The sequence below is a fragment of the Medicago truncatula genome, chromosome 5, assembly GCF_003473485.1.
Source record: "Medicago truncatula cultivar Jemalong A17 chromosome 5, MtrunA17r5.0-ANR, whole genome shotgun sequence".
Lineage (NCBI taxonomy): Eukaryota > Viridiplantae > Streptophyta > Magnoliopsida > Fabales > Fabaceae > Medicago > Medicago truncatula.
In genome coordinates this window covers 1,422,490-1,529,945 of record NC_053046.1, presented here as the reverse complement: position 1 = coordinate 1,529,945, position 107,456 = coordinate 1,422,490, and the positions used below count along the sequence as shown (strand labels likewise).

At 32.1% G+C, this 107,456-nt stretch overlaps 10 protein-coding genes and 2 pseudogenes across 12 annotated transcripts; all 12 read right to left on the bottom strand.

Annotated features, from left to right (window-relative positions):
• Positions 1-6,147: 6,147 nt before the first annotated feature.
• Positions 6,148-7,112, bottom strand: LOC11435527 (chalcone synthase 2-like; annotated as a pseudogene).
• Positions 7,113-10,145: 3,033 nt separating this feature from the next.
• On the bottom strand, positions 10,146-11,901 carry LOC11442534 (chalcone synthase 4). The gene is made up of 2 exons (XM_003610807.4): positions 11,602-11,901; positions 10,146-11,262 (listed from the first exon to the last, which is right to left on the bottom strand). The coding sequence occupies exons 1-2, from the start codon at positions 11,777-11,779 to the stop codon at positions 10,271-10,273; spliced, it is 1,170 nt and encodes a 389-aa protein (XP_003610855.1). The 5' UTR covers positions 11,780-11,901; the 3' UTR covers positions 10,146-10,270.
• A 4,067-nt stretch (positions 11,902-15,968) lies between these two features.
• LOC11428910 (chalcone synthase 5) lies at positions 15,969-19,331 on the bottom strand. Its single transcript, XM_003610805.4, has 2 exons — positions 19,154-19,331; positions 15,969-16,997 (listed from the first exon to the last, which is right to left on the bottom strand). Exons 1-2 carry the CDS (start codon positions 19,329-19,331, stop codon positions 16,006-16,008), a joined length of 1,170 nt encoding a protein of 389 aa, XP_003610853.3. The 3' UTR covers positions 15,969-16,005.
• A 3,622-nt stretch (positions 19,332-22,953) lies between these two features.
• LOC11436702 (chalcone synthase 4) lies at positions 22,954-24,676 on the bottom strand. The gene is made up of 2 exons (XM_003610804.4): positions 24,364-24,676; positions 22,954-24,069 (listed from the first exon to the last, which is right to left on the bottom strand). The coding sequence occupies exons 1-2, from the start codon at positions 24,539-24,541 to the stop codon at positions 23,078-23,080; spliced, it is 1,170 nt and encodes a 389-aa protein (XP_003610852.1). The 5' UTR covers positions 24,542-24,676; the 3' UTR covers positions 22,954-23,077.
• Positions 24,677-28,391: 3,715 nt separating this feature from the next.
• LOC25494499 (chalcone synthase 6-4-like) lies at positions 28,392-31,040 on the bottom strand (annotated as a pseudogene).
• Positions 31,041-32,882: 1,842 nt separating this feature from the next.
• Positions 32,883-34,566, bottom strand: LOC25494498 (chalcone synthase 9). Its single transcript, XM_013597893.3, has 2 exons — positions 34,254-34,566; positions 32,883-34,044 (listed from the first exon to the last, which is right to left on the bottom strand). The coding sequence occupies exons 1-2, from the start codon at positions 34,429-34,431 to the stop codon at positions 33,053-33,055; spliced, it is 1,170 nt and encodes a 389-aa protein (XP_013453347.1). The 5' UTR covers positions 34,432-34,566; the 3' UTR covers positions 32,883-33,052.
• A 2,550-nt stretch (positions 34,567-37,116) lies between these two features.
• Positions 37,117-38,625, bottom strand: LOC25494497 (chalcone synthase 9). Its single transcript, XM_013597892.3, has 2 exons — positions 38,365-38,625; positions 37,117-38,238 (listed from the first exon to the last, which is right to left on the bottom strand). The coding sequence occupies exons 1-2, from the start codon at positions 38,540-38,542 to the stop codon at positions 37,247-37,249; spliced, it is 1,170 nt and encodes a 389-aa protein (XP_013453346.1). The 5' UTR covers positions 38,543-38,625; the 3' UTR covers positions 37,117-37,246.
• A 2,530-nt stretch (positions 38,626-41,155) lies between these two features.
• LOC11433721 (ERAD-associated E3 ubiquitin-protein ligase HRD1B) lies at positions 41,156-45,950 on the bottom strand. 2 transcript variants are annotated; one of them, XM_003610802.4, is made up of 8 exons: positions 45,796-45,950; positions 44,379-44,917; positions 43,848-44,024; positions 43,401-43,550; positions 43,109-43,317; positions 42,835-42,982; positions 41,775-42,048; positions 41,156-41,637 (listed from the first exon to the last, which is right to left on the bottom strand). In XM_003610802.4, the coding sequence occupies exons 2-8, from the start codon at positions 44,909-44,911 to the stop codon at positions 41,509-41,511; spliced, it is 1,620 nt and encodes a 539-aa protein (XP_003610850.1). In that variant the 5' UTR covers positions 44,912-44,917; positions 45,796-45,950; the 3' UTR covers positions 41,156-41,508. The 2 variants fall into 2 exon arrangements, with proteins under 2 accessions (XP_003610850.1, XP_024640274.1); XM_024784506.2 differs by having other exon boundaries at positions 44,379-44,930; positions 45,796-45,948.
• Positions 45,951-47,829: 1,879 nt separating this feature from the next.
• LOC11433720 (protein SMG9) lies at positions 47,830-52,016 on the bottom strand. 2 transcript variants are annotated; one of them, XM_003610801.4, is made up of 8 exons: positions 51,614-52,012; positions 51,418-51,526; positions 50,645-50,760; positions 50,431-50,550; positions 50,222-50,311; positions 49,245-49,384; positions 48,435-48,693; positions 47,830-48,224 (listed from the first exon to the last, which is right to left on the bottom strand). In XM_003610801.4, the coding sequence occupies exons 1-8, from the start codon at positions 51,815-51,817 to the stop codon at positions 48,072-48,074; spliced, it is 1,191 nt and encodes a 396-aa protein (XP_003610849.1). In that variant the 5' UTR covers positions 51,818-52,012; the 3' UTR covers positions 47,830-48,071. The 2 variants fall into 2 exon arrangements, 1 of the variants encoding a protein (XP_003610849.1); XR_003011902.2 differs by having other exon boundaries at positions 48,085-48,224; positions 48,309-48,693; positions 51,614-52,016.
• A 13,870-nt stretch (positions 52,017-65,886) lies between these two features.
• On the bottom strand, positions 65,887-72,025 carry LOC11426040 (4-coumarate--CoA ligase 2). The gene is made up of 6 exons (XM_003610795.4): positions 70,784-72,025; positions 67,148-67,346; positions 66,875-67,020; positions 66,723-66,790; positions 66,526-66,628; positions 65,887-66,265 (listed from the first exon to the last, which is right to left on the bottom strand). The coding sequence occupies exons 1-6, from the start codon at positions 71,915-71,917 to the stop codon at positions 66,152-66,154; spliced, it is 1,764 nt and encodes a 587-aa protein (XP_003610843.1). The 5' UTR covers positions 71,918-72,025; the 3' UTR covers positions 65,887-66,151.
• A 3,737-nt stretch (positions 72,026-75,762) lies between these two features.
• On the bottom strand, positions 75,763-81,489 carry LOC11437147 (probable cyclic nucleotide-gated ion channel 20, chloroplastic). The gene is made up of 12 exons (XM_024783215.2): positions 81,055-81,489; positions 80,555-80,737; positions 80,336-80,434; positions 79,968-80,105; positions 79,495-79,743; positions 78,157-78,387; positions 77,722-77,867; positions 77,424-77,501; positions 77,181-77,310; positions 76,641-76,893; positions 76,364-76,526; positions 75,763-76,031 (listed from the first exon to the last, which is right to left on the bottom strand). The coding sequence occupies exons 1-12, from the start codon at positions 81,487-81,489 to the stop codon at positions 75,908-75,910; spliced, it is 2,229 nt and encodes a 742-aa protein (XP_024638983.2). The 3' UTR covers positions 75,763-75,907.
• Positions 81,490-91,353: 9,864 nt separating this feature from the next.
• On the bottom strand, positions 91,354-92,799 carry LOC11435526 (GATA transcription factor 1). The gene is made up of 3 exons (XM_024783689.2): positions 92,674-92,799; positions 91,905-92,223; positions 91,354-91,601 (listed from the first exon to the last, which is right to left on the bottom strand). Exons 1-3 carry the CDS (start codon positions 92,797-92,799, stop codon positions 91,354-91,356), a joined length of 693 nt encoding a protein of 230 aa, XP_024639457.1.
• Between the last annotated feature and the right edge of the window lie 14,657 nt (positions 92,800-107,456).

Here is a 107,456-nt window from a genome sequence, read left to right as displayed (position 1 = left end):
TAATTATCTCTTTTATCGTCATATTGATTATGTAGCTGTTTGGGATACGTCATAGAGTCAAAGATATTTATTCTATTGGTGGTTGGCACCTAGATAAATTATACACTTATTTATGCCTCATATTTGGAAGCTTTGATCAAAGTTTTAATAGTTTTGATCTAGCTATTGTTCTGTATATTAGTTATTGTACTATTAAAAGTTTTGATCTGGTTTTAAATGATTTTGTTTCGATTGTTTTACTTGGAAAGCAAACATTGGTGGTAACTATCACACAGTAGATGGTTATAAATGGCTATCGCAAAAGTTCTTGGATGTGGATTTGGGAACTTAAAGGCTCCTGAAAAAAAAATCAAATTCTTAATTTGGTGTGTCTGACATCGATCTATTCCTACCTTGTGCAAGCTTAAGAAGAGAAACATGTTCTACTATGTTTGTTGTTTCAGGTGTTTGTCGTATGAGAAAACTATTTTTCATTGCCTGTGAGACTACCAAGCTGCAAAGAAAGTGTGGCATGGTCTTGGATTCACGGACAACGGCTTCTTATCAAAATTGAATCTTTAGGATTGGATTCGAACTACCTCCATTGGCCCTTCAACATGTTTGTTCTTAGTTGGGCTTTGGTGGAATTGGAGAGATTGTAATATTGTTTACATGGGAAAGGAAAAAAAATCTTTTTGTTTCAAGTCTTAGAAGAGACAATAACACTTGCCTCAATTATGGAAGTTTAATTTGTTTTTCAAACAATAATATCTCGCCAATTGACATTAGATAGGTGTCTTGGCATCCAAGTATTGTTTTGTTCTTAATGTGGATGAAAGTTATATTGACGTCGGTAAAGTTGGAGCTGGAGTTGGTGGTTTAATTAGAAGAGGTGATGAAGTTGTGTAATTTGATTGCAGCTTTCTAGTTGTTGCCACTAATACTTATGCAGAACTTACGGCTTTGTTTCTTTATCAGAAGATTGCCAAGAATATTGGTTGCAATCATATTTGTTCCTATTCGAACTCGAAAACTACTATTGATATTGCTACTAAGCCTGTTAACAAGTGCCACTATTATGTTTTTGTCATTGCTTCTGCAAAAGAGTTATTAAGAATGGATGGGGAGGTGCAGTTATGACAGGTTCAAGATTTGAAATTTTTCATGGGAAGACTTGAATTATTTTCCTTTAAGTGATTCTTAGAGGGTTCTCTATCCCCGAGGCTACGTTTCTTTTTTCATTTAAGGATATGTACCCAAAATATAATATCACCAATGTTTATGTCAGTATATAAGCTTTTATAAGTCAATTCGAACAAATCCAATTTTATTTTTTTTACATGAGTGATAAACAAATTTTATTCATGATAGAATCAAATGAAAATGGCATTGATCATATTTCATTTATTTTGAGGCAATTTCTGAACTATCATGATCATTTTTCATCATAATCAAAAGTTTTTTTTTTACCAAAAAATGGAAGAGTTAAGAAAAAAAATCTAAATTTTTTTCGTTAGGCATTCAAGTGCAAAGGAGGGGAAAGTTACAAGGATACATTAAGGAGTTTTTCCTTTGACCTAGATTTCAACCTGTGTGATGCACCACTTTAGAATTTCATATATAAGTATTAAATTGAGGGGATGTATCAAGTGAGATGAAATTTTATTGTGAGAGGGTGAGAGCATTAAATATCAGCCATAAGAATAAAATAAACGATTGAGAGATATTACTTTTCTTAAGTTGCACCTTCGTACCTTGTGTTTTTGCATTGTTGTTGTTCATCTTCTAAAACTTGTGAAACCGAAAAGTCCATGTACAAATCACAAGCCACATTGGTTGAAGGGGAAATCAATTTTATGATATATTCAGATCAAATCTTCAATTTGTAGATTCTAATTTTTATTCATTTTTGTCAGATTCGACTAAGTAAGATTGACCCTTTTCAATTTTCCCAAATAACCCTTTTTAAATCAAACGTGATTTTGATTATTTGAAAGTAAAAAGGTTTCCTTTCATTTTCTATATGAATTTTGCGAATGAGTTTTGTTTTAAAATTGGTTCTATTCTTACGTAATTTGCTGTTTTAATTTCCTAAGATTCCATGTGTTTCAATGTTCAATTTGTAAAAACAGACATGGAGATCGTGGCTGAGTTGAATTTGTTGCTAGTGAAAGTTATGTTGATTTAGATTTGAGGTGGATGACAGATTTGGATTTTGTAATTGGAAGAGAAGGTTCTGATGAGTGATGACCGAACCAAGGAAGAAGAAACTCAAAAAAGATCAGCTGTGTTGAGGCTTTTTTTACTAGAATTTAATCTTGACCATTAAGTTACTCTCTCATTTGATATACCCACTTAAATTGACTGTATTGTTAAAAATCAATCACTATTTTGTTAAGAAACCACCCACTATCATTTAATGAAATACGACAGTGTTTCAGAAATGGATCGTTGATCAACCAGGTCAAGGTACTGGTCATTGGTTATTTGCTGAATCGTTGGATCACTATTGAACTCCATGCCAAAACCGAATGACCCAGTTGTTTAAGTATCAAGTTTGCTATATTATTAGAAACAACTAACTAACATTTAATGGAATAGAGCAATGTTAAAAAATGGATCGGTGATTAGCCCGATCAAGGTATTAAGTCATTGGTTTATTGGTCGAACTACCGAGTCATTGTTTGAACCGTTTGACTGAGCTACATGATTCCGTTGTTTAATTCGATTTACATAAAAAAATGTACATGTATTAAATCAGATGACTCGAGTAAGATCAGTCTATATATAAAAAATTTATAAAAATGGGTATGGCTTGAATTTCTTAACCGTATATATTAATACATTTATTAAAATTACAAATTTAACAAGAGAGTTGTTGTCATTGGAAAGGTCGATGTATGACATATCAAAACAATTTATTACTAATATACATCCCTTCTGTTTTACAATGAGAGTCATTTAAGATTTCGACACACAAATTAAGAAATGAAATGAAATAATCATTAAACATAATACTTTTTTCAAACTACCCTTACTTTACAAGAGAAAAACAAACTTAAAGTTGCTTTGAAAATTGTGAGAGGGAGAAAAGTTAGAGTACTTATTGAATGCAAAGGTGAAGAAAAAAAAAACAATTGTGTTGGAAATATAAAATGACGTTCATTTAAAACAATTTTTTTTACTAAAGCAATACTCATCATAAAATGGAGGGAGTAGTTTTTTTGTGATGTTCGGAGTTCGAACCTTAGACCTTACATATATTATGCATTGTCCCTACTAACTGAGTTAAGCTCACGAGGACAAGAAATTGTAAATTTCTAAAATGGAGGAGACAACGTAGTGTCATATTTTTTTTCTTCTTAAAATAAAAAGCAAAGTATCAAATTTGTGGGCTTTTTAAATGTAGTTTCGTGTTTGAGTCTTAGAAATTTTACCTCATACCCCTACAATCATTCCTTTACCCCAACAAACCACAAAAAATATCAATTTTAAACCTTTTTTTTAAATCACACCCACTACTTGAAAACTTGCCAAGAACAAAATGCTCCAGCACTAATATGAAATTGACGTGTGCAAGAGAGATTCATCCCTTAAACTTGTCAATTGTTTCTTAATCTTCTCTAAAAATCAACTACCTTTTTTACTTTGATGAAGTTCCAAGTTATCGAGTGCACATTATTTCTCAAGACATATATAATCAATTTAAAACTAAGGGTAAAAGGAAAACCCTAAAATTAATATTCATTGAACACATCTAAACAAATTATTTAGGAATTGAATTTGTTGATTTCTTTATGGAAATGAAAAGAAAACAATCAAACACCAACTAACCTATCCAAAAAAAATGAATGTTATTCTGTTGTTGTTAAAGTAGTGTTGTTCCTAACACCAACTAACCAGTGAATGTTATTCTGTTGTTGTTAAAGTAGTGTTGTTCCTAACACCAACTAACCAATTATCCGAAGGAAACATCATCGACATGTTTCACAGAGATAAACCAAAATGTTAAGAAGAAGAATGAATTGAGAGGAAACGAGACGTGGAAAAGAACATGGGAAGGAGGGTTGGTAGTAATTCGGGAAATCATTACAAACCGGAACACATGTGTGGGGGTGAGTGGTGTGATTCTAAAAAAAAAGATTAAAATTGGTATTTTCATATGGCTTGTAGGGGTAGAGGGATAATTGCAGGGGTATGAGGTAAAATGTTCTCGAGTCTTGCAGGGGTAGGGTTCAATTCCTTGTGAAAGTTTTTTTTTTTCTTCATGAATGTAAACTGTTGGTTAGTATGTATTAGATGAGATAAATGTTTTTAATGATTTATTTTTTTTGACAAAATAAATGTTTTTAATGATAGAATATCAAATTGAAAAGAAAATTGTGTCTGCATTCAATAACTAGGTAAAAATACATCATAAAGGGGATTTGTGGTTTTGGTAATAGTTTTTCAATTTATTTTTTACAAATAGTTTTTCATTTAGGAGGTGCTGTCAATTAAGATCGTAAAGGATTTTAAAAGACATTTTTATTATGAAAAAGTCTTGTGGTGTTCAATCAAGACTCTGTCCCTTAAAGAAAAGCTTTGTCATATTCAATCAAGACTCTAATCAAGACTTTTTGTAGCTTAAATTAAGACCCGTGATACTCAATCAAAACTCTGTGTTAGTTAAAAAAATATCGTGGTATTTAAAAACACTATAATTTCGAAGAATTGTTTAATAGATTGGATTTTGTGGGATTTTTTTAGTGAGTTTTTGGCATGAAAAAAATCTTTTATGAAAACATAAGATTTTTTAGGATTGTTATTTCTTTTAAAATTTTCCTATCTATCTCTCTATCTCTATATATCCCCTCCCACTTCTCTCTTCTCTCTCCCCTCTCTATCCTCCCTCCAGAGGGTGTTTGTGGTTCATTGATCGAACTGAATTGAATCACATTTAGGGTCCGTTTGGTTCAGTTCTCAAAAACTATTTTAATAAAAACCTGTTAATTTCTCAAATCAATTTTGGTTTGGTTTAAACCGATTTAAAGTTTTAAACCGCGTTAGTTATATTTATCCCCGGTTTCAACTAGTTTCATGTTGTATTCTTTTTTATTCAAACAAGAAAGAAACCAAAGAAGAAAAGGAGGTTGACTTGAGAATTTGCGTTTCACTTCAGGCTTCTAACTCCAGCTTCTATCTCGATCTAGGAAACAAAATCTTATAAAAGAAAAATAAATCCTCTTATGTACAAAATCTTTCCCCAACCTTGTTTCAAGTGGTTAGCATACATGCGAAGAAAGCTCACATTTAGTATATCCCTGTTATGGTTAGATAGGAAAATGAATCCTCTAACTTTGACAAAAAGTCCTCTTCAATGTTACGACAAATAACTCCCAAGAAATAGCAATGGGACCCAAAAGTGTCTCTTGTGCCATTGGAAACAAAAGAGGATCTAAAAACATCTCCAATGATAGCATTAGTGACACAAAATAGCATAACTAAATATGTGTAATGACCATATCTGGATCTAAATGATGTCTTGGGCAAGGACAGATCCTGAAAATGAAAAGATGAGGGGCCAAAAGAATTATAGTTCACTTCAATATCAAACTTTTTTTTTTTTTACTAATTCAATATTAACTAATTAGTTAATTTGTCAAAAAATATTAACTAATTATTAAAATCATATAATTTAAAAGTGATAAAAGATATTTATATTATCACGTTTCTTATCTACCTAAACTCCAAATGAACATTTATAAAATCATGCGATTGAACTCAAATGGTTAATAGTCTTCGTCAAAAGACGAATCTTTCAGAGAATCCATATTTAAATCCTCAAAAGAGTATTATTGTTATATTGTTGCATGTTTCATGAGTTTGTGTAAGATATTCAAATTGAACATTCAATTTAAAATTCTTTGTAATTGTATATATGATATAATTTTAAAAAAAAGAAATGAGGAAGAGAACATTATTATTATTAATAATATTGACACTTATGGCCATTTTACAACACTTTCATATGAGATGTAAACTTTGTGTCTTGAGGTTATAATGTCAAGCTCATCATTGAAGTGACACCTCATGAACATATTAAACTTCAGACAAGTTTATTTTATTCAAACAAAAACTATAGTGATTTTAAATAATACTTAATAAAAAGTAAATTATCAAAGAATCTTATATGGCTACACTGCGAAGAACAACTGTTTCAATGGTAAGTCTAGGTCCAAAGCCCCCATTCAAGTCCTTCACCAATGGTCTTAATTCCCTCTTGAGCTGATTTCTTTCTCATCTCGTCTAAGATGAACAATACACATGCACTTGACATATTACCATATTCACTAAGAATTGCCTTCATCTTTCAGGTTTTAAGGCTAATTTTTGCTCAACTTGGTCAATAATTGCGGCTCCATCTGGGTGAGCAATCCAAAATATTGAGTTGTAATCAGAGATGTTTAATGGTTGAAATGCCTCAATCAGTGCTTAATCAATGTTTTTGAGACAGTCACAGAGACATCTTTAAGAAGACGAAATGTTAGTCCAACTTCACGAAGGTGACCGTCAATGGCACCTTCACTATTTGGAGCAATTGTTTGTGCAGTCCAAACCATCTCAAATATAGATTTCTCAATTTCTGGTACAGGGTCAGTACCAACAATGAGTGCAGCAGCTCCATCTCCAAATAATGCTTGTCCAACAAGACTGTCCAAATGAGTATCACCAGGGCCACAAAATGTGACTGCAATGACTTTAGAACAAACAACCAACACACGAGCATCTTGGTTATTTTCAGCCAAATCCTTTGCCAAATGAAGCACAGTGCCACCTGCAAAACACCTTTGTTGGTACATCATGTACCTTTTTACATATGGGTGAAGACCTAAAAGTTTGGTAAGTTGATAATGAGCTCCAGACATATCAACACCACTTGTGGTGCAAAAGATTAAATGTGTAATCTTTGATTTTGGCTGGCCCCATTCTTTTATAGCCTTCACTGCAACCTCTTTTCCTAGCCTAGGTACCTTTACAACCACCATGTCTTGCCTAGCATCCAATGATGGTGCCGTATAAGCACAAACATTGGGATTCTCTTTCAAAATCTCTTCTGTAATATACATGTATCTCCTCTTAGATCATCGATTTATCACCTGAAAGCATTTAGAGAGAAAGAACATTAGTACAACAATTTGTGGGTTATACCAAAAGTCAGTCATATGATAATAGGTATGAATGTTCTCTAATATACGTGAATTAGTTACAAAGAAATAACATTTGTACAATAATTTGTACATCATTTAATTTTCTCAAATAATAGAAAAACTAATTGAATTCTCTAATATACCCTTCATGGGAACTTCTTCCACGAGTATCAAAAAGTTATTGAAAAATAAAATTTAAATTAATTACAAGGTATTTTTAGAATAATAACATTAAATATGATAATGTTTTTGTTTAGTTTTTGTTTTGAAGAAATTAAATATGATAATGTTTGTTAAGTTATTACATTTGAGACTACAATACAATACGTACGTTCATATGAAATAAACTTTTAAACAGACTAAGATACTATAAGATGTTTACGAAAAGCGATATCCAAGTCTAAAAAAATAAGCCTACAACAAACTACATGTCAAACTTAGACCTTACAAAGCCGAACTCGAACCAATCTATTTCCACCCCTATATAAAAGAAACAATTCAAAGTCATTAGTTTTTTAGTTTAAAAAGAAAATAAATTTAAATAAATAAATATAAAAAGTGAGTTATTTGTTTACTCTATATACAGGATTATTTGAATCTTTTCATTTGGGTGTAAGATTAGTTTGGCTTTCTTAAATTAAAATAAGATTTATTCTAAAAAATAGGCATATTTTCAAATATAACAAAAAGTATTTATTCTATTTTTTATTAATAAAAAATATTTATTATATTCAAAAATTTCAAAAAGAAAAAATATATTTTTGGATTAACCCTAATTTGTAATACGTGCGTTATTCTTTCTCAAAATATGAAAAACCTATCAACCAAAAAATATATGAAAACCCTAATTTGTACTATAAATAGATAGAGGTTGGAGAATTAATACGGTATAGCACGCTGCCGCCGCCGTGATCCTCTGCAGCTTTTTGTCACGATCGACCCTCAGCAGAGGTTTTGATAAGTTCACACTTTTATCTCTGAATGATATCAAGTTGTTTCTTTCGTTGGATGATCACATATGTTTCTTCATATTTAATGGTTGTTCATTGATCACCTCATCACCTTAAAAGATAAACGAGCCTGAGTTCAAAACGAAGACAGAAGAAATAGGTGCATCTTTTGTTTGTTTGTTTATTTTTTCATACTCAAATTTGTCTTTAATATTTGTATTCATCTACTTACATGATCAAACTTTTGTAATAAAATTGGTGTCCTACGTTTTTACAGTTTCCATAGAAAGCTGGTGTTTTTGTCTGTTTAGTTGTTTTTTTTACGGTTTCCTATCTATCTATTTCCAACAACATAGGTCTAGTACAAAAAAAAAAAAAAAAAGCACGTCTCTTTTGTTTGAATTTATTTTTCCTATACAGTCATCATATCATAGTAACCCACTTTATTTCAACAAAAAAAAAAAAAAGAATTGGAAAAATGGAAATCAAGCAAAACCAGCTGCGAATCTCTTTGTCGGTTGATGCTTTCTGGTTGACCCCTTCCTTTGGCTCCCCACTTCTATTGTCTTAATTGAATACGATAAGATTTAATTGTCGTAGTTGAATACGAGACTGATTTATATTTTTTAATTTTTTTGATTGAATATCTCAAAATAAAAATATATTTTACGATCTTTTGAAATCTCAATCCAATAACACCTCCTTTTCTTCATATTTAGAGCTTTAGAGGTGAAAAGAACCTCAGTTCAAACGTGGAGGTACAAGAAGACATCTTTTATTTGTTTGGTTGTTTTTTCATACTCAAATTTATCAATTTTTTTTTTTTTTAAGACGCAAATTTATCAATGTTGTCTTTAATATTTATATTTGTCTATCTATTTATTTTTGTCTATCAAACTTCGTAATTGACGTCGTTTTCATAATTTCCATAGAAAGATGGTGTTTTAATAAATCAAACCTTTTGAAATTTATTACTTGCGTATCTTCCATATATCCCTAAGGTTTATTACTCAATTGGATTTGGGAGGGTTCTTCAAACATACAAGCTTCCACATATACTGGCGAACAACCAAGCAAAAAATTGATAAATTCAATCTCATGTAGCACACCCCCATCCCTTCCAAAAGAGGGAAATATACCCAACTATGCCATGGGTAAGGACTTATTGAAATCTAAAGTTTGGAAGAGCTTGTAATCAAGCGAATGATTACCAATATATTTCCTTCATATCCTTAAAACTTACTGGTTCCATTTTCATATAAAGATGCCCTAGGTCATGATAACCTCTGCTCAAATACTTCAAGAAAGTGCAAGAATGAAAAGCAACTAGGATGAATCAACTTTAAATAATAATAACCAAGAAAAACTTAACAAAATTGCAATTTGAACTTACTGGATTGACTCTGTTTAGACTAATAAAATTATCTTTTGTTGTTGCAAAACAAAACATAGTACATATATTTAAAAATTTGAAGAGTGCATAGATTATACATTACTGCATATTAAAATGTAATTTACTTGTATCAATCATCTAACTTGTTGTCTTTTATATGCAAACACGATTTACTTCTTAATTATAAATGATATATTTTTCAAATAAATAACTATGTAGAATATAAAGCTAATGACAATTATATTATTTTTAAGGTTTATTGATGTGTTTAGCCCTTGCAATTAGGCGGCATTTAAAAATTCGTCCCTGTAATTGCTAATCCTGGCATTTTAACCCTGCAATTGTTAATCGTTTAAAATTTGGTCCTTGGACCAAATTAATCACTGCCACGTCACTAATTTGATGACGTGGCAATCACTGTCACACATGAAATTCCAATTTTGCCCTTAAGAAGAGGACAAAATATTGAAGAAAGAATTGGAAACCCAGGGGTAAATTTGGAATTTCATGTGGCGTGGCAGTGATTAAGTGGGGAGAGGGACGAAATTTTAAACGATTAACAATTGCAGGGTTAAAATGCCAGGATTAGCAATTACAGGGACGAATTTTTAAATGCCGCCTAATTGCAAGGGCTAAACACATCAATAAGCCTAATTTTAATATGATGGTAAATGTTGAACTCTACACAAGTTTTTCATCCTTACATAAAAATCAAGCAAATTTGAAAGTGATATATGAAAATAAAATAATTAAGCATCTCATATAGCAACACTACGCAAAACAACAGTTTCAATAGTAAGTCCCGGTCCAAAGCCAAATAACACACCCCATTCATGTCCTTCTCCGGTAGTCTTCAATCCATCTTGAGCTGATTTCTTTCTCATTTCATCTAAGATAAACAAAACACATGCACTTGACATATTTCCATATTCACTAAGCACTTCTCTAGTGGCTTTCATCTTTTCAGGCTTTAAGGCTAACTTTTGCTCTACTTGATCTAAAATTGCAGGGCCACCAGGGTGTGCAATCCAGAAGATTGAGTTGTAGTCAGAAACTCCTAATGGTTGGAAAGCATCAACCAATGCTTTATTGATGTTCTTTGAAACAATTTCAGGAACATCTTTAAGAAGGTGAAATGTTAGTCCAGCTTCACGAAGGTGACCGTCAATGGCTCCTTCGCTATCAGGCGCGATTGTTTGTGCAGTCCAAACCATTTCAAATATAGGTTTCTCAATTTCTGGTATTGGATCTGAACCAACAATTAGTGCAGCAGCTCCATCTCCAAATAGAGCTTGTCCAACAAGGCTGTCCAAGTGAGTATCACTAGGGCCGCGAAATGTGACTGCAGTGACTTCGGAACAGACAACCAACACACGGGCACCTTTGTTGTTCTCAGCCAAGTCCTTGGCCAAACGAAGCACCGTCCCACCTGCAAAACATCCTTGCTGGTACATCATGTACCTCTTCACATATGGGCGAAGACCTAAGAGTTTGGTGAGTTGGTAATCAGCTCCAGGCATGTCTACACCACTTGTGGTGCAAACAATTAAGTGAGTAATCTTTGACTTTGGCTGACCCCATTCTTTTATAGCTTTTACGGCAGCCTCCTTTCCTAGTCTAGGTACCTCTACCACCACCATGTCTTGCCTAGCATCCAATGAAGGTGCCATGTATTCACAAACACTGGGATTCTCTTTTAAAATCTCCTCTGTTAGGTACATGTATCTTCTCTTAATCATAGATTTATCACCTGAAGGTAATTATGAAGAGATGATATTAGTTCAACAAATTTGGGTGATACGAAATCAATGGCATCTAAAATGTCTCCTAGTGCTAATAATTTTTTTTTCATGTGACAGGCAAGTTTAATATTGTCAATGTCTTTTACAAACAATGATATTTGCACCGTATACAATATGATTCAAAGATGCAATAGCCAATAGGTATATAATATGATCCAAAAATAAACCATAAGTAAATGAACTGAGGTAATATATCAAGAATGTACTTGTCCATGTATATTTATAAAAAAAAGAACATTGATTTTATTACCTAGAAATGTAGTGATAAAATATGAAAAAACACTTACACATGCGTTGAAATTTCTCTTTGAGTTCAGTTTTGTGTTCACTGTTTGTGATTCTAAAGTAGAAATCAGGATATGTGCTTTGTTCAACACAATTTGGTGGATTTGCAGTGCCAATGGCCAAAATGGTTGCAGGACCTTCTGCTCTCTGAGCCTTGCGAATTTCAGATACACTCACCATCTTGGTATTTTTAGTAAGTTTCTTTTATGTAGCAAATATATGATATATATTTATATTCTGAACTTAACTGGTTTTCAGTTCTTGTTGTAGAAAGGAAAGGGGTGAAGAGTGTTGTGGTGGAAAGATGTTTAGAGTGAGATGGTTTTTATATGAAAGTTGTTAGTAGCATAGCATCCCATGTTTGAATAAAACACTTTGCATTATTCAAAATTTGATATTCAACAAACCAATGGCTGGCTGGCTGCGTCCATGACTTTGATGAAGACTCTCTAGTCAAAAAGAATAAATTGAGAGTTGAGGTTGAGTTTTGGAAATGAGCTGAAAACGTTGAATTTTTTGGGTTTTGCAAGTTACAAATATTTCACTCACCACTCATTCCCTCTTTTATTTCTGATATTTTTAAAATATAATAATAATAATAATAATTTATTGTTTAATTTTTTTTGGAGATGTCTATCCCTACGATTTTTTGAGTTGTCTCTTTAAACCCTCGAGGGTAAATTCTCATTTGTCTTATTTAGTGATCATATTTTATTCAATCAAATACCTATTTTTTTAAATAATCACACAAAATTTTGTTACTTTCATTATTTTTATGAAAAAAAGGAGAGAACACGCTAGAGATTATTGAATTGGATCAGTAAATTTTGAGGTTATGAAAGAGATACTTGTAGCCCTTTACTTGATTACTATCTCTCCCAACCTAAAGAAGCTTTACATATCACTAAAACGCATATAAGATTTAGTAACACTTTAAAATTATAAATAAATCAAAAATAAATGTTACTATTTAGATCTTGTAACAATTGACTAGTATTAGATAAAGCTGATGTTAATAAATAATTTCAGTAACACTTGAGAGTATTACATATATGTCCTTACTCATTATATTGTTGAGTAAATTTCCCCTGTTTTTATTAATTAATATGAACATTCTGTTATTAATACTTGCATATCATCCACCCCTACAGTCAAATATTTAAGGTTTATTACTCAATTGAAATTGAAAGGTTTCATTAAACTTTCCATATATGCATAAGATTTAGATTTTTGGTTAAAAGAATGCCCCTCAGATTCTGTACTTAGCAAGCTAAAAGTGGTGAATTTGGAAGACATGGTGGTGTGCTACAAGAGATTGAATTTATCAATTTCTTTTTTGGTTGTTTACCTATTATGGACACAATGTTATCATACCTTTATACATGATAATATGTTGATTGAAATAATGAAATTTTGAAGAGATTCTTCTGAAGTAGAAATTGATTTCATGCTTGAAAATTATCCAATCCAATTTTCTTCAGGTTAGGGATACTAGAGGTTCTTTCAACCCCTTCACTTGTCCTCCAATAAATGATAAGCTACCATAACTACATTCTTTATCCTACATTATGTGAAAATATTTTAATCTTCTATGCTTGAGTTCAAATATTTTGGATGACTCTCAAATCACTATTTTTTTTTTTAATTCCATGTATGCTTCCTTAAACGGGCTTAACTTTCCTTTTCCTTTTATTTGCTTGATTTTATAGCTTGTTTTGGATAAGTCCTCATCCAACTTTTTTTATGGGAAAAAAAGTCATGAAGTGGAAATTAGGGTTTCACTCTAGCAGTCTTCCCTTGGATGAAACCATACTTTATTTTAGTCTTACTTATTTTTTTTCCCTTACGAGCGTTGGATGTGACTCATCAAAATCAAGCAAAAAAAATAATAATTATAATTATACTAATTTAAAGAATCATACAATGAATTCAGGAAAAATAATAATGATTTGAGACTCATCCAAAATATTTGAACTCGGAAGAGTTACGCAGGACTTGTAGCGTCCTATTGAATAGATTGTGCAAAGAAATTTGGCATTCCTCTCTCCCAAGTTGCATCTGAAGGATATGGGAGGTGTATTGAAAGAACTTCTAGTGTCCTAATTATTTTTTGAATATGAAATCAATATTTGTTTTAGAAGCTCTTTCGACTAATATTTCCAACAAATATTTTGTATCATAAATACAAGGAACGAGAATAATTGTCTCGAAAACAAGTGAACAACCAAGCAAAAATTTGATGAATTCAATCTCGTGTGGCACACGACTCATATCTTTTGAGTTCACAACTTTAAGCTTGCTAAGTTCAGAATCCGAAAGACATTCTTTTCCCTAAAATCCAAATCTTTTGTGTATGTGGAAGCTTGTATGTTTGATGAACCCTCCCAAATTCAATTAAGTAAATAAACCTTAAATATTTGATCATTCTAGTGATGTGTAATTGCTTAATTTGTAAAAAGAGGTAAATTTACCCTACTATGCCATGAGTAAGGTACTTGTTGAAAACTAAAGTTTCTTTAGATTGGAAGAGCTAGTAATCTAGTGAATGACTACAGATATTTCCTTAAAACTTACCGAATCCATTTTCAATACTATAATTTGTTATACATCATACAAAATGCCCTAGGTCATGATAAGCTATGCTCAAATACTTCAAGAACGTGCAAAAATGAAAAGCATGCATGTTAGCTATACATCACAATAGAACACCATTCATCTGTTGAAAAGAATGAATGTGAAACTAGGTTGAATCAACTTTAAATAATAACAACAAAAGGTTAACTTTTGAAATCCATAAAGCCATGAAACTCTCTCAAGATTAGACACACCACCAAGAAACTTAACAAAATTGGCATATATATACTAGACAAATGTTCTTGAATTCACATTGGAGACACAAGTAATTGAAGTTCAGAGCAATCCTGAGCAAGTAAAAGTTTTTCCTTAATGAAAAAAAGGTAACAACATTGAATCAAATCATTTTGATGTTTGAGGATCCTCTAGGCTCTAATAAAGCTCCCTCTTCAGGTGCAAAAGATTTCATTACTGTGGTTCATAATTTTGAGTGGTGATACATGCAGATCCATAGGTGACATACACACTTAAACCTCCACATAAACATATGACATGTAGCCTAGACCCCATATACACTTTGTCTCTCTTCTCTTTCATCCATCTCTCTCCTCTCAAATATGTGGGGGGTGTATGTGTGGTATGAAAATATGAGTGGTCTACCAATCATTTTTCCATAATTTTTGAGTCCTTATAGGTATACCACCATAGGTGGCAATACACCTTCTACCACCCTTATGTGTGGCAATGTCATTAATAATTAACAAACAACCCAAAAGTCACAAAAAAAAAGGTTTAATTAATCATTTGATCCCTTAAGTTATTTATTGGTTTCATTTTGGTCCCATAAATTATTAACGTTACATTTTGGTCCCTTAAGTTATATTCCGTTAGTCAAATAAATCCTTGCTGTTAACTTTTGTCAAAAAAAACTTTAAATTTCATCATCAAACTCAGAAATTCCTAATCAAAATTTCGCTTCAACACGATGTTAGGGAGAGAAAGAAGCTAGGGATCCATGTCTACAGAGAGAAAAATAGTGCAGAAACTCATAGTTAGAATGAACAAGCTCCATTAATTGAAGCAAACACAATAATTCTTAAAAATGCATTTGTACTTCCACGCACGTGTCTAGGGTTTCTGGCACATTCGAGTTTTCAGACAGAGATGAAGTGATGATTGAATAAACTAATAATAGAAATAGATGGAGAAATTGGCGAACTAGAAGACGATTTTCATCGTAAGGCCAATTATAGAGACCGATTTTAGGAAAATTGGAAGTTGAGGTTGAGCTTTGGAAATGAGATGAAAAATGGTTAAATGTTTGGATTTTGTGGGTTACAAATATTTCACTCAACGCTCATTCCCTCTTTTTTTTTTTTTTTTTTTTTTTTTTTTTTTTTGTCTAGTATATCTGATATATTTAACATACATTAATGATAATTTTTTATTGTATTTTTTTTTATAGATGTCTATGCCTTCATACAATGATGTTTCCGTAGGTATATATTTTCTATACCTACGATTTTATGGGCTGTCTCTATAAACCTTTGAGGGTGAATTTAATTTTTTTTTTTTTTTTTGTAGTGATCATATTTTATTCAATCAAATACCTATATATATTTTTTTTAAATAATCACATAAATTTTGTAACTTCCATTATTTTTATGGAAAAAAAGAAGAGACCACACTAGGTATGGTATAAAGCTATTTACCATATCAAATATACATACATGCATACACATATATATAACTTTCTGTATTTATTCTTCATAAAGATAGAAACTTAGGCGAGATGGAAAATATTACATAATTAAAAAAAAAAATTGAGCATCTTATATAACTATACTATGCAAAACAACAGTTTCAATGGTAAGTCCAGGTCCAAAGCTTAACAATACACCCCATTCTTGTCCTTCACCTGTGGTCTTAAGTCGATCTTGAGTCGATTTCCTTCTCATCTCATTCAAGATGAACAATACAGATGCACTAGACATATTACCATATTCACTAAGCACTTCCCTAACGACCCTCAACTTTTCAGCTTTCAAGCCTAACTTTTGCTCAATTTGATCTAGAATTGCAGGACCACCCGGATGAGCAATCCAAAAGATTGAGTTATAATCAGAGATTCCTAATGGTTGAAATGCCTCAACTAGTACTTTATCAATATTCTTTGAGACAATCTCAGAGACATCCTTACGAATATTATATGTTAGCCCAACTTCACGAAGTTGACCACAAATAGCTCCTTCACTATCAGAAGCAATTGTTTGTGCAGTCCAAACTAACTCAAATAAAGGTTTCTCAATTTCAGGTACTAGGTCAGAGCCAACAATGACTGCCGCAGCTCCATCTCCAAATATTGCTTGTCCAACAAGTTTGTGTAGGTGAGTATTACTAGGTCCACAAAATGAGATTGCAGTGATTTCAGAACAAACAACCAACACACGAGCACCTTTGTTATTCTCAGCTAAGTCCTTCGCCAAACGAAGTACTGTTCCACCTGCATAACACCCTAGTTGGTACATCATGTACCTTTTCACATATGGGTTAAGACCTAAGAGTTTTGTTAGTTGGTAATCCGCACCAGGCATGTCTACACCACTATAGGTGCAAAAAATTAAATGTGTAATATTTGACTTCGGTTGACCCCATTCTTCGATAGCCTTCACTGCAGCCTCCTTCCCTAGTCTAGGTATCTCTACCGCCATCATGTCTTGCCTAGCATCCAAAGAAGGTGTCTTATCGAAGCAAAAATTTGGATTATCTTTCAAAATCTCTTCTGTTAAGTACACATGTCTCTTCCTAATCATAGATTTATCACCTAAAGGAGTTATAAAGAAATGGCATATAAGTACAACAATATTTTGGCAATACCAAAGTCCAAAGCTAAATCACATAAAATAAAAATAGTCTTTTTTTCTTGAGGGAAAAATAAAAATAGTCTTGTAATGCAATATTTCTCTATTGATATAGTAGGCAAAATTAACGTCACAATGACTTAAAAAATAATGTTATTTGTTAACTGTATTGTATTTGTTTTCTTATATTATCAGGTTTGAGGTAAAAAAATATATAAAATGACAAATGAAATATTTGAATGTGATTGAGTCACATAAACAAGTAGAAATGTGGGATAAACATTTATAATTACACTTCAAAAAAAACATTTATAATTACAAAAATAATATGTATATATAACAAAACCTATGATTAATTTAGTACGTAATTTAAATTTCAGATTCACATTTGTGAAATTCAATTTATTTATTTTCTTTAAGAAAACATAGTATAAAATTAATAAGAATTGAAGCTAAAGTATTCTGAAAATAAAAATAAAGATGATTTATTCTTCTTCAAAAAAGAAAAGGTAGTACGTATTTTATTATAAGTCATTTTGAAAGAAAAAAATGTTTTGATTTTTTTATATGTCGTTTAACAATACCAATGCATCATTAATGATTTTTTTTTCTTACCATACCCTTGCCCATTTATTATTCTATCTTCTTTCTATTATTTTAGTTTCTTTTTCTCATATCATTATAAGGGATAGGGAAATACTCTATGATACGAAACAAACCAACGAAAATTCGGACAAAACCGATGAAACCGAAAATCCAAACCGAATCAAACTGAGAAAATATCCGACCTTGTTTGGTTCGGTTCAAAACCGAACTGAACCAACCTAAACCGATGTAGTTAAGTTTGGTTCTCAGTATTTTATTTTGAGATCCAATAAACCGATGAACCGAACCGATGCTAACATGACTCCCCATTTTAGTAATATTATCCCTTCTCGCACACACTTATGATTAAGCTCAAAATTGAAGTCCAACCTAAAATACTCCTTAATACATTCACTTTCTCCCATCATCATTTCATCTCATCACTCACACTCTAATTCGTTTTTGCAAAAAAAGAACACTTGTCGTCGATCACCCCTAACTCATCGTTCCTCACCGCCGTCAGGATCGTCCATCTCTTTTTAGTTTTTTCATATTAGTTATAAAAAGTAGTTTGAAAAACAGAGAATATGGAAAACAAAGTTCTATGAAATATTTGAGTATGTTGTATAGATGAAACACAAATTTGTGAAAATATGATTTTTTTTATTGTATTTTCAAACAAACCGATCAACCGAACCGATCCAAACCGACTAGTTTGGTTCATTTTCTTTTTTGAAAAACAGAAAAAACCGAACCAATCTGAACCGATGAAGATTTCATGGATTCAGACATTTTTTTGACTGAAAACCAATACAAACCGAACCGTTACGCCCCTACCCTACCCATGATTGCCACTAGAAGCCAAAATTACTTAATATTAAATAAAAAATTTGTTACGGATGGAAAAAAAATCTTTCCATCCGTAACATAGGTCATTTTTTGTTTTCCCCATTGTAAATTTTTTTTTTTGATTTACCCCCTTGTAAAATATATTTTTTTGGAATACCCCCCCTAATAGGTCATAAAAAAACGACTTTATTATTTTTTTTGCAGAATTTTTCATTTTTTTATGACCTATTAGGAAAAAATATATTTTACAGGGGGTAAATAAAAAAAAATATTTTACAGGGGGGAAAACAAAAAATGACCTATATTACAGGGGGTAAATCACCATTAACCCATCTTGTAAAATCATTTATAATTTCTCTTTCCAATACAAAATTAACTATATTTTTTAATATGTGTGAAAATATCAAAATGATCTATAATAAAATATGGAGGGAGTAAAAGTTAAACGACGAAATGGTTGACGTCTCCTCCTTTTCGTTATGGTATGCAAACACAAAACAAAACAAGATCGTTAAAAATGATATGTTTTTCAAATTAAATGATTATTTTTTTATTTTCTTTTTAGAAAAGCAAACAAACTCGTCAATTTTATAACGATCAAACAGATTAACCAGTCCAAATTCACATAAAAAGTGTACTAGAGAAGTGAATTTAAACAGGAAGTATAGAGAAAATTTTTACTAACATATGCGCTGGAATTTCTTTTTTAATTCAGTCTTGTGCTCATTGTTTGTGACTCTGAAATAGAGATCAGGATATGTGCTTTGTTCAATACAATTTGTTGGATTTGCAGTGCCAATAGCTAAGATAGTTGTAGGGCCTTCTGCCCTTTGAGCCCTTCGAATTTCAGATACAGTTACCATCTTAATATATGTTTTCTAATTATAAAGCAAAAAAGTAATATAATAATGTGCTTTTTAAGATCATACATAGAATAATATGGTGGTACGTAGTAGTTTGTATGTGTATTTATAGTAGTGCAATTTGAACTCGATCGTGGAAAGGGACATGGTTGATATTAATTGGACGGTAGCTTAACATCGACGTTGTTTGACTAAAACACTTTTGACATTTATGGAAAGCTTTCAATATATTGGACTTTGATGGATATTTCGTTGGGTTGAGTGTGGATATTGTATATAGACAATAGACCATCCTTTTGCCTTGATTCTCAAATAATATGAGACTTTAAATGTGCCAAAAGAGTTGTCTCTAATCGATGTTAAGAGTTCGTGTGTTGTCTCCCTAGTGAATTCCTAAACTTTTAGTTCCAACTTCCAACCTCAAATAAGCCATCTAAAACCGACTATACCTAGAAATGTGGTGTAGTGTTTTTGAAAGTGTAACTCAACAAATACTATGGCTTCTTTCTGGTTGTGTCCGTGACATGTTGGAGTTGGGTGGCAGATATGTCAAATAACCTCATGATAACTTTGAGGACCATTTTTACTCTCAAACCTTTTGGTTTACGGCACAGTGATATTCATTTTTCATATTTTAAGCCTAACTTGTGCTCAACTTGATCTATAATTGCAGGTCCACTCGGATGAGCAATCCAGAAGATTGGGTTGTAATTGAAGATGTTTAATGGTTGGAATTAGGGGGGTTCAAATCCAAAATAAAACCGCAAATCGATCCAAAAAAATCGAAAATTGTAAAAAACCGAATATATTTGGATGTGTTTGGATATTGTTTTGTAAAAACCGCTAAGATCGGATCGGGTTTCGGATCACCTTTTCAAAACCGAATTAAACAGAACCGAACCGAAAAAATAAATATTAATACTTATATATTCTTTTATTAGTATTATATATTGCATTATTATGTTGCTTGTTAAATTTTAATCATATATATTGCACTAATTTAATCTATATTATTATGACTACATATGTTTAAAAAATAATTGATAATTTTCATACAATAATTTTAACTTCTTAATATATTTTGCATCAAACCTATTATTTCACCGTGTTTGTGTAATATTAATATTAATAAAAAAAATTATATTCTTCAAAAAAGAGTAACTAAAAAAATATATTTTGCATTTTGGATGTCCAAAAACCGATCCAAATTAAACCGCATATATTTGGATCGGTTCGGTTTGGATTTTTTTAGAATACTCATCCAAACCGAACCGAACCACATGTGATATTTATTTCGGATCGGTTGACATTTTACCTCAAAACTGATCCAAACCGGACCGCGAACACCCCTAGTTGGAATGCTTCAGTTAATGCTTTATCAATATTCATTGAGAAAATCCCACGAACATGAATGTTAGCCCAACTTCACGAAGTGAAGGCCACCTTCATTGCGTGGAGCAATTGTTTATATAGTCCATGCCATAAAAAATATAACTTTTTCAATTTCTTGTATTCGGTTAGAACCAACAATGAGCGCATGAGCTCCATCTCCAAATAATGTTTGTCCAACTGTTTACACTGATTTTTGACAATACAAATGATATTATCCAAAACTGTTAAGAACCGAATTAAAGTCCTTTTTGAGGTTCTTTGAGTTTAGCGATTTATGGTCTCTTTCCTTATGTCTTTGTTGAGAACAAATCCAATCGTTCTCATTAGTGTTATAATTGCTTCCAACTTTAATAAAACAATTTATCAAATGACGACTCAAAAGAAATAACACTCAAATGAGCATTCAAAAGAAAGAAAATGAAAGTAAAAATGCAAAATGTAGTAAACAAAAGGAAAATAAAGCGGTAATAAAGGAATTAAATTGCAGGGAATATAATGGTGTGGTTGGAAACCGTTTATCTGTCCACTCCTGAACCCGTTTTCTCCCATGGCGTGGGTGTTGCGGAGTTTTCAGAAATCAATGATTTTGCAGAAAAAACTACCAATAAATCCTACGGTCTAAATTAAAAGTAGAAATAACTTCCTTTACTTAGAGCCCTACACTTGACATAATTACAAGACATCATAAAATAACTTCCATGCCCTCCAGCCTTGTTTGCCGCCACGCGCTCCACTTTGCCTTATTGCACTCCAATTGTAACTTCAGATTATTTCTCATTGTCTTTGATCGAAAACCTTATGCATGCAACACATTAAAACACTTGGTCGAAAATACAGTATGTCGAAATCTGTATGCTCTTAGTAGAAATCCCTTTGCACTGTGTAGTATGTCGAAATAACCTATCTTGCTTGTCGAAATCTTGCTTTCTTCCTTTAAATGTCCATTAATCACTTTAAGTAAATAACAACTGAAAATATGATAATTAGTTTGGTTGAAATATTTGGCTTTGTTAAGTTAAACACTTATGTTTAGTGTCAATCTTTTTAAAGACCAAGTATTTTATTTTTTGTATTAACAGAGGCCACCCAAAATGTTGTTTTTCGAAAGAAAGGAGAGGAATAACATTTTAAAACATAACACCAAAGCTGAACAAAAACTGTACGATCTTCTTCGATCACCTAATCATTTTTTTTTATATCTCTTCAAGCCAAATTCAAATTTAGGTAATCCTTTGAATAAATCCAAAATGGATTGATCATGTGAATTTGTAATTCTAGAGTACATGTTTTAAGATGTTTTATGAAATGTTTCAACGTCAGATACAAAATAGGCAAATGTTCTAGTTAATGTTTCAACATCATGCAAACAAACAAATAAAACACAGAAAAATAAATGACAAAAAAGTAAAAGACACGGTGAGTTTGTTAACCCAATTCAGTGACACATTGGGATTCTCTATCATTTATTACTCATTTCTTTAATTATTTAATTTATCTTTTCAATATCTTTAATAAAGGATAATTTTATAAAATTACTTATAATTTTGCTTTTCCATACACAATTGATTATGTTTCTTAATCTTTATGAAATGGTCAAAACAACTTATAATTTAAAACATAAGGAGTATTATATTTATATTTACCAAAATAGGTTGTTTTGTCTTGTCAAATAAGCAAACAGGTCGTTATGGTCTTCAAGCTAGGCTTAAAAAGTTTTTTTTTTAAAAATTTTAAAGCATGATATTTTTAGCTAAATAAAACTTGCAAAAAATTATTTGTAATAATCATTTAAAAAATATATGACTTGGCGTGGGCTTGTCATTATTGACTATATATTATCTTTTTTAAAGAACTATATTGTCATCTTATACCATTCAAATCAACATTAGAAAGAACCAAACATAGACATCAGACTCCAAAGTCACACGTCAACACCCTCAAACTAATTCAAATGAGTTTTACTATATAATTAATTATTATCGATATATAATAATCCTATTAAAAATTACTTATGAAGACCATGCTAATGTTTTAGATTGATTACTACATTTCAAAATTTAATTCCCTACTTAAAATCATTGTCATCTTCATCATCGTCTGTTGTATCTTAACTCAATGTTCTTCTTAATTATAAATTATATATTTTATATTAGTCAAATAAATGACAATTTTTTTCGAGGAAGTAAGTTAATATTGTTATAATATAAAGTTAATCTTGACAAAAAAATAATAAAGTTAATCACAACTATATTATTTAATTTGAATATGACCGTACAATGAGTTTTTTTTTCTTCCTTACATAAAAATAAAGCAAATTTAAAAGTGATAAATGGAAATAAATATGATTAAGCATCTTATATAGCTACACTGCGCAAGACAACAGTCTCAATGGTAAGTCCTGGTCCAAAGCCGAATAGCACACCCCATTCATGCCCTTCTCCGGTTGTCTTCAAACCATTTTGAGTTGATTTCTTTCTCATTTCATCCAAGATAAACAATACACATGCACTTGACATATTTCCATATTCACTTAGCACCTCCCGTGTGGCTCTCATCTTTTCGGGCTTTAAGGCTAACTTTTGCTCTACTTGGTCTAAAATTGCAGGTCCACCAGGGTGTGCAATCCAAAAGATTGAGTTGTAATCAGAGATTCCCAATGGTTGGAAAGCCTCAACTAATGCTTTATTTATATTTTTTGACACAATCCCAGGAACATCTTTAAGAAGGTGAAATGTTAACCCAGCTTCACGAAGATGACCATCAATGGCACCTTCACTATCAGGAGCAATTGTTTGTGCTGTCCAAATCATCTCAAATATAGGTTTTTCAATTTCTGGTACCGGATCAGACCCAACAATAAGTGCAGCTGCTCCATCTCCAAATAGTGCTTGTCCAACAAGACTGTCCAAGTGTGTATCACTGGGACCACGAAATGTGACTGCAGTGACTTCAGAACAAACAACTAACACACGAGCACCTTTGTTGTTCTCAGCCAAATCCTTAGCCAAACGAAGTACCGTGCCACCTGCAAAACAACCTTGCTGGTACATCATGTATCTTTTTACATATGGACGAAGACCTAAGAGTTTAGTGAGTTGATAATCGGCCCCAGGCATGTCTACACCGCTTGTGGTGCAAACGATTAAGTGAGTAATCTTTGACTTTGGTTGACCCCATTCTTTTATAGCCTTCACTGCAGCCTCCTTCCCTAGTCTAGGTACTTCTACCACCACCATGTCTTGTCTAGCATCCAATGAAGGTGCCATGTATTCACAAACATTAGGATTCTCTTTTAAAATCTCCTCTGTTAGATACATGTATCTTCTTTTGATCATGGATTTGTCACCTGAAGTTATAAAGAAATAACATTTATCAGTACAACAGTTTTGGGATAATACCAAACTAATTAATCACATAATAATATGTTCATAATGCACATAATTTTCATTGTTAAATGTTATAGACTATAGTTATATGTCTGCACCGCTACTTAGTGGTGAATAATACTGCTATTTGTTGCCTTAAAAAAAATACTCCTATTTGTTAAAAAAATTGTTGGACATACACAATGTATGCTGTACCCTTCTGATCAAAGTTTTTACATACTCAAAGGTTACAACATAAATAATAGCATACTTACACATGCGTTGAAATTTTTCTTTGAGCTCAGTTTTGTGTTCGCTATTTGTGATTTTAAAGTAAAAATCAGGATATGTGCTTTGTTCAACACAGTTTGCTGGATTTGCAGTGCCAATGGCCAATATGGTTGCAGGACCTTCTGCCCTTTGAGCCTTGCGAATTTCAGATACACTCACCATCTTGGTATTTTTGGTAGTTTCTATGTAGCAAATATATGATATATATATATATTGGTATGAAACTAAATATGTAATGTATTTTGAACTTAGTATTTGTTGTAGAAAGGAAAGGGTGAAGAGTGTTGTGGTGAAAACATGTTTGAGAGAAGAGGATTATATATGAATGGAAGATTTGGAAATTAAAGGGAGATGGTGGATATTGGATTGGAGGGTAGCTGAGCATCACGTGTTTGACTAGAGCACTTTGAAACACTTTCCATTTTGACAAATATTATATTATATTCAACAACCAAAACAAGATACTTTTGTTAATCTGGCTGGCTCAACGTGCATGAATGTGTCCAAGACATTCCATGTGTGAGTTTGGTGGAAAATATCCACATGACTTTGAAGCCCTCTCTACCCTCTTTTTATTATTTTAATAAACAATAATTTGCTACATTTTATGCATTAATTTTGTGAAATAAAGGTACGTACATGCATCGCAACCAAGTGTTGTATACAGTGATCTTATTCAAAGATTAAAAAACTAACAGTATATTTCGACAAAGTATAAGACTCTATTATGTGTGGAGTTAGACACCGTTAATTGGCAAGTTCTACGCTACATCCAAAATTTTTAAAAGAAAAATTATTTTCTATTACCTATATTTATAAAAACCAAATCTTATTTATCAAAAACGTCGACGAAATTTGGTTATTTTTTACATTAAAATATAATTTTTTTTAGTATGATTTCTATAAATAATGAAACAATGTTTTTTCTTATAAAATGATAGTTTTTAAAATATAAATGTCAACAAAAAACTTTTTATTTCATAAAAGTGATATTTAATTTATAGATTTTTGAAGCAAGAATAACGATACACCTTAATTTACGAAAGTACAGTAGTGTAATAAAAATATTGGTCTATAGGGACTAGAGTTACAAATATCTTTCTCTAAGTTAATTAACTAAATGTTGGATTTTTAGATTTGGTTTAAATGTTTGAGTGGTTTTTTTTTTTTTTGAGTGGTTGATGATTGATTGTTTTATGAAAATATGCAATTTAATAATAAAAAATGTTTTGACATTATTGGAGTTCATCACAACAATAAACAATCCAAATTTTAACCTTTTTTTAATATTAGGGAGATCAAATCCTAAGGGTGGTAACTCTAATCTTTGTCCTCTTTCAAAGCTTACCTCAAACGTTTTAAATAAGGGAGAGAGAAACCTTTCAGCACATTACACAAACGAGAAAGAAACAAGAAACATAGCTCAACGTGATTTTCATCCGACACTTATTTTTATTTCTATAGATTGCTAGTTTGTTACTAGCCTACTAGTATGAATGTTTGTTATTGTTATTAGAAATTTTTTTTGTTGGATAAATTAATTTAGTGTTAGTTGAATCTTAGATTTTTGTTGGATATATAAATTAATTTTTTTTTGGTAGTGAGGATAAATTGATTTAGTGTTAGTTGAAACTTTTGTAAACTTAGATTTTTGTTGGATAAATTAATTTAGTGTTAGTTGAAACTTTTGTAAACTAAGTTTTGATGATATTTGACAATTAATTTGAACAAACTAAGTTACGATGATATTTCTATTCCTATAGGTTGCTAGTTTAATTTAGTTTTAGTAGAATTTTAGGTTTTTCTTAGGGCAATGAACGATATGAAGAAAGAACACGGTTGTGTATATTTTATGAACAAACTTTGTTTATTTCCTAGCTTTTTGAATGAATAAAGGTTTTTTTTTTTCAAATGAATAAAAGTTTATTGTTCGCTAGTTTGCTACTAATTTCCGAGATTGGAAAAGATTGAAGCTCTTCAACCAACTTTTCAAAACTAGATCGGAAAAACGAGATTGGAACACGATTGGAGCTTCAATGAGCTTCAATTGATGAATGAATCAAAACGATTGAATCTTCAATCAGCTTCATCGTTCGATTGGAAAATTGTATGAGTTTGGAATTTTGTGTCTGAACAGAGAAGAGAATGGAAAATTGGAGAAAAAGAGTGGAAAATTGTGTTTGAAAGGATTTTTTTTGTTTGAACAAAGAAAGATGGACTTGAAATTGAGTGGGCTTAGAGAAATGAGCTTAGAAAATGGAAAATGTTTTTCAGACTTCAATCAATGTTTTATTTTTTTACATAAGTCATAAATATACAAGGTTATTAATTTACTTTTAATTTTTTTTATTAATTTAATTTACTTATAGGAATCAAATATATGTCTAGTAAAATATATGAGCGAAGACTCACTTTGTTATATTGTGGATAATTTATGGTTCATTTTGGATCTTGTCTTCTTTTTATTTTTAAATTCTATAAAGATGCATGCTTTTTATTTTTTTTTATTTTTTTTATTTTATCACATGGACTATTTTATAGTTTTAAATATTGTCATGAACCTAATTATCCTTTTTTAAATAAAAAAGAGAAAATTATTAAATTATTCTTGCACACACAATAAATACTGTTCTCATGCTTCACCAAATGTTTCATTAAGGCACTGGAAAAATATGGCAATAGTTGTCTTGGCCTCCATGAATCTGTTGTGCGGGAAAAATTTCTTAAGAAATCTCTCTTAAAATTCATACCAATTTGAATTGACCATGTGTTGGTTTATCTAAGTACCGCTTTGTTGCTTTCCCGATTAATGAATGAAGGCAACAATATCGTAAACACAATCTCCTCCTCCTCTTCTTCTTCTCCTTCTTTGGTGTTGCAATTGTACCAACAAGTTCATATATTCTTGTATAATGGTAATATGCTTTGATCTGTCATGGTTCTACTCTATACAACAGAAACTCAACACTCTCTTCCAAGGGTTAGAAAAAAAAGAAAGTAAATTGAGCATATAATTTTTTTACTGAACTTTGCAGTATCGGTTATCAAATATTTTTCTTGCTTAGAAATTTGTTACAAAAAGTAAATGTACGCACAATCAAAGTAAAATTGCAAAATTGCTTTGAATGATAAAAATCACTACTATGCTAAAATATAAGACACAAGTTCCCAACAACAACGCCATTGATAGCTAATAGTGGCAATAAAAGTATTTGTTTTATCGTATCCACAGAGACTTGCGGTACATTTTTGCTGTTCAGCTACTTATATTATCTTAAGTAGGGTTGAATAAGGTTTTTTTTTTTTTTTTTTGTTGTGGCCGGGATTTGAACCCCGAATCTTGCATATTTTTATGCATTGTCCATACCAACTGAGCTAAGCTCATTAGGACAGGGTTGAATAAGGTTTAGTAGTGCATAAACTAAATCAACATTAAAAGTAATGAAAATCACATATAAACAGACATGCTTTGAATATATTTCATTAACTATTCCTCTGATGTATCCTCGTGATAGATTACATACTTTCAAGTTTTTGGTTATTTCTTCACCTATCGTTCTTCGTACATTATTATTCCCGGCAAATCACGAGAGACCTATCGTACCAATTAAATTCTGATTCTTGACTCAGTTAATCTATATGATAACATTACAATCCAACAATGTTTTGTGACTGTAAAAGGCAACTTAGTTTATCTGATTGACTGAGTCATTTGTTGGATTGCTTAGCGAGTTTCTCAATACTTAGATCAATCCTTATTCTTTTACCCCTCTTTACATTCCTTTATCTCCCACACTATAATTAAAATGAAAACAGGTCAAAACAAATATGGAGCAAACTGTCGGTTTTCTTGCAATACAAGTTAATATGCACGTTATAAAAATTCGTCATTCAAATAACATAGTATTCCTACAATTAATGAATGGTAACCATCCACGTGCCACCATCTAGAGAGTTCTAAGATAATAACAAAAAGATAAGAATTTAAATAAAAACCATTATATTCAAAACATTAAATAAAATATCTTAAGTTTATAATTATTGGGTCAACTATAAGTCCTCTATCAGTACAACATGTTACCAATACACTATTTAACATTGATAGTCAAATTGAACTCTATTTATTCTTGTTACATGGAAATTCAAGCAAGCTTAAAAGTAATAGAACAAAATAAAAGAAAACAATATAAAGCATCTCATATAACCATACTATGGAGAACAACAGTTTCAATGGTAAGTCCAGGTCCAAAGCCGAACAACACTCCCCATTTAAGTCCTTCTCCTGTGGTCTCAAGTCCCTCTTGAGCTGATCTCTTTCTCATTTCATCCAATATAAACAATACACAAGCACTTGACATGTTACCATATTCACTAAGTACTTCCCTAGTGGCCTTCATCTTTTCCGGTTTCAAAGCTAACTTTTGTTCAACATGGTCCAAAATTGCAGGTCCGCCTGGGTGGACAATCCAAAAAATTGCATTGTAATCAGAGATGCCTAATGGTTGGAATGCCTTAACTAGTTCTTTATCGATGTTCTTTGAGATAATTTCAGGGACATCTTTACGAAGATTAAATGTTAGTCCAACTTCACGAAGTTGGCCGCTAATTGCTTCTTCACTATCTAGAGCTATTGTTTGTGCAGTCCAAACAAGCTCAAAGAGAGGTTTCTCAATTTTTGATATCGGATCGGAGCCAACAATGACTACAACAGCTCCATCACCAAATAATGCTTGTCCAACAAGGTTGCTCATGTCAGTTTCATTAGGGCCACAAAATAGTGATGTAGTGACTTCAGAACATATTACCAACACAAGAGCATCTTTATTGTTCTCAGCCAAGTCCTTGGCCTAACGTAGAACAGTGCCCCCTGCAAAGCATCCTTGTTGGTATATCATATACCGTTTCACATCCGGGCAAAGACCTAAGAGTTTTGTGAGTTGGTAATCGGCACCAGGCATGCCTATACCACTCATGGTGCAAAATATTAAGTGTGTAATCTTTGACTTTGGTTGGCCCTATTCTTTTATAGCTTTCACTGCAGCCTCATTTCCTAGCCTAGGCACGTCTCGCACCACCATGTCTTGCCTAGCATCCAAAGAAGGTGTCATATAAGTGCAAAAATTAGGATTCTCTTTCAAAATAGCTTCTGTTTGGTACATGTATCTTCTCTTGATCATTGATTTTTCACCTAAAGTAATTATAAATAATTGACATTAGTATAACAAAATCTTTGGCAATACCAAAATCAATCATATAATAAGATCTTGTAATGCAATATTTATTATCGATATAGTAGGAAAAATTATAATCACAAGTGACTTCTAAAACAATGATATTTTTTTATGAGCTAAACATATATTTGTTTTCTGTATTTAATTTTTTTTACATCTTTTTGTCTTAACCCTCCCGTTTTCATGAGAAGATGGCCTAAAAATCTGGAGTTTAAACGTAAGTAAAGTATGACTAGTAATTGCTTCAGTCAAAATTCAAACTCTTATTCTACCTAACTTAACGATTTGTCTTTAAATAAATTTGTTTTTTTATAACTAGCAGGTTTCTTAAGACAAAAATATAAAATAATAAATAAAATATATGATTGTGTCTAATTATTGATGATTTCTTCTATGTCAAATTTCAAGAGAATGAAGACTTAAATAGAAGTATGTTAACTTTTGTCTGATCGTTACCTAACGATAAGGAAATGGGAACCAAAGTTCAAGCTTCATCAAGAAACTATTACCAAAGTTCAAGGTGTTAAAATCACGTTTTAACTCGTATAATGATTTGATCTCACATTTTTGGATATGAATTTCAAGTTAAATCGCTTATAAAATCGAAACTGAGTAAAATTGGACCTGAACCACCATGGTATTATAAAGCTGCATAGTCTAGCTTTTATAACCACCAAAAATACCCATCATGATCAACTGTCATATAAACACTTAACGTGCTAACTCATGCAGTGTGACAGAAAGCTTAACAAAATATATATATTGATCAACATCTTACAAATTCAGAAATGGTTTTGCCTATTCATATAGATTTTAACTAGAGATTAAAAGAATACTAGAGATCGAAAATAAATGTTAATGGAAAGTATCTAAAAATAATACTAATAGATTAAAAGAATACTTACAAATGCGCTGAAATTTCTCTCTGAGTTGCGTCTTGTGCTCGCTATTTGCGATTCTGAAGTATAGAAATCAGGATATGTGCTTTGTTCAACACAATTTGGTGGATTTGCAGTTCCTATGGCCAAGATGATTGCAGGGCCTTCTGCCCTGCCCTATGATTCTTGTGAATATCTATTTTATTGTTGTAAGGCGAGTATTCTCTACGTACAATCGTAGAAACTAGTCCATAAAGACGGATAGAACCATGATAGAAAATAAAGTTCTTCCTCAAGAACTTTAACGCTCCTTCACTCACCATCTTGATATATTAACCTTCTAATAATAGCAACTATATAGTATGTTGGTAAACAGTATTTTTGTTGTATATATAGAAAAGGAATGAGTACGATGTGTGATGATGGATTGGAACAGATCATTAAGGTTTCTCATTATTGGAATATATGTTAGTGCATACTGAATTGAAGGGTAGCTAAACATCGTACGCTTCACTAAAATACTTGTAACATTTTCATCGTGCAATTTTTTTCACATTGAATACAACTTGGTGCTAATACAATACTATATATGTCTGGCTGTCACATGTATGAGTTTGGTCTTTCCCCTATTCCTATTGTGTTTTATTTAATATTTAGTAAGCAATAATTGGCCATTAGACTAAACATGGCTGTGAGCTCTTTTTGTCTTTTTAACTCTTCGATTTCTAGGAAAATAACATTGTCGTAGTTCGAATTTAAGTTCATTAGTAAGTAAAATTTGAACAATGATATATTGTTCTAGTAAATATTTGAAATGAATTCTTCTAACAATTAGTTCTTAACTAAAGTTTATTAATCATTTGAGTATATCACTCGATTAACAATATTGTTGCGAGTTTATACCTAAAAAAATATTGTTGCAAGTTTAGTTACTTTCTGTCATTTTTTTAGGTAAATACGTTGTGTCATTTGTTATTTAAAAAAAAAGAGGAGATCGACTTCAATTTATATTTAGACATTAAAATATATACACATTTGAGACGTGCTTTAAGGATATTATAAAGTACGTGCGGAAAAGAAAATATACATGAATGTCCTTATCAAATGTTTATCTTTTGATTTTAATAACAAGTCTTTAATTTTTTTAAGAAACTATAAAATTTATGTTTATAAAAAGTCATTTTTTTTAAGAAACTATAAACATGACTCAATTATTATAAGTAAAATCGACAACATACACACACACATATAGAATAATGATTAACCTCATTAATTTTTTTTTTTATGTAATGAAAAAAATTGTATTCAACTATCATTTATTTATTTTTTGACAAAAAAAACTATCATTTATTTTTGTAAAAAGAAACTATAATTTCTTAACATTTAATTTTACATGACAACTACTTTTATTGAAGAATATTTTGAGAATCTATCTAATTGAGACTTAAGATACTCATTTGCCTACGAATTCCCATTATAGCTCTTCTACCATATGTTTAGAGTTTTTTTTTTTTTTTTGTTAAGGGACTATATGTTTAGAGTTCTGACACATACCATTCTTTTTTTGTCAATTTCATCTTCATTTTGATATGCCGCTTCATTATTTTCTGCAATGAATCACTAAAGAATGCGATTGAAAAATATAATTCAAAATTGCATCTTGTTTTGGGTAATTTTGATTTCACATACAAAGAATTAAAATCATTGTATTATTTAATTGTCACTTGCTTCTTCTTTTTTATATATATTTTTTATTGTGTAAAAAAACCTCTTACTTTTTAATTCGTTCTAATAAGTGACATGTTGTTACTTTTTCATTTCGTTTTTACTTTGACATCGTTGTCCATCGATCAACTTAGATGGAAGCGTTCGGTCAATCTAAAATGGCGATGACGTGAGAACTATGTTATCCATATTTGGCCAGCATAGTTTGAATGGATTGGTCGAGTTAGACGCGTTTTGGTATGATCTTTCCATGATATTCAAGAGATTTTAATTCAACCCAAAACATAGGAAAAAAAATCAAGGCTTACAACGATAGACGATATGAATAATTTAGTTTGACTGATTCATGATCTTTGTTTGTGTTTAATTATGTTGGTTTACGTTGTTGAAATTGTTATGTATAATGTAGTTTGTTGTTGTCGTTATAGAATTTGATTTATTGATAACTTTTTCCTGTTTTATGTGTTCTAAACATAGTTCAAATTATATAATCTTAAACGTGTCAAATCTCTTGAATCAGAAATTTTAACACAACTTGTGCATATTTTATGAACTAATACTAGGCATGAGTTGGGATTATATAATCTAAAATAATCTAGAATTTAGATTGTGACGTTAATTACAAGCAATGTTTGAACGGTTTATTGTGGTGTGACTAATGCCTTTTTGACAAGTTTGAATAATTTTAAACGTTTCCTTGATTGTAGATACAATTTAGGATGGTGTCGTGGCTATAAATAGCTTTACATTACTCTCCATTTTCATTGTGAGAATAAACTAATTTATAAAAGTCGAACAAATTTGAAAGCATACAAATGAAAATAAACTAATTAAGCTTATCATATAGCCACACTGTGCAAAACAACGGTTTCAATGGTAAGTCCAGGTCCAAAGCCGAACAACACACCCCAATCAAGCCCTTCTCCTGTGGTCTTAAGCCCCTCTTGAGAAGATTTCTTTCGCATCTCATCTAAGATAAACAATACACATGCACTTGACATGTTACCATATTCACTAAGTACTTCTCTAGTGGCTTTCATCTTTTCAGGTTTTAAGCCTAACTTTTGTTCAACTTGATCAAGAATTGCGGGTCCACCTGGATGAGCAATCCAAAAGATTGAGTTGTAATCAGAAATGTTTAATGGTTGGAAAGCATCGATCAATGCTTTATCAATGTTCTTTGAAACAATCCCAGGAACATCTTTAAGAAGGTGAAATGTTAGACCAGCTTCACGAAGATGACCGTCAATGGCCCCCTCACTGTCTGGAGCAATTGTTTGTGCAGTCCAAACCATCTCAAATATAGGTTTCTCAATTTCTGGTATTGGGTCAGAACCAACAATGAGTGCAGCAGCTCCATCTCCAAAGAGTGCTTGTCCAACAAGACTGTCCAAATGAGTATCACTAGGACCACGGAATGTCACTGCAGTAACTTCAGAACAAACAACCAACACACGAGCACCTTTATTATTCTCAGCCAAGTCCTTGGCCAAACGAAGCACCGTCCCACCTGCAAAGCATCCTTGTTGGTACATCATGTATCTCTTCACATATGGACGAAGACCTAAGAGTTTTGTGAGTTGGTAATCGGCACCAGGCATGTCTACACCACTTGTGGTACAAAATATTAAGTGTGTAATCTTTGATTTTGGTTGGCCCCATTCTTTTATAGCCTTCACTGCAGCCTCCTTTCCTAGTCTAGGCACCTCTACCACCACCATGTCTTGCCTAGCATCCAATGAAGGTGCCATGTATTCGCATACACTAGGATTTTCTTTCAAAATCTCTTCAGTAAGATACATGTATCTCCTCTTGATCATAGATTTATCACCTGAAGTAGTTATAAAGAAATATCATTAGTAGAACAATTTTCGGATATCATCAAAATCAATCAAATAATAATAGGTCTTTTAATGAAAATAATATGTATCAATTTGGTAGGCAAATTTCATATCACTGGTGATTCTACTATATTTGGATCATGTTATATGTAATTTAACTATTCTGATCATAAAAATAATAATGCAAAAAAGTACTTACACATGCGTTGAAATTTTTCTTTGAGTTCGACTTTATGCTCACTGTTTGTGATTTTAAAGTAAAAATCAGGATATGTGCTTTGTTCAACACAGTTTGCTGGATTTGCAGTGCCAATGGCCAATATGGTTGCAGGACCTTCTGCCCTTTGAGCCTTGCGAATTTCAGATACACTCACCATCTTGGTATTTTTGGTAGTTTCTATGTAGCAAATATATGATATATATATATATTGGTATGAAACTAAATATGTAATGTATTTTGAACTTAGTATTTGTTGTAGAAAGGAAAGGGTGAAGAGTGTTGTGGTGAAAACATGTTTGAGAGAAGAGGATTATATATGAATGGAAGATTTGGAAATTAAAGGGAGATGGTGGATATTGGATTGGAGGGTAGCTGAGCATCACGTGTTTGACTAGAGCACTTTGAAACACTTTCCATTTTGACAAATATTATATTATATTCAACAACCAAAACAAGATACTTTTGTTAATCTGGCTGGCTCAACGTGCATGAATGTGTCCAAGACATTCCATGTGTGAGTTTGGTGGAAAATATCCACATGACTTTGAAGCCCTCTCTACCCTCTTTTTATTATTTTAATAAACAATAATTTGCTACAATGATGTTAATGAAGACAAAAAAAACAACACTATATTTTAGATACAATATAAGTCTCTATCTGACAAGGATAACAATTCTGTGTGATAGGTTGTGGAGCATCAGAGACGGCTGATCATGTGTTTCTATTCTACCCTACTCTTGTTTCTCTTTGGAGTCTTGTTAGATTGCAGATTGGTGTGGCATCTGTCGACCCGAATCAATTACAAGACCATTTTGTTCATTCTTCAAGTGGTATACGAGTGTGTCGCTCCTTTATGCAGCTCCTTTGACTTTGTTATGTTTGGGTTTTATGGTGTAAGCGCAACAACATATTTTATTCAAGAATAAGGAAAACAGGAAAACTCCGCTCACCAATTGTTAGATAAAGTTAAATTACATTCTTCTTGGTGGATGAAGGCTTATAATGCAGATATTGGTTTGAACTTTCATATGTGTTGGTCGAACCCGTTTGTGTGTATGGGTATAGGCTAATTCCTTTTCTTTTCCTTTGATTTTGACTACTCAGTATGTAAACCTGTAAACTTTTGAGGTCCTTGTTGGCACACCTTGTGTTTGCAAGGACTCGATCTCTTGGTGTTAATATATTCCATTTTTGTTTGTTAACAAAAATAGTTTATATATGTATAGGAAAATGCTATTTCTAGGGAAGGAATTTACTAGCGAATTTTTCCAGAAACAACTAGCAATCTCTTATTGCTGGATTTATTGTTCACCTCCTTTGTTTTCCGCCACATCTTCTTGAATTGTGACGAGTAGTGTGTTGTGATTGGCTGCTCATAATTCTTGAATCTTGAAGATTTCGTGATGCCATCTTTCTTAAAATATAGCACCGCTCATATGCATAAACTCGTATATGATCAAAGTATAGTTGTTTGATAATAGTTGTCTCTCATGAATTTTTAAGCGATATTTTACAAATTTATTAAGATTTTTCTGAATTGCTACTTCAAGTAACATATTAACTATATTTTTGGTGTTTCATTTTTAAATAACATAATTAAAAAACATTTAAATTTAGATTAAAAGGAAAAATTTTATCTTGATCCTTTATCTTAATTTAAAATTTTAAACAAACTTTTTATTTTAATTTTAGATAAAAATGTCATTTCTCTTTCTAAACGACAACAACATTGGACATAATTTTAGTCGATTTTGAAATGTGATTTGTCATTATGTATTTATTTCGGAATACTGGTGCAACTGGAGTCAATTAAAATGTAAACCAAAATTCTTTCATTCATTTAATAATAGCAAAACTGACATCCAAATTCAAATTAGCAAGAAGACTAATTAAAAATAAAATTACGAATTAGAGATTTGACATCTATTACCACAAGCTATATGAGTGATCGTCAGTGCATGAGACATCAACAATGAACACTTCATAGTAAGCTTATATAAAAATGTACAAAAGAATGTATTGTCACCGAAAATGTCAACGGGATAGGGCGAGGTAATCACCTTCTCCCCATCCTTGCCACCCAAAGTACCCTCATCTCCGAGGGGACCTCATCAATATAAACAAATAATCAATTTTCTATTATTTTTAATAAAATTGTGTTGGTATATTAAGTGTGGGTAAAAGAGTCTCATATTAGATGGAAAAGTGGATATTGAGCACTATATAAATGAGAAGATTCATAAATCTAATGTTTTAAAGTTTTGGGTTAAAATATGGTGCTGATGTAACTATATATTTTTTAATCCAAAAAATTTATTGATAGAGAATATTCATATAACAAGAAATACAAGGAGGACAAAGGAACATGCTAATAAACATAACAACTACCAAATATCAACCGGAATTGAGTGCACTATAGAGGAAAAGAAAACAAAATCTTCTCCTAAAACTAAAATGCACAACTACTGCCAAAGAGCAATTAAGCCACCAAAACTAACTGCTTGTCAATAAGTCCCCCTAATTCACAACTCAGATCAGCTACTTTTGACATATACTCATTTTTATATGAAAAATCGGAGATATAATTATCATTTGCGACTTGCTAACCATTGCCCTATTGGTTTCAATAACATTTTGACTTTTAAAAAGTTAAATTTATCACTTTTCATTATTTTTCAATGCTATATTTCTATTTTTATCCCCTTATTCAATGCCTCAAGAATAATGGTTAGCATTCTCCTTATTATTTTATGCAAATATGTTATTAATTAATAGTTAAGGGGCGTGACTATATTTATTTTAAATAAGTAACAAATGCTAAAATAAAATCAATTAACAATATTTGCGAGAAAAAGAAGAAGCTACAAACAGTATATTCGTCTTAACATCAATGGTACATGAACTATGTCTTTATTCTTACATGGAATTTCAAGTTTAAAAGTAATACAATAAAATAAAACAATCAAGAAATTTATATAGCCACGCTATGGAGAACAACTGTTTCAATGGTGAGTCCAGGTCCAAAGCCAAACAACACACCCCAGTCAAGGCCTTCACCTGTGGTTTTAAGTCCCTCTTGAGCCGATTTCTTTCTCATCTCATCCAAGATGAACAATACACATGCGCTTGACATGTTACCATATTCACTAAGTACTTCCCTAGTGGCCTTCATTTTTTCAGGTTTTAAGCCTAACTTTTCTTCAACTTGGTCTAGAATTGCGGGTCCACCTGGGTGAGCAATCCAGAAGATTGAATTATAATCAGAGATGTTTAATGGTTGGAAAGCCTCGACCAATGCTTTATCAATGTTCTTTGAAACAATCCCAGGAACATCTTTAAGAAGGTGAAATGTTAGACCAGCTTCACGAAGGTGACCATCAATGGCTCCCTCACTGTCTGGAGCAATTGTTTGTGCAGTCCAAACCATCTCAAATATAGGTTTCTCAATTTCTGGTATTGGGTCAGAACCAACAATGAGTGCAGCAGCACCATCTCCAAATAGTGCTTGTCCAACAAGACTGTCCAAATGAGTATCACTAGGACCACGGAATGTCACTGCAGTAACTTCAGAACAAACAACCAACACACGAGCACCTTTATTGTTCTCAGCCAAGTCCTTGGCCAAACGAAGCACCGTCCCACCTGCAAAACATCCTTGTTGGTACATCATATACCTCTTCACATATGGACGAAGACCTAAGAGTTTGGTGAGTTGGTAATCAGCGCCAGGCATGTCTACACCACTTGTGGTGCAAAAGATCAAGTGTGTAATCTTTGATTTTGGTTGGCCCCATTCTTTTATAGCTTTCACTGCAGCCTCCTTTCCTAGTCTAGGTACTTCTACCACCACCATGTCCTGCCTAGCATCCAATGACGGTGCCATGTATTCACATACACTTGGATTTTCTTTCAAAATTTCTTCGGTAAGATACATGTATCTCCTCTTGATCATGGATTTATCACCTGAAGTAGTTAAAGAAATTACATTAGTACAACCACTTTTGGGAAATACCAAAACCAATCACATGATAATTGGTCTTTTAATGCAAATAATTAGAAAAATAAAAGATAGAAGAAAAGAATACTTACACATGCGTTGAAATTTTTCTTTAAGTTCAACTTTGTGCTCACTGTTTGTGATTTTGAAGTAAAAATCAGGATATGTGCTTTGTTCAACACAGTTGGCTGGATTTGCAGTGCCAATGGCCATGATGGTGGCAGGGCCTTCTGCCCTCTGAGCCTTGCGAATTTCAGATACACTCACCATCTTGATATGGTTCACAGTACTTTGTTGTATAAAAGGAAAAGGCTGAAGTGAAGAGTGTTTGTTGTGGTGGAAATAATATATTTGGGGTGAGATGGTTTTATATGAAGGGAAATAGTGAACATTGGAGGAGGGTAGGTAGCTGAACATCACGTGCTTCACTCTCAAACACTTGTTTCATTTTATATATTTTTTCAAACACAACTTTGGTCTTAATAATAAATAAATACTATATGGTTGGCTGGCTGGCTGGCTGGTCGTCTCTCAGCCTTGTAGGAGAGTTTGGTGGGAAATACTCGCATGATTTACAAGAACACACCCTTCTTTAGTATCTACCCTTTTTGTTAGATACACAATAACTCATGATATTTTATTAGGAAAATATTTTGGGAAATCTTAAGGTACATGCATAGCCATCTATAAGAACATGTTATTTACCAACTTGAGTTGTACATTACAAATGGGATTAAACTCTCAAAGATCAACTTTCAAATCTCAACTAAATAAATATATTCATATTTAGTATCTCATATATCTTAAATATAATTATCTTCGATAAAAGAAATATGTGAAATTAATGTTAACTTCTACTATGATGAGCAGCGTAACATGTTAGATAAATATCAATGAAATGTAGGGTTGAAGTTACAACAAGATGTTATTTTGTATAATTATTATTTTTTATATATTTTAGTCAAGTTTTATATAACTTTTCTTTTTTGAATAAACTAAAATGAGATATATTAACAATATCAAGAGTGATCGACCTACTTCGCACAAGGTGTATTAAAGTAGAACACACAAAGTTAATAGAAAGTCAAAGTCAAGCCTTACATGACTATATGTATATATCAAGAATAAGTTGGGGAAAAAGTCACGAGGAAAGAGTTCTAAAGCAATAAAAAAAGAGGAGAATTTTGTGCCAACTAAATATTTTAAAATTTCAATCGGGGTAGTTAAATTTCAATTGGTCAATCGTTTGAGCTATATGCCCACCTACCCACATTTAGACCAAACAAAAACATGGCTCCAAGTATAGATAACGTTAGAACAAAAACATGGCTGCAAGTATGGTTACGTTATATGTTAAAAGGTTGTTTTAGGGTGGAATAAAAAAAGTATAGGCCACTTATAAATTTATTCAATAGCCAATAAAAATTAATTTATGGGTACCATTTATAAATTTACTCATAAGATTAACTTTTATTGGTGGTTAGATAAATTATTCAATAGTCTTGTAAGTACATCTCAATTTTTAGATGTAAGAACAATTTTATGTAGGGGTTGAGGTTCGAACCTCCAGACTTTCACATTTAAAATGTGTGAGACTCTGCTATTAAGATATTTGAAAGAAAAAAAAATACCCACAATTTAGGCATCATCCATATTAGAATCAAATCAAGGACATGATGTCTCAGTGAGCTTAACTTAGTTGGTAAAAATAATTCATAATATATGCAAGGTTCAGGGTTCGAATCCCGGACACCAAAAAAAATCAAAGACATGATAAATCTGAAGATTCAAGTTAACAAACCATTTGCTCAAAAAAAAAAAAGTTAACAAACCAATTAAATTGATTTACTCTTTTTCTTTCTCCGTGCATTGAGTTCAAACTGAACCAAACCAATCAAGTAGTGTTGTCTCAAACAAAACCATTGTATTTTAACATTAAGTAGTGTTATCTCAAAAAATATGTATTTGAGGACTTTGGTTTATCATTATGGATTTTTTTTTGGATAATCTACATGGATTTTTTTTTGGATAATCTACATCGTTGAAGCGCATGCAAATGGGTTAGGATCCTCTTCATTTATGTGTTTTTTCATTTCTTCAATTTGGAGTGATAAAGACACATAAAATCTTGAAAAAAGTAAAATATAATTAATGATGGTGGGACCCACTAGCTATTTTTTGTATCTATTTCTCTCAAACTTGCAAAACACCATTTATGCGAAGGGGTTTGAGGAAGAAGACAAAAATGTAGAAAATGGAATAACAAGAAAAAAGGGGAAGTATATTCATGTCAACTTTGATTTATTTTGATTAGAAGAAATTATTAATGAATAATTAAAATAAATTATTTTGAAGAAAAATAACGAGTGATTATCAAAAAGATAGAGACAAAGTAACTAAATGTCAACACATACACATGGTGATGGAGTCCAGTTGTCGTTGCATAATCACATTAGTTGAATAGCGTTTTATAGATTCATGTTCTTTGGATTTTTTTAATCTCAATGACTAACTTAAGAGAATCAGACACTAATTTACTAATTTGAATAGTGTTTTATAGGTTAATTTTTTTAATCTCAATGACTAATTTAAGTTTGTCTTATAGAATCGTTGACTAATTTATGAATAGAATTTCCAATGATGCACTTAGGCTCTATTTGGAAGATTCAAGGAAAAAAGACTTTGGAAAAGAAAGGAAGAAGTGTAAGGAATTGGGATATTAAGTGGAGAAAGCTTTTCTAACTTTTTTTCATGATACAAAATCTCGGTAATTTGATGAATTCAAAATGTATTGTATTATGATTTTTGAGGATTTTTTAGGACTATCATAAATTCTTTAAATCTAATATATGTTGTTATAATACTCTTAACATTAACAATATATTAGTGGTAAACATTCATTTATCATTCTCTATAAACTCACTATTTTAAACAAACTTGAAAATTTCTCTTTCCCCCTAACCCTATCCCACTAAAGCTCTCACTTCTTCAATATGGGACTATCCACTAATCCCAGTTACTTGCATCAACATATGCATGCCATTTATAACCGGGAAGTCATCACATATTATCGATACTTATGACAAAATAGTCAGCAATATTTTTCAGTCGACATCTAAAAAAACCAAAGAAATCAATTTTAAGGGGCACTGTGCATTTACAATATCAGTATTTTCCTCTTTCTATATCTACATTTGGTATTCTCCTGCTATAGGACAAGACATACACAATTGACTTTATGCTTTTCCATCTTGAATCTCCGAGGAAGAGCTAAGCTTGCCTTTGCTTTCTGATGATGGTGCGCCGTCATCTACACTTCTCTTAGCCTCTGTGCTCTGCAGATTCTGTAGCTGATTTTGCAGAATCTGTTTAAAAGTGGGAGAGGGGAGATCTATCGTGAGTTACTATAATCAATTTCATCTCCACTCAAAATATGCAATTCAATTTTTTTATCAAACAAACTAATTACACAGTGAAAGAAAAAGAATAAGTGTAATTGTACCTCAATCTGTTGTTGTAGAATTTTTTTATGAGCTTCCAGCTGAGATTTTGAGATATTTGGATCATTTTCAAACCCCTCTCCATAATTCAAAGGGGCCATGTATGGTTGGGAAGGAAGATAATGGAAATGTCCTGTTGAAGGAAAGGGTGCATTTATTGGCCCACCAGGGATATGAAACTGATTTTGTGCTTGTTGACTGGAAGCTTGTTCTCCATTAAGATCAACACTGGTAGATTCAGCAGCAACCGGGGGATAATTAGTGTACCCAGGAGATCTGTAAATTTGAGAAAAAGCCACACTTACTTAGTATTAAAACATTTTAAAGACTAATTCAGTATTATCAATATTTTGAGTTGACGTAATCTATGAAAAGCAAGACCACAAAATGTTACTTTGCTTTATTAAACAGCCAACTTAGCAAACATGTGAACTAGGTGGAAAAATAATGAGTAAAAATGAAATGAAGCAAATCTCATTGTCACCAGAGCATACTCAATCTTTCAAAAACTTTCTCGAAAGGAAATGAATAATCAAAACAGGAAAACAATAGGGGAAAATAATCTTAGGCCGTCAGGCCCTAAGATTAAAATTACATGCTTTCGAAGTATAAAATATAGAAATGCAATCGAAAATGAAGCAAAATATGTGAGAGGAATTATGGAGACTGAGAACTATTCAGAAGAGTATTACACAAGGCTCTCATATGAACAGGCCTTGGTGCTATACTCTGCGTAGCTGTAGGTAGTTAGATCAATTATAACCAGCCAAAACATAGCACATATTTCATAAGCATTTCCAAAAAAAAAAAAAGGGGATATTGGGCTCGTTTGGATTGGCTATTTTTGAGATTATGAAAATTAGCTTATGCAAATAAATAAGCTTTAATTTTACATATTTATACTAACGAAAAATTGTATCTTCATAAGCTGTTTTTTCATAAATTAACTTGACAAGCTTATGAATAATACATAAAAGCTTATTTATTTGCATAAGTTGTTCTGTATAAGCTCAAAAAGAAGCAAATCCAAAAGGGCCCAACGTCCGAGCATGAACGCCGTACCGTACAAAAGAAGTTGCGGGAGGATAAACATAAGACTTCTCATATATTGAAGCTGCAGCAGCAGCTGCTTGGAGTCTAGCTTGATGCCGACTCAAACTATCAGTTGCCACCCCATTACCAAGCTCGGTTTGACCTGTACTTCCAGTGCCTGTCCCAAGTTAAATTGACAAAGCAAGCATCAAGAAACATAATTTTTTTAACTGTACAGATATTATATTCAATTTTTTATGAATACCGTCCTACATACAGTGAGTGATTATCATATGATTATTACCCTGTTGATGACCATCTGATTGTGATCCTTGCTGACCTCCAGCAACAGTTGTTCCATTTTCTGGGGGTACAACCAAGGCTCTGCAAGTAGGGCAAGTGTGTTGTCGCTCTAGCCATGATCGAAGGCAATGAACATGAAAAAGATGTCCGCATATCAGTTTCTTGGCTGCAGTCATCTCTTCACGACAGATAATACAAGTTGCATCACTACTGCATAGCCATTTAAAAAATATGTAAAATTTCATATGCATAAAATTAATAAGTTGATATGCTATATCAAGTTTAGAACTCACGCATTGAGCTCTTCGGAGGTTGCTTCTGGAAAGCGATCATTCATATTTGAAGTGATCTTACGATATCTAATGTAATCTGCAATGCGAGCTTTGAAGTTCCTAAATGTCTCGTATAGCTCCCGTATTAGGTGCAAGGGAATTCCATAGTTTCTGATAGATCAACTTTAAGTTAGTAGGTAAAAAAGATAACTAGTGGAAGGTTAAACAAACATGTAATCAAACCAAAATAAAATGAATATGAAAACATAAAGCAAATGTTGCATGTCAGTGAAAAAGAAACCCCAAAAATCATTGTCAAATGTTAATTAAGAGTTAAGACCGTAAACTAAATTTGAAGTGCAACCCAATAGTTAAATGAGTAAATCTCAACAAGACACACAAAAACAGAGACTATTATCTCTATCTTATATAAATAGATATATACATAAGAATTGACTAGTCACTTACACAAAAATAACAAAGAAGAAGCACAGATACATGGACAAGTGCAGCAAGTCCCTAACAAGGTCCAGGTAAAATGTGAAGACTGGTTTCTTATCCCACTGTCCCTCCATAAGTATGTCAGTGACATAGAAAACATATTTTACAAAAATCGATACTGTTGTTGTTGCTAATATCATGTACCTGAGATAGAAACAGAGAGCTTGTCAACCAAAACACTCAAGTATAAAGTGCAATAAACCGAATAGTAAACAGATGTGAAAATACAAATAAAATAGGAATATATCGCTAGATAGCATGCATAGTACAAATGTTTTCCCTGTGATCCATAATCTTCCTAGGTATTACCTAATTTGATTATTTAGTATAAATAAACAGTAAATACATAAATATATAGTTTCAATGATTATTATAAGAATGATAGCAACATATAGTAATATGATTCATGGGGTATGACATGTAATGTCCGGTTTATTTGAAAAGATAAATACTACAAAAGCAAATAATACTAGGAGGAAAAGGAATAAGAAGGCTTACTCGAAAGCAAAGAATAGTGAAACGGAAGCCTGCCATGTTTGTATCAAATGCTTCAAAGAGCTGTATAAGAAAATGCTATCAAGAAGAAGAAGGAAACCCATAAAAGATACAATTCGAATATGGGATAATGTGGTCACTGTAGGAGTGGTCTCGATGTACTCGACTCTCTTTTGAGCCAACCAATGCAAAGCCTTAATTAACAACAATGCCGTGACCATCGCAAGGAATGTAACCGAGAAATCCTGCCTAAAAATAGTAATCGCAAAGAGGATCTCCATAACCTCCCTCCATGATTGCTCATTAAGCCTCTCAACCTCAGCCTCTCGAAGATTACCCAAGAATACCTTTTTAGTTAGTTGCCACAGAACACACATAATAACCAAACCCATGTTAAGAAGAAGCACCAAACTGATCTTGGAAGTTGAAAGATACACCATTGCCGGATAAAACTGGCCTCTACTGTTAAATGCATGATATGCAATAGCCAAAGTTGCCATCAAACTAAGACCAGCATATGTCTTCAACCTCATCATGTTCCTCTACACAAAAAAACCACACCAACCATTCGATTTAATCAATGTTTAAAGACACAACTACTCAATCAAAACTACAGTCAATAAATCTGGCTTAAACATACATTCTTGCTTCGAATGTTCCATTAAGAAAAATAAAACAAATAAATAAAAAGTAATGCAATATACGACAAATATTTTGTTCACGACATCTTTACGAAGCAAGGGCCGATTTATTGGGGAAAAAACAAAAACCGCTTTAGTCCCTAATTTGGCGGAAAACCGGACGGGTAAGGTGTTAAATAGACAATGATAGTCCTTGATGCGCTATCGTCATAATTAGTGTCATAATTAGTGTCCCGACGTTCAACATTTTCCAAAAATAAACAAATAATTCTCTTTTTCGAGTCTCTAGATGGAAGACACCACTAAAAACTCACACATAGGGATCCATGATACAAACCTAGGTAATCACGGAAAATATTCAGCCTAACAATCTCAGCATTGCCACTTGAGACAAATAATCCTGTTTTTTTTTTTGTTTTTGTTACCCGTGTACGAAGTTTCTACCACTGACTAGCAGTTACTAATCTTTGTCGGGAACCTACGGGACACACAAGGTATGTTCTCTCCCTCGCAAAAAAATATAAAAAGGATAAAAATAAAATAGAAATATAAAAGTTTGAAAGAAAATCTACAAAGGAATGAGTTAGTTATTCATAAATCAACTCTGGAAAATGCAAAGCAATAATAATTTGAACAATTTGTATCGTAATGATGCATATTGAAATTATATTATCATTATCATTACAATAATCTAAACAAGGAATCAAAATAACCTAAGTTGAAAATTGATCGATGCGGAGTAATAGAAATTTGAAAGAAAGAATGAGAAAATGAGGTACCGATTGGAAATAGAAGGATCGTCGGAGTTGGAACAGAGAAAATGGCGGTCGTCGGTGGTCAGGAAGGAACTACTCTTTCTTTGGATTTCCGATTTGCGGTGTTCATCATTTGTATTGAGTAAATGTGATGTAACTGTAGCCAATTAGAGTTTGACACGTAAGTTTTGTATGGTCAGAAACATGTATAATTTCTTTTTTTTTGACTGGTGGATAAGTATAAAAAGAGTAAGAACACAAAATCCTTGTCTTTTTGTATTGGTGAATAATGTCTGTTTATTGTTCTTTGTCTCTTATTTTATGAAGCATATTGGTTCAAATGGTTGAGGAGCATTTTAACTATTGCTTATCGTCTGGCATTATGATTCAATTTACAAGAACAATACATGATATACATGCAAGGTTATATTTCAAACCTCGGTCACTACAAAAAAAAAAATATATTGTTTATCCTCTAAAAAAAAGTGAATGACATGTTTTTTTTTTTTTGGTCAAGTAGCGTAGTGGCCAGACACAATTTAATTGTGGAGAAGTGGGGTGTCTAGAGTTCAAACCCCAACCTCTACATATAATATGCAATATCTCTACCAACTGAGCTAAACTCACGGAAATTCTCCTATTTTATTATTTGATTTAAATTGATCCCTTACGTTAATAATATAAATATATAAGTTTGTCATTTATCTCTTGTTAAAAAAATATATGGTACCTTTGTATATAAAGTAATTCATCTGCGCGTGTGTCTCTGTTATCAAGGTTGACATTCTAGATGTAATTCTAATGATTAATTATTTAATACATGAGATCAACTTAAAATCTAAAATAAACGTAAATGATGTAACAAGCAGTTTAAAAAATAACTAGTTGTCACAATATAATTTCAAGCTAAAAAATAATTTCGTCTAAGCTTATTTCTCCAATATAATGATAGTGCCTTAAAGTACTCCATAAGCTTCGCCTTCACCCTCATTAGTTGTCACAGTAAGGGCATGTTTTAGTGGTTTGACTCAAACAAAGTGTCCTAGCTCATCATGGATACACATTTCAATGCCTACCACATGAGTAAGAAAATAAAGAATAAATTTAACATTTGGAGGCTTGATCCATCTAGTCAAAGAAGGATGAACTGATGAGTTTGCTTGTTGAGTATTGAAGAAGTATTGTACCTGCTGCCACTTCATCACGATCATACTAAACTCGAACGAAATTCCCCTCACCTAAAGCCTTCTTTTACCAAAAGTTTGGATGTCCATATAAATTATTGAGAGTTAACAACAAAGAAAAGGATATAAACTAATACAATAGCTGACCGTGGTAATGAAAACAAAAATAGTTATTGTAAATAATGTTGGGTCTTTATATTCTTGAAAAATCAAGTTTTTCAATAATTTTTGACAAAATAATTATGATTTTTTATTTATTTATTTATTTATTATTATACAGCTTTTGTAAGAATCTCTTTCTTGTAACTTCATTTATATAAAATTTTTTCCCTCATCTTTGCATGCAAACCCTGACATGCCTTCTTACAGGAGGAGGCTAATTTAGCTAAGTTTTATATTTTTATCGTATTTTTTTTGTTACCTCTGAATATTAGCATCGGTTTATGACAGAAGAAAGAGTTGTCTTATTTTGATGGTTACTATTATTATGGTAAAAAAATGCCACCACACTTTGATGGTAAAAAAACTTGCACAATTATAAGTGAATAGGACCGCAGTGTGGGTCAGTGTGTTGTTTTCGAAGTTATTTTTCGTTTCTTTTTCCAAAAGAAATTGAGATTGGAACTCATTATTGGTAAAGTATTTTTGTTTTAGATTTTGCAGAGGGATCTTAAACTCTCCTTGTTTGAGTATATGAGAATGGCTCCCATGGTCATGCTAGCAAGAGAACTCCCCAGCAGGAACCAGCCATGGCTCCGGCCTCCGGCTGTTCAAGGTCGGGCTAACAAAAGCAACCAAAAGGTCATGGTTCTGGTTAATCAAGCTATAGCAACCAAAAGGTTCTAGACTCCAATTGGTCAAGCTAGCAAGATACTAAAATGAATACTTCGTTACTTGTTTGTGCAATAACTAATACACTCATCAATTGTGGATCAATGAGCAAAACACAATAATTTAGCATTGCTATAGCTTACAGGATTGTACTCACTAGCTATAAAATTGGTGGTAAAAATGCAAAGATTCGTAAGAGAATATGATAATTTGACATCAAAATAAGATACATGTTGAAATAAAATCTCAGAGACCGCCTAGAACTGTTGCACCTTCAATTAACTTCTACCTCCTATACATGCCGGAGTGTTGAAGGGTTCTACAATACTCCAATATTGTTGGGGATTTCTTAACCTGCTCCCATATCTTGGCTGAATTTTTCAACCATTCGCGCTCAGACACGGGTCTCCTGAAAGATGGAGACTTCATGGATAAAATCTGAAAAACATTTAAACATATCACAACGGGTTTATTAAAAAAAATATCACAATGGGTCCTAATTTAGTTGATTACTAAAACTACCTGGTCTATAAGAAAGTAGGAATAAAATTATAGCAGCAAACTTGATAAATCCTACAATACAGTATTTGTGGGTTTAGCCGTTTAGGGTATGTGTGTGTCAGCGTGCATGGAAAGAGAAAGAGCAACCTGATCCCGTAATTTCCATAGAGCAGAAATGTAACTCTCATGCTGAGCTCTTGGATTTTCCTCTTTTTTCTTAAATGGGATCGTAAACAAATTTAGTGTGTCAGAATCCAAGGGACTTCCATGAACCATGGAAGGTGGAACATGGTTGCTTGGCTTCTTTCCAGTGTTCTCTCCAACAAAAGAGGATGGTTTGAAATACTGCATGAGTGCCTTCCTCAGCTGCAAACAATTTTTAGGAGTAAACTCTTGATCTTGTAGCCTGTACAAGTAAAGATGAGTATTTCATCAGATTATTTCAATTTCAATTAGGGAAGGAAGTGGATGCAAAGCTGAAATGTGATAATGCATGTATACTAAGATTGCAACTTTTTACATGGACAGTAAATGGAAGTCTGTCAATAGTCATGGAAACACCAAGGTCGGATATTACAAATTTACAACGCACAGAAGTTCATTCTATGGATTCTCAGTCTGAAGAAAGCATATATGATGCACAATTACACTATTATGCCCCTACACTAATGTTTAATGTTGAGTGGTTTTATTTTTGGGTTTTTTGGAATTAAATTTCCTTTGCCAATAGTCGAAAATCTTCTGCAATTATCAGTTCTTGATTTTGTTAAATATTTTCAAATAGTTATTTTCAAGAACTCCTTTGTTTATTTAAATAACCACATACAAGATCCAAATAGTATTGAGAAAACATATTTAAGACATGTTAAGGTGAAAACATATTTTTTACTTGGTATGTACAAAAACAGCATTTGATACAATAAAAAAGACATGTTAAGGTGAAAACATATTCCTTACTTGGTATGTACAAAAACAGGAGTAGCCATGTATTCAAATTCAGGAACCTTGTTATCACTATCATGCCCTGAGCTAGAGTTCTGTGAAAGGGACGAAGCGAGCAAAGATGGGTCTGAAATGCCATGCTTCAACAAGTCAACCTACATGATAACAAGTACATCATGTTTAGTCCTTTTCAATACACCAATAACTTTAACACCATAAGTTTATAAAAGAAATAAGTGTCTGCAAAAGGTGTGTAAAATAAAACAAGGGTTCCCAGAAACAGATCTTCTGCCAAAATGTAGACATTAAGATGTTATCACAAGCATATGGCATTTATCTTTTTTGAAGCAATAACATAATGTATGTGCCTTAGTAAGCGATAAGCAATTCATTTAAAATCTTCAAAGCTCAAAGCTGAAAAGGGACAAATCAAGTAGCTACCAACCTTCATCTATTCATTAAAACTTACAATAATACCAGCGAAAGGAGAAGCCAGAAATTTCAAAAGCATTAAGAAAAATAAAAACCAGAGAGGGTAATTACTAACTACTAGTTATTTTGTTAGTGGATGCAAATAAGAAATAAATCTGAATTCTGAACCAAGAATATGGTATGATCAGAAATCTGATATTGAATACTTGTCTTGCTCTCTTAGAAATTCAGTTCACACAAAAACAATATATAGTCTAAGAGTTCTTATTCACAGAAATGACCATTGTTAAAATAATGGATGGATCTTTAAACACTTGGTTTCATATAGTATCAGCCAGAAAGTGCAGCCAACGACTTCACTAACCAAATTATTTAGCAAAAAATTGAGTTCAGAAGGAGAAATCCATTTAATGCATTGAATGAAAGATGAAACTAGCAGGCACAACAGTTTTTCAAATGATGCAGAATCTGCATAAAATGAAATAATCATACAGGTATTGTATTGAACATGACATGAAGCGTCTGCAAATATCACAAAAAATTAAGACTAAAGCACATACCGTTGACATCAAATGCCACAAGCTATCATCATGGATTCCCTCTGACACCACCAGCAGAATATGACATACAGATGCTAGAAAAACAGCAAGCTACAAAGAGTCCTTGCAGCATCCCAACACAATCAAATTCATCAGACCCAGCAACTGGTAAAATATTAAGAAAATTATATTTAGTGAAAAATCATTTCTGCTAGAGACTCGCTGTTTACCTGAATACCCATAAGGTCATGAGCTAATTCAGCTGATAAGGATTCTCCATTCAGCAAAGAAATTGTTGAAGAGCCATCGGGTCTCGTCATCTCAGCTAAAACAGAAGCACTAAATACAGGCTGCAAGTAAAAAAAACAATGTATAAATAAATACACAAATAATGAAAAACTGAAAATTTATTTGAGCAATGAAGTTTATTTATTATAGTGAGACCTGTGTATCAAGAAGTATGATACGTTCAGCCGATATCCTAGGTTCAATGCCAGTAGAACAATGTCTTGCCATAGCTCTATTTTCTTCAGATTGTATGGTAAAAGGTGGTAGCATCCCTGTAGGTTCATATATCAATTGAACTCAAAGTTAAATACTATGGAGAAAAATAAAAGTTTGTTTGGCAAGACAAAATGATGAACTGTTATCGCAGATAGCTTATAGCTTATAAGCTCATTTAAACAAAATAGACCTGTTTAGAAACAACTTTGGCCCCATTTGGATAAACAGATTATTCGCAGTTTATAGCATAAGTGCTTATCAAGATAAGCGCTTATGTATAAGCTATTTCTATAGCATAGGATAAAATAAAGTTAAATCGCTTTTGTGTAAGCTATAAGTTATTTTATAAGCTATCTTGGAGGACTTGTGAAAATAAGCTGAAAACAACTTATGAGCAATGCCATAAGCTGTTTTCATAAGTTCTCCCGAACAGTCTCGCAGAACTTATGCTAGAAGCTAAGCTCAAATAAGTCAATTCAAACAGTTTCTCGCGAGCTTTTAGTTTTTTTTACTAGGTTAATCTACTTTTTGATAAGCTATTTAAGCAGCATGTACCTTAAAAGTTATAGCTTATCATTTTTTTCCCACGAATTTTACTCCTTTTATCTTAATTGAAAGAAAAAAATTATACATATTTTTCCATGTCATTTCAACAATAAATTTTATCAAACACGGCAAATTCAATCAGATAGTTTATTGTTAGAGAAACTAACCAGGAGAAGTTGAATCAAAGCCATAAAGTTCATTCATGATACTAGATTTGCCAACTCCGGGTGAGCCAATCACACCAATCACAGTGAAATCAGTATTTTCAGTCAAAAACTGCACCGTTTCGAAATTTCAATTAAAGTGATAAACATCAAATTGTAAGCATTTTAAGCAAGAAAAAAATCGAGGATTATTACTTACAGGGAGAAAGCGGTCGAAGTGGAAATCCCATGAATCGGAGAGAAGGTTGAGGGATGCGACGGAAGGAAGACGAGAACGGTGCTGAGTAGAATCATCTTCACCGGCGCCGGAGCGGTTGAATTTACCGGAGATAGGAGCTCCGGTGACGAGTCCAGGCTTTGCTAGAAGGATCTTTGGAGATGGAGAGGGTTCAGGTCCCGCCATTCGTGTTTCGTTGATTTGGAATTGCAATGAATGTCAACAATGGAACAAAGGGTTTAACTTTAACGCCTAAAAAATTAATCGAGTTATATGATAACTTAATATTTTTTTTTATTTCAAGAAAACTCAACATAATAGTTGTTACGGTTGAATAAAATAGATTCTAGCTCAAAATTCGGTCATGCATCCATTCCAAAGAAGACACGGTTGGCTTAAACTCTAGTTTCTACGTTCATTTTATAGTTGACATTGACAACAATCTCATAGCTTCACCAATTTGAATATCCGTGAGAAACTGAAACTATATTGTTTTTTTTTTTTTAGTCAGGTAGCCTGGTGGCTAGAAATTCACTTTTAAAGTGAATAAGTGGGGTGTCCGGGGTTCGAACCCCGGCCCCTGCATATAATAATGCATTGTCCCTGCCAACTGAGCTATGCTCACAGGGACGAAACTATATTGTTTTAGTCCTCATAAATATTTAAAATGAACCTATAAAAATATTGGTCCATGATGGACCAATTTTTGATATCATTAGATCATATGAACCCACCAAATTTTATCATGATCTATAAACACCGAATCTCATCCATCTTCTTAGAGCTGTCAAAACGGGCGGCCCGATCCTAAACGGGCCGGCCCTAGCGGGCTTCGGGCTTTAGCGGGTCGGATCAAAAAGCCCGGTTGACAAAACGGGTTTGAAATATACTACCCGAGCTCGGTCCTACACGGGCCGGCCCGTATTACAAATTTTTTTTTTTTTTTTAAAAAGTACTATAAAACACTGCTATAATTTTTTTATAAATAATATTTTTAATATGTTTAAATAATGTCTAGTACAAAAGTAAATTGTAAACATTTTCGTACAAACATCGTAAACTAAAACGACGAGGAAAATGATTTTAAATAAATTAGATATGTTATGGTTATAGATATTTATACATTCGATCTTTAAAACTATAAATAACGAAATGAATAAATATAATTTTATATTACATTTATATTTGTGTTAATTCATTGAATTTTCACTTTTGTTTTTTACTTTGATAATCAACTAAGTAAATAATTATTTGAAAAATATATATAATTTATAGAATTTTTTTTTGTTATACGGACTAACGGGCTACCCGCGGCCCATTCGGGCTAGCCCTAACGGGTACCGGGCTTAAGGGCCGGGCTAAAAAGCCCTATTAAAATTCGGACTCAATATTTTAGGCCCAAGTTTTATATTTATTCGGGCTAAACGGGCCGGCCCGTTTTGACAGCTCTACATCTTCTCTATATTTTAAATTGATTAATTTAAATTATTAAATATCTTAAATATTAATTGATTTACATTTTATTATGAATTACAAATGTTCTTTTATGTCATCTACATTTTATTATATATTGATGGATTGTATTTGATGTGGATGGACCATGATAAGAATTGGTTGTTGATTCAATCTAAAGGTTAAAAAAAATTGATCTATCTTAGATTAAAACTTCATGGGTCCAAGCTAAATGGCACCATATTTCAAATTCATTGCGAATATATGTACTATTCCCAACTAGTTATGAAAATGGGCCCTATATGGGCGGGGGGTTCTAAAGTATTTATCCTCATCCCTGCGTTTGTTTAAAATATTCATAATTTATGTCATATCTTAAGAGTAACAAGTATAATGTATGCATTTATTACCCACACTTTAACAAAAAGACAATAATTATAAAAAAAAAACAAAAATCATAACAATTATATGATCCAAAATCTTTCAAATCAACTTGTAAAATATTACAAATCGTTGTATTTAGAGAAAACTAATAAAATCCAAAGTATAAAAAACAAGTGCATATTATAATAAATATCAAATGCTTATGATTAGACTATCGTACCCCACACTTATATCCGTTCAAATTTGTGGGTATTTACATGAGCCAAGACCCATATATGGGTGTAAAATCACCCATGCCCCATTGTGAGTATCTTTTGAGTGCCTAACAGACTTAGACCAACTGTCATCCCTAATCCTAACTTTATGATTCTGCTCCAAGAATGACAGGTTGTTGTTGGTCCCAATTTGCATGATGAACTTTAACGATACCACCATTTCCTTGACGAATCACTCAACTCACCATTAGATTATCATGCACTTTCCACGGTAAATAATGTCAACATACTGCTCGATAGCATTCTTCCACACCATTACATTTCTAGTCATCCACAAGCTCCTTACTCAAGCATGCCATGACAATAAACATACATTGCGTAATACTCGGTTATTTCATACACCACAGGCACTGGGTGTCCTCATTGACACCCTTACTTTTAAATTATAGAACCGGTCACTGAAATTTGTAAACTTATATCAATTTAAAATAAAGACTCCATTTTGTCTCCTGAGTATTTTTTTAGGTGGTCAAATTCGGTCTCTACAAAATAATATTCAAATTAGTTCCTAATTTTTTTTAACTGAATTACATTTTTGTCCCCTTCCCTCCCAACTTTCATAAATTGACGATTTTGGCATCCAAATTTTTGAAATAACACTTTTGACTTGACTCTCCAACTTTAACTCATTTTACAAAAGTTGCACCCCTTTAATTTGGCCTGATAAATAATTTCTATATAATCTTAAACAAACGAACCCTATATTCAATCCATTCAAAAATAAATGCATTAATTAACCCATAAACAAAGGATTAACTTGCAACATATGCACTTGAAACCTTCACCACCTAATCCCAATTAAGTTAAATGACCAAAAACTTCAACGTTGTCTTTTTTCTTTGAATAAAACTCCAAGGTTCTGTTTAGTTCCAAACTATCAATATTTCCAATTATACAAAACCAAAATTTTATGATATGATATGATTATTCTTTTCTTATTAAAAAGGGAAGTATTGAATTAAAATTTTATGGGATTTTAAAGACTTTTTAATTATATTCAATTAAGACTTTTTGCAACTTAAAAATAGTCTTGTGGTATTCAATCAAGACTCTTTGTAATTTTAAAAAAGTCTTGAGGTATTCAATCAAGACTTTTCATCACTTAAAAAAAGTCTTGCGCTATTCAAAATCATTCAAATTTCGAAGGATTGTTTAATAAATTGGATTTTGATGGATTTTGTACTGTAATTTTAACAAGAAAAAATCTTTCATGAAAAGATGAGATTTCTTGAGATTGTTTTTCTTTTAAAAGTTACTATATCTTTCTTCTCCTTTCTCTATCTCTCCCTCCCCCTCCCTATTCTCTCATTTCTCTCTTCGTTTCTCTATCTCTCCACTCTCTCTCTCTCTCTCATCTCTCATCCCCTCTCTCTCGCTCTCTCTATCTCATAAAAAAAAAACAAAAAATTGTAATGAGAATATTATGATAGAGAGTATGTCGTAATCAATGTTCCGCAAATCGAGTGTTAACTCTTTGAGATTACCGAGTTTACGTTTTTAGGTACAAAAATTGTGTTAACTCAGAGGTAAACTCGGTTTCTGGTAAAATCGGAAGGCTTAACGAGTTTGACTGAGTTAACACTCGGTAAACTCGACCGATTTATAATGGCTGACACAATATTTTTTTTTTGAAAGATTTATAAGCGCTGACATAATTTTAAGGGTTAATAGTGCTTTTCACTCCTGTAATATAGGTCATTTCCAGTTTTCGTCCCTATAAAATTTTCGGTTTGAATTGCATCCTAAAACTTTATTTTCCAGAAAACACCCCTCTCCCATCCAACTCAGCAAATTCGCTTACGTGGCGCTGATTTGGTTTATTTTTTTTCATTTTTTATTATTTTTAATTGGCGGACGTGTAAATAAATATTTCCACATGAGATTTTACTTTTAAAATATTTGAAAATAAATTTTAAAAAATAAAAAAAATCATAAACATATTCAGGTTTTTTTCCAAAAACTAAAAAAATAATTTTTAAAACAGAAAAATAGTCATATTTTTTGGAAAAATTAAAAAAAATTAGATTTTTTTTTCAAAAATTAGAAAGAAAAAAAACTATTAAGATTTTTTTCGATTAAAAAGATTTTAAAAAATTCTGGAATTTAATTTTCAAAATATAAAAAAAGTATATTTTTTCTTTTGTAATTTTGAAAATTAAATTCCAGAATTTTTTAAAATATGTTTAATTTTTAAAAAAATCTGATTATATTTTCTAATTTTTTTTTCGATTTTTAAATTTTTTGGAAACAAATATGACTATTTTTTTGTTTTTTTTTATATTTCGGAAAAAATCATCTTAATATTTTTTTTTGAAATTTTTTAAAAATTAATTTTCGATTTTTTAAATTTTTGGAAAAAAACTGAATATTTTTATGATTTTTTTTATTTTTTAAAAAGAAAATCTGATGTGGATATACTTTTTACACGTGGCCAATTAAAAAAAATAAAAAATGAAAAAAAGTGTCAAATCAGCGCCACGTAAGCGAATTTGCTGAGTTGGATGGGGGATGGGTGTTTTCTGGAAAAAAAAAAAAAGTTTTACAAGTATGCAATTCAAACTGAAAATTTTATAGGGGCGAAAATCGGAAATGGCCTATATTACAGGGGTGAAAAGCACTATTAACCCTAATTTTAAATATGTACATTTGAGTTTTGTGGAAATAACATTTTTAACAAATAAAAAATGTGTATTGAGAATAATGTGTTAGAGTGTTTTTTAGTCCCTTAAAATCTTATAAAATCCATAAAATTCTTAAAATTTGAAAATCAATAGTAAAAGAATTTTTTATTGGTTTTATTTTTCTTTATTCAAACGCTAGAATTTATTTGTTCATTATTTCTATCATTCACGCTTGTATGTTTTTTTTTTCTCTCCTAAAATTCATTGAATCCTTTGAAATTTTAAAATCACATAAAATCTTTAAAAGTCATTGTGATAAATCCTTTAAAATCTTGAGTGTATAAAGTCTTTTACATAAAAAGTCTTTTAAAATCTCACATAATCAATACAATCTCACACAGTCTTTTAAAATCTTAAAGACTTTTTTTTATTAAAATAGTCTTTTAAAATCCTAATTCAATACCCTTAGAGAGAGGGGGGATATTGTTTCAGTTTAAAGCTGAGAAGACCTTCAAACTTAAAAGAACGTTTACAAAGAGATTTACGTTTATTTCCATCGAAAAACACTAGCGGCACTAGAACCCCGAACCTCAAGTCCAAAGTTAATCATTTAGATAGTTTAATCTCAGTTCAACGTCTATGGATGAGCCGATTATATGAATGGATCAAATTATTGAGTTCATTGTTTTAAGTACTTTGCTTTCCTGTAATTTGGTATATAAGCCAATGGCAAAACAGAAAACACGAAAGAAAAAAAAAGGAAAGATGGAATGCAAAATATTATACATGTTAGAGGTAGTTTGTTGCAAGTTGTCCTATGTATAAAGGATGCTTTGAGTATGCGTTTATTGGAGATAATCAATGCATCAGCATCAATACACGAAAGAAAATCATTATTCATCTATAAAAAGAAGAGAACAGAGGTTCCTTGGAGTAGCAAATTACATAGAGCAAAATTTCAACAAATGCATAAGTAAGAGATCGGCAAGTCTTACTATTATTAAACTCTAAGGTTTTGAGTCAAGTGGTTAGTTTCTTTTTTATTCACAAATAATAGTTTTAAACTTTGATTAGATTGTGTTGGTATGCTGCTGTTAAGAGTCTTTGTAGCTTGCTATTCATCTACCATGTGCATGCCATTTCTGTTGGTTGTATTGAAGGAATTATTAACCAAAAGTCTTGTATTGGAACCCCCCAACAGAATGGAGAGAGGTTGACGGAAGCGCGAGCACATCTTAAATGTTGCTAGCTAGCTAGGTCCCCATTCTTTCATTCTCATATTTCTTTAACTATGTGGAATTTCAGCCTATGAGGGAGTAAACCTCTTTTTATCATCTTTAAAGCACTGCTTATTATATAAACAAAACTACTTAGCAGCTTTGTCCTACGAACGCATGCAACGACGCTCCCTATACAAGTATGTCAAGGTAGGTCATGGTCAATTATGATATAGTTCGTAAGTGTAAGAGCATACAACCCAGTGACTCTAATGGTGACTCTGAACGACCCCGCATTTGGCTTTTCCAACCTTTACAATTTCATTCCGTTGTTGACAAACTTTAAATTTGGACGGAATTGTAAAAAAAAAATCAGTTTAAATAAATAATAAAACATTTACAATAATTAAACATATACAAAATTAATCACTTTAATATCTTACATCTCCCTCCCATATGCGTCTAACAATGTGTTGCACATATAGACTGAGTACCGACATGTCTTCTAGGCCATCATGATATGAATCAAAAGCGGGTGTTGGCGCATCTGCCATATCATCATCCTCAACATCATCCTCCTCCTCCTCCTCCTCATCATCATCATCATCATCATATTGTGGCTTTCTAGCCTCCTTCGCATGTCAGGGTTCTCCATGCTAGGGCTCTTCCACCTGAGACGGTATGGATCCATCACACCTTCCCAACTAGCCGCTCTCGCCTAGCCGAGGTAGTTATGTTGTCTCTAACACGATCGGAATGTGAGTCCATATCTATGAGCAATTAGAATCACATATACAAATTAATATTTTCAACAAAATTTAGAGACAAATCAACATTCATTACACCTAACCTAGTTTCTGATTATATAATCCAAACAAACCAACACCCATAATAAAAATAAAGAACAAATAATTGAAGAAATGAAAACTAACTAATTTTTGTATCTGTTGAAAAAGGTTGAATTATGATGGAATAGACCAACTTCACTTCAAGAATGACACAATGTGTGGGGGTTTGGATTTTGGATTTTTTTGTAGTTTTTTAGGTCAAAATTCATAATGGTAGAAATGGGGGGAGGGTTCTGATTCTTACTTGTATACTGTTGTGAATCCGGTTCCAAACTCACACCAATGAAATAAACAATGATGTGTGGAGCAAGAGATAGTGGTAATCAATGAGAACAAATGGTCTCCAAGCAAACAACAACAAAGCAGCCCTAGACTAGTGTATAGCAAAACCACACAAAGAGATAACAAAGCATAAACAAGATAAGAAAGAAAGGAAGAACAAAACACCGAGAAGATTGTTGACCCAGTTCAGCCAATGTGGCCTAATCTGGGGGAGAGAGCAGCTCTCCAATCCAATATGAGAAAGTGTTACAAAAGGTTACAAGAACTCTAGCCTTCAAGCTTTACACATGAACAAACCCTAGATTCTACCCTTTGGTGTTTCCCCACTCTCACAATATGAACCCTAAAACCCAAGGTGATTACAATGTTTTTCCCAACCCAAGAGACACTCTCAACAAAGACACTCAACCCATTGGTTCCCTCCTTTGCTATCCAAGTTCTCTCTCTAAGCTCTTCCAAGCTCTTTTTTTGAGTTCCTCCAAAAACTCTCCTTCAAAAAAAGCACAAGAACACAATATATACTAGTCTTCCTCTAAAGAAATCGTGCCACGATTTCCCAAGACCGTGTCACGATTTGCATCTGACCCAAGGTAGACAAGTCCTTATCAGGGATACTTAACAAGCAAGTTTCTGAATCGTGTCACGATTTCCCAAGATCGTGCCACGATTTGGCGTCCTGTAAACTAGCTCACGGCCCCTTGAAATCGTGTCACGATGCCAAAATCGTGTCACGATTTCTCTGTTCTTCCAGACCACAAATTTGAAGCCAATATCAACATATACAAACATGTTTCGGATTATATAATCCCAGAAACCATGTTTTTTCGGGTTCAGATTATATAATCGAAAGGAGAGTAAAATGGATAAAACAGAGGGCGCTCGATAAAGATGTAGGGTGGAAAAATAAATTCTCTTTTGGGCCGAAAGATTGTAATTACTAAATGGGTTTTTAGTCCAAGACAAGATTTTTTTTTTTGACAAAGCCCAAAAAAAGATTTTATAGTGTGCGCCTGTGCGCGCTGTATGCTCTATATATCAGGTAAAATACTAGGAAATTACTTATGTACAGTGACCTACGCACTGTGTATGCTGTTTCGTACTAAATTTGGCTAAATCACGTGCCAACCAACACCTCCTTAGTTGTTTTAAACGATGCCGTTTAATCAAAATTACATGAAACACAGGTTGAATTGTGTGTATGGAACCGTATGTAAGTCTTGCCCAAAATACTAAATAGGTCATTTTTAGGTGTTTTTCCGTATGGTTCTTGACTAAAAATACATATTTTTTGGATATAACAAACTTTGAGAAAATTATGGATTTGAGAAAATTACAGTGAATTTAGTTATGAACCATATAAAAAGCAGGTAAGGAATTGTACCAAGTTTTCTCCAATACTAAACCCTTAATTTATTCCATTTTTGTCGAACAACCAAACCAACAAAACCCTATCGTTTTTGTCAAAAACAAAACCCTATTGTTACCGTCTTCCCAATGCAATATACAAACCGTTGTTGATTTTTTTATTTGTGGTTGGAGAGATGAGGTTCCTAAGATCCATAAAGCAAGCAGCAAACAAATATGTTACGCAAGTGGAGGACTTGTTATGGTCACATGATGATGAAGAAAAGGAAGAGAACTCAGAAATTTCCCTCTCAGATGATGTGTGGGTGATTTGTCCATTCAATGATTGTTCAATTTTGATGAGTTTTGATGGGCTTGAAATCGTGACAAAAGCCGAGTGCCCGTCATGTCACATGTTATTTTGCGTACAATGTAAAGTTCCATGGCATGAAGGACTCAACTGTCAACAATTTCAACGAAAACTAGCATGTTCCAATAAAACATACATGATTGTTGATTCCCAAAACACCGTTCCAAAGAAGAGAAGTTCTCCCTTTGAAGGCCGTGACAACGATGAAAAGAAGAAGGCGAAGAAGAAAGACGCGATCGCAGTTGATTCTAACCAAGCATCTTATCAAAACTTAGTGAAAGTGAATTGCAATGAATTTCAACAACAAAAATCGAAGGAGAAAGCAACCGTTGAGTCCGGTCGTAAATGTTCATCACAGTCTCCAAAATCAAAATCCATTTGTGATTTATGCTATGATATCGTACCAGATGCCAATATTGTCAGAGGAAGTACCATATGCAATCATCAGTTTTGTGCCAATTGTATATCTAAGCATGTGGCTGAACAACTAAGCCAAAATATAAAGAAAATTTGTTGTCCAAATCCTGTCTGTAGCGTGGAACTGAAGCCACAGTATTTGCAACATATTTTGCCTAAAGAAGTGGTTGGTCGATGGGAATACGAGTCTTACATGGCTTGGTGGAATCGTGACTTTAAATAAAGGCGATTGGATTTGATGTTGTCAGCAACTCCATGCGTTTACACTGTCAACACATTAGTGTTGGATTGAGATCGGGTGGTCTAGATTTCAAGTTTTATAATGATCTACTATTTATATGTTTAGGTTTTTTTAACGTTGATATGCAAATTCTGTCTATTAGGTTTTAGTTTGATGTTTCTATGCACATGCCATGAATGTGTACTTGAGTTTTCTATCAATAAACAGTATTTGCTTCTAGCTTTTGATCCAGTTCCTACCATTGTATTAATATATATCTTTCTTCGCGTATTAAATTTATTTAAATTATTTGAGCTCGACATCATTAGTGTCCATGCTTCCGTCCTTCTATGAAGGGTTGGAGATGGAACTCAATCGCGTTCTAGGTTTAGATGTAGAAAAAAATACACATTAGTGCATTATCTATTTGATTAGTTAGTGACTCCTTCAATAACATAATTAGTTCATCAAAAGCAACCAGTATCTTGTCACACAAGAAAGCATTACATACACTTTCAGAACCATCATGATACAATCCCAAAGCATTACATACACTTTCAGAACCATGATACAATCCCAAAATTCTTCAGACTCTTGAGATTGTTTTTACTCTTATTAAGTGCCTAACACATTCTTTAGAAGGCTAGCTAGTGGTAAAATTATAGACAACTTGATTCCATCAAGAATATGTATTTTAACCCTGCTTTATATTTTTCTGTCAATTAACAACCTGCTAATAATATACAGAAAACATATATGACACTTGATTAAACTCAATTGGCCTGTTACCAAATTATACTCAAGCAATTATACTTCTAATTGTACAAAACCAAAAAACTTCATGACATTATGATATGGTTATTCTATTGTAAAAGGAAAGCTAAAAACACAAAATCTATTCATCTACCCTGTTAATTTGATCCACCGATAACATTTACCCATTTCATTCATAGTTAAAAATAATGAAATACTTCAATTTTAAAAAGAAAAGGAAGACAGAATAGCAACAAATATTATGCATGTACTTCGGTTTGCAATATTTTGGTGCAAGTCAAATTTACTTTTTGGTTGACTTGTACCATTTGGTTTACCAAATTCCTGCAACCAGTAAGAACTGATGCATCAAAGCTAAAGGAAGCATTCTTAGATTTTGTTCTTAAAATTATCATTCTTAAACCAATTTAGTCTCTAACCATATAAATAAAATAACCGATACCTAAAGTAGGTGATATTTGTCAATTTAGTCCATAAAGTATTAGAAAATCGATTATCAATTTGGTCCATAATATCTTAATAACAATGATCCCCCTCTTAGTGGAGGTTGTTTCCTCTGTGAGTGACAGAGGAGAAACGACGTCGTGTGGAGGTCTAGATTTCGAGTTTTATAATGATCTACTATTTATATATATAGGTTTTATAACGATGATATGCAAATTCTGTCTCTTAGCTAGGTTTTAATTTTATGTTTCTATACACATGGCATGCAATAGAGTTTTCTGTCAATAATCAGTGGCTCCTTCAACAACATAATTAGCTCATCAAAAGCGACAAGTATCTTGTCACACAAGACAACATTACTAACACTTTCAGCACTATTATATAATCTAAAAATTCTTAAAAATTCTAAAAATTGTTTTCACTGCATATGCGCCTGACACATTTCTAAAATGTCAAGCCATTCCTCTGTGAAACCTTAGAGTCTTAGAAAGATTACTATTACACAGTTAATAAGTAGTAAAGCAAAAACATAAATTGATAAAATCATAACTTCCCTCATTTGTTAACAGATATAAGGTAAAATTGAACTAACTTGTAAAGCACTGATGTACCCTGATCATTAAGAGGGAGTACCATGAATTCTCCTACTTTCGATTATGATTACGCAATTTTAACAATTGTCATCTTAATAAGTGATTATTTCCAAGTAAGCAAAGTCAAATATGTCATCTTAATTGATATATACACAATAAATCTTTAACAATGTGGCTAATAAACAAACAAACATGAATGAAGAATAATGAATCTTCACAATTTTAGCATGATAACACATTGTTTAGAAAGCTAGCTAGTGGTAAAATCATAGACAACTTGATTGAATCAAGAATATTAACCTTAACCCTGCTTTATATTTTGCTGTCAAAAAAAACTTGCTAAGAATATACAGAAAACACATATAGCACTTGATTAAACCCAATTGATCTATTACCAAATAATACTCAAGCAATTATACTTCATCAATCTCTTTTATTCTAAATTATTAGTAATTAATTCTTCCAATTGTACAAAACCAAAAAAAATCAAAAAGCAAGGACAGAATAGACATAAAGTTTATAATGTACTTTGTTTTCTATATTTTGTTGCAAGTCAAATTTACTTTTTGGTAGTTTTTTTGTTGGCCTGTACCATTTGGTTTAACAATTTCCTGCAACCAGCAGCACCGAGGTATCAAAGCAAATGGAACCATTCTTAAATTTAGTTCTTAAATTATCGTTCTTAAATTAATTTACTCTCGAACCATATAAATATAATAACTAATACTTAAAGTACAGAAATTCATCAATTTAGTCCATAAAGTATTAGAAAATACATCGATCAATTTAGTCCATAATATATTAATAACAATGGTTCCCCTCTTAAAAATGATCGTTTGGAACGTAACTGTCACTGCCTGACGCCATTCAACCTAACCGAACGGAGCACATTGCATGAAATTACAAGTCACAATACAAAACCCTAAATTTATTGTATTTTGGTCGAACAACAACAAAACCCTATAGTTACCTTATCTCTCTCTCTCTCTCTCTCTCTATATATATATATATATATATATATATATATATATATATATATATATATATATATATATATATATATATATATGATACAACCCTTGTTGATTTTTTATTTGTAGTTAGAGAGATGAGTTTCTTAAACTCCATAAAGCAAGCAGCTAACAACCTTGTTACTAAAGTGGAAGACTTGTTTTCATTGCATGATGTTGCAGAAAAGAAAAAGAAGACAGAAATTCTCCTATCGGGTGATAAATATATATGGGGGAACTGTCCATTCAAGAATTGTTCAGTTTCGTTGTTGAACGATGAGATTAAAATTGTGACCAATGCTGAGTTTCCATCTTGTCACAAATTATTCTGCGCACAATGTAAGATTCCATGGCATGGAGGACATAACTGTCAAAGATTCCAACAAAGAGAAAATAGAATTTTAAAGAAGAGAAAATCATTCTTTAAAGACCGCGATGATGAAAAGAAGAGGAAGAAAGTCACATTCACCATTGATCAACCAAATCAAAACTCAGTGAAAGTGAAGTGTAATGAATTCCAACAACAAAATTTGAAAAGGATTCTCAAATGTTCAGTAACAAGTAATGAGAAAGAGTTGAAGAAAGAAACTATTGAGACCAGCTGTGAATGTTCTTCACTACCTCCAAAATCCTTTTGTGGTTTATGCTTTGATTTCATACAAGACTCTGACATTTTTGAGGAAGTGCAATATGCAATCACCCCTTTTGTGACAATTGTATATCTAAGCATGTGGCTGACCAAGTAATCCACAACATAAAGAATGTTTATTGTCCAAATCCAGGCTGTTGCGTGGAGCTAAAGCCACAACATTTGCAACACATTTTGCCGAAAGAAGTTATTGGTCGATGGGAATACGAGTCTTACATTGCTTGGTGGAATTGTGGATAAGGTAGTGCTGGCGGATTGAGATCAGACGGTCCAAATTTCAAGTTTAATAGTGATTTACCGTCTTTTATATATTGAGGTTTTTTTTAATGTCGATACACAAATCCAGTCTAGGTTTTAGTTTTATGATTCTATAATCTATACACATGCTACGAATGTAAAATAGAGTTTTCTGTCAATAGACAACCTTTTCTTATAGTTTCTGATCTAGTTCCTAAAAAAATAATTTTTTGTTTTTATTTAAATCATCCGAACTCAACATCGTTAGTGTCCAAACCACCGACCTTCTATGAAGGGTTGGAGAGGACACTCAATCGTGTAGTAGACTTAGACGTAGAAAAAAAAAAGGCAGCAGTAAATTATTTATTTGAAACAGGTTACAAATACACACCTAAAGTCAAGAGCAGTAAATATAAAACAGCAACAATAGCTACAGTATCTTGTCACACAAGAAAACATTATTTACACTTACAGCACCATGATATGATTCTATACATATGCGCCTAAATCCTAATACATTTTATAAAATGTTCATTCCTTATTAGTACTTCACTCCAAGTCTTTTCTTGTATCTGCACAAAAACATTAAAAAATTTAAAGGTATGGATGGATTTCCAATCACAAAACCAATGCACAGATGGAGGCAATTTTTCTAGTAACATTTAGAACCTGCAGAGATGGATACAGAGAGTGCTCTTGAAATTGTAGCACTCTTAAGGAGTTCATGTTCAGGATCTGAATTAGGACTTCCAGCAAGGATCCGTCTACACTGGTATTGAAATTTAACACTGAAAATGAGATTGATATTTCCAAACATTAAAAAGAGTAGACTATCAATTCGAGTGAAGTATAAAAAGATTTTCTTTGATGAACGAGAACTACTGATCCGAAATGGACTGAAGAGGTTGGCTGAACTTGGTGAGAAGTGTTTCATTGTCGTGGAAGATGAGGTGGTACCTACAAATACTTTGATGCTCAGGTCAGTGAGAGAATGGGTTTCTCTACTTTCAAATATGATTATTCAATTCAATGGTGATTTTTAACTACTTTTCTTATTTAATCGTATCAACTTTTCTTGAAAATTATAGGTTTTCCTTTTTAATAGGGCATTACCTCTGTTTTTTTTTTTTTTTTTCTATATTAATTTTTCATCTTAATTATACAAACATTTTACAAGCACAAGGAACCACAGAAAAGCTAAGGCAATTGGCTTAAAACTACAATGGAGCAGTTTGTACATAAAACTATTGCTTGGATTGTCTTTATATCTTGAATTTATGAAAACATAAATTATTGCTGAAACCTAAATATACAAATGAACAAATAAGGAAGATATATCAGCAATAAAAGAATGATAAAGCTTCTATATATCTTCTAAGACATTTAGGTGGAGCTTTCTAGCTTTGCTTTCAGGTCCTTCCTCAATATCTTTCCTGCAGGAGACTTTGGAATTGCATGAACAAAATATACTTTGTGCAGTCTTTTATAAAATACCACCTGTTCACAATAAATACAGTATGCCACTTTTAGTCAAATATTGGAGTTCAAATTCTTCTAAAAATGTTCATCTTAATCAGTCAAATGAGAATGAAGGTCTGTTTTGGTCTCTCACGATTTTCCGACGGCACAAATTAGTCTTTCTATTATAATGGATCACGGACTAATTTAAGTTTATTTTTGTCAAAGACTGAATTGAACCGTAAGAAAATTGTGAGGGACCGTAACACAATTAATGTATATAGCAATGCTTATATTACCTGTTTAGCTATAAACTCCTTTACAATCTCTTCAGTTAGATCATTTCCATTTGATCTTACCACAAAGGCAACAGGAACTTCACCAGCAGCAACATCCTTTTGCCTGTTATAATATTTTGTTAAATTAGTGATTAATTATTATTTATATATAAACAATGACATTATCAAGATTCAAATAAATTAATTAAGATACTTACGGGACAACAGCTGCATCTGCAATAGATGGATGACTTACAAGAAGACCTTCAAGTTCAGCAGGGGGCACCTAACATAACAAAATAATAATTAAGCATAAATTTTATTTAATGAGGTAAATTTAAATGTATTCATAAATTAATGAAATACATACTTGGAAGCCTTTGAATTTGATGAGTTCTTTAACTCTGTCAACTATGAAAATCTCATCATTGTCATCTATATAGCCAACATCACCAGTATGAAGCCAACCCTCCTCATCAATAGTAGTTTTTGTTGCATTTTCATCATTCAAATATCCTATAATATTGAAAATAATTTAAAAAATATTATACTATGAATGTGCATAATATTTGACCATGAAATACAGAAAACTACTAGAAAGAAAAATATACATAAGGTTATATTGCATTTATATAATATATACCTTTCATGATTTGTTGGCCACGTATGCAAATTTCACCAGGTTGATTATAACCAAGAGAACGACCAGTTTCAGGGTCAAGAACTTTGAGCTCTGCATTTCTTACAACAGTGCCACATGAGCCTGAACTTGTTGGGAATGGGTTCTTTGCAAAGCCCAAAGACATGGACAGTACCGGGCCTGCCTCTGTCATACCGTACCCCTGAAGACACATGCAAAAAATTCAATTTAAAAAAAAAAAAAAAAAAAAAACTGATACTCCAGTTTTATATAAAACTAAAGGGAAATGCTGTTTATAGCGAACACACATCTAGCCAAGGTTTCACAAGAAGTTTTTACTGAATAATTTTTCCTAATTTATAGCAATTACCTCCCTGATATTCCGGCCAGACATATATGGTATTTAATAGTTTTTTGCTTTCCCTTCGGAACAATTTCCTTCGGGATAAATAGCACTACTGATAACTAAATAATCTTCTTTCAGATTCATTGAATAACTGATAATTAAAAAAAAGTCTTTGGTTATATAGACCAGACACATATTTGATTTAGGTTCACAAATCTAACTAGTCCCAATCCTATTCTTTTTATTTTTTACTATTTTCTTAGGTTTTGTCATAACTCTCTTTATTTTATAGGATGTTATTCAACTATAAATTTTGAAGTTGACACCATCACGTGGAGAACAATTTAATGAACATTTCTATAGCCCATATTGGACACCTCTATCACTTGTGTTTTTTGAAATTTTGGCAACTAAGCAGCAATTGAGACGGTTGAGGCACCAAAACTTTGACCTTACTTGTTAGGTGCTGTTGAAACTAACCCAATATACACCTATGTCACGTTGTCAAGTTTGACCCTAAGCAAAAATACGAGTACACATCATTATATTCTTCTTCTTCTTAGTACGCTAGCTAGAATACATACGAAAATTTGTTAATGAATCCCAAAGAATAATATTGGGGTTTGGCCATATTATAAACGTTCAAGTACTTCATGTCCTAATCTAACGTGTAAAAGTCATAACTACATGATTTTTAAAAATAGTTATATATAGACAACTTTAGGTGGCATGTACCACTTATACATCCACGCACAATTGTGACATATGTCCATGTAGTTCCCACACAAAAAAAAAAACTCATATTTATTGTCTCTCATACACTCTCACATTGGATGGTACAACGTGTGTATAGAAAAAAGGTGTTCATGAAACATTATCCAATTTTTAATGTAAAAATTATTATTTTTGAATGATTAAACAATATTTTAAGGAGAATGCTAACTATTGCCCTTAGGGCATTGGTTAAGCAACAAAAATAAGTAAGTTTTTAATGAAAAGTAGTGTAATTATTACTTGGTCAACTGTAACAGCTTATATTTCCAAAATAAAATTTCTACTTATGGATTTCTTAATCATTGCTCTTAGGACAATGGTTAGCAAGACTATATTTTGATAACATTCATTAGCATTTTAATATTTTCAATTTTTTACTAAAAGAACATTTTTGTCTGTTGAAATTGAATATATTGAGGATCATACCGGTAAATGCTTTTCGTCATAAAAAGAAAATACCGCTAAATGCTTAGAAATAATTGCAAAGATTTTACCAACAAAAGAAGAAATACTGCAAGTATTTACTCTTCCTTGTCCTTGTAGGTCCAGGTTTAATGTCCTGTATCTTGCAATCATATTCATATTCATCGATGATACGAATATATAAGCATTAATTATATGTCGGTACAGACGAGCTTTTTTGGGACATTGTTTAGAAAACAATTACGTAAACGTTAAAAGAAATTAAATATTTTGTTTGGCAAAGTAAAAAAGTTAAGGCTTATGGCAAAAAAAATGTCATGGTGTTTAGTACACTTTTTATAAAAACTAAAAGTTAAATTCATCACTTTTAATTAAAAGTTAAACTCTTTAAATGTTATGGTGTTTAACAATATTTTAACTTTTAAATAGTTAAATTCATCATTTTCACAATTTTTTAAAACAATAATTCTATATTTATCCTATTAACAAATACAATACAATACTCTTTAGCATTTCTCTAACATAATGCATTTTAAACTTTTTTTATGATCAGTTATTTATTAAAAATACAGCATTTTACTTACTAGTTAAATAGTAAAGTGCTATTACATACTTTCAAAATTTCAATTGCATTCCATCATTTCAGAGAATACAATATTTAATTTAGTACTAGTGTAAATAGTAAAGTGCCACTACTTCCTTTCAAATTTTTAATTGTATTCAATCATTTCAGAAAAATTAAGAGAATGGTAAATATTATTGTTCCTCCATTCAGTAGAATACTAGTCCAAATTTGTACACCAAAATATTAATTCATTTATTCAATTCTCTATTGTTTTTTAATTTAAAAAGCCAAAAAAATATTGCAAGACAAAGCACACAACATTTTTTCTTTAAAAATCCAAAATAATTGCAAGACAAGCACAAAACATGCCACAGTAATCAACAAATATTACACCATCACAGTTTAAAGGCATTTAATCCTCTATTAATAAGTAATTAAAGGAACCAGTTGAAGTCATTTATATATAATTTCTTGCTGACATATTATCCATATTAAATTACTATGAAAATACTTAATTGGGCGAAACAGTTATAATATTTCATTATAGTATTCTTTGTTGGTGAAATATTTTTTGAGGAAGGTAAGATATATATTTTTGCTGATGTATGAACTTAACATAGATACATAAAAATAAAAAAATAAAAAAAGTCAAATGGAAGGCTAAACATGCATGAGACTTTAGTAAAATTACTTCTGATAAGGAATTTCATAGAAAATAAAAGCATACAGTATATTATTTGGTAAATTCTACGGTACACCCAACATATTTGAGTGTATCGATACACCAAACCTTTAATTTTATAGGTAAATGAGTTGTTTTATGAAGAAAAATATTATTTTTTTCATATTTATAATTATAATGATTAAATCTTATTCATCAAAAGCATAAACGAAATAAAATTGATTTTTGTTTTGAATTTTTATCGCTTATAATAGAGGACTTTGATGATTTTATACGATAATATCTAAAAAAATTATTATGATTCTTATAAACAATGAATGACGTATGAAATCGTATTTTCTAAAATATAAATGCCGACAAATAACTATTTATTTCATAAAATTGATCGTTAGTTTATAAATTTATGAAGTAAGAATACCGATACATCTCAATTTACGAATGTACCGTAGAAGTTGCTATTTATTTTCTCTTAAAAAGCTAAAATTTGTATTGATATTGATGTAAGCCACGTAAAGAGTTTCTCACAAAAGAGAAAACAGCCACGTCAAGGGTATAGAGACCGAACAAACTAGTTGAGCGGTTAATGTTTCTAATGACTAGAATACCCTTATTAAATTTACTTGGCCAGAGCTGTCCAATTCTCAGTCACATAAAATTAAATTTCCTATCAAGCTGTATGTAATATTCTCTCATATCCATATTTGCGAGTTTAAGTTAGTTGATAAAAACATTGTATTTGTATAATATAGGATAGTGAAAAACACTTTTTTACTTTGATTGAAAAACTTAGAATTTAACTGAAAACACGTAAAGACAAAAAAAGAATCAAAGAAAAGAAAAGAATTTTACCTGTCCCAAAACAGCTTGAGGAATTCTATTATGAAGAGTTTCTTCAAGCTCCTTCCCTAACGGTGCAGCACCAGACAACACCAACCTTATTGAACTCAGATCAAACTCCGCCACCGACGGACTCTTCGCCAACGCCAAAACCAACGGCGGAACAACCATCGCCACCGTAACCTTATGTTTTTGTATAAGACCAAGCAAAGTCCCAATCTCAAATTTATGCATCAACAAAACCCCACTTCCTGCTCTCAGTGCACACAATAACACACTGTTGAGAGAAAATATATGAAACAATGGAAGAACACAAAGAAGAACATCTTCTGTTGTTAAATGTAGATTTGGATTCTCTCCATCCACTTGTTGTGCCACACTTGTTGTTAAACTCTTGTGTGTTAGAATCACTCCTTTAGGTAATCCTGTTGTTCCTGAAGAAAATGGTAGCGCCACCGCGTCTTCTGGATCGATCTCCACTACCGGAATATCCTCTTCGTTCGACTCAGAAATCACCGAAAAATGTAAACAATTCAGCGGTGGTTCGTCGGTTGTTATCACCTTAAAGTCAAATTCTGCACCAACCTGATCCTTTTGACGGAGTTTATCAACGTACATTGCTTGTGTAATAATGAGTTTTGTTTCAGAAGCTTTTATTTGTTTGAAGATTTCAGCGCTGGTGTAGAAAGGATTGGCGGTGGTTGCGACCGCACCAATCATGGAAGCAGCGATGAAAGAGAGAACAAATTCAGCTGAGTTTTGTAGAAGAATCATGATTACATCGCCTTTCTGGATGCCTAATTTGGACAAACCAGCCGCGATTTTTTGGCATTGGAGATAGGTTTCGGCATAGGTATATGTTTTTCCGGTGGCAGCGACGATTAGACAAGGCCGATCAGCAAATTCGGAGAGGTTTTCGAAGCAGTAGGTATGAAGTGGGAGGTGGTTAGAAATAGGTATATCTGGTAATTTTGATTTGAATATATGAGTAGTTTGGTTAGAAAGAGAAATAGAAATAGAATCATCCTCAAAACTATCACAAGGTTTTTGTTTTTGGTTGTTAATTTGTTCAAGTTTAGGTACAGAAACAGAAGTGGATACTTCTGTGGTCTGTTTAGCATCAACAGAAGGAGCTACTGACAACATTGTTTTAACTGATTATGAAGACAAAAGCACTTTTAGGAAAGAGAAAAGTGAAGTTGAGAGAATGAGAAATGAAAGAGAGGAAAATGTGGTAATATAAGGGAGAGAAAATGGGAAGCGAAGAGATTGGCGGGTGGAGAAAGAAAAATCAACGTGGTAAGGGTGTTAGGTGGGAGTGATGGATGGTTTTAGTTTGGAAAACAATGACAAATTGTATATAAAATACATCGAAAATTGCATTATCTAAATAATTTCTTAATTTAAAATATTTAAAGAATATCTGAAGAGACCTTTAAGGTTTTTTTTTTTTAAGAAAGGAAGAAGTGAGAAAGAGAGGTGGCCAAGTAATCACGTTCAAAACCATGCGTTCTGCTTCTAGCCATTCTTACTTACCTACCTACCTACCCGGTTTTATGTCTTTTTCTATCTGCCTGCTATTTTTTTGTATTTTTATACTATGTATTAAATAAAATATATGGGTCAGCTCTCAACTTTGATTGTATGATAATATTTGGTGAGCACTTACCATGTAATAAATTCTTTGTTTAAATATTGGCTGCTGATCCACGTGGGCGGATTCTATGGTCATCAGCTCACTATAATCATCCTGGAAAGTTTGTTTTTTAACAACTAGTCAGTTGTATCAAACTATGGAATGAAAAGTATTAAAGCAATAGTGTGATCTTGTTGTTCTATGGACTATGTATCAATTATTTGGACTTGATATCAAGTCATATACAAGGTGCATGATAAAAAAAAACAATTTATCACATGTAGTTTTATGGTTAATTTAGTTAAGTATATAAATAATTTACATCACATTGAAAATTGTGGGGTTAATTATGTAGTTTAGTTAATATTTTTTAAGTTAAAATGAAGTATATTAACTCAAAGTTTAAATCCTACCTAACACAAGGAGTTCACTAATAGAAATCAATAAACATCAAGGAGACTGTATAATAACAAGAGGCGCAACAACATCAACATCACAAAAAGCAAAAAAAAACAAGTGAAAAGCATAACATTGAAAATAAGTGACAAAACTCAAAAATCTAGTAAAACTTGTTCACAAAAAATAAGATCAAAAGCTAGATTCACACGATACGCTTTCAACCACAAAAAAGATAACAACTTAACTTTGTCGAGTAATTGAACCAACGACAACTCCTTATCCTTGAATATGCGGCAATTTCTTTCCTTCTACATTATCCAAACACGAGATAACCAATTTAAAACAATAGAACAAATAATTTTTTACTATGTTCTAGGAATACTAATACTTTTTTTTCAAATTTTCTTAGAGAGAGTAGTCTTTTAGTCGTTGTTTTGTCAAGATTGGTCATTATTTTAACTAGTTTTTGTACTTTGGTTGTCTTTGACACCTTGTTCAGTAGGACATTCCCTTTCTTGGGATAGATCTGGTTTCTCTTTTCTTATGTTTTACAATATGTGACTCTGATGTATTGGTTCATGCCTCTCCTGCTTTTATATTTTATTGCTTTGATAAGAAAAAACCTTCTTTGAAAAATTACTCAAATTGCCAAACTCAATGAGATAATCTGAGAGATGCTGAGAATTCACTAAACCACTGCCGACAAGATACCATATATGCCCAAAACACTCGCATCCCAAAAAAGTCGATTAACATTTTCCTCGATGTGCATGTCCTTATGATAACAACTTGTAAATGACGCGCACTAAGTAACCTTTGTCGGGATCAAGATGCCAATCCCATTTGTCTTCCCAATCAGCCTGGCAAAAATTTTATGCGACAACTCACAACACTTCTCCACCTACTCCTTTTCCCACGCAAACAGACTTTGTCGCCACAACCAAGCTCCACCCCCAACACCCCAACCCAAAGAACATATATCAGCAACTGACATCGTATATTTTCAGCTAAATTAAACAAACCTCTAAACCTATGGCATAACATACCTCCTTCCAACCACGAATCACACCGAAAGTAAGTTGTAGTCCCATCGTCCACCACCCGCACAAAATTATAATCAAACCAATTACTCATCCCTGTTCCTACACCTCTTATGATACTCATCAAAATATGCCACCAAGAAGACACCCTCCTCCCTCGATAAAAGAGATAATACATGTGGGTGTAACTAAGAAGGAAAAAAAAGTAGACCGCTAGATAAGACATGACATATTTTTAGAAAGATTAAGTGACCACCCATCGACAAATTCCTACTTTTTCACCCTAATAGTTTTCTTTTAATTCAGTCAATCAAAAGATATCATAAGCTCAACCGACGAGAATCACCACCAATAAAGAGACCCAAAAAAAAGAAAAGGGATCCACCTTATTTACAATTCAGAACCATAGTTGTGGCAGCCAAACAAGACCCAGGAGCGTTCACACCCACCAACAAACTATTTTAAAATTAACCTTGAGATCTAAGATAACCTCAAAGAGAATGAGATTAGCTTTCGTTGCTTTAACATTTGCCCAACTTTTCTCACCCAATAATAATGTATCCATCAACAAACTCTAAAGGAGTCAAATAGAACTCGCCTGCCTACCCAACTTTATAACCAACATATAGTCCAACTTCAACTATAGCGCTCAACATAACATTTAATCCTTCAATACCTAATAGAAAAAGAAAGGGAGAAAATGGATTACTTTGACACAATCTTGTTTCCATTTTAAATCCATTAGTCGGGCTACCATTGACATGAACCAAAATCGTTGTCGTACTCACACATTCCAAGAGTCATTTACGTCATAAAACATGAAAGTTCATTTTCTCCATTACACAATGACTCTTGTAAGCAAAAAAAAAAAAAAAAAAAAGAGGATTGTGATCCATCCAAGAGTCGTTATAAATAAATTGAATCGTAAGTCTTCTCAAAATCGACCTTAAACATTAATAATTCCTTTTTAAATTTGCGAGTTTCGTCCACCACTTCATTGGCAACCAGAACACTATCAAGAATTTGTCTATCTTTAATGAACGCTAATTGGATATCTGAGACTAAACTTCCAATAACATATTTTATTCGATTTGTTAAGACTTTAGCCAACACTTTATAAAGACAACCAACCAAATCCAAATAGATAGGTCTAAACTCCGACAATACCTCAGGGTTCTCAACTTTTGGGATTAGGAGCTATAAACATATATACAATTCAAACCTTTCATCAAACTTCCATTTTGGTAAAACTCCGTTAATAACCTCGTGAAATCAGATTTCAACTCCTGCCAAAAAGTCCCTCAAAAACGAAAAAAAACTCCTCCCAAAAAGCCTTAGTAAACCTAAAATTAATTCCTTAATATTTTTCTAGTTGTCCAACACCGTATATATATGGTACATACCATTTGGTTTTTTAATTCTCTCTCTCTTCAAGTCACATTAATAAATTAATAATTTTAGATATAAGTGACGCATTTTTCCTCTAAAAAAATATGCATTTTTATATGGTGTTGAAATACGATGTCAAATTTTAGTTGTTCAAATAACAATACTCAAATAAATTTCTGCAAAGCCTAGGTACAATAGTTAAAATGGAGGTGTAAATACAAACGCCCATGGAAGTACCCTTTTGTGCTTCTGAACTCTTTTATTGTTTCTTAGAGTATAACTCGGTTATTTATTTATTTTGTTTTAAGACATGTAAATATAGTTATAATATCTTTAAACATTCTTGTAACCAAAAAAAAAAAAAATCTTTAAACACTCCATGTATTAATTTTACCTAATGATTGTTAATATAACATTTTATTTTTGAAAGTTTAACAGTTTCTTTGAATTCTTATAGTTGAGAATTATTTTCATTCCTTAAATCAAAATGTTGGTGGCTATATTTATCATGGTGAATTTAAGGAGTGTACAATAAATTCATTATATAGCACCTAGCTACTTTATAACTCCCTATAAGCTTATTCTAATAAAAATAAAAATAAAATCCTATAAACGCACCACTATTCTATTCCAAGGACTTCAATGGTAGTGAATCAAACATTAGAGTACAGCCTATGACATCAATGTTTGATAATCATTTTGTCTGGTATTAGCTCGACTTAGACGCTTCTTCCTGTATCTCCATGCAACCCGAATTCTGTTTGCTGCAAGTGATCTCCAATATGTGGATTCATACCTAACATAGCATAACAACCAAATCATTAGGACAGAGTCATTGTTTTGAAGTATATATATAGTAGGCATATAAATAATACACTATAGGATTTGTATCATATATGCAAATTGTTACGAGTCCCACATTCGATGAGATAAGATTTGTATCAGATGATTATGAATGGTCTTTATTCAAATGAAGCATGGAGATATATATGCAATGTAGAGAAGTTATAGAAAAAATGAAACAACATTCTTCATGAAAGATAATGCAGTTGAATCATAAAAGGATGAAGACATGTTGAAGCATCGACACAGACAACACGGAAATGGAAGGATGAATAAATAAACAACCTTATAACTCCTTGAACACGAGGGCTCCGCAAGAATCTTGCGAAAAGAGTGGTCACTTCTTCAATGTCTTTAGCGCGGAGTGAAAATGCCTCAACATTGGTTAAGCATCTTACTGTTCTGTCACTAGTCAATCCTTGTCCTTGAAGCTTTACTTTTTTACCTTCTGCAAGAGAAACCACATTGGTTAAAAGTGTTGTTTCTCACTTTTTTTTATCAAGGTTGCGTTGCTGATTATTGCTAGTTCTTTATGCTATCATTATATCAAGTATAGTTGTACCTTTGCTTTCAACAGACTGTTCAAGATACCATCTTAGAAGTTCTTCACCACAAGCATCCCCTTCTGATAATGGAACCGGAATTCCATCTTCTCCGATGCTCTCCAACTTTCCACGCACAATAAACACCATCTTTTGTACGAGACCACCCTGACTCAGAATTCTACTTCCTTTAATGTATGTCGTCTGTATTAGTCTCTCACGAATGGCATCTAAGATAGGTTCATCCTCGTCCATCATGGAAAATATTCGAACCTGTAGAAATGTTAGATCATCATAGAGAATTAAATCTTCATTATAAATAACGTTCGGACTTGTTTAATATAATTGTTTTTCAATGCGTAATTGTTTTAGTTTCATTATGAATATGCACAAAGCTTTGTCTTGAAAATTGTTTTCTCATTCAACTTCTATTGGATTCCAGCAAATTACATGCAAACATTATAGGTGAGATTTTAAAGTTCACATAACATCTGAACTAGATAAATAAAATCTACTTAAAGAGTATATCATTTACTATTTTTAAATGCTTGAATGCATACTTTTTTTACAAATTTGAAGAGATGGCGTCTAATGTCTTTCTGGAGATCTTCTGGCAAATTTTCTAGAGCCATTTCCTCAGGAACGCCCCTTGTTGCAGCCCAAGTATACCGTTCAGCCTCCCGTACTCTCCTGCATAACAGATAAAGTATCCATCACTTGTACATTATACATAATCCATTATTTGATAAATGTGTTTTGGCAATGTTGATGTGATTCGTTAAAAGAAATAGAACATTTCATACCTCTTAAGATCTTCTGGTAAGCGGCGATGACTCATCCATTGCTCAACATCACGACCTCTAAGTTGCATTTCTACCCTCCTATAAGTAGGATGGAACAAAATGTATCAAGTTTGTTACAACCCTAAAGATTAAACACATCAGAAATTTACTAACAAAGTTACATTATTAGTCAAAACTTGCATCTTTAGATAAATTTAGTCAAATTCAACTTTTGTTATCGCAGAACCAAACACACACGACAAAGCATTGAAGTCACCCACAATTAACGTGCACATAAAGTAAGAGAACCACGTTCTACCTCCGTCCAAGAGCCTGAAGAAAGTTCTGTATGTTTCCAATGAGAAGCGCATAAAGCAAGAGTCCCAATCCTATGATGGACATTGTAAAGAGAACTTCCCACACAAAATAGCTTGGTACTTGATTACCAGCCATAGTACTGATTTGCTGTATTAAAGATAACATGGGAATGATTGGTAAGTAATATCAAACCATTCATGTGTATTTTAGCATTAATTCAACTTAGCCCTTGACATGATATTAGACAACATTTGATCATGTTTTCCAAAGTTCAATCCCTGTCTTTCCCTTTTTTCTAATATTAAATGTTAAAATGGTATAAATGTGATTTTCTAAAACTGCATATGAAAATTAAAAGGAGGAAAACAATATAGATTTGTTAATTACCTATTTACTTTTATAGGAGAAAATTAGTATATTTTTACAAAATGCATACCTGGAATCCCCAAAACAGTGCATACACATATTTGCTGATCACCCTAGTTTCTATCGTAAGTGGTACAGCATTGGCATAGATTCCATAAGAAAAAACACCAGATGAGGAATTCAAACAATCATTGGCACCCTTATCATTCCTCCATGTAGCATTAGAATTACAATCAATCAATTCCATGCATCCAGTTAGATTAGCATTACGGCAGGCATCACGCAAACATTGGTTAACCCTCTGCAAGAAGCTCAAAACATTGGTTAGCATTATAAGCTGTTTTTCATAAGCTATCATGGAAAGCTCATGGAAACAAGATCAAAACGACTTATGGACATGTATAAGTTGTTTCCATAAGTTCGTCCAAACAGTCTCACAAGCAGTGTAGGAGCCACGTTGTAGTCAGGGGATGCAGCTGCGACCCCTCAACTATATAAACTACACCTAATTTTCAAGCTTTTTCCTACTATGAATCCCCTCAAATTTCACGGTTGAACTTGTACCTTATATGCCAATTTTCTCTCTTCTCTTCTATGACTATTGAGTAAAAGCTATCCCCGCTGATAGCTAGCGCATGTAGACTGTAGTCTAAGCACATAATAATGTATAGTATAAATGAAGTCGGACTATAATGTTGTTATGAGATATAATTCTAAAAGCTTTGACACTAAGATGCAACGGCACTAAGTTGGAATTACTTTGTTCGAAGACATCATAAATCATGTAGGACATAAATTAAAACATGGCATCTTAAATTTTTGAATTTATAAAAACAAAATTACAATCGAGAAAAGGTATGTTATATATACGACCTCCGTTGTTTTTAAGTGTAGTTTGAGTATAAAATTTGTATTTTTATTTAACTGTCGTTTTGATAGCTTAAAAGTACAATTTGTCAATTATACACTTTCTCAGTCAATCATGCTTACTCCTTTTCAATAAAACCAATGAAAGTTATGTATTTGGTGTCGCCACCACCAGTTGGCTTAGGTGTCACCATCACTCGCCACCAAGACCACTTCTTTCAACAACATTGATAATGAGTTGATTATTCAACGATTTCAAAACATGAAACCTTGTAAAAGACAATTACAGAATACACCCACGCGCGCGCACACACATATATTAATTATTAATCAAATTTTCAAAAGCTTGAACCTTCTGAGTCCTGACCCAAGATCTTGGCAACGCCACTGCTCACAAGCATTCAAGTGAATCAATTAATATTTCTTCTTTTTCCTTTCATTAAGTGAAGATCCAGGGTTTTTTTTTTTCAATGCAAGGTGAGAATTTAAAGCAAAATGTGTATTTTCTCAAAATGAAGCTTCAAATGTCCTTTTTACTCACCTGTAAGCCAAAGAGGTACCAGCATGAACCAACAACATGGCCGGATAGCATAAAAATGAGAAGATTAATAATGAAATTTGCCCAGGCTGATTCGAATATGAATCCGGTTGGAGACTGACCAATTAGCAGAGGCAAAAATCTGAATAATCTTGGAATATATTGTACAAGGATCCCTAGTCGTAGAAGATTTTTTGCATAATTTGCTCCTGATGACCCCAAGGAATTTGGTAGGATAAACATTATCATTATCTGCAAATATTTCACAACATACATCATAAACTCATAGTCTTTTACACAGATTAAAATCCCTTTTCTTCTGTGTCAACTACATATCGTCAAGCACTTGTTCAATTCCACACATTATTTATTAAGGCATCAACGTGACACCGAGGTAACATGCACAGAAAGTATTGAAATGTTAATCACATGTGTCGGTGTCAACAAACAACATGGAGAGATAGGAAGATATATACCTGAGGAATAGGTGATACAACAAATAAGTCCAAGAAAAAGTAGCTCTTAAAGTAATTAACAGCTATTTTCTTGGGATGGTCGACTAAATCCCCAGCACCAACAACCCTTGACTCAGGAGAAACATAAGCCAACCTAAACTGCAAAAAAAAAAACTTATCTTTAAACCATGAAAACACAATAAACTAGACATAAAACTCGACAACCATGTTTAAGATTATGCACTTTTTTCTCCCCTTAAGTAAAGAGAGACTAACGAAAATTACAAGACCAGCCATTAGAAACATTTATATATTTAAATGGTCTATCATTCTATCAAAAGATGGATTAGCAAAAATTAAATCCGAAAATGTGAGTACTGAGAAATTACCTGAAGAAGAATGTTCAGGAGATACACAACATCAAATATGCTTCTAAGTAAAACAAGTGTTGTTGCCATTGTCCAGTTGATTTGAATACATTTATTATCCTACAGAAAATGGATGAGAAAAAGTGAAGTTTTTATTTTACTTTTAAGGAAAAAAGTAAAGTAAATTATGTTGGAAGATTTTATACTTAAATAAAATGAAAAGAATCAAAACTTGTGCACATAAAGTAAGAAGAAAAATAAGGGATCAACAAAAATTGCGAGCAGGCAAAATATGGCCAAAAACTTGTTCCATTGCTGTACAATTTTTGTGTGAGGGTTCATCACTCCAGGAATACATGAAGAGCAGAAAGAATAAACTTTTCGTCCATAACCTTTGGCGTCGCCATAAAGAGAATTGTGGAACTGTAAACATTCAAAACATGAAAAATGTATGATCGTTTATGTGAAAGTAACAGCAAACACGTGCACAACTATATGACGAAAAATGTGCATTCATCATAATGATTGTCATTGAAAACAATATAAAAGTAAGCTATATATAAATATGAAAATTATTGGCTACTTAAGAAACACATAAATTCCATCAAATATCTATAAATTATAGTATTTTTAAAAGAAGACAAAATCATCGTCGTGAATACAATTTCAAAACATAGAAGTCTGTGTTTTCTTAAATTTATGAAGAAATAGTAGGTCTATTACTTTAGGAAGAAAGATACCTTGGGATCAAATATAGTGGAAGCTCTTGGTTTTTTTTGGTGAGCAACTTTGAAGGAAGTAGGGCAAGTAGTACAATAAGGATCATTACACATTCCTAGTTGTCCAGACCTCAACAAGTGTTCATTTTTATCCGTGCCATCAAATGTAGATAACTTTTCTATGTTGTTCTCCCCTACTTTGTTTCCTGCCACTATTATACTATTCTGAAAAGGATTCCCAGTTGCAGGAGTAGCATACAGTGGACCACTCATTCGGTAAACAGGAGTTTTCCTCGCGGTATGAAGCGGACCAGTATGTCCGACAAGATTCGATATTGAAGCACTTGGTGTGCTTGATATGTTTCTTCGGAAGGTAGAATCCTGAGGTTCATTAGATCGTTGTGCACATGTACTTTCTGACAGAATTGGAATTTCACCTTTATCAAAATGATTCATGTTTCCTAGAAGATTCTGAAAAATAGATAAGACATCAACATATTTGTCTCCGTACAATCTCAACAATTTTAAAATAAAATTCAATTCAGCACAAAACTTTTAAAGTAGAAATATAAATCATAGAAAAGTACATAATTGTGGCTTCACTCAAGTGATTAAATGAGCTCCGGTTAAAGACGGATCATTTAGGATAACCCAATTTTGAATCTTAACTGGAATAATCACTGAACAAGTTTTACTTACCTACCCAAACCCCAGATTTCTCAGGGTTAAGAACAAAAATATATATGAAAAGTCAAAGACTGTATGCTAGTGACAAATCCAAATGGAACTGGCCAGCAGTCAAAGAATGATGTGTTTGACTTTACATAGGAAAATCTCTGATGACATAAAAAGATATACAAGTGGAATTATTATTAAGATGGAATAATGAATACCCTTAACTTAAATCTTTTGAAACATGGAAGAAAACCAAACGTGTCATTTGACTTTCATTGACCTAAACTAACCATACAATTGTTGAAATGCAAGTAACATTCAAGTATCCAATCTCTACAGTTTTTAAAGGAAAAGTTAGTTAGTTAGTTAATTTTAACACACACATCTATTCCCTTTTTATGCCACTGAATTTGAACCATCCTCTACAAAGCATCACTGCTTACCAGGGATGGACCCAGAAGTCTTGAGTAACGAGGGCAATACACGCACGCATGCACGCACCCACCCACACAAACAAAGACACACATGCGCGCGCACATACTACTTTAATTTTGAAAATATAAATTCACATCATAATTCTTTCTAAAAAAATTATAATTCATAATTGTTCTCTTGCGATTTCCCGTTCGGTTCTCTTGAATTATTTATTTTTTTGGTATTAACACTTTAGATTTTTTCTTTTTTTTATAAACAACGATATCACAGAAAAAGACAAAACATTTTAATAAACAACAATATCACACAAAAAGACAAAACATTGTTAAGTTTATATGACCTAATGAATAGAGATTGGATCTGAATTTATGATGTAGAAATACAAGCAATTTCACGCATAAATTAATTCTGGTCATTTATTTAAGATTGGACTGTTCAAATCACATAAGTTATAATACAGTTAATCAATTTCGGTCGTTGATATGAATCAAACGGCTGTAAACGTAACTGCGTCGACGCCGTTCCAACACCAAATCCAATTCCAATGAATAGTAGGATTGGTCCCACACATCGAGTTAAAAAAATGAATTGATTGATCGAAAACAACAAAAGAAAAAAAAAACTAAGAAAGATGAAAGAGTAAAACCTGATTAAAGAGAAACTGAACGTGAAAACCCTAAAAGCTATTTTGAAGCAATTGACGTTAAAGTGGATAGAGAAAATTGAAGTGTGAGTCTTCTCTGTTTGAAAGAGTCGTCAATTTGTAAGAAGCTGAAGTCGTTGTCACGTGAGTTTCATGTGCTTTATTATGACCACGCGAATGTTTCTGTTACTAGACAGACATGTTTTTTTCAGTACGCTAGATATATGTGTTTTTTGAAAGACTATTTTTTTTTTTTGAGGAAAGAAAGACTATTTGTATATGTTGATGATATACGCTTTTATTTTATTTTTTTGTAACATGAGAATTTTAATAATGTTCCTTTAAATGTATATTTTTTTTGGAAGGTGAATTATTGTTTTGATGTTAACCGTAATATATTCAACCCAAGATAGTGGGAAAATGTAAATATTACCACCACTGTTAGTTTTTTAGACAAGGAGAAACTAGAAAGCATATATTACCTCTAAACAGTTGATGAATTTTGACAGGGAGAAGCTCAAGAAATAGATTCACTATGAGACGTCTTAATTATTGATTTTTGTTATTTTAAATTTTTTGGGTTTCTTTTTTTTAGGCGTGATTGCAACACTTTGAAGTAGGCCTTTTTTTTTTTTTTTTTTTCTTTTTAACCGATGTCCCACTCTCGGGTACCGATTAAAGAATTCAACAGAGAAATTTTATCTTGCAAATATAAGCATTTATTTTTATCAACCCTTGCTCATTGTTTAACATTCTCCTTTTTTCTTTAGTGTTTTAACTTTTAAGCGCAATTTTGTAGTCTTTCTTGTCTAATCTTTTGGTTAAGTTTTTTCAATAAAATCTCAATAAACGGAGAAAAAATTCTTCAAGAGAAAAAAATTATATTTATTCAATATTGTTTTTAAATTAAATATTGTTTTGAAAAAAAAAATACACTAATGGGTGAATTTGGATTTGGATCAATCCATCAAAACAATCTATTAGTTCATTAACAATCCAATAAAAATTCCTTTAAAAAAATGCATTCAAATCATCCATTAATTATAAAATTCATTTAATTCATCAATTATTAGATTATTAATAGATGAATAATCATCCAATCCATCTATTAAAATGTATTATTTATTTTTTGATTATTTTTAAACATAATTTTTTTAGAATATCTTTTGTTGATGAATTGGTTCATAACAAGTTTTTTTATCAAGCTCAATTGCATACATTGTTGGCTATTACTTTTCTCATCATTTGAGTTTTTCACGGGTCCTATTTTTTTTCTTCCTAAAGTATTATTTTTTCGGATTATATAATCCAAAAAATTGTTTTTCTTTGATTATCAATCATATGACATAAATTATTAAGATGACATTATTGTAAATGACAAAAAATAATAAGTAAACACTTAAATGTTAAATATGTGGTGGAAGAGGATTGAGGGGGAATGAGGTTGGGGTAAGATTTGTTTCCTATCACATCCTAAAAAGCAAGATGAGGAGGGGTAAAACCAAATTTGGTGGGAGAAGGACACTCTATTGAGTAACCTTACACCCAAAGAGGATGCAAATTTACAAAGTGGGACTATTCCCTTTGACCATTTATAAAAGAGAATGAGTGAATGTGTGATGAATGAGAATTTGTGAATGCTGGATGAGTATTTATAGGGAGAATTTGTGAAGAGTGCATAGAGTGTAACTATACATTAATACATGACCAAAAAAACGTGGTTAAGGAGACCCTAACTAGTCAAGTATTGCTGACCAACCAAAGATTTTAAAGATATTCGGAAAAACTTGATCCGATCCAGAACCTATTAAAAAATCAAGGCTCTCATGGATAGACCATATGAAGATTAAATTCATTTATCTATGATATTTTTGTGTGTGATTTATTATGTTCTTGACTTATGCCATTTAGTTTATTATGTTGTTGAAATTTTTATTTTTAGTGCATGGTGTTGAAATTAAATTTCATGTGTTCTGAGCTCTTTCAAAACTTCTAGTATTAACACATTCTTTGATGGTTAAGATTATATAATTTGAATCCTTCTCTGAAGATTTCAGATTATATAATTTGAACCATCCCAGAATGTGGATTGTGGCGTTATAAGGAATGGTTGGACGGTTTGTAGTGTGTTTAATGCATTTTAGATCAGTTTAGTAAACATTTTCTTTGATTGTTGTTACAGTCTAGGAACGTTTTATAGCTATAAATAGTCTTGCATACTTTAACATTTTCAATCTTTCTTAGTTTTTTAGTTGAGAGTGGTTTTCATGGTACCACGGTCATTGCTAGCCATTTATATGATCCATGAAATTGCTTTGCAATTTTTGTGGGGATCGTATCAAAGACCTTTGATATCAATTTATACATCAATTATCGGTTTTATGAGGTTTCAAATTGTATAATCCAAAAATCCATAGGGGTTCAGATTATATTATCCGAGTATTTTCGAAAAACATATAGGGTGGGAAAATAATTTCAAATCAAGTTTTATTAATAATGTATCAAATTAACTTGGCAAATTTTAAAGAGAATTTCTTTTTATGTCCCCTCAATATCTCTGTGTCCTGAAAAAGTCCATAGGAGTTACTCTCCAGATGTATTATAGTTAAAAAAAAAATGCTCTACGAAAGTTATCTCCTGAATTTTTTTAGGAGGCTTAGACACCTTGAGGAGTCTAAAAAGAACAGCTCAGTTCAAATAACCTAGACAAATATTTCCTTGGTTTCTATTCGCTCCAGACATTAGTCTTACCAAACTGATCTGACTTTACTTTTCTTGAATGTATCAAACTAGCAACATCTGAAAAACGCATGTAATCAAGATTAATGTGTGCAGAGAGGAAACAAGTTATATTTTTAAACTGTTAAGCATATCAACTAAATTAACACCCCTCTAAAATGACTTATATTTTTAAAAACTGTTATACACATTAGCCAAATAGGACAGTGTGGCTTGATCTTCCCTAGTTCCAACATCCTTCAAAAAAGTTTCACATGCATGAGTTAAATTTCTTAAATTCTACAACTGAAGTTTGAATAAAAGTTTAAAAAAAATTTAGGCTTGCATCAAAGAAATAGAAACTAAATGCAAGCATAAGATTGTGTGAGAATGAAAAGAATGAATGCTGGCTCCAAACAAAGAAACAGGCTCTTTTAAACCAACAAGTGAAGTAACTGTCCTGGTTGTTTTTCGAGTTCAGAAAAATAGCTTTTAATAAAATCGAAATCACCACTGAAGATATTACTTGGTTGAGTTACGACTATGTCGTTTTCTTTAAGACGTTTCACGACAATATCCGAGTTTGTGCAAGGTAGACCATTCGTCTCTAGGATAAAACAACATTCACATGTTCGATTACGTAATGCACCATAAATAATCATTCGAGAAATAACACCCTCAAATATGGTACTAAGACCATTCTTTAATATTGAAACCAATGTGGTATTGTGACCATTATTTATGGTGCTGAGACCACTCAAATATGGTGTTACCACCATTCTAATTTTTAATATCTCGAACTATGATGTTGTGATCTTAATATATTATTTATTCTGAAGAGACATAAATAATTGAAGGGACTATGCTCTTAAGACCATTATTAATTCGAAGAGACAAAGGAGATGAAGAGAGGAATAGCTCGTTAACACAAGCTGGAGGGAGAAGAGAGAGAAAGAGTTATCGACAACTCGATAGAACTCTTTGGCGTGTAGAATGCACTATGTGAGCTCTCTATTTATAGAAAAAAAATTCACAAAAACTTTGGGAACAAGTAATACACATGTTAGATCTGGTACAAAAATATCTCAATTGAGTACCAAAATATATTATATTGAATACAAAAATATATTATTCAATACATAAATATATTATTGAGTATCAAAATATATTTCAGATAATGCTCTAAGATATATTAGATTCCCTACCAAAATATTTCAGATTTTGTTCCAAAATATTCTAGATTGCGTTCCAAAATAGTTTTGCTATTATTTAATTTATCGTTTTCAAATAGGAAAAATCTATGGTGAAGTCATGAAAATGACTCTTTTGGTGAAGTTAACACTATAGCATCAAAAATATAGTGAGTAACACCCCACTGTTTGTACACTGGCATCAAAAATTCAGTCTCCATAGTATCATCAATTCATCAAATTAACAAGACTACATTTAATCTAATTTTATCCTACCTTGTTTTAAGTGTAACACTTAAGACTATCACATAATATCATAAACTTTATTTGCATGTTAAAGATGCCAACGATAAAATAGTACCTGTAAGTCCAAGATGTTGCAAGCATTACTAGATGAATTACTATTGATCATTAATCAGTAATATTCAACAATTTAAATGATATCATAATTAACTTTTCCAAAAAAGTCAGTTTCATGAGTGCACCATAGAAGCTCCCTTCCAAATAATACTATGTTAGAGGTACACCCCAACTATATAAACACTATTGATGTGTGTTCGACGTGAGACTTCCACTTTTCCCACATGAAACCTAACCCTGTTTTGGAACCTATATATTTCTTTCATTTCACTTGAGGTCATTACAGCCGCACTCAAATAGTTAGGGCAATCAAAACCACTCCGTTTATTCTGCAACAATGGATGACTCAACCACCGCCACCAACAACCAGCTCTCGATCAACTACGGCGGAAACACAAACATCCCCTCAGCCTTACTCTCTTCTGATGATTCACTTCATGCGCAGTCACTTCCCACTCTTCCTTTCGACATCATTTCACAAATCCTCCATAGGCTACCCGTGAAACTCCTCCTTCAACTCCGATGCCTTTGCAAGGCATGTAATTCTCTAATCACTGATCTCAAATTCGCCAAGAAGCAACTTAGCATGTCAACCACACCCTCAATCACCCGCTGCCTAAGCTACAGAAATTACTCATGTAAGTACATTCTCAAGTCTTACCCACTCAGACTCTATTTTCACCAACATAACCAGTAACGTCTCACAGTTTGAGATTATACCCACCTATTTTGGAGATTATCTTCGGTTTGATCTGAATTGCTTCATAATTGGCTCTTGCAATGGCATCCTTTGTATTGCAAACGATTCTAAAGACTTATTTATATTGTGGAACCCTACCATTAGAAAATTCAGGGAGTTGCCCCTTTTAAAAAAGCCACAAGAGTTTAGTCACAAGTACAGGCAATTTTGCATAAAGCCGCAAACAGAATTTAGCTTCGGCTATGATTGTTTAACGGATAATTACAAGGTGATTGTTGTTCTCAAGTACCATAAGTCGATAGGTAGGTGGGTTAACAAAATTGAATTAAAACTTCATACTTTAGGTACTAATTTTTGGAGAAGCATTAAGAAGTTCCCTTTTGGTGTTCTCCCTTATGACATGTCGGGAAAACTCGTGAGTGGAAAATTTGTTGGCGGCGCAATCAGTTGGTTGGCCTTTAAACCTTATCCGAGGACTTCATGCTTTATTGTTGCTTTTGATTTGGGGAAGGAGTCTTATCAAAAGGTTTTGCTTCCAAATCGTGGAGGAGTAGATGTGAGTGGCTTCTCGACCTTGGGTGTTCTAAGGGGTTTCTTGTCCTTGTCTTATGGTGATGATGTTTGGGTTATGAAAGAGTATGGAAATACAGAGTCTTGGATTAAACTGTTCACAATTTCTTACGTAAAAGATCATAGATATTGTTCTGCCTATCCCAAGGCAATATATATCTTTGAGGATGATCAAGTGCTGCTGAAGTGTGTAGGAAATTTTGATTTTAATTATTTTGTTTACGATTTCAGGAAGGGTACTATCGAGCCTACGAATTTTCAAAATATTATTGAAGTTTACGATGAGAGTTTAATATCACCTTGTTCTTATTGTTAAGATGTAGATGTGGTGTGATGTGGTGTGATGTGATGTCACTTGTTAATCGTTTATGTTATTTATTTTGTACTGATTTTGATTACGGGTGACTTCATGGATTATTTTAAATTAATAGTTGATTTATTTTGCAACTTGAGAAATTGCCATTATTTTCATTTATATTATATGTTTGTTAGAAGTTTTTGTTCTCTCCTCATGCAGTCATGCATTGAGTTAAATGATTTGTTGTATGATATTCTATGATCATAAGTATATTGAAAGTATAAAGCAATTTCAAAATTTGAACTTATGTTGTTGTTTTGAATATAGGATCATATCAAGCAACCACTAAATTCTTTATCAAATAGGTAGAACCTTCTTTAACTTTGCAATCAAGACTTTTTTCACAGATTCATGTAGTTTCCAATTAGCTCCCACACATATCTCATGATAGTATGCACATTTCAATCATTACTTGCTTAAAGTGCAATGAATTATGCATATTCTTATTTAATATAAGCATACTATGCAGATGATTATAATTGTTTTCGAAGGGAAAAGTTATATTTACCACAGACGTGTTCATTCTATTTAGAGAAACTTATAGATTCTAATTATTTCCAAGAAAGTTACGTTTGCATTAAGATCCTAAGAATTGGCCAATTATTTTCAGTTACTTGTGACAGCAGGTTGTATATTATGACTATCAATTTTACGTATTATCATCTTCCATGCATAGGGGTGACACTGACATAACATTATGTCCCTATATAACTCATGGAAGTTAGATATATATATATATATATATATATATATATTAGAAGAACATTGAAGAGTTGAAAATCTAGACTAACCTGAACAATACCAGAGTATTGGGAAATAACTATAGTAATGTTAGGAAGAGTTATATGAATAGGCTTAATATAATGAAAACTTGTAATAGTATTCTTGGTGCAAGTGAAATGGTGTGTGGTGCTAGTGTCAAGGATCCAAATATTCGAATTGATATTATTACTGGAAATGGAGTTTTGCATAATTTGTGGATAATTCATTATTATTAGAAGCTTGATTTATGAATGATGTTGCGATTGATAAGGAGTAGAAATTGGCTTTTATTTCAGCAAAAGATTCATCTGCTGCTACTGAGTTTGATCAGCAGCAAATTGGGCAAGGTGGAATCTGCGGGGTTTGATGCAATAAACTTCTTTGTTAGGCTTTCATGCTGACAATTTGTCACCTTGCTCAAATATTTTAGTATAAATAGTGTTTTATTTTTTGTTTTGAAAACTCGGTATCCGGTCCAATTCCACCGTTCACTTGTGCCTTGTATTTCCAGTCGTCTTTTGGTAGTAGCTTGTTTATATGCTAACTGAGTAGGTAGTCATTCTTTTTGCAGAATGCAGTAGGGTAGGTCTTTGAGTTAGTGCATGATGTCATGTTGGACGGGTCTTGTCTAACCTTTCTTTTGAGATTACGATATTTTCACTATGGCTGTATATTGGGCAGCATTGTCGTCTCTAATGTGCCTCTTTATATTATCATTATTTAGTAATGTTGGGTTGTGAGTATTCTCTTACTATTTATCAATTCGTCGGAAATAAATGATTTTGTTTGGAAAGTATTTACTCCGAATTCATTTCAAAAACAAATATGATGATATTGATACATATTCCGCTAGAGATGTTGTGTTTTACAAAAAAGAATACACTCAAGCTATTAAAAATCACGATGTTACACCATCTCATCACCGACTCAACATTATTTTATTTTTATTGTTTTTAAAAATTTCATGTGCAGCTCAAATGATATTTTTATTGGTATCATTAGGGGAAAAAGCATAAAAAACAATAACTTCTGATATGCAATCAGCATAATCGAAAATATGCAAAACGTAACGGCATTTGCAGTGGTAGCGAAATCGCAATAGTGCATATCGACTTTCATCGGGGGTTACTCCAAATCCTAGATGTGTAATAGCAGTGTAGCAGCGCTATACGGGTTATCTAACAACACTGATAACTCTATAGTCCATACATTGGCAGACAATGGTTAAATTGATAAGATTGTGTCAGAATGAAAAGATGGAAACAGCATCCTTACTTCCAAAAGAAAACATTGAGATTACCTTGCACTCCACCTATTCCTGAGTCACACTATAAACTTTCAAATTTTTTAAGAAGCTAATTTCATTGATTAGCATGAGCATCAAAGAGAAGGATATGTTCTACTACATCAGATCATGGGAAACAAATATGATTCAATTTTGCATTTGAACCAGCTTGGTTCTAACATATTTTTTTTTTATATAGAAATATCTTTTCAAAAGCATGAATGTTGTATCAAATCTTTGAATGGAACCTAAATTCCTCAACAATTAATTACACCACTATCTACAAATCTTGAATTGGTTCAGATAAGCATAAGATAAGAACTTGCCTCTATGAATGAGCCAAGTCACTCCTTGCAACTCATCTTCTCCCTAATCCCCAATCAAAATACATGTGATGTGAGCAACATAAAATGCGAAAACCAAATTTTACAATGAAATGATTTGAGGCCTCCCTAACTTAAAAACTTTCACTGCCCATCAAAAACATCCGACAGCGAAAAAGGACTAAAAATTCAACTAGAATAGACCAAAATAAAAAAGAAAATCAAAATCCTAATTTATTGCAAGCTAACTTCTAAAAAGAAATGTTTCACTAGCTACCACTTTTCATTTTACCAATGGCATTCATCCTATTCTTATTCTCTTCTGCTTCCTTATTTCCACTACTTTTCTGTGGGAATTAGAATGCACGTTGCTGCAAAAAGTTGGGCTATTTGCAGGGCGGTATTCAGGTACAAGTCGGCCAGACCTATACCTAACCCCACATGCATTACAAAGTGTTTTTGGACCATCTGGACCTACACGCCATTGCGGAGTATTATCAGCTCCACAATGATGACATTTCCTCCCAATGGTTGAGGTTTTCTTCGATTGTTCTTTGGATGTGTTGTTACTCGGCTGTTTCCACGTGAATTGACGGTTCCATGTGTCAGAAATGCCAAGGTGAGGCTTACTAAGAATTATTTCCACTACTTTCCTGTGGGAATTAGAATGCACATTGTTGCAAAAAGTTGGGCTCTTTGCAGGGCGGTATTCAGGTACAAGTCGGCCAGACCTGTACCTAACCCCACATGCATTACAAAGTGTTTTTGGACCACCAGGACCTGTACGCCATAGCGGAGTATTATCAGCTCCACAATGATGACATTGCCTCCCAATGGTTGAGGTTTGTTTCGCTTGTTCTTTGGAAGTTTTGTTATTAGGTTGTTTCCACGCGAATTGATGGTTCCAGGTATCAGAAATGCCAAGGCGAGGCTTACTACGAGACTTGCTCCGTGCACGGACAGGGAACTTTACGTGATTGTAGCCACTTAAGAGTGTAATGCTGTTGGAACTGTTATTGCTGTTGCTACTGCTTGTGCTGTTCTCGACAATTGGTGCTATCTTTTGATTCTGCGAAATATCTGGTTGAATACAGGAAAAGTCAACAAATGTTTCAACAGCTGGAAACGCATCTTTGTTGGATAGCCATTCAAGATCCTCTACTGCAAACTCCTGGAACATGAAAACAAGCAGCACATTAATTTTGTTCGATCTTTTTCGTATCGTTTATCTATATATATATATTTTGCCATTCGAAAAAAGAAAGAAAAAAAAAACGGCACATTAATTTTCAATCAAGACATTAGTATTCACACTGAGAGAGATCCGGCTCCACAACATGGAAACCTTGAAACAGTGATCACAAGTAAATGGAAACTTTGATGCAAAGAGAGAATCTGTCGTTGGCACCGGAGGCACTGAAATCTCAGATTGCCAATTCATTCATGCTAAAAGGAAGACAAGTAAAAATCTGGAGTACTTGCTAAAATTCTACTTTGGACAAAAACAATATAATATATCACAATTCTAATTGATTCAAACCAATCTTTTTATTGATCACACCTCAACATACTCAATAATTTTCTCACGGCCTTGCAAGCATTTTGGAAAGGTTAAACTTACAGAAAATGAATGGTTGGTATCATCCAGGTCCACTGAAGGAAAGGCTTTCCTAGATTTGTCATAATCATCCTCACCAATGTCAGATAAGAAACCCCATAGGTCATCGACAGAATCAAGAGCCTCCATCCCTGAAAAGAAATATAGAGATAAAATTAATAACTGTATAGGTAAAGCAGTGCAAACGAATATAACAAAATAGTGAAGAGAGTGGCATAAATGTGTCTAGTGGAAGAGAGTGTACAATTTTCAGTTTTCAGTGTCTAAGTTACATTTTTTCAGATGTGTTTTTTGTGATTCTAATTCAGAATTAGTTCCTCATCTATTCTTCCACTTTTCTGCACCTCTCTCCTAATGGAGTATACACATTGTTTTCCATTTTCTGGTCAATATTTGCTAACAAGCATTGGTGGCATTTTTCATGAAAGTTATGCAAGCTATGCTACTTTTATTTACAAAAAGGATTGCAATTATGCATATATAATAATAAATATAAATGATAAGAAAACATAATAAAATTCGGTTTTATTTTTAGAAAATTCAAAACAAATATTTAAATGTGATTTCAAGGAATTAGGATTCTCCTCATTTATGATTCTCTCAATTTATTCCATTTGGAGAGAGAGATAAATACACAAAAAAAAAAAAAAAAAAGTTTGAAAAAACATAAAATAATTAAGGATAATGCTAAGGCACCGGTTAAGGAAGCCAAAAGAGAAGATTTTAAGCCAAAAGAGTAAGCATTCAATGCATTGATTATCCAACTTTGAATGCAAATATTACCTTTGTTGGGCCATTATTTAAGCATTTAATGCAAATATACTATATTTAACTCTTTAACGAGTGTCTGGGACACAGATTAACATGACCCAACAATTAATGATAGTGGGACCCACTTGCCGGTAGTATCCAATATCTATTTTTTTTTTTTTCTTTCTATCTCTCCCCAAATTGCATACTCCATTTATTTTGATAAATGAATATGATCCTTTCCCGATTTCAAGAGCCCAAAAAGATTCTTAAATGCTTTTTCAAGTAAAAAAAAAAAACCAAACTCAACCGTAACCACTCCCTTATAACAAATCCTAAGATGTTCTTTAAAAAAAAAAAAAAAAACCCTAAGGAGTATTGTCTATTGTCTATAAAACCCTTAGTCCTTTATAACAAACATTAAGACTGTATATATATATTTTTAAAATCAACAAAACATAAAAATAAGGTTTAACAAAAAAAAAAAAAAAAAAGGTAAAAATAAGGAACAAGAATTAGAAGCAATGGAAACAATGCGGTCAACCTTAAACAAAAAAAACAATTTTATAGCATATTCAGTTTTTTTTTATTTTACAAATAGCATATTCAGTTTCTCTAAAAAAAACATAGCATATTCAGTTAACACAGAGGCAAATTAAATATGGTGGTATAAAAAAGTAAAGAAAATAGGGCATGAGAAAAACAAGAGAGCAAAGATTAAGAAAAAGAAAAAAGAACAGAAGCTACCAGCTTGTCACGTTTGTGAACTTGTTGGAGAGAAGACAAGTAATTGTTGTTAACTTTGTTTTTTCACGTATGTATTCCTTTTTATAGGCAAGTCTTATTGTTAACTTTGTTTTGCGCGTTATTACTAGTTGTTACTTTTAAAATAAGAAAGAAAATATATTTGCAGATATTTTTGGATTATATTAAATAATTTTTTTTAATAGTAGTTTTCTTTATCTCCATGGTTTTAGCCATATCTGATTTTGATTGACAAATATAGAAATTTTAATTTAGTGCTAATAAATTTTAGACTGGTGCTAGTCACACCCAAAAAAAAAACAAGTTACACCCCAGAATGACTAATATACCTCTAAGTTAAACATAAGTAAACTAAATTTACATTAACCTAAATTGAACATAAGTAAACTTAATTTACATTGAACATAAGTAAACTAAATTTACATTAACCTAAATTGAATAAGTAAACTGAATTTACATTAACCTAGATTGAATAAGTAAACTTAATTTGCATTAACCTAGATTGAGTAAACTGAGTTTACACTAACCTCTTATATACATGTAAACCTGAATTTACACTAACCTAGATTGAACGTAAAGTAAACTAAATTTACATTAACCTAGATTGAACATAATAAGTAAACTTAATTTACATTGACATAAGTAAACTAAATTTACATTAACCTAAATTGAACACAAGTAAACTTAATTTACACTAACCTAAATTGAACATATTTTATACCAAAACAAACAATAAACAAATAGAAACTCATTGAAAATGAAATTCATGAAATTCACTAACCTTTATGAATATAGTACAGATCAATAACAAAGATGTTGATTCAGATATTGGTTGCGTGATTTGTGGATGAAAGGGGGTAAGGGTTCAGAATGATCATAAAAGATGGGTTTTTAAAATTTTACATGAAAAGGGCAATTTTGGTATTATTGTAAAATTTTAAATAAATTTGGAGGTAACTAGTTTTTTTTGGGGTGTGACTAGCACCAGTCTAAATTTTATTTGTTTATTTTAATTATAAAATAGGAGTTAATCGATTTTTATTGTTGGAAAATATAGAATTGCATAATTGCAGCAAGAAGAACTACACATAATGCCTCCCAAACAAAAAAAAGAACAACATATACTTCATTCGGTCACTATTATAAGAAAAAAATCGCATTTTAAATTTATTTAATAATTGATGTATCTTATCTATATTATAGACCAAATACATAAGTTGTTCAATAAATCTAAAAAACAATTTTTTAATTGGATATCAATCAATAAAAGAGGAAAAACATTGTCCCGGAAAAGAGGAAAAACAATGTATCCAGTTTTTAGTTACTATATAGTTTTTTTCTACAATAGTAAAAAAAAAATCGGTAATAATAATAATTTTGGTCTCTGAAAATGTAACAAATAATCATAATAATTCTTTAATGTATCGACGTTTCAAAATAGTCTCTGATTGTATACTATGTTAGTAAATATAGTCATTTAAGTTAAAATGTTTCGTTCATAATATCAATATTGGAGGATTATTTTAACATAAGAGACTGTTTTAACTAACGAATTGCACAATGAGAATACTTTAACTAACGGATTGTACAATCAATAATTATTTTGGAATTTCGATAAATTGTGGCCAAAATGATTATTACCCCTAAAATAATTACTATTAAATTGTAGATAGAAAGGAAACATTAAAAATGGAAAACCAAAACAAAAAGAAAAAACAAATTTCTCCATGTTTGTTTTCTATGAAAACAAAATCATTCACTTATCTTTTAATTGGAAGGTAATCATCAGAGTCATCCTCTCAATAAAAATCATTTGAGTCTTGTGATCTAAACGATAATTATTTATGATAATGAAGGTAAAATGATAATGAACGAAAGCATGTATGTAAAAGAAACCAAACAACAAAAACCACAAGAATAATTATTTATGACAGTACTTCGTGACAAAATTTAAGAGTGAAAAAAATACTGTTTTTTTTCTTGACACTTGTTTTTTTTTTTTTTGTGACATCGTCTACACTTGTAAGTCTATCTTTTTCCTATCCACTTGCAAGTTGCAATAGTATCGATTTTCTAAATTTTTGTTCTTGGGTGCGTTTGAACAGCTAAACAGTAAATACTAAATAGAACAACACAACACAAGACATAAAATATAGGACAAACTTTTATAATATTGATTAAGTTTTGATCTTATACAATTTATTGTGCAAATTAATATTTGATATTTTAGACAACTTATTCCTGAGAGAAAAAATTATGTTGTGGGAGAATATATATATCCATTTATTTGATTATTTGATTTTTTTTTTAAAAATAAACGGTATTTATTTATTCAAATTGATAGAGTACGAATAGTTCAAATTGATAGAGTAGTATGAATACGCGAGTCCCCGTGATCTTTGGTCAACTGTTGGGGACATTACATAATATATGCAGGGGTCGAAGTTTGAACCCCAAGCATTCCACATATTCATTTTAAAAAATGTGAATTTATAGCCATTAGACTACTTGACAAAAAAATAAAAGTACGAATATTCGAACAAACTCACAATATACATGTTAATAGAATAAAACTGCAGCATACATATGCCTACAAATACGACTATATTCATGTTTTCGTAATACTCATGTTTTCGGGTTTGCAACGTCGACGACGCCTAAATCATTGAGTGTATTTTCACTCAATCAAAACTAGTATTTACCTGAATCAAATAAACACCGCATTAAGACGTAAATTAAAAAATACAGCGCACAAAGACGAAAAATGAAAACAAACAATGACGTGCTAAGATGACGAAAAAAAAAAAAAAAAAAGGAAGAAGACTGAAAATCACTTACTTAACTAAAAGAGAAACAAAAACAATATGGAGGGGATTTTAGGTCGAAATTGACTCTAAATCACCCTTTCTCAGTAGAAATTTAATTGGTTAGTGGCTTAAATATGTAAATCGTCCCTGTAATTTGACGTGTTTTTTGTTTTCGTCCCTGTATCTTTTTTTGTTCTAAAACAACCCCTATAAGTTAATAACTTTTTGATTTTCGTCCCTCCCGTCAACTTCCGTTACAAAAACGCACATGCGGCAAACGGAGGATGACGTGGTAGTGTCTGACGTGGCAAACTTATTGATGAGTCACACAGTGAGAGGGACCAAAATCAAAAAACGAAATTTGTAGAAGGACCAAAGCCAAAAAAATAAAATTCTTAAAGGGATCAAATTAAAAACCAAAACCAAAAAACGAAATTTGTAGAGGGACCAAAACCAAAAAAACGAGAAGACGAAAAATTCAAATTTAATTACATTTCTTCATCTTCTTCCCACATCTTCTTCTTCATTACTATCATTGTCTTCATAAACTTCATCATCATCATCAAACAAACACAGAAATTCATCACTTCAAAATCCAAAAATCCATCAACTCAAAACAACAACAAACTCAATCCAACACCTTCAATTATACCTTCATGTGATAACTTCTCTTTTATTTCTTCTCACAAATAACAAAATCAAATTAAACCAATATACCCACTGTTCAACGTGCAATCCTATTTCACACACTTTAAAATCGTTTAAAATAAAACTTATCTCAATTCAACATTCCAACATATTTTTCAATTCTATTTATTATCCTTCTAGATCTTCAAATGAAAAGAATATTCATATCAAACTTGAACCTTTCTCTTATAATCCAATTTCACACAACAATCTTCCAAATCAACCGGAAAAAAAAACACGACCCAAATGTTCGAAATAAAAATGATGAGATTAGAGTTCAAAGAATTGACGAAGAAGGCATTTGGAGTGACCAAGAAACAGCAGAGATGCGAGATCAATGATGAGACGAGAGTTGGTAATGAAAAAAAAATCATTCTTTAGGTTTTTCAATTTGAGAATTTTGTGAATTTTTTCAATATTGGGAATTCGAGCATTCACAGTGAGGATTTTGTTGTTATAATTTGATTTTGATATTATCAATAAAAGTTTATTTAGGACTATGAACATTGTGGATTTTAGTGTTGAGATGTCAATCTGACCATTGTCAATGGGGATTTTGATTGGGTTTGTGAGAAGTTGTCTATTGAGAGTGAGATGATGATTTTGAGTTTTTTTTTTATCTCTTTTCTGAGTATTTTTTTCGTGGGTTTTTTGATGAATTTATGAAGACAATGATGAAGATGTAAAAGAGGTGGAAGGAAGAAGATGAAGAAAGCTATTTTTTTTCTCGCTTTTTGGTTTTGGTCCTTTTACGAATTTTATTTTTTTGGCTTTGGTCCCTCTACAAATTTCATTTTTTGGTTTTGGTCCCTCTCACTGTGTGACTCATCAATAAGTTTGCCACGTCAGACACTGTCCCGTCATCCTCCGTTTGCCACATGTGCGGTATTGTAACGGAAGTTGACGGGAGGGACGAAAATAAAAAAGTTATTAACTTACAGGGGGTTGTTTTAGAACAAAAAAAGATACAGGGACAAAGATTATGTGATTATATGGATATATGCGATTATATGCGAAAATCAAAAAGTTATTAACTCCGTTTGCCATATGGATATTTTAGAAATTTAATTATGCGATTATATTTATTTTTTTACCTAGTTTTCAGTTTTCAATTATTATAGTCCCGAAGATTCCAATCACAAACTAACCCAAAGTTGGAGAAAAAAATGTTGTCCATGCAAAAACAATTTTTTTGATAAATGAAATAGTAAGATCCATCGAAAAGAAAATAATGTTTGATACAATTATTTTTTTATTGATAAACGTTTGATAACAATTTTCTTATTTTTATTAGTTGAGTTAGGAGTTGTGGACTATATGTCTATACAATTTTTTAAAAATAAATAAAGAAATTATAAATCTAGGCATAGCTAAAATAAGAGAATATTCTTTTTGAAGGAAAAATAAGGGAATATTCAATCACAAAGAAAAGTTTTTTCTCTCTCTCTCTATGGAACTATATGCATTCATCACGCCGCACAAAACAAAGGAAGGAAAATCAGTGAAAGGAAAGAAAATAATAGTAATACAAAATCGCTTTAATGGTAATTTATTTTACAATAGAATGTCTCCAATTTCAGAAATATGTGCATTTATATTTTATTTTTTTGAATAAAACGTGTTTATAATATTTTATTAAAAATCAAATGTTCAATACAATGAGGTACAATAAAATAAGTAATGGGACTAGCTAATAATGTGACAACTTCCGCAAGGGCGTAAACTACCTAATTTATTTGTTGCCGATTAAACTTAACATTAGAGTTTAAACATCAACCTAAGCAGATTTCTCAAGCGGAGATAATAAGTCCAAATTCAGTAATATATGGACAAGTATGGTTGAAAGCAACCACGGGGCAAAATCAACTGTGTCGAACCTCATATCACTAACCATTCGAATTCAGTAATATTATTTGTTTTGTTCAAAACTATAGTAATTAACATTTTCAATTTATTTAGAAAAAGGGATTTAGGATCCTCTCCTTACCAATTTCAGTAATTAACACTTTAACTTCAGTAATTACATTTTCAATTGTAATTTATTTTACAATCAATTTAGTATCTCTTTACCTTGTCAGCTACACCTTAATAATTATATAAATACCGACACCAACTCATAAAACGAGTACAAGAAAATTAGGTGAAGTTATATATATTTTTTTCAAAGAATTAGGGTTTAGAATTTCTCTAGCACACCACCATACATACACATTCTTCTCGCTCTCATTCAGAGCTCCATAGTGCTTCATCATTCCAAAACAAGATCCATATCTCTCTCGTGATTTGCATCATATCATCATCCATGTATCATAAACACGATCCACATCTTGTGTTATCCATCTGCACCATTTCGCGGTTTTTTGGATAGATTTTCTGTTATCAATCTGCAACCGATTTGTTTTCGTCGTGCATAACTTCTTATGAAAAGGTATTTATAGTTGTTTTACATTTGAATATTTTAAAACTAAGTAATTTTTGTTGTTGTCTTGAATAATTTTTAGGTTACGTGAAACCGTGGAAGCCATAGTTGAAATCATTTTTTGAACGCTCAAAGACAACTTGCTTTGCGATACAGTTAAAAAGGTATTAATTATTTTATTGTGATCCGTTTAGGTTTTATTATTTATTTATATGCAAACCTATTTACTGGGATGTAGAATATTTTCGGGCTTTATATCACGATGTAGAAGACCCCCGAGAGTTCATATACTCCACTATGTTTATGTAGGTGAATTGGTAACCATATTGAAGGAAAATAAAAAAAAATAAAACACTTTAACTTCGTATTAAAATATATATGATTTTCTTGAAATTAAAGCTATACTTACTACTCGATGATTAGCAATCATCAACACTATTTTTAATGAAAACTTATGGTTGCAAAAGTTAAACAAGTCCTCGAGACTTGGTCTAACAAGGTCATGGTTATTGATCTTATTAGAATTTCTTCGACCAAATCGCGGCCACTTGTTTAACTTTTGCAACATAAAGTTTTCGTTAAAAACAGTTTGATGCTTGCTATTCAACTAATAATATCAAGAAACCTTTTTTTTTTTTTTCTTCATGAAGTTAAATTGTTTTTTCTGATTTGCATTCAATATGATACCATTTTATTAAGATAAACATAGCGGAGTATATGCACTTTCAGGGTCTTCTACATCGTGATATAAAGCCTAAAAACATTCTAATGGGTTTAGGCCATAATGCAATTAAGGTATCTAATGAATCGTATCTTTTTTGTATTATGGCTTAAACCCTTTAGAATTTTTTCGGGCTTTCTATCACGATACTCCGCTACGTTTATGTAGATGAATTTGTAACCATGTTGAAAGAAAATTGAAAAGAAACAAAAAACTTTAATTTCATGTTAAAAAATTGATTTTCTTGAAATTAAAGCTATACTTACTAGTTGATTAGCAATCATCAACATTGTTTTTAATGAAAACTTATGGTTGCAAAAGTTAAACAAATCATCGAGACTTGGTCCAACAGGGTCATGGTTATTGACCTTATTGGAATTTCTTGGACCAAGTCGCGACAACTTGTTTAACTTTTGCAACATTAAGTTTTCGTTAAAAACAGTTTGATGCTTGCAATTCAACTAATAATATAGATTTAATATCAAGAAAACCATTTTTTTTTTTACATGAAGTTAAAGTGTTTTTTCTGATTTGCCTTCAATATGATACCACTTCATTAAGATAAACATAGCGGAGTATATGCACTTTCAGTGTCTTCTACATCGTGATATAAAGCCCGGAAACATTTTAATGGGTTTTCGGCATAATGCAAATAAGGTATGATACATATCTTATTTTTTGGCAACATTGGGAATATTTTTTATTTTCATTTGTGATTTTCGATATCATTAACAAGAAAAAATGTCACTTTGTTAAATGTTTTTATTTTTACCGGAAAATAAAAAATGGAAGTAGAAAACCATATAGATAGGCCTTTATTTCTTTTAGCAGCACTGTTATCCTATTCAACTTCTTACATGACTGACTATGGCCTTGGGGAAAAGTATCACGAACTTCACACACATTAGCATATAAAATATAGGTGTCTGATATATAATGTTGATTATGGAGCTAGCTTGTTTTCCTTTATTTTCAAGCTTCCATTGTATTTTATTCCCCTTTCTATTTCTTGTTATAGAAGTTTAATGTTGTTAAATTTATCCTTGATATATTGTCAAAATATATATAAGTGCAGTCTTACTGTGAAACTTCATGTTGTTTTTGTAATTTGAAAAATTACGACAAAGCTTTGAAACTATTACTGGGGTGAGTCACGATCAGGTCGCTTTCTTTAAGACGTTTCGCGGCACTACCTAAGTTGTGCAAGGTAGACTAGCAACCGCGCCGTCTCCAAGATAAAACAACTCAGATTCTAACTGTACGATTAAAGGCTGCACTGCCAGAAATCGCTCGAGAATAACACCTCAATATGGTTTCGAAAAACCACTCTAATATGGTAGCAGACCACTCGAGAAACCAAAGAAGGAGGAAGAAAAGAACGGTTCGTCAACACAAACCGAGGGAGATGAGAAGGGGAGAAAACCAGATAAGAGGATTCGATTCTCGGTTTTGGAGTGAAGAATCCCATTCCCGAGCTCTCTATTTATAGAGGGGATTTGACCTCGTTTACTTCGCCGACCCGGTTCGCGACCCGCCAAACTTAGCCCACGACCCAATAACGGTAACCCACGACGCGGAAACGTGCGCGTGTGGAAAACGTGTGAGACTTGGTCCTCATAAAAAATTATTTTTTCATTTTTCTGAGCACCAAAAAATATATTTCTTTGAAGCCCAAGCCTGGTCGGACGGCGTCGTCGTCGCGCGTCTTATATATAATTTTTGGCAAGCGCTCACTCCGTTTACTCCGCCGACCCGGTTCGCGACCCGCCAAACTTAGCCCACGACCCGGTTCGCGACCCGCCAAACTTAGCCCACGACCCAGTAACGGTAACCCACGACGCGGAAACGTGCGCGTGTGGAAAACGTGTGAGACTTGGTCCTTATAAAAAATTATTTTTTCATTTTTCTGAGCACCAAAAAATGTATTTCTTTGAAGCCCAAGCCCAAGCCTGGTCGGACGGCGTCGTCGTCGCGCGTCTTATATATAATTTTTGGCAAGCGCTCACTCCGTTCACAAAAGTGGGTACCCCAAGGGCGCAAGCCCTTGGAAGTGATATCCCACATATATAAACACTACTAGAGTGTGTGATCTACTCAATGTGGGACATAAAATTTTCAATTCACACTTTACACTAGTTTCTTCATCCTTGTGTTTACATTCCAAAGGCTCCACATAACAACTAGTATACTCCAAATTTTTGCCCAATATACACCAGGGTTCCAACACTTCATGTCTTTACATTTCTTTACAAAAAATAAGTGTCTTCCTATTGTCATATTTCATGGCATTGGCAACTCTTGATTCTCCACTTCCCCTTACTACTTCATAGTTTCATCCATGTATGTGAGGTTTAAATCGGATGTGGAACTTTCAAGATCCTTAAACTCGTTGATGTGAAAGTTAGTTGCTTTGGTACTGTAACATCTTAAAGACTAGTAGTATTATATAGTTCATCTAACTACTTTATTTCTCAATTCACACACACTACAAACAAATAGTTCCACTCTCAACCATATTTTACAACTTAATAAGGAAGTTTGTCAAATGAAACATAACTAATTTATCCATTTTTCATTGGGTTGTTGATGATTGTTTGAAGGACGGGTACTGGAGCTGAACTTAAAAGAGAAACAAATTGAAGAACGCGTGGAGGAGTTTGAGTCAAAAGTGAAGTTGGTTGAAAGACAAATGAAATATCTTTATTCGAAGAAAGAATCCTTCGAACTTCCTTTTCAATTTGTTTAACAATTTGGCTTTTTCTTTTCTTCCTTAATTTGTCTCGAGAGGAACATGAAGGATACATAAGAAACCTTGAAGATAAACATTGAACCTAGTTGAAAAGGGTCCAAATATTACATATCCTATGTTAGGAGACAACATATTCGGATCTCCTTTATTTGATCTTGTGACTAAGAGACCACTTGCTTTATTCATTAGGGATGAAAATGATTTGATAATGACCTAGTAGATATCATTTCTTGAAGCTCTCGTCGAAAAGACTCTCTACTTGACAACCTTTTGATGAAAGAAATATCATAGTCCATGAGACTCACATTGTAAAACTTTGCTATGAAAATGTATGTAGTCTCTGGTGAATGTATACCTTTTTCAATCCAAAGGATAGAAGCAAGAGAGGAAAACTTGTAATCAAGTCTAATGTTGTTTTTCTATACATTAGATTAAAATATTGGTTTAGTCATAAGCAACATCACTCGAAATCTTCCTTAGATAATGTTTTTCCTGTGTTGTAAGCCTTGATGGAAACACAACATCAGACTTAACTTGCATCCTTTGAAAGTTGCATGCATTCACCCGAGACTACATTTTATAGCAGAATGACACAATATCAGTCGTATGGACTGTGAATGTGATATCTCTTTCATCCAAAATTTTCAAGTTAAGAGTCTTTCCTTCGAGAGTTTCAATAAGTGATATCATTTTGTATAAAGCATTTGGTCTGTTTGACACCACAAAAATTAGATCAGATGGAGATCCTACCATCTAACTAATAGTACTACTTTCATCGGGGCTGTCCCTGTGAAATCGAAGACCCCGCTCTCTTAGTAAAATTAGGCCCCATTATTTAGAAGAGAAAAAAAAAACTATAATATTTTTTTAGAAAATAATTATAATGTTTGTGGTTAGAACTTTGTGATTATATACAACGAGTATATACAAAAAAATTAAGAGTGCTCTAAATAAATAAGAAAAAAAATAGGCCCAAAAGAGATCATATTATGCTGGAAGAAAAAAAATAATGAAAAAACTACCATCTCATGAACCGGAGCCACCCTACATAATACTACAAAGATTTTTCATTGGGGCGCGCATCTAATGGTGATATAGCTACGATGCTATGTCTATATATTATAGTTTTAGGACATTATATATATAAAATATATATATATTTTAGGCTCCAAAATTGGGGAGGCCCAGCTCTATAGAGCTGTTTGCACCTCCTCAGAAATGGCCCTGACTTTCATCACTCTCAAATCAATTGTATTACAATAATATGGTAATGATGATAACTAATTTTATGCAATATATGCATATGAAATGGCTAAACCCCAAGTATTGGAATCAAAAATAGGGAGCTGCCATCCTATAGTTAAGCAAGTAAATGGTAAAATGAGTAAGAAATATAATCCAAATGGAAAATATAGAACAAAACTAAATGCTTGGTAGTTACATGGTTGGCAGCCACCAAAAAGGTCCAAGACTCTGGTGCTCTATCATATAATTTCTCACTCGCAACTTTTTTAATGGTAAATGTTAATATGTTAATTATTATGTTAGTTTTTCTTCTTGTAAATTAATTAACATAGCAAACACAATACACTACATGGTAAATCTTAAAATAATAAAATAAAGAGTCTGATAAACACTACGTAATATGTTTATAAATTATACCTTTATCCAATGTGTCGATGTGTATGACCAGTTCCACGGTGATAAAAATTGATTCTGTTAGATTGATTTTGGTTAAAAGTTAGTGGAATAATAAATTTTGGTGTGAAAATCAATTTTAAAATTAAAAAATCCAATTTCTAGTTTCATGTTAAAATTGGGTTGGTCTGGTGGTATTGACTTGGGATATGGGAGTGTGCTCCTCCTCGAGGTCTCAGTTCGATTCTCTGTGGTGTCAATTGGGTAGGCTAATTTAGCTTCTTCAAAATAAAAATATGAAAGCAAAATCAATTTTACACAAAAACAATTAAACTTAGAATCAAATTTTATCACTTTAGAAGGATCCAAACATACACTATTTATTTTAAATGAAGAGATGTCAATATATACAGTATGCTTTACGCGTTGTCTCAACTAAGAGAAGATTTGTAAACAAAAAAAAAAACTAAGAGAAGATTTTTGTGAGTAAAACAAAACTAAGAATATTATTATTTTATTATTTCAAATAAAAATATAAAATCATTGAAAGCAATGAGAGATTGTGATTTTGAAATTATTTCAAATAAAAATATTAAATTGGAATCGTATAATCAATTTTATGTATTTGATTCAGACCGTAACGTTCATAATATAATTGTAGTAAAATCATACGAAACTGCACAAGTTAACAGAACAAGGTTAATGTTATTTTATTATTATCTGTGTTGATTAAATTCAAGACGTAATCCACACGCAAAACATATAGCATATATGTGACTGGTTCCAAATATATACCTTCGATAGGTAAACGACTAAAGATTGTGATTTTGTCAACAGAGGACGACCTGTGACTGATTCAACATTGGAATTAATGTATGTATTCAAGGTTTTGTATTTCAATCCTTTTTTTCTTTTGACCAAAATTTTCAATTCTTTGAAAGTATAAATCTAATCCTATCTTGTTTTTTATTAAAAGTATAAATTCAATCCTATTTATACCTATCTAGAATAGAAACTATCTTTTTTTTTTTTAAAGGAGAAACTATCTTATGTTTTACACTGTCTCTCAAAATATATGTCCATTTAGCATGGTACATGATTTTTTTTCCGACAAAAACAAAACGATATTCATTTATTCAAATTGGTAGAGTACATCAGATACAAACATCGCTAAAAACATAAAAGCTGAATCTATGAATAAATTCACACCATCCAAAAGTTAATAGCGTACAACGGCAAAATATCTTCAAATAATATGATTAAATCTAAGTCACTAAAATATTCATGTTTTCGGATCTGCAACATTGACGCATAAATCATTGATTGAATTTGTAATTGATTGATGTCGATCTTTTAATATGAACTAAACGAACATCGCGACAAAACAACAACTAATACAACACCGCACTTAGACGACGAAATCACAAAAAAAAAAAAAAAAAAAAAAAAAAACACAAAAGAAAAAATTTAATATATGTGAAAATCACTTATTTATTAGATTAAAAGAAAAGGGGAAAAAAGATGTTGATGTGTGATTAAAAGGAAGACAATTTTTTATAGGGTAATTTAAATATGTATTTTGTATTATCAACAAAAAAGATATTAATGTAATTATTATACAATATGAATGAAAAATATATTATTTATATTATCATTATCACTCTCAATTTTTTAATATCTTTTGTATTTTCATTTATGAAAAATAATACATTGTAATTTTTATTATAGTATTACTTAGACGTTATAGTTAAAAAAATATATAATTAATTGTGCTTCAACAATTCAAAGTGATAATTATTTTAAGAAAAAAATAGTTTAGATTCAAACTCAAGCCGGAATAACCCATAATGTAGTTTTATGGTTTTATTATTGCAAGTTTATGTAGTAGGCTACCCTTACTAGTCCAACCTTACTAGCCCGTCATGGTGTATCCTTTTCCACTTGTGCATGTTTAATTTCTCAAAAAATAAGGGACTAAATTAGACAATTTTTTTGAACTTTGATTTAAAAATTGATCGTGACATTGGATAAAATAAGTAGCATGGAACTAAATAAAAACATGAATTTTTGTTCCTCATTAAATCATGAGACAACTATTTGTCTAGAGTACAGACAATCAAAAAAATCAATATAAACTTTGTTCAAACCAACAATAATGAGTCTAGCGAAAGGAAATAAACTCTTACAATGTGGCAAACCAATATGCGAATCCAGGCTAGGAGAAGTACGCCGTCTCTATTTATGATTAAC

What these genes read in the sequence shown, in the direction of transcription:
- LOC11433721 (XM_003610802.4), bottom strand. Translation starts at nt 44,911, where the DNA reads ATGATGAGGTTGAAGACATATGCTGGTCTTAGTTTGATGGCAACTTTG. An exon ending in TTCTTCTTTGTTATTTTTGT is followed by an intron (nt 43,551 to 43,847) that starts GTAAGTGACTAG and finishes TTGATCTATCAG; the next exon opens with AAACTATGGAATTCCCTTGC. An exon ending in ACCTCCGAAGAGCTCAATGC is followed by an intron (nt 43,318 to 43,400) that starts GTGAGTTCTAAA and finishes ATGGCTATGCAG; the next exon opens with TAGTGATGCAACTTGTATTA.
- LOC11435526 (XM_024783689.2), bottom strand. Translation starts at nt 92,799, where the DNA reads ATGGAGGCTCTTGATTCTGTCGATGACCTATGGGGTTTCTTATCTGAC. An exon ending in ATACCAACCATTCATTTTCT is followed by an intron (nt 92,224 to 92,673) that starts GTAAGTTTAACC and finishes TTCATGTTCCAG; the next exon opens with GAGTTTGCAGTAGAGGATCT. An exon ending in CAAAACTTCCAAAGAACAAG is followed by an intron (nt 91,602 to 91,904) that starts CGAAACAAACCT and finishes CATCCAAAGAAC; the next exon opens with AATCGAAGAAAACCTCAACC.
- LOC25494497 (XM_013597892.3), bottom strand. Translation starts at nt 38,542, where the DNA reads ATGGTGAGTGTATCTGAAATTCGCAAGGCTCAGAGGGCAGAAGGCCCT. An exon ending in AGAAAAATTTCAACGCATGT is followed by an intron (nt 38,239 to 38,364) that starts GTAAGTATTCTT and finishes TAACTACTTCAG; the next exon opens with GTGATAAATCCATGATCAAG.
- LOC11436702 (XM_003610804.4), bottom strand. Translation starts at nt 24,541, where the DNA reads ATGGTGAGTGTATCTGAAATTCGCAAGGCTCAAAGGGCAGAAGGTCCT. An exon ending in AGAAAAATTTCAACGCATGT is followed by an intron (nt 24,070 to 24,363) that starts GTAAGTATGCTA and finishes TTATAACTTCAG; the next exon opens with GTGACAAATCCATGATCAAA.
- LOC11433720 (XM_003610801.4), bottom strand. Translation starts at nt 51,817, where the DNA reads ATGGCGGGACCTGAACCCTCTCCATCTCCAAAGATCCTTCTAGCAAAG. An exon ending in ACTTCGACCGCTTTCTCCCT is followed by an intron (nt 51,527 to 51,613) that starts GTAAGTAATAAT and finishes GAAACGGTGCAG; the next exon opens with TTTTTGACTGAAAATACTGA. An exon ending in TCATACTTCTTGATACACAG is followed by an intron (nt 50,551 to 50,644) that starts GTCTCACTATAA and finishes TTTTACTTGCAG; the next exon opens with CCTGTATTTAGTGCTTCTGT.
- LOC11428910 (XM_003610805.4), bottom strand. Translation starts at nt 19,331, where the DNA reads ATGGTAACTGTATCTGAAATTCGAAGGGCTCAAAGGGCAGAAGGCCCT. An exon ending in AAAGAAATTCCAGCGCATAT is followed by an intron (nt 16,998 to 19,153) that starts GTTAGTAAAAAT and finishes TAACTCCTTTAG; the next exon opens with GTGATAAATCTATGATTAGG.
- LOC25494498 (XM_013597893.3), bottom strand. Translation starts at nt 34,431, where the DNA reads ATGGTGAGTGTATCTGAAATTCGCAAGGCTCAAAGGGCAGAAGGTCCT. An exon ending in AGAAAAATTTCAACGCATGT is followed by an intron (nt 34,045 to 34,253) that starts GTAAGTACTTTT and finishes TAACTACTTCAG; the next exon opens with GTGATAAATCTATGATCAAG.
- LOC11442534 (XM_003610807.4), bottom strand. Translation starts at nt 11,779, where the DNA reads ATGGTGAGTGTATCTGAAATTCGCAAGGCTCAGAGAGCAGAAGGTCCT. An exon ending in AGAGAAATTTCAACGCATGT is followed by an intron (nt 11,263 to 11,601) that starts GTAAGTGTTTTT and finishes AATTACCTTCAG; the next exon opens with GTGATAAATCTATGATTAAG.
- LOC11426040 (XM_003610795.4), bottom strand. Translation starts at nt 71,917, where the DNA reads ATGTTGTCAGTAGCTCCTTCTGTTGATGCTAAACAGACCACAGAAGTA. An exon ending in CTCAAGCTGTTTTGGGACAG is followed by an intron (nt 67,347 to 70,783) that starts GTAAAATTCTTT and finishes ATGTGTCTTCAG; the next exon opens with GGGTACGGTATGACAGAGGC. An exon ending in TGGCCAACAAATCATGAAAG is followed by an intron (nt 67,021 to 67,147) that starts GTATATATTATA and finishes TCAATATTATAG; the next exon opens with GATATTTGAATGATGAAAAT.
- LOC11437147 (XM_024783215.2), bottom strand. Translation starts at nt 81,489, where the DNA reads ATGAATCATTTTGATAAAGGTGAAATTCCAATTCTGTCAGAAAGTACA. An exon ending in TCCTGAACATTCTTCTTCAG is followed by an intron (nt 80,106 to 80,335) that starts GTAATTTCTCAG and finishes TTTTTTTTGCAG; the next exon opens with TTTAGGTTGGCTTATGTTTC. An exon ending in CACTGTTTTGGGGATTCCAG is followed by an intron (nt 77,868 to 78,156) that starts GTATGCATTTTG and finishes TCTTTAATACAG; the next exon opens with CAAATCAGTACTATGGCTGG.